Genomic DNA, 144,179 nt, shown 5'->3' on the forward strand with positions numbered 1-144,179 from the left:
CCATTCTCAACCCACCAAGTATGCAAATTGCACATTGCTGACTTGCAAAATGAAATAGCACATCAGGCCCCAATGACCCTATTAATCTTTTACTTGGTTCTCAGATTTCTTCAGCAGGGAAGGCAAGAGTCTGTAGCTGAGAGCTCATCAGAGGTTGGATATTTCTTTGCAGTGTTCTTACAGTAGCCTTAGCATATAGGATACGCTTTTCTTAGGGAGTTTTTGATGCCCTTTCCTGGTCCTTCAGAGGTCCGACGAGGGACATATGTCAAAAACTGACAGATGTACTTTTGCTTATTTAGAGCATATAGGTGCCTGGAGTTATACATTTTCTGTGGGTTCTATATGTACACTAGAGCCACGTGTGATATTTAACTACCAAACCACTTGTGCACTTCCTGCTTACCTTGGCCTTACTGGAAAGTTAAATGACACAAACAGGTATAATAAATCGCACCTCACGTTATAGGGGTAGAGTACATGCACAGTTAGGGAGAATGACAGTTAAACAATGCTGAGAGTTCTAATACCTACAAACCAATCTATAAAACACAAAAAACGAGTAAAACCACACTGAAAAGGCGACATTGTCACAACTCATTGATCCCAAATGCACGGGGAGATTGCACCATCCCTCATGAATCATTACTGCGAGTTCAGCTGTGCACTATCACAAAGCAATACTTAGTACATATACATATATGCACCATCACTCAGTAATCATTAGTGCTTGTACAGCTTTGGAGAGGGTGGGTATGAGGTCAAAACCACCCATCTCCTCGCCCAACTACTCCCGCAGCTAGAACTCCTGCAGTATCCAGGGTGACAGTAGGGGTCAGTGATGCCCAGGGCATTTGTCTGCTACTGTGCTTTCTGCCACAAGAGACTTGAGAGTGTGCTCATTGCATCAAGAGGCGCATAGATACAATGTCCGTAGAAGACCCAGTTCCCCCAAGCTCTCCTGACCGGCACTAGTGGCTACCAGGGTTCATCACCTTCCTGCTTACCAAGCCTCATGGGGCCTGGGCCCTCTTAATTTGATTGCGCCCCCCCCAAGTGGGTCAGGTTTTCTACAGTTTCCTTGCCCTCGCTCAGAGGCTATCCAAATATGCAAGTAAAATGTTGAATCGCACTTATTGTTCAACACAACCGCCCACTGCATCGTTTTAAATGTACGATTAACCTTTCCCGGGTTCCTTTAGCTGTCTTGAGTGTGCATGTCTAGCATGCGTACTGGTGCTTAAAAAGGAAAAGAGTGGTGTACACCAGGGTTGAGTGGCCCTCAGTAAATATCTAAGAAGAGAAGAGCAGGCATACCAGCACCTGTAGCTGTGTTCTGCTGCCTGCCTCATGCTTGATATACAAGCACTGAAGGGTCCACGGCGAGTGATAGTAATCAAAGAGATCTTTCCAAATGCAGAAGCTCTGCCAGGTTTGGAGAACGCATGAGAAAATGAGTTAGTAATTGGAAGGTGAAGCAGAGCTCTCAATGGAATGGAATGAGGGGTCTCCAAACATGGTCAGATTAACTCTATTCAGACAACCTGTAGCTCCTTTCAACTGCACACCTGATTAAGTAATGCTTGTTTATAAACATCGGAATCCACATGGTGAATGTGCAGGGTATAAACACCAAAACATTATTTTGCAAACTCCTTTATTGCCAGCATTGTCCCATTTATTGAGACTGTAATAGAAATTGGAATCACTGTGAAATGTTTCAGAACTTTGAATTTTCCCCGTTTCATGACAGAAATGGTGTACTGGGACCATTCATGTTTCTTTTAAACAAAATTCACCTTTAATTGCTTGGTTTATCTTTGTGAGTGCCACTCTGCCATTATATCTGTTTAAGACCTGCAACAGTGGCGTAACGAAACTTAAGTTGACCCCCCTGCAAAATACATGAAGGGGGCCCCCTCGCTGCGGATCCAGTACGGGGCTCTTAGGCAGGTGCCCGCCACCCATGCAGAGTGCTAAAAGGTTCTCCTTGGAGCTCGGGACACCCCCACACCATGTGGGCTGCGGGGGCTATTGTTACGCCAGTGACCTCTAAGTCATACCGTTCCCAGCATGCCAAGTAAGCATTCCATCCCTCTGAGTTCGGCAAGTGAGTTACTGTTCTACCTGTTCTACCTGTTATGCGCAGCACTTAGAGGCATCAAAATTGCAGCACTTAGCTCTGTACAAAACATGAAGTAGATTGTGGAAGAAAAGCATCCTCATTAAAACTTGAATGCATGTGAGAGCAACGCGCCCAATATCCACCTTTGTTTGGACGACATGTTGGTAAATGTTTGTACTAAGTAGATGCCCAGGGCTTGTGATGGTGGCGCATGGGAGAATATTTCCTTGTGTGGCAGGAGTACTTATGGTTGCTTGATAAAACAACAAACTAATAGTTGGGCACCAGGCATGCATTCATAAAAAAAAAAAAAAAAAACTTGTCTTTCAGGACAAAATGATTTTGTTTCAAGGAAGCAATCAGCTTTTGTTTTGAAGTGAAGATATATTTTTATTATTTTACAATCATAAGCTTGCATTATATAGCAAAATTCCTGTAGTTTCATGAATTGAAAAGCGCGCGCACACTCACACACACGCGCGTGCAAATTTTAGTTTTAACGTGTAACTGAAAATCTACCTAGAAAGGACAGGATTGCAAAATCGCATTAAGTTAAAATATAGAAAGGAAGAATGATGCCATGTGAAAGAAAGTCTATTTACTGAACTGCCTTTATTTGTGTGGCATTTTAAATCTTAGAGAATTTATGCTGAAAGTGTCTCAAACTATTTTGGGGTGGGTGAACCCTGAACATCACTTGGGTGTGTCAGCCTTCTTTTTCACATTATGAAAGTAGTTGAATATATCAGGAGCCCACCTTCAGAACCTGTGGTGATTTTGCCATGTATTTGAGTGTTATAAAAACCCTATTTTGGGTAATGTTTTTTAAAAACTTTGAGTGGGAGAACATACTCTTTCATTGATGTGGAAGTCAAGCATGCTTACTAGCTATACCACTCCAATTCAGGGCTGATATTTACCTCCCAACACTTTTAAAAATCACCAGCCACCACTGATTAGAGGTGGCCTCCCCAAATACGACACTGAACGGCATTGGATTCACTCACTGAGCTCACTCTTTGTGCGCAGTGTATGGCTGGTATAGAAATCTTTACCATGGGTGAATTTAGTTCCCAGTCTGGCCCTGCCTCCAGCTGCTGGAGGCTGCAGAGTGGTCAGGTCATAATGCAATGATATGCTTGTCAGGTCTTCTTGGGTTGCGGGTAGGCAAAAACTACCTTCAGAAAGTAAAGCATATGGATTAGGTTAAGAGGTGGAGGCTGAGTGCAAAGGGAAGTGTCTGTTTGAACATGCACCTGCTGGTCTCTGCAGGCAAAGTATCATTTATCACCACTAGAGAGGATCCCCATGTTCTTATAGTGGGTGGATTCATTCAACTTTCTTTGCACACTGCTACTGTGTACTAGTAGTGCCCATATATGTGGAGAATAGAGCTAGAAAATGTACATTTGTGTTACATTTATTAACATTTATATTAATGGGAGGGAATCCAAATACCCTCTACCTACCGCTGAGGTTATGAGCTCACTATTACCACCAATGTCATTGAATGTCACCGGCAGTATGGGCCTCTGCTTTCTTTGGTCTGCAAAGTAGTACAGGACCTTAAACCACCTGCTGCTGCCTGCGGTGTGTCAGGGGCTCAACTATCACTTTGTCCACCCATGTAGTAAGAGGGCAAGTGAAACAGGTTAATCGAAGCATGAGAAAAATCAGTGATAAAGAACTTGAGAATTTTTTGGGAGAGAATAAACACAAGGGAAAGAAGGAGTGAGGACTGTGAGTGACAGAACCACAGGGAGAAACAAATGGAGGGGTGATGGATATATGTGAGAAAACTGGGATGATTGCTAAAGCCCCCTAACTTTTAACATCCATTTTTCAGTTTTTGCTGGTGTTCCTCTGATTCTGATGGTGCCCTGGGCACTCCTAACAAGTCCCAGGGCCTGTACTCTGATTAAAATGATTATGCAAAATAGGCTAATTATAATTGGCTGTGTCAACCTACATGGAAGTCCCTAGTATATGGTGGGGCATGTAGGTTTAGGGACCCCAGCATAGGTAATACACCCACAGGTGCATTGCTGTGGTGCACAGGGTCATTTTAAAGGCAGGCCTGCCTTGTTTCCTGCTTTTAAATTAAAATTAACTTCAAATTCGACTTTGGAATTAAAAGTACCTCCAAAGTCCAAATCTACCTTATTTTTACATATAACTCACCCCTAAGGTGTGCCCCACGTGTCCCCAGGGTTGGGTGCATGTTACTTTAAGTAGGGCCTTTGTAAAAGATGTTTGATAAGCCCTAGTGACGGAAAATAGCTAAATTTGTTTGTTTGGTATCAAACGTATTGTTACAATAAGTCCCAAAACTTGTCATTGTTGAATTTAATATAACTAACACAGAGAAAGAGTTTTGGAACTCTGAACGAAAGTTGCCAGTTTCAGCTCTGCAGTGCCCTTCTCTGATTGGCCAGCCTCCGGCAGCCTGACCAAGCTGCCTTGATGAGGTGTAAAGTGGCATGAGCTGAACGCAAAGGAAGTGCCTAGGGAAGAAGAACTGCCTCAGCAGATGGTGAAACAGAACGGGGGAAGAGGAGCCAAACTGTACTTCAAAGAAGGGAAGGACATTTGGGCCAGTAAGTGAACCTCCCCTATTTCCTGCAAAACCAGCCAGCCAGGTGCCTCCTGATTAGAGTAAGAGAGGGCTGGAAATGGGTGTGTTAAGGGAAACTTAGCCACACCAGTGGGTGGGTCAGGTAGGTAGACCTAGGTAGACCTACCTCTAAGATTGATTTTTTGCCATCTTGGATCTTGGCAGAATGTTGCTCCCTAGGATTGATTTTTGCCACACTTCCCAGGAAGTGGTCACTCAAGAGGGTGCGGCCTGTGTGTGATTGGTCTAGAGGCTTCCCTGCTTTCCACCCCAGAAACAGGGATAATATTGGCAGAGGTGCACCCCCACCTCAGAGGCCTAATAGGAACAAGAGAAGAAAACGAATGACTGCCCTACTGAACCCCTGACCTGCACCTGGAAACTGCACTCTGAAAGAGTGCACCAGCTGCACACCTGGGCTTCACGGCAAAAATGATTTTGCCTGTCTTTTACAGCTTCAAGAAGGGACTCCCTGTTTGCTACAGGTAGAAAATAGCTGACCAGAGACCCCTGCATCAAGCCCTGAAGAAACTGACCAGCTGACCAGTGATTAGTGGTCATTTTTGGATCTGATCCAGGTGCATTCTGGTAGTTGACGTCCTAACCGTCAATAAGCAACTCAGAGCTTCTGGAAACTTTGGGTGAGTTGTGGACACCTAAAGGACCCTCAAAGACCTTCTGGAGGAAGACCCAGAAGCTTGGAAAACATTGGAGAACCTTTGGGGAAAAAGCTCCATAAGTGGACCGACCCGATGTCGTGACTCAAGCCGGCTTACGTAGACCGCGACCCAGCCTGATTTGCAGGTTCATCTTGCTGAAAAGCTCCAGAACTCCGGACTTCCAAGAATCCACCAGGGACTCTTGGAAAGACAATCTGATGACACGAATTTGAAATCAGCTCCGACGTCAGAGAGAAAAAGCTCCAAATAAGTGACAAAGTCCGAACGTAAAAAGTTGACAGCGGCTTCCCTCGAAGCGTATCCGAAAAGGTCTCCAGGGAGGTAGGATTCAATTTAAAGTTCGGCCCTGACGAAGATTTCCGTCACAAAAAATTGTTTAAGTCCAAAGGTAGAATTCTTCACCAAGGTCTCCTGCGACACGTATCCAAAGAGGGCTCCAGGGAGGTCAGATCCGACTTGTGACTTCGTTCATGTGACAAAACTCTTCAAGAAAAAGACCAAGCCGGATAGTAAAACTTTGATTGAGGCCTCACACACACTGTAGCCAAGCAGGACTCATCGCAGTTGGCCTCAAAGTTTGACTTTGTCCTGATCGAGTGCGACCAGATGTCCAGATTGGCACTTTTAGTTGCTATGCACTAAAATACATTTAACATTTAAAAATTCGTATCTCCGTTTCCCTTTATTGTATATTTGTCACTTTAGTGTAAAAATATAATCTATTTTTATAAGCTGGAGTTGGATTTTTATTGTGTTTTTTGTTTCACTTATTTACTGTTTTGTGATGGATAAATGCTTTACACACCTTTCTCCTAAATTAAGCCTAACGGCTCATTGCCAAGCTACCAAGATTTGAGCTGGGATTAATTTATTAAGACCTGACTGGACCTAGTGGAGGTTAGTGGCCTATTAAGTGTAGGTACTTACCTGCCCTTACCAATAATGCACTTTCCAACATTTTTGGTGTGTAGCACTTGTGTTTAATATCACAATACAGTTTTAAGTGGAGCAAGTTAAAAGTCCTCTAAATTGACCTAAAGCAAAATTATTTTTGATTTTTCAAATTTGGACACTTTTTTTTAATTGCTTCATTTTTGATGTTTCTAAATTGTTCTAATCAATTGGTTCCAAAGTTTTCAAGTGACACAAAAACATAGGGATAACATGGAGCTTGATCTGGCTAGCCTACCCACACTCACTGCAGGTGAGCTTAGGGTATTGTGTAGAAGGAGGGGATTGCCTGCTGCTAACAACCTTAGGAAGAATTTGATGTTTCAGTCGCTTGCTTTGCTAACTCCTCTGATGTCCACTTAAAATATGGTTGTAAAGATTTGCAGAGAGGGCTCAGCTGAACAGGTTCATTGCCTCAGAGTAATATGGAAAAAAGTTTCAGACTACCACACATGCACAGTTTGTGTTGTTACAACCTCTGATGCACGGGTGATCTGTAAAAAACAAGTCTGGAAAATATTTCACACAGCTCTCTACAACATTTACACAGTTCTCTACAGCACTGCAAAGCTAATGGCAAGACTTGTGTCATGCTTACAGTATGTCTGATAGGTCTTGGCCTGTAACTGCCAGCCATTTTGTGATTAAAGCTGCATAGGCTTTATTACAGGCAATGTACTGTCAGTCACAATGGTCCATGAGACAAGGCGTTCCAGGCAATGGGAAGGGAGTGGATCACCATGATTTGGAAAACAGCTGGAGTGGGACTTGGTGGCAGAGTGAGTATATAAAAAGGTTTCAAATGCTGCTGTGTGTTTTCTCAATCTTATCCTTTGCGTTCACTATTGCATATGATTGGTTCACAACTTCCTGAGTCATTACCTAGTGGACCCCAAGTGCCTCAGTGTTACATCATAACACAATACTGAATATTAAGTAATATTGGAAATGCACTCAATTTCAGAAAGTGTACAAGAAAAAACTTACAGTCCATATCAAGTTTCTCTTGTTTCACAACACCAAGGGTCCATTTCAGCAAGATTACAAAGCTGTTTCATATCCAAATATTTGCTAGTATTTGATGCTCATATAAGAGTCTAGTATATTGGTGGTATTTCTTGTCCCAATAAGGGCATCTACAGCATAATCTCACCTACTCGTAGCATAAAGCTAACCTTTACATTTTAATAGTAATTCTTGAAATACTAGGGTCATGCATGGCATGATAGTGCCTACCTCTCCTAAAATACTAGTTCTGATGTATCCTTTGCATTAATCTATCGGGATTTGTAGAGTGCGGCTGCTTCACCTGTGAGGGTCTTGAGGCATTGTAGGGTTGTGCTGCGGGATCACGCTGCCTGTTTCTGTTGGTTGAATATCCAGCTCCTTCCTGAACTGTTGGAGCGATGGTGAGACACTGAGGTACAGGGGGAGGGTGTTCCAGGTCTTAGTCGCCATGTGGGAGAAGAAGCAATTTTTGCAGTTTTCCTGGTGGATGAACTGGGTGAATGCTCGGGAGAGGGATCTGGAAAGGAGTTCCCTGGTAGATTGGTGGAAAATCACTCGATTGTTGAGGTACAATGGGCCTTCGTTGTGTAGTGCCTCGTAAGCATAGGTGAGCAACTTGAACTGGCATCTCTTCGTGACTGGTAGCCAATGGAGTTTCTTGAGGTGAGGGGTGATGTGTATCAGTCTGGGGAGGTCGAGAGAGAAGAGTCTGAATGCTGTGTTCTGGATGGTCAGGAGTTTCCTCACGATTTGGGTGGTGATTCCTACTTAGAGGGAATTGCCATGGTTGAGCATGATAGTGACGAGAGCTTGTGGGACAGTTCGCCTGGTGCTGGGTGGAAGCCATCTTAAGACCTTGCTGAGCATTCAGAGGGTGAGGAAGCAAGTGGAGGAGATGGCACTGATCTCCTCCTTCATGGATAGCTGGCGGTCAAGGCGGATGCCAATGTTATGGGTGTGTTTGGAAGGTTTGGGGTAAGGGCCCAGCTCTGGTGGCCATCATTCATTGTTCCATAGGGTGTCCTTTCCTTTCCCGAAGATGAGTACTTCAGTCTTGTCTGTGTTGAGTTGGAGACAATTGTTCTTCATCTAGACAGTCACATCCTTCATGTGTCTTTGAAACCTGTCTTTGATGGTCGTTGGGCCATTTGTCAGGGAGAGGATGAGTTGAGCGTCGTTGGCATAAGAGATGATGTTGAGTCTGTGGCTCCTGACGATGTTGACCAGAGGCGTCATGTATATGTTGCAAGAGTTTGTGATAAATAACATGCAAGGTAGCATCTATGATGAAAGTCATACACTGATGTTTGGACACATTTTTAGCCTATTTATATTAAAAGTTCACTGTAAAGGGCATTGTTAGGCTCACTCTGTAAAACGTCCTCTGGTGGAGAGTTGCCCATCCCACTACAGACCTGGACAACATTGGGTCTGCTTACTCCCCCCAACTCTATGCCATCTAGGGCACGAGTATGTACACCACACCACTATGAAAGATCAGCAGTGTGGGAAAGTGAATTATTAATTGGGGTGGATGATAGTCCAACACAAGTAATAAAGTCACTAACTTGTTAGGTCCAATCAAAGGTTTCAGTAATTTAAACCTGAACTCGATCCCTGTAGCTATTGCACAGTGCAGATGGACCTAACTTAGAGGAAATGGGCAAAGCATTTATAACTACCAAAACAATCACAAAGTCTAAAACACAACACAATATAAATCCAATTATAATATAAGTAAAGAAAAAAATAATAAGCAAAATGACATAAAAATTACAAAAATCCAATAAGGGAAACCAGAGATATTAACTTTTAAAGGTTAAAGTGAAAAAAGAGCAAAAAAAGACAATATTTGCAGTAGACTGTGACCTAAGTGCGATTTGAGGCCAAGCATGAAAACATGAAGGAGAGAGGATCAGATACAACAAGTTGATAAGCCACATGAGAGCATGGAAATAGGGACAAACAAAAATTGTTCTAAGTCCCACTCTGTAAAGGGACTTCGTTGTTTTTCTGAGGAGAATCTGGAACTCGATCTGATGCTGTAGAACTGCCCCCAGTTGAATAACTTTTGAGGTCGATCCCCATGAAGCTCTAGAGCAAAACTTCTTTCGGTGCCAAAATAGCCACACTAGTACACTTCAAAGGCTCACAGGACCTCAGCGGGTGCATTTATAGACTCCGAGGGTGTCAGGCAGAGGGCATCTGCAAACTCCAGTCTAGGTCCAGTTGCCACTGGTCAGCTGGGATCGCCACAGGAATGTCCTCTTTAACTTTTTTAAGTTCCTGGACCCACCCAGGGGATAAGCCTTATGATTCCTGGAGCTCTTTCTGTCCTTGAATTTCAAGTGGAAGCAGTTTGAACTACCTTAGGTCCTTCTCACAGATCACACATGTCAAGAGCAGCAGGTTTGGTCCTTCTGGAATCCTTTTGCAGGTCCAGCAGACTTCTGAGGAAGGCTTGATGAAGATCCAGCTTTGTAGGGTTCTCCAACTTGTGGCTAGAGAACACCCTAAGACACCCGTAGTTCCTCTCGGGCCATAGGATTAAAGGTTCCCAGATCTTGGCCGACCTATGTTTGCATCAGTTCCTGTTTGCTTCACTGCAAACTGCCCCAAAATGCATTCTATCAGGGAGAATTTCAAAACAGCATCTTAGACAACACTAAACGTGGGCTCTGAGGCTGGAGGTATATGTGGGTAGTGTACTATGGTAATCATACTGTCCACTCACATCTAACACTAAAATCCAGTTTGAATTAAGCACTGTACCCATAATAATCCCAAAGATAGAAGAATGTTAGGGCAAATCCTGGGTCCTTCAGCAACCAGACTGGAGGTACGCATGAACTGTCTTCCATACTGTTCTCTGCTTTACATGTGGGCCCCAAGTTTTACATGTGGCTCAACAGATCTACGAAGCAGGATATGACACAGTGGTGTAAACATGATTCCCACAGCCCCCACCCAGCATATTCTGTTGAGCTTATAAGAGTCAACTCTGTCCATTCATGTCAAGCTACTGTTTACTCCTATGAGGCATCTTTCACACCTATTCCCAAGTTTGAGCACAGGCTAGGAGTTGACAGAGGCTTGTGCTAAATAGCATTCTCACATCTCAGGCAAGTAAAGGGTAACTTTCTAAAAGTTACTGTTCCTTAATATTTAGTCAAATAAAATTACTTCACCGTTGAATTGGATTCTTAATAACTATTAAAAATAGTTGTTCAATTATTTTTCTAGTTTATCCCCTTTAGAGATCGCAGTATTAGTACTTTCATCTGTATTCTGTTTTTCTCCATTGGACAGATGGACCTGCTGCAGTGAAAATAGTTTTAGGGCCATGTAACTGTTAGGACACGGTAACATTCATTTTCTACATGTCCCACTTTTAAATACCATACCTTACCTTGGTGGCTACAAGGCGTGCATAAAGGTGACTTACTAGTATTTAAAAGAGAGGTTTTTACCGGTCAAAAAGGGTCATTTTAACAAGACACACAGCAGGTTTTGCACTACAATTGGTCAGGCTACTGAGGTAGGCCTAAAACCATGTTTCCCTTTGTCATGCAAGTGGACAGCACATTAAGTACTGAGATTCCACAGGTGACATTTAATTTTCCATGCCATGGGTGTACTTCTGAACCATATCCTGTGACCAAATAGAAAAGTTAAAAAAACACAATCAAGGAGTATCCAATTTCAACATGTTTTAGGGGTCAAACCACAAACACTTGGCACTGGACAGCAGTGCCCCAGTGTGCAGAGTCTAAAAACTAGACATACATTTCATCAAAACATGGGGGTAACCATGCAAAAGGGGGCATTTTCTCACAACCAGGTGTCCATTTTCTAGCATTTTGGATATAAACGTTATCTGTTTTCAGTATCATCCTTAAACTAGCCCCCCTCTATTGAATCTTTATTCAATCTATCAGAAGATGGTTCTATGCAGTGCAGTGGATTTGTTCATCAGTTTGGGAAGTACTGGTCATTGTGGTCAGGGTAATGGAGATATATGAGGAAAGCTAAAAAGTGAGAATTTACAAATAATAGCTTTGTGGCTATTTTGGAGCAGGTCTTAGGCTTTGCATTTACATATTTGCACAAAATGCAAGCTATATGTTACTGATGGGCTGAAATGTAATGATAAGTAACATCTTTCTTCAGAATAATAGTGGTAGTTGCTGAAAGGCATAGATTTATGTTGCTGTTTGAGGAATGGGGTTGATTTTTAAGACTGGAGGTTTTCTATAGACCTATTGGTGGTCTCTGATAGGATGCTAGCACATACATTAAAGCCTACAGCAGGTAGCTGGCACTGATGTGTATCACTTCCAAACTTTTTTTCATCAAACTCAGGGCTTGATATTAATTCATAACCAGTGTGCATGGATATATTTCAACAACATTGCTTACAACAATTCATTTGACTAATATTTTTACTCTGGGATTCCTTGAAGTACTTACTAACTGAAACCCCAGACCTATGAACAGGGGTGTCGTCAAACCCCTGCTTTAGCAGCTTTAGCAGCTTAGCAGCGGGTTGGGGCTCTTGATGCACCTCTTCTGTCTGCAGAAAAAGGCTCATAATTACAGTGAAAGGGTGGGATGGTGAAAGAGTGGAAGGATGGATGGATTGATGCATGGGAGAGTGAAAGGGTGGAGGGATGAATGCATGGATGAATGAGTGAAAGGATGGATGTAAGGATGGATGGATGGATAGATGAGTGGGTGTGTGGATAAGTGAAAGGGTGAATATATGGATGGATGAGGGAAAGGGTGGATAAATGAGTAAAAGGATGGATGAGTGAAAGGGTAAATAGACGGATAGATGGATGGATGGACTGAAAGGATGAATGGAAAAAAAGGATGGATAGATGAGCAAAAAGATTGATTGATGGATTAGTGACAGGATGGATGTAAGAATGGATAAGTGAAAGAATGCATGATGAGAAAAAGGGAGGGTAGAATGATGGCTGGATGAAAGGATGGACAGATGAATGAGTGAAAGGGTGAATGGCTGGACAGATGATTGAAAGGATAAATAGATGGATGGAAGGATGGATGAGTCAAATGATAGATCAATGAGTGAAAGGATGGATGTCCGAGTGAAAGGATGGATGGTTGGATGAGTAAAAGGGAGGGTGGATGGAGTGAAAGAATGGATGGATGGAGTGAAAGGCCTCATAGACGAGCTTAAGGATGGAAGGATGATTGAAAGGATGGATAGGATAATGGATGCATGAAAGGTGTGGATAAGTGAAAAGATGGATGACTGAGTGAATAGACGGAAGTCCTCATCTTCGGCTCCACCTCCCCCCACATTTGATGACTCCTGGTGGCCTGCCACTCTCGTAGCTGCTCCGACTCCCACCGACCACGCATGCAATCCAGGATTCATCTTGGACTCCTCATTATCCTTGACCCAGCAAGTTAACAGGATCTCCTCCACATGCTCCGAAAGATCTACAAATGGATCCACACCAAAACCGGAAGAACAGTCACCCAAGCCCTCGTATGCAGCAAACTAGACTGCAGCATTGCCCTCTATGCAGGAACCACAGCCAAACTCCAGGAGAGGCTGCAATGCATCCAGAACACCTCCGCATCCTGGACATCCCCCGCCACTGCCACATCACAGGCCATCTGAGAGACCTGCACTGGCTTCCAGTCAACAAGAGAATCACCTTCAAACTGCTCACCCACGCTCACAAAGCACTGCACAACACCAGTCCAGAATACCTCAATAGACGGCTCTCCTTCTACACGCGACCCGGCATCTTCGCTCTGCCGACCTCACACTCGCACCGTCCCATGCATCTGTAGAGCTACAACTGGCGGCAGATCATTCTCGCACCTCACCGCCAAGATGTGGAACACTCTTCCCACCCACCTATGTCAGACCAAAGACCTCCTTACCTTCAGGAAACATCTCAAGACCTGGCTGTTCGAGCAGTAGCAGCCACTCCCCACCCACTTCAGCACCTTGAGACCCTCACGGGTGAGTAGTGCGCTTTACAAATTCCTGATTGATTGATTGATTGAATGGATAGATAAATAGGTTTGATAGACAGGTTTGAATATGGATGGATGGGTTTGGATATGGATGGCGGACGGATGGGCAGAATGGTTACAGACTAAATGAGGGATGAAAAATTAAATGGATGAGAGAATGTGAGGGTTGAATGGTGAATATCAGCAGGTGGATGTAAGGATGAAAGGAAGAATGGATAGATGCTTGAATGGAAGAGACAAAGGTCTTCTGGAGAGGTTTGCGATGATTTGCTTTGCCTGCGTGGTACCAAAAGAGCTCTGGTTCAAAGTGGGGGGGTATTTTAATTTTCTGGCTACCCCCTTGCTCATGAAGTTACCTTTTTGTTTTGAATTTTTATCAGTGCTACTGACCCTTTGCACTTTAAAATGTTGTGTTACCGTAAATATTCTCGAATCATCCTTGGGGGGGAGATTCTATGACTGTAAAGTTGTCTTTAGGTTGATCCCATTTTAATTCATTTGACTGCTTCACTATGATTTGTAATGTTCTATATGCAGCTACTGAAAACATAAGTCCAGTGCAAGAGAACTTCCAAATCCAATCAACTGTAAAGTTGTCTTTATATACTGCTTAGTTTTACTCCACTATGTTAGTCCAATGTGCTATTTGTGCAACAATGGAAATTTTAGTTCTACAGAGTCCATGAGGGAATCTGATACCAACCATGTAGGTATGCCCTTAAAGTAGGTTTAGTTTCGCCTAACATGCTTTAAAATGTTATGTTTGTCTCCCACTTTCACCTCTCGGAGAACAGCATAAAACAACACAAAACAACACAAAACAAAAACAATTTGGGGTTCAAAATATCACCATTTGTACTGTGTTTGTTCATAAACTATCACATCTAACTTGTCCTGCCTCCATCCCGAAAACATTTACTTATAATTACTGGGGTCTGTACCAGGCGCGGTTCCTCTGCTAAGGCGGAGGAGGGTCGCTGTCCCGCCAGCAGCAGCAGCTGCAAACCTTTTACTACCAAATGATAATAAACTACATTTGTTATCATTTTGTAGTAAAAGGGGTGGGTAACGGGCCGTGATGAGCTCTGAGGGACTGCTCAGCACCGTTACACCAACAGAATAACGGCCACAACATTATGACCCACAAATCACCGCGGCAGACATTCAATGGCGGTAAACCATTGGCAGTACATACCGCCGCACTCAAAATACACATACTCAAACAAAACAACACCACATTGAACAATTCAAAGTACACACACCTGACACCCATACACACACCACACCCACACCACTATAAAACACACACCCACATTACCCACAACCCTTTACGACTACAATTAATTGCCAGCAGAGAGAGACAGCAAGAGCACTCACACAACCAGAGCCACATACCATTACCTATACACCACCCACGCACCTCACATCACACACCCCAAAACATCACCCCAAACACCCTCACCCACACCATTCACACTACACCCATGGTACCAGAACAACACCTCAGATTTTCTGAGGAGGAGCGAGCTGAGGGTCATGGTGGAGGAATCGTCCAGGTAGAGCCTCAGCTATTTGTATCACAGGTGCAGTAGATCTCCATTGCTAGGAAGATGGAGCAATGGCGGAGGATCGTGGACAGGGTCAATGCCATGGGACAGCACCCCAGAACAAGGGATGACATCAGGAAGAGGCGGAACGACCTACAGGGGAAGGTACGTTCCATTGCAGCTGGACATCAGCTTGCAGTACAGAGGACTGGCGGTTGACCCACACCTCCTCCCCCTCAACTAACAACATGGGAGGAGCAAGTCTTGACAACCCTGCATCCTGAGGGCCTGGCAGGAGTAGGAGGAGGACTGGACTCTGGTAAGTCAACTCTATACTACTATCACCCGCCTACCTGCATGCCATCACATAGCCCCACCCTCACACTCACTCCCATCACTCCACCACTTCCCAGACAACCCACCATCACAACCCACTCATCCCGGTGCCAAGCCCTGCATGCAACACCAATTCATTGACACCCCTTACAGACCTGCATGGACACCTATCACCACTGCATGCACAATAGAGATAATCACCTAGCCCACCAAATAACAACTCACACAAGGCAAAGCTGCCAGGGCAATAACAACCATAGAGGGCAACCCACCCATGCATATGTCACATGCAGAAACAATAACACTGCATTTACATCCCCACAGGTAACCCAGCCAAGGTCACCAGTGAAGAGGTGCCAGCAACATCCAGTCCCCTCTCCCAAAGAGGCCCACAGTGATGACAGTAGCTCTGGTCGCCTGGATCTGGAAGAGCAACCTGGCCCATCAGGGATCTCCGGACAATCGGTTACCCAGGCACACTCTCATACCACCATAGAGCCTCCCCCCTCAGGAAACACCACCACCGCACCTACCCAGTGGGCCCATACCTCTGTCCCCAAGACACATCAATCAGCAGTGTGTCCACCACTACAGGGACCCCAGAGAACACCCCACAAACACAGGATGATCAGGGACCTGGGGTCAGTGGGCACACGGTTCAGGGGACAGGCTTATAGGACAACAGGGACTCTGGGAGGACTGCTGTGCGACAGGGGGAGGACAGGCCCAGGAAAATGACTCTCCAGGAGGCACTCACCACAATCCTGGAAGCATACCAGCATTCCCAGGATACGCTGGACATGTTGCAGGAGAACATGTGACTGCAGAAGGGCCAGTACCTGGGGATCACGGAGGACTTGAAGGACTTCAACACCACCCTGGCCAGAGACTATTGCCAAGACCCCAACCAGGAAATAACACTCTCCTGATTGTCACCCTTGTGTCCCACTCTGTCACCCTGTCCACATTGAACTGCCATTGCTCCACTTCCTATGCCCCCTTGGACAATGCACCTGTGATACAAATAGACTGGACTCTAACTTGGACTTTCCTCCATCATCACCCCATCCCATTGCACTTACCCCTCTACTTCTGAGCACTTAAATAAAAACCCTTTGAAAAAATACAAGTATGGAGTATGTCAAATGATTCAAGAATGTATTAGTTTAACAAGGTTTAAACATTGCAATTCAACTGTACACTAATGTTTACATTGAAAAGACCTGTAGTTGTCTGCACTGAACACACCAGGAGCAATAGTGGGGAACCAACATCTGCAAAAAGAGATGCCAAAGGGTACAGTGAGTGGGCATAGAAGTAGGAATACACAGCCTGTCAGTGACAATGTCACACATCAAACTGTCAATTATATGTGTTTCAACACTGTCTTACCTGTGTCTAATTGGAAGTATTGCAAATAATTGCACTTCTGTTGTCCTATTCCTCCTCCTCCTCATCTTCACTGTCCACAGAATCCACTGCTGCCAGACGGCCATCTCCAGCCTCCTCCTCCTGCAGAAAAGGCGCCTGGCGATACAAGGCAAGGTTGTGCAACATACAGCATGGCACGATGATCTGGCAGACCTTCTTGGGTGAGCAGCACAGGGATCCACCCGTTAGATGGAGGCAACAAAACCTGGCCTTCAATAGGCTAAAGGTCCTCTCTTTAATTCTTCTTGTTCACCCATGTACCTCATTGTAACGTTCCTCTGCCCTTGTCCTGGGATTCCTCACAGGGGTCAGTAGTCATGAGAGGTTGGGGTAACCAGAGTTACCTGCAAATATCGAGGGACAACTGTTAGCCACACACTAACCCTTATAACCCACACCATACCCATACACCAACATATACTGGGTGGGAATCAGGGCTCACCTATTAGCCACACCCTGTGCCTCTGGAGTTGGGCCATCACATTTGGGATGCTGCTGTTCCTCAGGATAAAGGCATCATGCTCAGACCCAGGATACTTTGCATTGACGTGGGAGATGTACTGTCCCGCCAGGCACACCATGTGCACATTCATAGAGTGAAAGCTCTTTTGATTTCTGTAGGCCTGTACATTTCGCCTGGGGGGGGGCAAATGCAATATGTGTTCCATCAATAGCCCCAGTAATGTTGGGGATATGTCCCATTGCATAGAAATCAGCTTTCACTGTGGCCAAATCCTTAACCTGGGGAAAACGATGTAGCTGCACATGTGTTTAATCAGGGCAGACAACACTCTGGTCAGCACTATTGAGAACATTGGCTGAGACATTCCTGCTACCAAGTCCACTGTCACTTGGAAGGAGCCAGTTGCCAGGAAATGGAGTACTTATAGCACTTGCACAAGAGGGGGGATCCCGGTGGGGTTACGGATAGCAGAGATTAGGTCAGGCTTCAATTGGGCACACAGCTCCGTGATTGTGGCCCTGTCAAGTCTATAGGTGAGGATAATGTGCCTCTCCTCCATTGTTGCCAAGTCTACCAGGGGTCTGTATGGGGGGGATGTCTCCATCTCTTAGTCATCCGCAGCAGTGGCAATCTATGGGGAAAAAGAGTGATAAGCTGGTCATTATCTCTACATTCCAACCACTACAGTTCAATGCATGTTGTGATTGTAACAGTATTTTGTTGGAGATGACCAAATGGTGCATTTGTGAACTGTGACGCAGTTTGGATCCCTGGCCTGCACCCCTCCTGAAATGGCGTCCGCCTGTCTTGTGTGGAGGGACAGGTGGAAATGAGGTAATTCTGCTGACGTTGCGCGCCATTGCGGGAGGTGGTCAAGAACCGCCGTGCAACTCCTCATTGGTTAACATTGGGCCCTATGGGGTACAGTGGCAAATGGTGATGTACGCCAGCAGTGACGGTACGCACAACTGCGGACGTGACCATCTGTGCACTCACTTGCTACCTGACCTTCAACAGGAGAGGACCGACACTGCATGTGCTTCTGTGACCTGTATCTGGAAATAACCATTGCTCGTGTGACTGGAGAAAGGGCAGGGGCCTCCACCACGGCAGAGTTGGAGTGACTGGTGGATGGGGTCCTACCCCAGTACCTACTGCTGTATGGGCCTCCAGACCAACAGGTGAGTACACCGTGAGTACGATGCGTGAGACGTGACTGCATGGAGTGCTGTGTGTGAAGTCCTTGTGTGGGGGGGGGTTGGTGGATGGGCCCTTGGCAGCGTGCAGCATGTATGGTGGGCCACGTCTGTGCTAATGGGGATGGAAAGGGGCATGGTGGGCCATGGGTGTAACAGGCAGGACAGTCAGACTAATACCTTTCCCTGTGTCTATTTCCCTGCAGGTCAGCGCCCATCAAAAGAAGGGTATATGCCGTGCCATCGCCAAGGACGTGCGGACCCTGGGGGTCTATGGCAGGCAGAGCACCCACTATCGGAAACAATGGGAGGACCTGAGACGCTAGGTACGGAAGACGGTGGAGGCCCAGCTGGGGATGGCCTCCCAACGATGAAGGGGTTCCCGTCGAACCCAGACCCCCCTGATGTCCTGCATACTGGTGGTGGCCTATCCGGAGCTGGAAGGGTGCTTGGAGGCATCACAGCAGCCACAAGGGGGAGAGTACAGTGCCCATCATTACAACTTATGCCTGGTGGGTTGGTATCCGGGTAGGGGGGGATGGGCCCTGTGGGTGCCCGCAGGCCTGGCATTGCAGGGTAGGTCCCATGTTGGGAAGGGTTCTGATGTGAAAGTACTCCTACCAAACTAGTAGGCATCCACTACCTGGTAGGAGTCTGTGGTTCTCAGGTATGCTGCAATTTGCGTTAGGTGTCCCTATCCATGGGCTGGTGCCTAGCATTGTGACTGGTAGTGCATTGCCTAGTGCGTAGGGCTGTTCCCTGTGTGTGTGGTGTGTATACCAACGGTGGTATTGTTGGCACCATTGACCAAGTGTATCCTTTGTCCCTCACCCCCCTTTTTGTTTTTTCACCCTGTCCTTATGTGCAATAGCATCATCAGGCAGAGGAGCAGGGGCACCGGTGATGGAGGGAGCTGCATCCCTCAGGACCCAGGAGGCTGAATCCACCGATGGTGAGGGCACCAGTGGGACGGAGGGCAAGGGGAGCACCACGGCGGAGACAGGAGGGGACAGTTCAGACATGGATACCCCCTTTCGATGAAAGATCCCCGGTGGTAGCGGACATCTCTATGCCCAACCCAGCTACAAGCACAGCTGTCACCTCCCGTACCAGCCTCTCAAACATTGACCTCTTCCCTACCCCTCCCCCCCTGTCCCTCATGTCGGGCCAGGTTTTCACAGCAGTGCCCCCAACTACTCCAGGTGGGAAAGGATCCCGGCCACCAGCCAGCCAGACGGACAGGGTGCCAGCCCCAAGTGCAGCCCATCTGCAGGACAGAAGGGCAAGGAGGCAGCCCAAGCTGCAGGAAGGAAGGGCAAGGAGGCAGCCCAAGCTGCAGGAAGGAAGGGCAAGGAGGCAGCCCCAGCTGCAGGAAGGAAGGGCAAGGAGGCAGCCCCAGCTGCAGGAAGGAAGGGCAAGGAGGCAGCCCCAGCTGCAGGAAGGAAGGGCAAGGAGGCAACCCCAGCTGCAGGAAGGAGGGGCAAGGGGCCTGCAACAGCAGGCAGTAGAGACAAGGGGCCTAATGCTGGGACTCAGTTGGAGCCCCCACCACCAACCATGGTGGGGCAGCCATCCAAGGCTGCAGGGGAAGGACTGGAGCCTTCCCCCACCGCCACCAGCAGCCCCAGTGGGAGGGAGCCCTCTGAGGCTGCAGGGGATTGGCTGGAGCCTCCTCCCACCACTGCCAGCACACCACCAGCACCACTGCCAGCAGCAGCAGCCCCAGTGGGCAGCTTTCCAAGGCTGCAGGGGAAGGGCTGGAGCCTCCCCCCACCACTGCCAGCACCGCCACCAGCACCACTGCCAGCAGCCCCAGTGGGCAGCTGTCCAAGGCTGCAGGGAAAAGGCTGGAGCCTTTCCCCACCACTGCCAGCACCGCCACCCGCACCACCACCAGCACCGCCACCAGCAGCCCCAGTGGGCAGCCATCCGAGACTGCAGGGGAAGGGCTAGAGCCTCCTCCCACCACTGCCAACTCCACCATTAGCATCACCACTGCCACCAATGAGCAGCCGACACCGCCAGCGGACAGTGTGTAGTCCTGCGTCCATGGGCTGTTGTGCGGCCTGGCCCCTGCAAATCCTGTGGGTCTGACACCCAGGTGAGAGACTGTGACCTTGCGCTCCCCAAGATCTGCATCACTGGGCACAATGCCCCCTCCAGAACCAGTGGTGAAGCCATCCACTCACCCCATCCTCCCCAGGATGAAGATCACTGGGCACAATGCCCCCTCCAGAACCAGTGGAGAAGCCTTACAGTCAACCCATCCTCCCCAGGATGAAGATTACAGGGCATGTTGCCCCCTCCAGAGCATGTAGGCAAGTTACCCACTTGAGAGACTGTGGCCTTGCATTCCCCAGGATCAAGCACAGGGCATGTTGTCCCCTCCAGAGCATGTGGGCAAGTCACCCACTTGAGAGACTGTGGCCTTGCACTCCCCAGGACCAAGTAATGGGCATGTAGCCCCCTCCAGAGCCAGTGGGCAAGTCACCCACTTGAGAGACTGTGCCCTTGCGCTCCCCAGGACAGAGTAATGGGCATGTTGCCCCCTCCAGGACCAGTGGCGTTGCACCATCTTCCGGCTGAGGTGTCCCCCATTCCCCGTCCCCCTGAGATGCCTGGCTATTTTTGACCTGATGCCCCTGCAGTGTTCTCTCCACGTTGTTGCAGGAGTAAGGTGGGGCCTTGGACTATGTGATGTGGCCCTGTGGCCCACGGACATTGAGGACTGGGCAGTGTCCCTACATTTGTAAATATGTATATACTTTTTTATTTGGATTTACGTATTTATACAATTTTATCTTATTACACTCACTTTAATCAATTCCTTTTGTCCTTGCATTATTCCTGAGGGGGGCGGGGTGAATATGTAGTGTTACTGCATCTGCTTGTATGTATGTATGGTGTTGGGGGTGGGGGTGTTGCATGTGTGTGTCACTCACTTTTTCCTCCCATCCTCCCCCGTGTGCCAAGCAGCAGTATTCACTGTGATCGTCTTCGCCGGCTTTGGTGTTCGTAATGGTGCAGAAGATAGAGGAGCATGGGTAACACATGCAACTCGGGCTCCATGGCGGTGTGGTTCTTCCCTGAGCCTCCACAGGTCAGTCCTTTGACTTCTGAGATCTGTTTCCACTAGACTTTTGATGTCGTTGGTACCGCCCTGGAAAAGGTGGTGGATTGGTGTCTCAAAATACAGTGGGCGGAACATTGTCTTCTGCCTTGCTGTAGGCTGTTACTGCTGTGGTGCCTGTTGATTTTGCCCTGGCGGTCGGTGTGTTAAAGTGGCTGTCTGTATGAGGGGTTGTAATGAGGGCCATAAGTTCAAACATTTTTAATGAATGGCTACATTATGGCTTCAGAATAATATAGGATCTAAATACCTTTTCTGCAATTAGTTTATATTTAGAATTAAAAAATAAGAATGCCTATTAAATAGATGTGGATCAAATACATTTATTGCTTAAACACAAAGAGTCTCATTTACAAGAATCTGACGCATCGTCCCTGGTGTGTTAGATTTCTTGCGCTGCCCAACAACTCTGTAGCAAAGCCATGGATGTGCAGTATTTACTATACAAAGCTCCATGGCACACGTTTTCACAGATGCGTCAGAAATTCCAACGCATCTGTGGCACTAAACTGACACATTGCTGGACTAGTGTAAAAAAATGATGCTACTTCAGCAATGCGAGGAAGGCCCCCATAGAGAAAAGCCCAGCATCAATTCAACACCTGCTCTGAGCAGGCATTACAATTCTGACACAGTGAAGTCGCAGAACTACGTAGTGAAATGTAAATTTAACTTTGTCAGTTCTGCGTGGCTTTTCCAGAGGGAACTTCTACCTTGCATACATTATACCTGACACAGGTACAATGTGATGCAAGGCTTTACAAACTGACGCATTGAGCACAATGCGTCAGTTTGTAAATTTGGAGCAGTGTACAGCACTGACGCAACAGTGGCGCAAAGGCCTTGTAAATGAGGTGCATCCTTTTCATCCTTCGCTGGAATCAATGCTCATTGAGGTCAATGGATCTTTGGACCCTGCATAGGATGTGGTAGAGGCATACAACCACATTTCAGTACAAAGCAATTAAGTTACACATTATGACCAATGTAGCCATAAAAGGAAAACTCCAGTCAGGAGTAAAGTTAAGGGAGTTATTACAAAACAATGCTCAGAGTCATGTACATAATCCGCAAGACACAGTTATAAAGATACAAAATCACCAAAGGTTGACCAAGCCCCCAAACTATGTTCAAACAAACATTTGGAGAACTAAACATTTAACAAGGACAATGCAAGACATCAATAGAATAATTTGAGATACAGAAAATAAATGTTGCTCAGTTTTAATAAACATTAAAGCAGTTTCAAATTGTCAATTTCAATTTAGCTGCACACAGGAGAAACCTGCAATTAGCCACTCAGGGGAACACCTGTAGGTGGAATGCATGTGGGTAAAGGAAAAAAAGAACAAAATGAGTGAAAAGAATTTGGAAAAAGGTAATCTTAGGCAACAAGTTACTACCGAAGGTGGATAAAAAGTAGGTAAAAGCAGGAAGTGTTAGCAGGTCAGAAGCTTGTTAAAGAGTTTTCTATGAGGGCTACGAAGAAAGTCTCTAAGTCTCAGCAAGGCATTTGAAATGGGAAAAGGCAGAGAAGAAGGCACCTCTCCAAAGGGCTCAGTATTCAGGTTACAGGACAAAAAGGGATTCAGCTTCTCATCTACGGGGATCTTGAATTCTGACAGGATTCTGAGCAACGTCCCACTGGGTCTCAACATATCAAAGTTCATATGGCAATCTGTTTAGTCCGGACAGCAGTTAATTTGACTTTGAAGGGACATCATCCAATAGAAATTGATCACACAACTCCAATTTGAAACAACTCCATCTTTTCACACTTATTGGCGGTTTTGTATCATGAAAATGTGGGGGGAATTATAACCCACACGCATGAATAAAGGAGATTTCATCAGTTCTTAACAAGTCAGACAAATACTTGAGAATGGTATATGCTTGGATTAAATTATGCTGATCAGTCCACCCTTAAACCCCTCTCCATCTTTTCCCGGGTCTGTCATGAGAATAGGATCCATTCATGTAGCTCCACATGAGATTGAGACAAATGCTGAAATTTCTAGTCTACAGTCCAGGATATTCCTTATTCAAGAACATCGTTTCACTCTCTCATTGTTTAAAGCAATAGATGGCTATTACCAAACTATTATTCTCATGGGAACGAAATCTGAAAGGAAAGTTCACATTTTCTGCACAGTCACAAAATACAGGGCCTAACGAGCCTCACTTAGGCTAATGCAAGCGAGTCAATACAGCACATTAATACATAACATAAAACACAATTTAATACACAGACTTTAAATTCTCCATTAATGATTTTCTATTAGCATTCGTGTTACAATAACTTTAAACAAAATAACTCTATTAATACATTCCAGTCTTTATAACGTGGAACTGCATTTCTCTATTTTTGCACACGTATTTAAAATATTAATTATTAACAATGCAATATCGTTTCAATGCAGGCTACTAGTTAAGACTCTAAATTACAACATAATGTCAGTTTATTCCTTAAAACTTTTAATTAAACTTCAATAGGACCAGGGTGTAAATCCTTAATCTAAATGAAGGCACATTTGAAATTGTATCTCTGTGCATCATTCTACAATCAAACTATTAGTACCTTGGTTAACATAATGCATAAACTGTCACATTCTGATGATTTCAGTGACATGAGGGACAACACTAAAATTCCATCTACATCACTTTCAACTGACCATAGAAATATCAAACAGAAATTTCAGTTTTATAAGAGACATTTGAATCAAAGTTGCAGACTGGGTTTCGTTATATTGATCACTCACACAGAAATTAATTAAATGTAGGCTGTAAGCATTAAGACCCTTTGAAGTATGTAAGAAACGCAGTTTCTCTATTTTCCTGGGCATGCTTTAAACTTTCATGCATATGTTTCTCCAAGATAGAGAGAGGATGCAAACCTAACAGAATCAGCTTTCACTGCCCTCTAATCTTCTTAATGTCCTCATGCTTCTTTAAAAAGCACTGCCCATGAACATACACTGATCCACACCCTGTAAACACTCCGGAACTTCTCCGACACAGTCTTGCAATGGATCACGTCCTACATCACAAATGCCCCCAACTCATACAAATAAGCACCTCATTATTACAGGAACTACTCATCTCCTACAAAGAATTCTATACTCCCTACGATCATCTTCATATATGAAAAACGTTATTAATCTCTATTCACTTACAACATCAAGATCAATCATTACCTTAAAACACTCAACTCTACTTCATATTGTCCTCAACCAAAAAAAGTGAGTGATGGACATCATGCCTCAAACTCATTAATTGTATGTCAAGTTCCTACCAGACACTCAGCACAACAAAGACCATTTTCCCTTCTTCACCAACAGCTCCAAGCAACCATCGGTGCAGTTCAGTTTGAGCCAGTGCTATGAATATTTGTTCATCTCTCCAAGTCCGCAGTCAACCACGCACAAGAGGTACGAGTTGGTTGGCAGTATGTGGGGAAAGGCTAATGGGATAACAGGAAAATATCAATGTCTATTAGTGATGAGGATCCTTACCATTTTTCATAAAGATAAGCAGACATGTGGTGAAAAGTAAATATGAGCATTGTTGGGAAGGAAAAGTCCCCACCATGGTAAAGATGCCGACCTGGTCATAAGCTCCCAACTGTACTGTTGTCTGGATCGCTACTGCTCATTTTCATCATAGGCAAACACAGATCATGTGTGTATGTGATGACATATGCCTGTCTCATGGATTTCAGTCTTGTTTGACCTGGAGGTGTGCCCAAAGCACTACCCTCATAGTGGTGGAAGGCTACTGCATTCATCAGAAGTTAAACAGCACAAGAGCTGTGGTGGCAGCATACCGTGTAATTATCAATAGTAGTAAATAGGAAATTTTACCCTCTGTCACAGGCGTGAGGCCTACAGGCTCACTTACCTTTTTTAAAATGTCTACAGTTGTGTGCTTAACTCAAATTCGGCCATCAGGCAGATGTAGAGTATTGCTCAGCACAAAAGTAGTGACTGCACTGGTTGTATATGTGTCTGGGAATGCTATAGTACAGGAATGGAGCAGTACTGTATAGTGCATGTGAGATTGCTACATCTGCTGAGAATGTGTATGCCTGTGAGGAATTATATGAGATGAAAGATGTAGTGCTGTGTAGTGCGTGTGCAATGACAGCATATGCTGGGACAATGTGTACTTGCCTGAAGTACAATATAGAAGGATGAAGTGTTGTACACTGCACACATGGTTAGTGTGTGCTGGCATTGTGTGTATAAATAACACACCTTGGTTAAATAGAGAAAAGCTTCACTACTGAACAGTGTGCACAGACTAACGTGCTCATTACAAGTCTGGCAGTCCTGGGCCCGCCAGACTCATGGTGGTGGTCAGACCATAGCCAAAGCAGCAGTCGGGCCTCCACATTATGACCCTGGCAGAGCCAGTGAAGCAGCCCTGCCCTGGGGAACACAACTCTCCTCTCCGCTGGCTTTTGCATGGCGGTCCCACAGCCATGCAAAGGCTGGCGGAGACAGTGTGCCGGGGGACCCTCTGGGGCACCAGCACCCACCCATGCACTTGGCATGGGCAGTGCAGGGGCCCCCATGGACTTACAGTAGTTAAAAGCGCAATGGGTGCTGTCGCACTCAACGAACCACAACATTGCAGCAGGCTCGATTACGAGCCCATGTCAAGGTTGTGGTGACTTTCCTGCTTGGCCAGCAGGTGGAAGTGCTGTTTCTGCCTGCTGGCCCAGTGTGAAACTTATAATAGGGCCAGCGGGTATAAAACCAAAGTGGCGCCCACCAAACACTTAATGAGGGCCTAAGTTTGTGTCCTAAATGCATGTATACATGTAATGGTACAGTGCATAATGTTACTAGTGCTGGACAGTAATTGTGCTGTGAATGTACACTATGAGTGCCTGCAATGCTACATTATATGGAGGAGCCTGGGTTCCATTTTGGGAAGCCAAGGCCTTCCTGGTGAAGACATTAGGAGGAGAGGAATTCCCCCAGACAGATGTGTACATTGCTGCATTCATGTGAGCTGGGTCGGAAACACATTTGAGGGAAAAGGAAGAGACTGCTCTTGGAGTCAGTGATAGCTCACAAGGAAGGAGCCTGGTAGATAACATATGAATCTCAAGAAGAGAGATGGGGCTGACAAGGGAATCATATGGAGCAGAGCTGGGAAGCTGGGATTAATTTGTTGATGCATAAATCACTGTAGCTGGCAAATGGTGCCTGTTGTGACAGACATCTTTCATTAAGAAAGAAGAAAGAGAGAAGAGTCCACTTTAAAAGGAGCATAACTCCAACACAAAACTTCAAATACTAAGACTCTAAATCACATTTGGTGCCCGGAAAAAGACTATAAGTAGAGGAGTTTGAGTCCCCAAAATGTTTTAATTTAATAAGCAGCCAAACAGGCTGTGAGAAGGGAAAGTTGTGCAATACTTCCACCTGTGACCTGACCTGGGGGCCAAGACCTGCCAGTCTCCCTGCTCGGTGAGGGGGAATCACACAGGAAAACCAAGACCACTTGCCCTGGAACACCAGTGCCTGCCTGCTTGCCTTGACCAGTGTGCCCTGTAAGGAAGAGGATAGCACTGGATGGAGCGATGTCCAGTAGGGAGCCCTACCGTGAAGACTCCCTGTGTGAGGTATAAGGATTCACCAGTGCACCGATCAGGCTGTAGCCCTTGTGTAGGACTGTTTTCAGCAGCACCTGTATTCCAGGGAAAGAACACCGTAGACTGAGCCAAGTCCACACATCCTCATTGCAGTGACTGTTGAAGTAGTTGTGCGAGGACCCGTTAACACCTGAGCAGTGGCCCTGTATTTTAGGAGGGGCCGTATTGGTGTGGGCAATTGCACCAGAGGAGTCTGTGTTGCATCTGGAGGATACCGCAGCAACCCTGTATACCAGAAAGGGCTTCCAGGGCTAAATCATCAAAGACTTTGGGCTGTCGCCTATGACTGGAGTGAGGCTATGACCAGGGAGTCCAGCCGTACTGAAAAATCTACCCTAACTGACACCCAAAGACCAGGAGGACACTGAGGAGGATGACATGCCCTAGTGGGACTCTAGTCAAAAGCCAAAGGATTGAATTCCCTCCACTGTGGACAACACAACTTTTCATGTCTCTGTGAAGCTGGAAACTGCTCCGATTGCTGGGGACAGCCAGCTGCACCACTCCAGAAGAGTGCTCTGTCGCTGCCGCATGTACTGTGAGCAACCCAAATTCCCCAGCAGGATCCGATCTTGCTAATGTCAGCGCTGAGGGCTCCCACTGTAACGCTGAAGGCTTCCATGATGCAGGAGCAGGTAAAATTTGAACTATCCCTTTGGCCCAGGGTATTCACTGCTGCAGGTGCTGCAGCACCATAGACACTTTAGACTAAATTCCTGAAGAGTCAAAGGGACCTCTTGTGTATAGCCTAATACTGTGGATTCCCTGGATGTGGCCAATAGCGAATGGGCAATAACCTTGAACATGTTACATGAAGGAGGGTGGGGCAGGGATTTGCCTGACAACTACTAGAGCCCTGACCTCAGAGGGACTGCATTGTTCCATTTGAATTTCACATTTCTTTGCATGTGTAGAGTTAGAAATAAAATAAAACTTTTTAGAATAGAATCAAGTATTTGGCTGTACATTGATGTATTATTCATACAGTTTTCTATTTGAGTTATGAGTCGTGTTCACTCATCTGTATCCCTCCCCACAAGAGAGGCTTGACTGCTTAACCATAGCTACCAATGAAACTCAAGTGCACAAGGGGTATACTTGCTTGGTGCAATTGAATGGGATCCACAGTAGGTTGGTCCCAGGACATCAGGAGTAAATGGCCTCAACCACTATGGTTGGGCCCAGTAACACTTGCGTGGCCCATGACCCTCTGAAAGAGGTTATAACAAACATATACTCTTGAGGATAGCTCAGTACTTTCACAATAAAGTTAATCTCACAATATGACTTAATTCATAAGATAATTTCTCTGTATTTGATTAAGACTTCAAGTCACTTTAAAAAATGATTACAAACAACTTCCAAGGTTTTCCATGAATTCAAGCTGCAAAGTCCTGAAAGGATGAATTGATCTCAATTGCCTTGCAAGGACGCTTTGGTACACAAAGGACATATACTCAATATTTTCAAAATGACCCCAGCAATATGCATCCCTCATGAGAGTTCTGGTGCTTCAGGGTAAATTCATTTTCCTGGACGATACTCAAGTGACCTGCATAATTTGCCCTTCAAAAATGCTGAGCCTTTGTGCAAGACACCATGCACGAAGAGGTAAGTGAAGGCCACATATTATGACACAGGCAAACTAAGAAAGCATGGTACAATCTGTGCCTCTTGAATGAAATGAAGCCCTTTATTCCAGAAGCCAAGTTCAGAACAACTGTGCAAGCCACGTCCTCTATTATTTGGACCGAGGCAACAGTGTTTTAAATGGCCTCCCAAACTTCATTTGGCCTGCCTAAAATGCATCTAAAACACTGCAGAACATCACATCAAATATCTTAACAAGTTCACCCCAACACAATAAGTTCAGTACTAAAACGTGTGCCACTTCTAACCCCATTTCATCTTTGAGGCCATTCGGGCCAGCTAGAAGGCCAGCAGAAACAATACTGTAACACACTGGGCAAGAAAATATTCACCTTTGATGAGAGTTCCTCACCAGGCCATCACCAAACTGGAGACAAAAATGGTGCAGGAATGAAAAATAGAGGGTAGGCCTTCTTTTATGCACTGAATCCCAGGAACATTAACCCTATTGACATTAGCGTCAGGACTGCTTTGAATCTTCTGTAATTCAGGATGAAACTAAAGTCATTGCTTCAATGCGCATTATGGTTAGGTCATTGAAATCTACTGTTTGCCTGCTTTCTGTAAAGTGCTATATTGGTTCTTGTTTTAGGTTAGTCCCAATTTGTTGGGGTAACCCTGGATCTTGCACTCTGCTCCCCTACTGCTCCTGTGCCTGGTCTAGTGCCCTGAGACTCAGACACAGCCCTTGTGTGCACAAGTACAAGACCACCCCGGTTATTAACTCCTCTCAATCGCACACCCACCCCAGACACATTTTTCTGATGTTGTTAACATACTGCCTTTCCTTGCTTTGCTCGCATTTGTTTAATTTAACTCTGTTTTATTCTGTTTTATTAAAGGTTTGTCAAATATTGCCTGATTTGTATTGGCCCATTTTTGCATCGCCTCCCCTGTTGGTCTCAGTTTTCCCACCCCCTCCCTCCTGCCTCCCTGCCAGCCCCTCCCACCTCCCATGACTACATATGGAGCCCGCTGCGTGGGCCTAGTGAGCAAGCACAAGACCCCCTGGGTCTATTTCCCCTGCTGCTCCTGTGCCTGGTCTAGGGACCTGAGACTCAAACACAGCCCTAGTGTGCTTGAGTTCAAGACCAATGCCTGGTAATTAACTCCTTCTTTCAATTGCACACCTGCCCCATGTTTTCCTAATTTGGTTTACACACTACTTTTCCGTGCTTTGCCTGCATTTGTTTCCTTTATCTCTATCTTATTCTGTTTCAATAAAGGTTTGTCAAATATTTCCTTTGTATTGCGCTGTTTTTGTGCCATCTCCCCTGTTGGTCGCCGTTTTCCCACTCCATGCCCTCCTGCCCAGCCCCTCCCACTTTTACATATGTAGGCCACGGCAAAGCCTTAAAGCGGGTGTGCTGCCAGCATGCCAAAGGCAAGCCAGTCTGCACCCGCCTGCCCCTGGAACACACCCAGCACCAGGAACCCTGGCTCTCCCACCCTGCAGAGATATACCACTGCCGACCTATGTGCATTGGGCCCCAGATGCAGCAACAACCACTGTTGCCATGCATCTCCAGTGCATTCTAATCAACACTCAATCACTCGACAAGCATGCCATGGAGATATGGGACATGATTGCTTCCCTCTCACAGAGAAATGGCTGAACCCTGCCTCCACAGTGCACATCACCAACCCCACCCGAGGGCTCCAAGAACACACACCGAGACAGAATCAACAAGCACAGAGGCAGAATTGTCATCATCTACAAGGACATAATCTGCTGCTCAACCTCCCCAGAAGACACAACCTAGCTAATGGAACACCAAAATGTCCAATTGCTTCCACCTTGATGACCCAAGCGACACCAACAAAACTGACCTCCTGGAAACCATGAACAACATCAGCCTCCAGCAGCTAGTCACCGACCCCACCCACATCTCAGGGCGCACGCCGGACCCGATCTTTACCTCCAGCAATAGAGTCAAGTACACCTATGTCACACAACTTACCTGGACCAACCACTTCAGCATCCATTTCACCATCTCAGGACCCACCAACTCCAGAATGGTGCCCCCAACTCCAAACCCAGCAATTGGAAGGAGATAACTGAAGACCAGTGGAACAACGCTCTCAACTCCCATCACCCAGATGCAACACCCAACCCAGAGCAGGCAGAAAAAACCTCTCCCAACGGATAACAGAATGAGCTGACAAAATCATCCCGTTAAGCAAGCAAAATCCAAAAGACCCACCAAACGAGCCTTCTGGTACACCGAGGAGCTAAAATCGACCAACACAATTGCTGGAAACTCAAGAGGAAGTAGCACACCAGCAAGAAGACAGAGGACTGCACCACCTTCAAAATAGCTACATTGAAGCCAGCACAAACCACAGCAAAAAACTCTTCGCCGCCATGAAGGAATTCTTCATTCCCGAAGACTCAGAGAATTACATGACACCCACCCAAGAACTATGCAACACCCTGGCAGACTTTTTCCATGACAAGATCTCAGCCGTCAATAACTTTGAACCCAAACCCTCTGTCACTGACAGCATCGACCTGCTCACAACCACAAACACCAACTCACCCAATGGTAACCCCTCACCACCCAGGGCACAATCACCATCATGAACTCAGTACACTCAAGAGCACCCACGGACCCCTGTCCCCACCATGTTTTCAACCTCGGAAGCAAGGCAAATGGCGAAGAGCTCAAGAAAGTGTTGAACACCTCCATCACCTCAGCCACCTTTCATGAGCATTGGAAATATGCTGAAGTAAGGCCCCTCCTGAAGAAACCGTCCTCTGACCCAGCAGAACCAAAGAACTACCAGCGCATCTCACTGCTCCCTTTCCCCGCCAAAAGGTCCTCGAGAAAGCCAACATACCGATACCTGGTGCACAACAACCTCCTGGACCCCTCCCTGTCCGGCTTTCAAGCCAACCACAGCACACAGATGGCCCTGATTGCACAACTCATAACATCAGAGCCTTTCTGGAACACAGAGAGACCGCAGCCTTTATCCTCCTGGACCTATTGCTATCTTTCTCATTGTTTCCCACAACATCCTGGTCAACAGACTGCAACACATTGGAATCCATGGAGAAGCCCTCAAATGGATCGCCTTGTGCCTCACCGGAATAACTCAAAGAATCAGACTGCCCCCTTTCCCATCAGAGCCAAAGAAGATCATCTGGTCCAAGTTCCGTAGACCACCATGTGTCAATCCAGGATGAGGTGTTGTTCCAGAAAATGAGGACTTCCTTCTTGTCTATGTTGAGTTTGAGATAGTTGTCCATCATTCAATCAGTAATGTCAGAGGATGAACTCAACATAGAAAAGACGGAAGGCCTCATCTTCTGGAACAACATCTCGTCCTGGAACGACACATGGTGGCCTACGGAACTTGGACCACCCCCCATTCCGACAGACAATGCCTGCAACCTCAGCATCATACTATACAGCAAGCTGTTGATGAAGAAACAGGTCAATGCAGTATCATCTGCCTATTTCCACACCCTACACATGCTCTGTAAGATCCTCAGGTGTCTCCCAGTCAACACCAGAAGGACCATCACCCAGGCCCTTGTCACCAGCAGACTGGACTACAGGAGTACACTCTACATAGGGACCAACACTCGCCTTCTGAAGAAACTACAGATAATACAAAACTCAGCAGCAAGACTAATCCTTGACCTCTCCAAAAGGACCCATATCACACTCCACCTCAGACAACTACACTGGTTCTCTATCAAGAAGAGATGCCAATTCAAGATGCTGAACCATGCATACAAAGCCTTACGTAGTGAAGGATGTGAATACATTGACAAATGTCTTACTTTCCACCAACTGTCAAGACACCTATGAGCAGTTTCCCTCTTCCTCACAGAGAGCACCTGGATCCGCCAAACCCACAGCGTTGGGTGCTCCTTCTCGCACCTGGTAGCCAAGGCTTGGAACAACCTTCCCCTACACCTCAGTACCTCACCTTCCATCCAGCAATTCAGGAAAGAACTCAATACCTGGCTGGTCCAATGATCTAACCATCACACAGCAGCCAGCTTCTCCAGCACCTTGAGACCCTCAGGGGTGATCCACCACTATTTAAAAATGTTTGATTGATTGACTGAGTAGACCCTTAAGCCCAAAATAGGTACGTACACACTTTGTTTGACAAAAGGAGAATTGGCAGGGGTCCCCCACCCAGCCTACACTAAGTTAGGCTAGAGTAAAAGGAAGTGTTAAAAGTCTGACAAATCTAACTCTTACTCTGGATCTCTCATTCTCAGGCAGCATTTATAGAGCCCCACCCCAAAACTGAAATCAGTATGTACACTCAACTTTTGGTATTTTAAAACATCATTATTATACAACATTTGTATATAAATCATGTGCACTAGAATGATTGTGAATATTGTAAACAGCTCAGTAAATTATGCACATGAGGGCAAATTGAAATATGCCTGGACCGTATTTCATCACACAGCCACATCCTCCATGCTTTACAAAGTTGTAACCAGTTGTTTAACAGCATGGTGTAATTATGTCAATATGTCAAAACATACAATGCAGATGTTGGGAGGCCATGGCTCTGCACTCTTTCCAGTAACTGGTCCATGTGTTTAACCCTGTCGCCATGTCAGTACCTTATTTACTTTACTTAAACATGGGATTTAATGACACAAGAGGGCTTGTCGCATGCTCAGCTTTTGTATCATTATACACGATATTTGAATAATGCACCTTGTTTAAAAAGTGGGTATGGAAACCTCCTGCAACTTTACTTTCTTCTTCCTAGAGGGCAGTAGGTGACACAAGGTCATCTTGATCATAAATTTCTTTTTAGATGCCATGTTTACTAAATGGGTAGCTTGTTTTCTGGTTCAGTGGCTCAGGAAGGACCGGGCTTGGAGGTTCAGGCAGGACTGTTCTGATTGGAGCTGGGTCAAGGTTGATTTGCATATGGCTGGATCGAAACTTAGGTGGCATCGTGGGTGCAAAACGATGGATTGGTATGCAGCCCAAGTGATTGCCAGTGGCTGGGACTAATTCAAGCATTACATCCATCCCTAAGTGTGGCGGTTATGCCCAGACAAGGGTCCTGTACTCACTGTGCCACTTGAATCAAGCTATACCTGGCAAATGAGCCCATAATAAGGGTGAAACCAGTCAGGGGTTGCTTGTTTTCTGGTTCAGGGAGGACCTAGCCTGGCAATTCGGGCTCAGCTCTTGCAATTAGAGCTGGGTCAAGGCTGACTTGCATTTGTCTTGGTCCAAACAGAGGTGGCATGGTGCGTCAAAAACAATGGATTGGGATGCATTGGCTGAGAATAATTCAAGCATTCCATCCAAGACCTTGCTGTTGTTGACATTTACTAACTCTGCAGGCACCAGAGAGTGGAACATTTCCTTCTTGGTTTTATTTGCATAAGTTTATGACAAAACATGCAATCAAAAAACTCATGTTTTAGTTGCTGAAAACTAGGAGTCGGTGAAGAATTCTGCTCTGCCAGAGGTGTTTGCAGAGCTTTCCCCACTCTGCGCTTTACACGGACTGTGGAGTTCCGAAAAACTCCACAAAGTGACACAGAGCTGAATTTTTTCTCTCCTTCACGCTTGCCAACGTTAAGTTGGTGAGCACAAGTGAGAGAAATCACTAAGGTGGTGAATTTCTGAATGCCAGCGGTAGGCCGCGACCGCTTTCGACAAGTAAGTTCGAGTACAAAATCTACTTGAGCGGCAGAAAGAAGTTAGCGACCTCTGGCTGATGCTGTTCATGTTAATTTTACAGTGCCAGAAAAACTCCCGTGCTGAGAATCTGTGCGAACAGCGCAAGTTACCCAAACTCTGCGGCTCACGGAACTCCGCATAGCGCAGCAGAGTTTTGTCAGCATTTCGCAGAGTTCTGTGTAGCACAGCTCCGCGAACTCCACCCAGGCATACTAAAACAATGCTACTAATTAAAATGATTCTACACCGTTCACCTCCATTTCAGACACACTGCCTCTGATTGCATATGTTGTGATATGCTCCAAGTGTAATCAGTCCTCGCAGCATGTACACATAAAAGCCTTGCCACACACCCCACACGGGCTTTCGCCCTTGTTTTGTTCTCCATTGTTTCCCAGCTATATTCTGCTTTTTATGAACAACCACAAAAATCGTTGTTTTGAATTAGGAGTCGCATTGATCCCTTTATACACTTAAATCCAGCTAAAAATGCTTTGTAAATGCCAATCAGCCTGCTGCAAACGACTGCTGCAGATAGCCAAAACAGACTAGCATCATGTATCATTTTTTCAGCAATTGTCTGGCTGTTTCCTTTGTATGGTAATTTACAAACTTTTTTGGAGAAATATTTCAATTTCTTCCCTTCATGTTCCTAGCCTCATATTCTTTATATAGTCTTTTATATTTCAACTTTTGATAAATCCATTGACAAAATTATTGTCTTACTCCTGCTTGATATGTTCATCATGTTTATTAGGTATCTCTAATCCTGAACCACTGATCCATTTATTATTAAATGGAAAATACTTCCAATCCTCCCCTTTCACATAGTGATCATTCTTCTGTTTTTTATATCCTGGAAAGTGCTTGTTTCTATTGATCATTCTTGGATAACAATTTTTTTGTTCAGGGTTCCTTTTGGTTCGGTGTTATTTTCTTTCTTTTTCATGAAACCTGAAATAAAAACACAAGGGAAATTAGCTTTAGATGTGCAACACATAGGAAAGCTTTATGCATATAGGCCTAAATCTAGTACTGACACTTTGTGGGAACGAGTGAATGTAGACATGTGTTTTTGTTTCAGAGTAAATGGACATTTATGTTGAATGGACAGGATCCAGCGATTCCTGGTATACATTACATCTGTGGACCAAATGCTTATTACTGTCTTCCAAGGGGATGGTATGGCATATGTTATTTGGAGATAGATTTCCCAAAGATATTCCAACTTGATGACATGAAAAGATTACCGAAATTGACTGAATTACATCATACCAAACAAAAGAGAGAGTCTCCATCTAGTATAGTGGGAGATATATTTAGAGCAATGATTCCTTCAATAGGAGTTGTTCTGAATTCTATAAAGATTCAAAGGTTGTCTACTATTGTGGATAACATGTTGTCAATTTTTTTTAGGACCAATATCCTAATGCAGTGGTTCCCAACCTGTGGTCCGGGGACCCCTGGGGGTCCGCGAAGCCTCCTCAGGGGGTCCGCTACAGCTTAGAAAAATAAATAATATTAACAGATTAGGTCCCCAGCTTTCAGTAATAACTCAGTGGGGGGTCCCCGGATTCCAATAAAGATTCAGTGGGGGTCCCCGGGCTCCAGTAATGATAAAGTGGGGGTCCACAGAAGTCAAAAGGTTGGGAACCACTGTCCTAATGGATACAGAAATGGCTGTGATAAGATCTATGACTCTTCAGAACTGCCTTGCTCTAGACATTCTTTTAGCAAAAGATGGCAGAGTTTGCAAAATGCTCAATTCAAAGCATTGCTGCTCGTATATTCCTAATAATAGAAAATAAATTAGGAGCTAACTTGCTAATCTGACTAATGAAAGTGCTGATTTGAAAGAGTTGAAAGAACCAGGTCTTTGGGTGAAAGTTGGCAAAGGATTTTCTTCAGTGGGAAATTGGCTCAGCAACCTTGGGAAAGGGATAATATTGAAGATAATACAAGGGATATTCATTATTGTGATTTGCATTACTGGAGCATGAGGAGTATGTAAATTATGAAGTATGATTAAATTAAAGAAAATGGAAAATGATCCGAGGAGGGAAGAAATGAAAAGGGAAAATTTGTTTAGGGAAAGTTAAAAAAGGGACCAAAGATCAAAAGTCTAGAGATTACAAAGTTTTAGCCGAAGCAGAACATTTGTGTGGGGAGATTATAGTGTGATGACCCATTTAGTCATCAGAGGAGGGATTGTTAACGCTGAATTTTACTAATGAATATTCATGTATTCTGAGTGTTGAATTTGCATAGAAAATGAGTTAATGTAGAGAAATAATGCACACATTTGAAATTGCTCCTACTTGAGTGGCCACCAATGTTCACAAAGTGTACCTATTAATTGCTTATTAATGTAAAATGTTGAGTTCATGTTTTGATTAATGTAGTAGTATTTCATATTAAGGGTTATGTTCTATGTATTAGCTTTATTAATCGTAGGCCTTAACTTTAGCAAGATCTTGAGCCTAGTTGCATGGCCTCATGTCAAGCTGCATTTTTTGGCCGACTTATAAAATGGCTGCTTAGAAAATTAAATTGTAATTTTCCATTGTATTGACCAAATGCTCGAGGATGAAATTCTTTCTCATGAGAACTGCTTTCTAGAATAGGCTCTACTAACGAGGTATACAATGCATATTGTAGTGTGTGTAGGAATGACCTTCCCAGGAGAAGACAATGGATGCATTCACTGGAGTATAAGCCACTACAATATTGATACCTGACAAGCCCAACAACGAGAAAAGGAGAAGAGGAGCAAATCATCAGCATGCGAATCGTGTACCAGGTGAGTCTTAGATTTGGGGTTCTACTTTCATTGGACTAAATGCAAACATGAGATTCTTTGATCAATGATGACGGGGGAAGTAGTTTTAGGAAATCTAACTTAGCCAGACTGCACGGAGAGGAGGGAGGCAATTCCGCAATATTCTTCTTAACTGTCTTGCGTGTTTAGTTATTATTCTTTTTCGAACTTCATGAAGAGACTTTGCTTTTCCAGAACTTTAATGCTGAATCCTGATGCCTTGCTGATCGAAGGGGACACGTTGTAGGTCGATATATAACTCTCCTAAGCAATACAGCTTGACATGAGGCCGTGCAACTAGGCCCAAGACCTCTCTAAAGTAAGACCTACAATTAATACAGCAAATACATAATACATAGGCCCTCATTACAACATTGGTGGTAAAAGCCGCTTACCGCCATGCAAAAGACTGCCAACACACCGCCGCCGCCGCGGAAATCCGCCACAGCTATTATGACCCACAGCTCGGAATCTGCCAAAATTCAGACACCCACACAAGTCCGCCACACCAAAGGTCAGTGATAAACTGACGAAAACAAATCCTCCACCGTCACGCCAACAGAAATACGCCCACACTATCACGACACATGAATCCACGCAGTGGTCTTTCAACGGCGGTATTCCATTGGCGGTACACACCGCCGCGCTCAAAATACACACACTTTTACAAAACACATCCACATTGGACAATTCGAAACACACACACCTGATACACATACACACACCACTCCCACACACCCATTACAAAATAAAACACACACCCACATGACCCACAAACCCCTACGACCACAATTACCGAGAGAAGGCCAGAGAGAGACACCACAAACAACTACCAAGCATCCACAGGCACACAAGCCCCCTCCAGAACCAGTGGAGTATCACATCCACTACCTCTGTCCTTGGCAGGATGAAGCACTCTGGGCACAAAGTCACCTCCTGAACCAGTGGAGTATCACATCCACTACTTCTGTCCTTGGCAGGATGAAGCACTTTGGGCACAAAGCCCCCTCCAGAACCAGTGGAGAAAGGCATCCATTTGAGAGACTGTGGCTTTGCACTCCCCAAGATGGAACAGTGGGCAACCCACCCACTGTAGAGACTTGAAAGACTGTGGCTTTGCACTTCCCAGGATAAAGCAGTGGGCATCCCACCCACTGTAGAGACTTGAGAGACTGTGGCTTTGACCTCCCAGGATGGAACAGTGGGCAAACCACCCACTGTAGAGACTGTGGCTTTGCACTCCCCAGGATTGAACAGTGGGCAAACCACCCGCTGTAGAGACTTGAGAGACTGTGGCTTTGCACTCCCCAGGATAAAGCAGTGGGCAAACCACCCACTTGTGAGACTTGAGAGACTGTGGCTTTTCACTCCCCAGGATGGAACAGTGGGCATGTGGCCCCCTCGTGGATTTGGCGTCGTGCACTCAACCGGCTGAGGTGCCCCCCTTTTCCCTTCCCCCTGAGGTGCCTGTTTTATCGCTATCTGATGCCCCTGCAGTGTTCTCTCCGTCATGTTCGGGGATTGAGTGTGGGCCTCGCCCATACCGTGTGGGCCCAGTGTTCCACAGACTTCAATGGAGCACTACCTCGACTACTATTCTTGGTGTATATTTTGTTTATATTGTATATATATATTTTTGCGTACTGGATTTTAATATATTACAATGGTTACACTCATTTCCTTTTGTCTTTGCATTCTTCCGGGGGGGGTTAGGAGGTGTAACTGTAATGTATCAATATATATTAGTGTGTGTGTTGTCGTGGGGGTGGGGGTGTATCCCTGTTTTTTCCCTCCCCCATCCCCTGTGTCGTAGGTGCAGTACTCACCGTGGTCTTTGCCGCCGGCATTCGTGCTCCTGGTAGAGGAGCAAGAAGATAAGGGCTGGCAGGATCTGGAGCTCGGGTTCCATGGCGTCCTCATTCCTCGTGGGGTGTGTAGAGGTGAGCGTTTACCCTTCGAAGTCCTGTTTCCGGCGTGTTTTTGTCCGCAGGGAATCCGCCCCGGGAAAGGTGGCGGATTGGTAGGTAGTGATACTGTGGGCGGTACATTGTCCTCCGCCTGTCTGTTGGCGGTGACCGCCGCGCTGTTTGTTTGTACCGCCGTGGCGGTCAGAGTGTTAAAGTGGCTGTCTTTGTTGGCGGTTTCTGCCACGGTCGTGATTCCATTTTTTCCGCCGGCCTGTTTGAGGGTTTTACCGCCACTTTAACACCGACCGCCAGGGTTGTAATGACCAACATAATCTTTAATATGATATACTACAACATTAATCCAAACATTGGCTCAACATTTTACATTAATAAGCTATTAATAAGTACACTTCGTGCATATTGGCGATCAATGAAGAAGGCACAATTTCAAATGCGTGTATTATTTCATTACGTTAACTTATTTTCTATGTAAATTCAACACTCAAAATGCATGAATATTCATTAGTAAAAATTCAGTGTTAACAGAATTCAGTTTTAAGCATCATAACTAAAAGAATAGACCTACTTCAAGTAGAACTGAAGAATTTCTTTGCTGAAAAACCATAGATATATACACGGCTAATTGTGTGATCCTCATCGACTGTGAACCATGTTAGAAAAGATGAAACTGTCTTATTGCCAGTGCTTAATTTGTGCTTGTGTTTTCCGGTGCCGGGCACCGGCACCTTTTTTTGAGGGCCGGTGCTTATTCCTCTGCCTCAAGCATTTGCTGCGAGCAAAATACACATATGGGAAAGACTGAGGAAGGGAAAAACGAAAAAGCGTCACAAAGGGAGAAAGTTGAAAGCTACTAGAGTGAGCTGAAGGGGCAGGGAGTGACTTTAAAAGGATTGAAGAGGCCCGAGATGGCTTCAGTATCACGACCCTCAGTATTCCGTGTTCCCACATTTAATTGCAGCAGCAGCGTGTTTAAGAGGAGGTCTTTGGGCACCGGCACCTTTTTATTTACAAATTAAGCACTGCTTACTGCATTTACAATGCATACCATGCTATGACATGGCACTCTCCTTCGTTCTCCCGACTATGAAAATAAATTGAGATCTAAAAATTCAAATTAATTTCTTTCCTGTCCTGATGAAATAGCCAATCAATTTAACTGAATATTGGTAAATAAAAACCTCCTTAACCCGCAACTAACATTTCCTAGGGTCCGAGACTACGGAAGCAATCCTTTTGCCTACCATACTTGTTATGTTTCCATTAGTTGTTGCCATCACTGATTGGTTGATGAAGTAAATAATCGCAGTTTGGTTTCCATTGATGCTTTTATTGTGGAGTCACAGTGCTGAGCTAAGGCTCTGTGGTATGCTTCTGTGCACGCTTGGTAGATGGTTCATGAAAGAGAAAATGACCAAACAGATGGCAGCGTTATTATATAAAGTATAATTGTAGAGAGAGTCATATACTTGATATTTTGGTCTTGTGTCCTGATTGTCTATGGAAGCCCTATTACAGCTCTGTTCATAAATAACATGAAAAGAATTCGCTTTATTTCAGATCACAAGTAATGTTCATATTGTCTAATTAAGGTAATTTTATCTTAGATTGGAATTTTAAAATCTCTATTACATACGCATTTGATGTGTGCACTCACGCTGATTAAAATTCAGGAACTTGCCCTGCTGGAGCTCTCAGCCAATCCTCCATTTATTAAATGCCAACATTTTCTAATGCGCATGAGCCATCTGTTCCACTCATACTCTCAATGAGCCATGACGCTCCTCTCACGAGCTTGACTTATTTTCCCCATGCAGCTGATGAAGGAGGTCTTCGTTGTGAAAGCTTTCCTTGATGAAAGAACATTTTTGTCCGGCGTTATCCAGGACCTTTCGAATTTGCTAAAATTATGTATATATTATATACTTACTTATTGGGGCGTTCAGCCAGCTCCCCTTCATTAATTGTGTAATTTATATTTTTTTACACCTCACCACAAGATTCAACCTGGGCAGTGGGCCAGCCCACCACTGGCTAACTTCATTGTGAGTGATGGCCTTCAGCCTTTTCGCAAGTAGATCCCTTCAGTGTCAAGAACTGTAATGATAATGTGTGGTTTATAATGACAAATAATATTTTAACCAGCTCCATCGGCTATGAAATTTTACAACAATAATGGCAAAGCATGCATTGACCAAGTCAAAAGGCTGGCAGCCAACGCCAAACCTATTTGTTTGCCATTGCTTGTTTATTTTCCTGGCACTGCTCTGAGTGGAATTAAACCGGCCACGGTTGCCAGCTTGTTGTTAAGACTACACAGCTAATGGTTTTAACTCACTTTCACAGAATACAGTTTAACCAGCACTTGGGTTTATTTACAATTAGAAGGTAAGGAGCAGTCATTTTTCTTTAAGCATCACGTACTTTTTAAAACTTCTGTAGGAATAACTTCACCACAGTGTAACAGGATGGGTTTCATTATCTTAATCTCTTTGTCTTAAAGACAATGAAGGTGCTATAGATAGAGGGTATGCCAATGACAAGTAATGAATCAGTATAACTGATATATGTAAATGCTTGTAAAGTAGTGGCCAAGAAGGGAAAATTAAATCCGCCCACTGGTTTTGCAGTGAAAGATGCAGAGGGTCTGTTACACTCTGGGCCCAGTGCCACTCGGCCTGATGCACTATTGATAGCTATGCTCCGCCGACCGCAAATACAAATTAGCAAAAATGCAATTTATAGCACCAACTGTTCAATGAAAGTTGTCAAGTGCTTTCAATTATTGATTTAAGATTTCTTCCTCCAGGTCAGGGGTGAAAAGCTTTGCATGTGGCGGACCAGTTCTCAACCACGGGGACGGCGCATGTGTCTGTCTTTTGTGTAAAATATTATGTAAGTATGTGAATAATTTCAATTAGGTTTGCAATTGCAGTACCTAAAATGACCTTCCTGGCTTGCCATTTGTATGGGATGCTTTGTGAGGCATTAATATATTAATTGTTTGGGAATTTGGTAGACAATTTGCAGAGTAACTGATAACCTTTACAAATGACATGCCCCATCTCCTCCGTCACATCCTTCCTCTCCCATCCCTTTGTGATATAAACTGCAAGATTGTGCTAATCCAGTTCATTCTTATCAGAAAGATGCTCTGAAGTCCTAAAAACTTACACATTACCATTACCACTGAAATATCTCTTGCATTGGTCCAGTAAAACGTATCATCTCTTTCATAGTGTTTGTCTTTGTTTACTGTGCCATCATGGCATCTGAAATTCTGTTTACTTTAAAGACAGTGCAAGTATATCTGGAAGTGACCATATGCGGGAAGGCTAGGTGGCAAAGGTGAAACCCTGGAGGGCAGGGTTGACCTGCTGCAACCATTTGAGCCAAATACCCTGTAGTGTGGTCATTTTTATGTATCCTTTGCGCGTTTGCTTCAGGTGTTAGGCCTTTGTGCACTTTGCCCTGGGTGTATTTTATTCCTTTGCTCGCAGCATCGGGGCTCTGTGCACTTTGCTCTAAATGCATTTTATTCAGCTTCGTACTGTTATTTTTCAAATAGTCAGTTATACGGTCTCGTTTTATTTTTTATAACACACTGTTTAGCCTACTTCAGCACTGGAGTTTTCAATAACACATTCTTGCTCACTCTGTGTTTCAGTCAAGGATACAGTCTGGTACATTGCCGATAGACGTGGTAGGAGTTTAGTCTTTGGGTTGCAGATGTACATTCTTGCGTAGGGACGTTTTGTTACCACATCGACATGTTAGTTATAAAAACACTTCCTTGTCCTAATACACGCAAGAAGGATATTCCGACCAGGGAACAACAACTAGACGCTGACTGCCCTGTTGCAGATGCTGATCCATATCACAGGCCTTTGCTCAGGTATGAGGGTTGATGTCTTCCCAGGGAATCTGAAAGGCAAGCTTAGAGCTTAACATGCTGTGCTCAAAATAGAACTTACTTAAAGAGAACGTAATCTACTAACACTATGATAGCGTTATTCTTATGTTTCACTCTCCTCGTGACTATTTCAATCCTACTGTGTTGTATGGTTCTGGTTATTGCGGCTCACGCCTTATTATCTAAAATGCAGTCGTTTTATTAAAATAAATCTATAAAACTTAAACTGCCTTTGTCATTTGTATATGAGATCATACTGTAAATGAGAGAGCTGGTTGGGATCTGAGCGACCACGACTTCCCTGAGAAGTTCTAAAGATGTCATGCGCTCGGCTGCCCAATCATCCCTTCCCCTTGGGAGAGATGAGGCACTGCTAGTTAGCTAGAGCAAAACCGGATTGAAGGTGACAGAGGTCCTTCTTAGTGGGTCAGGCTCAGTCCCCCACACCAGGAACGACCCTGCTACTTAGGAATCCAGTAGTCTCATTTAGGATCATGAGAGCCAACGCGACAACCCTAGAAGCTGAACTTGCAAATGAAAGTACCCCAAGTTCACATATGTAAGTAAGTGTTCAAAGGTGCATGGATCCCTGTCTCCCCTGCTCCAGTGTAGGAGCTGAGGGATGAAAGGAAGGTTGTGTCTTTTCTGCCAGGATCACTTCAATCAATCCTTCAAACAGAATTTATAGAGCATGGCTAATGACCCGCAAGGGCATAAAGGTGCTGAGAACATAGCTCCAAACAGGTTCAGTTGAACACTTGAGATTAGGCTGAGGTTGAGTTGTATAACTGTCGTCATGCTACTGATTTAGTGTATCATGGTGTTTCTAAGATGTCACACTCTAATAAAATGTTCCTGTAAACTGACTTGGTTTATGTGTAAGAAACCTATATCTGTATATCTGTACGCCTGCAACTGCGAGGACCAACTCCTCTTAATTTTCTTGACAACAGATATTGTAACAGGACTTGTAATTGAAAAGAAAACAAACATAGGCCCTCATTGTAACATTGGCGATTTATACCGCCTACTGCTGTGGCGTCGGCCACCAAAAGACTGTCGCTGCGGCTACCAGCCATCAGCCGAATTAAGACCATAGCCGGATTTCCGCCAGAATGATGGCGGAAATCCGGCTGTGGTCATGCCGGCGGATGGCTGTAAGGTGGTGCTGCTGCCAGCAGCAGTGCCACGCCAGTAGACCGCCGCAGACCATATCATGACCCATGATACTGCCTGGCAGCAGCGCACCGTCCTGTCTCCTGCCGAAGGACCCCCTGACATCAGGTAAGTTTGGTGCTCCGACAGGGGAGGGGGGTGTAGTGTATGCCTGTGCGTGCATGTATGTGGGTGTGTGATGCGTGTTGTCTGTGTGTGTGTGTATGGATGTGTGAGTGCATGTATGTTGTGTTTTGTGCATGCATGTGTGCATGCACGTATGTCAGTGTATGTGGATGTGTGTGTGAATGGATGTATGCATGCGTGGATAAATGTGGGTATGAGTGTATGTGTGTGTTCGTTGGTGAGTGAATGTGCGTGTATGTCGTGGGGGGTCTGAAGAGGAAGTGGGGGAAACCTGGGGAGGGGGTTGAGGGTGGAGAAGACCCCTATCAGTGACAGGGAAGAAGTTCCCCGTCACTGATAGTGTCTACGGCCATGGTTTTCATGGCGGTAGGGAAGCCACGAAAACCATTGCGGTAGGCGGGGTCATAATCCCGAGGGCGGGCTAGTGACGGCCGCCTAGCTGGAGACTGAAGTCTCCAGCCCGGTAGTCGTTACCGCCGTGGCAGACAGCGTGGTACATTGACGGTTTGGCTTGAGCCAAACCGCCAATCTCTTAAAATGGGGAAAAGAACTATCAGTCCGTTGGCAGTACTTTTCTCCATTTTACCGCTGTCCACCGGGGTCATAATGACCCCCATAATATCCTTAAGAAAAATAGTAATTCAATACTACACCAGTGCAACTTTGTCATCTGGCAGCCGGAAGGTCATTTTATAGCAGCAGAGATAAGTTATCTACCACCTGCATGACAAGCTGTTCGTTCATTAAGAGTCTGGCAACTATGGCCCTCTTTCCAACCCATGCGGTTGGTGTAAAGGTGGCGGCAATGCCGCCAACAGGATGGCAGTAACTACCGCCAAATTATGACCATGGCGGTGTTATCTCCGATAGACAGCCAATGTACCACACCGCCCGCCAGGGCGGAAACAACATCCACCACGGCGGTAGCTGCCTACAGCCAGGCGGAAGTCAATGTTCCGCCCACCATATTATGACCTATGAAACCACCACATTTTCCAGGGCGGTACCAACGACATCAAAAGCCTGGCAGAAACAGACCTCAGAAGAGAAAGGACTCACCATTGAAGACACGGGGTACATACACGCCCCCATGGAGCCCGAGCTGCATGTCTTCCCCATGGTCGTCTTCGTGCTGCTCCACCGCGAACACCAACGATGGCAAAGACGACGACAGTGAATACAGCCGCCTAGCACAAAAGGGAGGGGGGAGCAAAACAAGAGTGACACACACACGCACAACACATACACCCCAACACCATACACACAATCAGCTGCAGTACTAAAACATATTTACCCAGTACCTCGGATGAATAATGCATGACAAAACGTTTTAGAAAAAGTGAACGTAATGAGAGCAACACATGAAGATAAATAAGTCAAGAGAATAGATATATACATATGTACATAAAAATGGACACAGCCCAGTCCACAATGTACGTTGTCCACATGGCCACAGGCCAAATTCCAAGGCCACATATGGCACTTGCCTCAACACGGAGACAACACTGCAGGGGCATCAGTTTGGAAATAGACAGGCACCTCAGGGGAGGAGAGACGGGGGGCATCTCAGTTGGAACAAGACCATTGGTCTGGAGGGGGCAACATGCCTTGTGCTTGGTCTTGGGGAGTGCAAGGCCACAGTCTCTCAAGTGGGTGACTTTCCCACATGCTCTGGAGGGGGCAACATGCCCTGTGCTTGGTCCTGGGGAGTGCAAGGCCACAGTCTCTCAAGTGAGTGACTTGCCCACTGGTTCTGGAGGGGGCATCGTGCCCTGTGCTCTTGATCCTGGGGAGGCTGAGGTAGGTGGATGTCTTACCCACTGGTTCTGGAGAGGGCATTGTGTCCTGTGCTCTTGAACCTGGAGAGGCTGGGGTAGGTGGGTGTCTTACCCACTGGTTCTGGAGGGGGCACAGTGCCCTGTGCTCTTGATACTGGGGAGGCTAGAGTATGTGGGTGTCTTACCCACTGGTTCTGAAGGGGGCATTGTACCCTGTGCTCGTGATCCTGGGGAGTGCAAGGTCACAGTCTCTCAGGTGGGTGTCAGACCCACTGGATTTGCAGGGGGCAGGCTGCACAGTAGCCCATAGAGGCAGGATTACACACCACCTGCCGGCAGTGACGGCTGCTCACTGGTAGTGGTGCTGGGGGGAGGGGGGCTCCTGCCCATCCCCTGCAACCTCGGACGGCTGCTTAATGGTGGTGGTGCTGCTGCTGCCTCGGGATGGGGGAAGGCTCCTGCCCATCCCCTGCAACCTCAGACGGCTGCTCAATGTGGTGGTGGTGCTGCTGGCAGGGGAGGCTCCTGCCCATCCTCTGCAACCTTGGACGGCTGCTCAATGGTGGTGGTGGTGCTGCTGCTGCTGTGGGGGGGAGGTTCCTGCCCTTCCCCTGCAACCTCAGACGCCTGCTCAATGTGGTGGTGGTGCTGCTGCTGGGGGAGGCTCCTGCTAATCCCCTGCAACCTCGGATGGCTGCCCAATGGTAGTGGTGGTGCTGCTGTGGGCGGGGGAGGCTCCTGCCCATCCCCTGCAACCTTGGACGGCTGCTAAATGGTGGTGGTGGTGCTGCTGGGGGAGGGAGGGCTCCTGCCCATCCCCTGCAGCCTCGGACAGCTGCACAACCATGGTTGGTGGTGGGGGCTCCATCAAAGTGCCTGCCCCAGGCCCCTTGCCCTTCCTGCCTGCAGGTGCTGGCTCCTTGCTCTTCCTGGCAGCTGGGGCAGGCTCCTTAGGCTTCCTGGCAGCAGCTGTGGCAGGCTCCTTCATCTTCCTGGCAGCAGTTGGGGCAGGCTCCTTTAACTGCTTACCAGCAGCTGGGGAAGGCTCCTTAGTCTTCGTGGCAGCAGCTGGGACAGGCTCCTTTGTCTTCCTGGCAGCAGCTTGGGCAGGATCCTTGTTCCTTACGGCAGCTGTGGCAGGCTCCTTTCCCTTGAGGTTGCCTGGTGCATGCTCCTTCACCCTCAGGACATGTGCCCTGGATCCTTTTCCACGACAAGTGGGTATGGTGACGACTCAGCTCATGGACTGGGTGGCTGAGGTGCTTGGCTGGATTTTTAAGACCCTGGCCAGAAATGCAGGATGAGGGGGGAGTGGGAGGGAAGATGCCAATGGTGGATAGGAAAAGTTTTTTAGGGACATTGGGGTGGGAAGAGGGAGAAGGTTTGGGAGTGGAGGAAGAGGGAGTGGTTGCAGGGTGTGCCTGTCTGCTGATTTTGGGTGCAGGTGCATGGGCTGCATGCTGTTGTGAGGTGGATGGCTGTTGGATGTCTCAGTGCTTGTGTTTGTGTACCGTGGGTATGGGGACAGATACAGTGGGAGAGGACACAGGGGACGTGTGCATGGCTGTTATGGAGCTGTCTGACAGTGAGTTGTGTGTTCTGCTGGGCGTGGTGGTGATGCTGGTAGTGGATGATGGTGTATTGCATGCAGGTGTGAGGGTAGACAGAACTGGGAGGGAGGTGGAGGAGGAGGAGGGGGAGACAGTGGAAATTGTGGATGTTGGTATGTCTGCATATGGATGGTGTTTGTGTGAGTGCCTGTGGGATAAAGTGTGGTGCTTGTGTTTCCCTGTGCCACTCGTGTGTTGTCTTGTGTGCATGTTCGTCTGCCTGTGTGCTTGGGATAGGTTGGGGTTGAGGAGAATGGGATTGGGATGAGGACGTTGGAGGGAGGAAGGGGGAAATAGGGACAATGGCTGCCATGAGAGAGGAGGCCAGAGCCTGGATCGATCTCTGTTGGGCCACCAGACCAGTGTGAATGCTCTCCAGGAATGCATTAGTCTGTTGCATCTGGGCTGCCAGCCCCTGGATGGCATTCACAATGGTTGACTGCCCTACAGAGATGGATATCAGGAGGCCAATAGCCTGCTCACTCAGGGCAGCAGGGCTCACTGGGGCAGGGCCTGAGGTGCCTGAGATGAAGGAGATACCCACCCTCCTGGGTGAGCGGGCACAGGCAACTCGCTGATGGGCTCCCAGGAGGGCGGTGCTGGTACGGGGGTGGCGGCTGTACCTGTAGCTGGGGTGGTCTCAGAGATGTCCGCCCCCACCAGGGAGCTTCCATCAGAGGAGGTATCCGTGTCAGAATTGTCCCCTCCAGTCTCCGCTGTGGTGCTCCCCTCACCCTATATCCCACTGGTGCCCTCAGCGTCGGTGGACTCTGCCTCCTGAGTACTGTGGGATGCAGCTCCCTCTGTCGCCGGTGCCTCTGCTCCTCCGCCAGCTGATGCTAATGCACATAAGGACAGGGTAACAAAACAAGAAGGGGGGGAAGAGACAAAGGATACACTTGGTCAGTGGCTGCACTAACACCACCGTTGGCGTACACAGCGTGGTCACACACAGGGAACAGGCATTGCACTACCAGTGATATTGCTAGCCACCAAGGCATGGGGAGGGTCACACACTGGCAAATCCAGCACACCTGGGACAGGCGGACGCCATTTCGGTGGGGGGGGGGGGTGGCAGGCCCTGGATAATTGCTGGGTCACTGTTTGAATTTGGTCATACTGGACAATTCTCACAGACACATTACAAGTTAACAGCATGCAATGTTCTGTTGTAGCCCCATTGTTCAGTTTGTGACCGGCTCCTCACTCTTTTGCCCCATACATTGCTACCACCACAATCACAGAACTGTGTGCCCAATTGGAGCCTGACCTGATATCTGCTATCCGTCACCCCACTGGGATCCCCCCTCTTGTGCAAGTTTTATCTGTCCTCCATTTCCTGGCAACTGGTTCTTTCCAAGTGACAGTGGGCTTGGCAGCAGGAATGTCACAGCCAATGTTCTCAGTAGTGCTGACAAGTGTGTTGTCTGCCCTGATTAAACACATGTGCAGCTACATTGTATTTCCCCAGGTGGAAGATTTGGCCACAGCGAAGGCCGACTTCTATGCATTGGGACATATGCCCAACATAATTGGGGCGATTGATGGAACACATATTGCATTTGTCCCCCCCATCAAAATAAACAGGTGTTCAGAAATCATAAGAGTTTCCACTCTATGAATGTACAGATGGTGTGCTTGGTGGACCAGTACATCTCCCACATCAATGCTATGTATCCTGGGTCGGTGCATGATGCCTTTGTCCTGAGGAATAGGCGCATCCCAAATGTGATGGCCCAACTACAGAGGCACAGGGTGTGGCTAATAGGTGAGCCCTGGTCCCCACCCACTATATGTTGGTGTATGGGTATGGTGTGGGCCATATGGGATAGTGTGTGGCTAAATGTTGTCCCTCAATATTGCAGGTGACTCTGGTTACCCCAACCTATCTTGGCTGTTGACCCCTGTGATGAATGCCAGGAAAAGGGCAGAAGAACATTACAATGAGGCACATGGGCAAACCAGAAGGACCATAGAAAGGACCTTTGGCATTCTGAAGGCCAGGTTCCGATGTCTCCATCTAACAGGTGGATCCCTGTGCTACTCACCCAAGAAGGTCTGCCAGATAATCGTGGTATGCTGCATGTTGCACAACCTTGCCCTGAGACGCCCTGTGCCTTATATGCAGGAGGAGGAGGCTGGAGATGCCCGTGTGGCAGTAGTGGATCCTGTGGACAGTGAGGATGAGGACAACAGAACAGCAGTCATCAGATAATAGTTTCAATGACACACAGGTAAGACAGTGTTACTTCATATTTCATTGTAATTATTTTGAATTTCTGTGGCACTGGCATGCTGTTATTTCCCACTTCTATGCCCACTTACTGCACCCTTTGACAATTCATTTTACAGATGTTGGTGCCTTACAATAGCTCCTGGTGTGATCATTGCAGCCAGCTACAGGTCATTAGCATATGCTCATTTACTGTACAGTTAAATTGCAAAGTTTGAACCTGTTTAAATAAATACAGACTTGAAAAAATTGACATACTCCACACTTCTATTTTTTCCGAGGGTGTTTATTGAAGTGCTAAAATATTGAGGGGCAAGGGCAATGGGATGGGGTGATGATGGAGAAAAGTCCAGGGTACTGTTCCAGTCTGTAGCACAGGTGCATTGTTCAAAGGGACACAGGAAGGGGAGCAATGGCAGTTCAAGGTGGACAGGGTGACAGGGTGGGACACAAGGGTGACAATCAGGAGAGTCTCATTTCCTGGTGGGGGTCTTGGCAAGTGTCTCTGGCTTCTGTCTAGATCACAGGGAATGTTTGCGGGGTGGTTCTCCTTCTGCAGGGGGAGGGGTGCTGGTGGCCTATTGGTCCTGTGGCGGGCCTCCTGTCCACTAGCGGCAGCGTACGTGGAAGGCAGTTCAGATGTCTGGCTATTGGCAGGGGCCCGCTGTTGTGTAACTGCCTCCCTCATAATATTGGCCATGTCTGCCTGCACCCCTGCTATGGAGACCAAGGTGGTGTTGATGGCCTGCAGGTCCTCCCTGATACCCCGGTACTGTCCCTCCTGCAGCCGCCTGTTCTCCTGCACATCGTCCAGCATATGGCCCATTGTGTCCTGGGAATGTTGATATGCTCCCAGGATCTTTGCAAGTGCCTCCTGAAGAGTCAGTTCCCTGGGCCTGTCCTCACCCTGGTGCACAGCAGTCCTCCCAGTTTCCCTGTTGGCCTTTGCCTCTGTCCCCTGAACCGTGTGCCCACTGACCCCAGGTCCTTGATTGTCTTGGGTATGAGGTGTGGCCTGGGGTCCCTGTAGAGGTGGACACACTGCTGATTGACATGTCCTGGAGATAGAGATGTGGGTACCCTGGGTGGGTGCTGTGGTGGTGTTTCCTGATGGGGGAGGATCTGTGGTGGTGTGTGACTGGACCTGGGTAACCGAATGTCCAAAGGTCCCTGATGGGCCAGGTTGGTCATCCAGATCCAGAATACCAGAGTTACTGTCATCACTGTGGGCCTCTTCATTTAGAAGACTGGATATTGCTGCCACCTCCTCTCCGCTGACATTGGCTGGGGTACCTGTGGGGATGTAAATGATGTGTTATGGTTTCTGTGTCTGACATATTGTGCATCCGTGGCTTTCCCTCTTTGGTTGTATTTGCCCTGGCAGCTTTCACTTGTGTAAGTGGGTATGTGGTGGGCTAGCTGATTCTCTCTGGTGTGCATGCTTTAATGATAGGTGTCCATGCAGGGCTATGAGTGGTGTCCATGCATTGGTATGGCATGCAGGGCTTGCCATTGGGATAAGTGAGATGTGATGGTGGGGGGGTGTGGGAGGTAGTGGAGTGATGGGAGTGAGGGTGAGGGTGGGGGTATGTGAAGGCATGCAGGTAGGGGGTGATAGTAGTAAAGAGTTGACTTACCAGAGTCCAGTTCTCCTCCTACTCTGGCCAGGTCCTCAGGATACATGATTGCCAAGCTTGTTCCTCCCATGTTGTTAGTTGTGGGGGAGGAGGTGAGGGTCCACCCCATTCCTCTGTACAGCGAGTTGGTGTCTTGCTGCAATGGAATGTACCTTCCCCGTAGGTCGTTCCTCCTCTTCCTGATGTCATCCCTAGTTCTTGGGTGCTGTCCCACGGGGTTGACCCTCTCCAGGATTCTCCACCATAGCTCCATCTTCCTAGCTATCAATATCTGCTGCACCTGTGCTCCAAATAGCTGAGGCTGTACCCTGATGATTTCCTCCACCATGACCCTTAGCTCCTCTTCTGTGAATCGGAGGTGTCTTTGTGGTGCCATGGTGTTGTGAGAGGTGTGTAGGGTAATGTGTTGGGGTGTGTCATGTGGTGTGCGTGGGTGGTGTATAGGTGTAGTTAGTGTGTGGCTCTGGTTGTGTCAGTGGTCTTGCTGTCTCTCTGGTCGCAATTGTTTGAGATGGTCAAGGGTTGTGGGTAATGTGGGTGTGTTTTATAGTGGTGCGAGTGGGTGGGTGGGTGGGTGTGGTATGTGTATTGGTGTCAGGTGTGTGTTGTTTGAATTGTCCAATGTGGTGTAGTTTTGTTTGTGTATGTGTATTTTGAGCTTCGCGGTATGTATCGCCAATGGTTTACCGCCATTGAATGTCCGCTGTGGTGATTCGTGGGTCATAATATGATGGGCGGTGTTCTGTTGGCGTAACGGTGTGGGTTTTGAGACCGCCAGTTTATCACTGACCTTTGGGCTGGCGGATTTGTGTATGTGACTGAATAGTTACAGATTGGTGTGTGTGTGTGTGTCATAATATGGCGAATGGATATCCGCCACTGCCGTGGTAAGTTGGCAGCAGTCAGCATGGCAGTAAGTGGGATTTACCGGCAATGTCATAATGAGGGCCTATGTTTGCAGTTCTAAGTCTCTCAAAGGGATTGTAGCAATCGGATTGAAAACTGTTTTGACATGCAGTGTTTGCAGAGATTTCTGTTGCTGCTGTTGCGTTAGTTAGCAAAGAACAGGAAGATGTCCAGAGAGGATGGCCGGAACTTGATAGGGAAAGTGTCCACAAAAGGGATATGGTGTCAGCCCCTGGATCCACAGTGTGTAGGAGCTGGATTTTGTTTTCACTTTTGGGATTGGTGTGGGGACAAGACACGAAAAAATTTGAAGCACCAGTTCAGCTAGGGAAAAAATGTGTTCTTGTGTTCCAACTTCATTTACTTGAAGAGTTAATGGCATCCAGCTGTTTTGTGTTTCTACCCTTTATGTTTGCCGTCAAGGAACTGTCACTTTTTTTCAATGTGTGCTGTACAAAGCTGTCTCAACGTTTATGCTGCTTCTTTTTTGCTTCTTTTGTTTTTACAAAAGCCCATCAAAAGTATTCTACTCAAGCTCCCCTTTGCTTGTTAGTTTATGCTTGCACAGTGATGTGCTTTTGAAATCTCTTGTAAATAAGAAAATCTCAAAAGAGGCTTAGAGCCTGCCTATTACTTGTTAGCTCCCACATCACTCCGCTTTCCAGTTTGCAGATTGGTTTGCAGTTCGTCCTGGGTTCTGGCTTCTTCCTAGGCTTCAAGCTGAGTCTTTGTCCATAGACTGGGATAAAGTACTCCTTCCAGTGGCTAGTTTCCTCACTCTTTTCTTAGCATTCCCCCTCTTCTTCATATTTTACTTTTTTTCGCAATCACCCTTCTTCACTTAACCCACTCAACCTTTTGGTGGGACTCCCATCCCATCTTCTTGTGCAGGCTTAAATTTTACTCCTCCACATTCCCTACAATCCGCTCATTGTGTTTTCAGTCAATCTGCCCAGTCCATGTCTTTGTCTGCCCAGTCCACCTCTCACCGTCAATCATCATGCTGTCTCCTCCAGAGTACCACCATCCTATGCCAAATTGCTGCCCCCTTCCCACTCCTGCACAGTTTACTGCCCTATATTGCTGATCGTAATGCACACAAGATATCAGGGCAATATTTGCCTGAATTCATTGCACTAGAAGCTGGAGTCTCTCTGACTACCTTGGTAAATGCTGACTGATACATGACAGTAACCCGAAAATTATATAACCCCTAGTACACCTGGATTCATTCATACACAGATATAGGGATTTACAGTAAAGTGGTTTCTTACAGGAAAGAGGGTGTTGTGTAATGGCCAGGGCTGCTGAATTTGGAGCTGAGGAGCCAGGTTCGAGTCTCAGCACTGGCTCAACATCCTATGAATCTGGGGAAATCTCTTAATCTCCCATTGCCTAAAATAAATGAACATGTCTGTTTGTAATATAACATTTACTCCAATATGAGTTCACGCTATATAAAAATAAGCAGTTGTATGCAAGCAATAGTTTCTCGATGCATAAAACATGAAGGGTCTTGAAATATGTTAATTTCAACAAACATTTATCAAAGAATATACAATTTAACATCAGTGACGTGGGGGAACTCCGCAGTAAAATAGTCATTTGAGATATCCTCAGCACAATACCAGTTTTGTTATTGATGTACAAAATGTCTACACAGTTATTATCATGGCATAGTCGGATTTCTGCTCCTGTTTCTTTTACATCTCATAAAAGAAAACAGTGCTGTGACATTATGGTGACAATTGATCATTGCTTTTTTGATGTGGCTGCAAATGTTACCTCTCCTTTCCAATCAAAAACACAGCAGGACTTTGGCACGACTTGGGTCAATTTCCTCTGCACCATTCTCTGCTGATCAATTTCAGAGCAACAGTTTGCAGTATTTGTGTATTGTTCATTCATTGTAAAATGTTTCATAGTAACAAGATTTCTTTCGATGTATGATGAACAATGTAAAGTGAAGTGTGTAAATGTCACAGTCAACCCAAAGTGAAATTTGTCAAAAGTTTCTTTAACATATATTTGCTAGGTTAATTGATGAATTATGTGATGTCAATGACATTTAAACAATCCACCACAACAACTTTTTCAAGTAAATTTTTTTGTTGGGACATAGAACTATGTGATTAATAAAAATAAATACTTTGCCTGATCCAAGGTTGATAGAACTTAGAGTTCTGATTGGCAGTTATGCACCCTGTCAAAGCAGGAACCACAATCCTGATCAGGGTAAGACACCAACACACCCTAAATTAACCGGTGCTCACTCCTTGGTAGCTTGGCACATAGCAGTGAGGCTTAACTTAAGAGTCAATGTGTTAAGTATTTGTGCAACACTTCAAAGAGTGAAACAGTGAAAACACCACCCAAAAAGATACCCTGGTTAGAAAAATAGAGCTTAAATTAATGAACAAAATCAAGCCAAAACAACAAAAATCACATAAGTCGAAGTCAAGATAGGAATTTTTAAAAGTATAAACTTCATTGTTGTGCTTAGAAGCATAAATCTATCTGGTCACGCTAGATCTGGTCAAATCTGAAACATCAGGCTTCCTGTGATGGAGCATGGGTCAGATCCAGAGACCAGCCTTGGCCCACTGAAACAGTGCCTTGGTTTGGAGTTGTGTTGACGTCAAGAACAGGATGCGAGGAACAAAGGAAACGATGTGTTGGCGTTGATCCTGAATACGTAGGTGATGCGGCATTGTGCAGTCAGCAATGCGGTGCTCCTGATCCTCACAGCAGCCAAGACACGCCAGCATCAACAGTGATGAGGTGTCCTCGATCCTCGCAGCAGTGGCGATGCATTGGTGTTGATGGAGATGTGCTGGTTCTGATTGGCGCAAAGGCATCAATGCGCTGGTTCTGGCAGTTGTACTTTACAACCACTTCTAATGGCTCAGGACTGGATTGCCACCTCTTGGCAGGGCAAGACTTGCAGCAAGATAAGTCCAGGTACTGTTGCAGGGTGGTGAGAAGTATTTGATGTCCGTGAGAGAACAGGGGGCAATCCAACATACCCTTAGAGTCACTCTGGGTTCAAGTGAGATGGGTCCAGTTCTTCCTCAGCAGGCAGCAGCCTAGCACAGCAGAAATTCTTCCACAGCAGCAGTCTGGAGTGGCAGTCCTTGTTGTAGCACAGCAGTTCTTCCTCCTGGCATAGTTCTTCACAGGTCCAGTAGTGTACTGAAGTGGTGGTGTCTGAGATCTAGTATTTATACTATGGTACCCTGGTTCTGGAAGGTGGAAGAAGCTTCTGGGCAGTGGCTTTGAAGTTCAGGGAATCGCCTTCCCCCCTGACCTGGCTCCAAGCTGGCTGGAGTGACATTACAGGGTCCTTAGGCCTATTGAAAGGAGACAGGGTACAGCATATTCAGGTGCAAGTGGGGCTTTGTTTAGCTCTGCCCACCATCAAGCCAGTTGATGGCCCAACAAATCAAACCTAAGGTCCTATTGTGTGTGGCTGTCTAGAGGTAATGCACACAGCCCAGCAGTCACCCACTCCAGACAAGTGATCTGACACAGGCTGCAAGTATACAGGACTAAGAATAGGAAAATGCCAAATTTCTAAAAATGGCATTTTCACAATTGTAAAATAAGAATGTGTCTTTACCATTAAAGAGTACTTATCATTACAATTCCATGGGTACCAAATATGACAGATCTACCTCCTCATAATCAGGTATTAAAGCTTATTATATGTAATAAGGAATCCCCAGTGTTATCCTATGACAGGGGTAGGCCTCACAATAGTGAAAGAACAAATTGGGGAGTTTTTCACTACCAGGACATGTAAAACATACAAGTACATGTCCTACCTTTTAATTACACTACACCCTGCCCTTCAGGCTACTAAGGACCTATCTTTGGTGTGACATATGTAAGAAAAGGGGGGAGTGAAGACTTGACTAGGGGTTTTAAATGCCAAGTCAACATGGCAGTTTAAACTGCACACAAAGTCTCTGCAGTGGCAGGCCTGAGATGTGTGTAAATGACTACTTAAGTGGGTGGCACAATCAGTGCTGCAGGCCCACTAGTAGCATTTAATTTACTGGCCCTGGGCACATGTAGTGCACTTTACTAGGGTCTTGTAAGTAAATCAAATATGCCAATCAAACTATGTTTTAGAGAGAGCACAAGCACTTTAGCAGTGGTAAAGTGCACAGAGTCCAAAAGCCAACAACAAAGAATTCAGCAAAATTGGAGGCAAGCAGGCACAAAGTTTGGGAGTGATCCTGCTGACAGTGCCATTTCCAACACCCAAAAGTATGAAATTATGAGTCAGAGGAACGTATACCTATAATTTTTTCACAGTTTGCATTATAAGGGGCCATTTCATGGGGGTGTCATACCAAAACGTTGAGAACTTTTAATACTGTTTACACAACAGAGGGAATGCAACCTAGGATTACATGGATTTGCATAGTACACTTTGCGACCTGAATTGAGCCAAGGAGCTCACAGTTTCTTACAGATTAGGGAACCAGCCACAGAAGAGCTACTTGAGTCGCCACCCTCACAAGTGAGTAGGTATTTGTATTGCCATAATAGCACAGAAGCTTGACTTTACTGTTTTCAGCCCCCCTCCCCCTCCTCCCCTCCCCCCCCCCTTCTCCCTTGTGTTCAAGCAACACCCAGCCACTTCCAGCAGCCCGAAAATAAATATTTAGATTGCCTTACCCAACTCCCCGATGCTTTTTTAAATTTTACATGTTGCACAACAGCGAGGAATGTAGCTTAAAGGAAAAAAGCATTATAATGTGGTCAAGGTCGTTTTTTATTTATTTTTTATTTTTTACGTTTTGTGTAACTTGAAAGAAAACATTGACAAAGCCAGTTGATTTTGCATAGGCGAAACCTATTGGCTTTGTCAATGCTTGTTTTTTTAATTTTTTACTGATGAATTCGTGCTTCTGTTCCACACTCAGATCTTCTCATTAACATGTTAAGATTGATAACTAGCCTTCCGAAAGTGTCCAAGGGATGTCAGCAGGAATGAATGCTGCCTTTATCACAAATTACTCCCAGCCACAAATAAAGAGCAGGGTTACCCAACTACACTTGGCTACAACAAGAGAGACTAGATAAGAACTCAGCTTTAAAAATGAAGACAATGCTGTGACAGAAACAAGTTGCCTTCTAAAGAAAAAGTTTTTAAATATTGACCAGTGTGTTAAATTAGAACGTCCATTTTTTGTGTGATCTGCTTTATTTTCGTAACGGGATCTAGCTATTCTTATACTATGCAGTATAGCTAAACTGTAAACTGAACAAAACAAATATTGTATTTTGACAATGGTAAAAAAGAGGCTTAGATGTGTTTTCCTTCCTGCAATGCAGCGTTGCTTGAAAAGTTGTGAGCTCCATTGTGTGCGGGTTTAAAAATGCATGTTGGGATGGATAAGTCGTCTGCATGGCGACGGACGGGTGTCACTTCCCTGAGAGCTTTAGCTGCATGGATATTTGTATCCTTGGTACTGATTTTTGGTTGTGGGTGAAGGCATATCATGCGTGTGTGCCATGACCTATGCCTCACTCCTGGTAATGCAGTCTTGTTGGGCCGGAAGATGTGCACTCAAGTGCTACCCTCATAATGTTAGAGGGCCACTGCCCTTACCATGAGTTTGGTAACAGGAGCGTAGTGCTGGCAACATACTTGTTTTGTGTTTGGTAGTGATAAGTGGTGTCAAAAGACCATTTTAACTGTGTCACAGGAGCGGTGGCTTCGGGCCCACTCATGTAAAGTTCTACTACTAACTCACTCTTGGCCTACATGGTAATTGTGTTGCACCTGGCAGTGTTTGATATTGTGTGTGTGTGTGTTCTGGGGCATACGTGTTCCTGTGAAATTTACACAACCTTGGGCTTGTAGGTTCCATTTTGAGGGTCCACAGGTAGGAAAGACTAATGGAAGTGATGATTGCAACCCTCGGCCAGAGATCAGGACTGCTGACATTCTTAAGGGCTGTGGTGGGAACACACACACTGAAGGAAGGGGAGCAAAACATCCGCTATGCAAATAGAGGTCTCTTTGATTCAAGGATGAATTACAGGTTAGTGGGGCTTGGGCTATTGTAAGGGAGGTGGTAGGCTTGAGAATGTTAGCGCTTTAGGAGAAGGTAGTCATGTACCATTTGCGCACTATTGCCAAATATTTTCACAAAGTGCTACTACTTCATGTTTTGCTGCTACTAATGTTCATGAATGTGGTGCACGTTTGGGTGATGGTGCTGTGGTCTCATGGATGTAAACCACTCACTTGCCACTCAGTGGAGCAGAAGTGTCATCACACAAGCTCTGTCTAATATTGTCCACAAAGAGCTGATGCCATAACTTCCCTTTAACCATTAAGCCCCTTGAGGCTAGAAGTCTGAACTAAAGAAATAAAGCAGGAGTTTAGCTATAGATATCATTTCTGATCCTGCCACTGTCTTAATGAACCCAGAGACCAGGTATAGCATACAAAGATAGTGCCAGACATTCCTCATAGGACACAATGCATTCCAAAACTCACGGGCCATATTAATGACCCCCTTTGCGTAGTTCTTTAACCACACAGCATTGAGCAAGAGTGACACTAATGAAAAATTAGATTTATTAAGCCATGCAAGGCCACTTGCATGTCCCTGCGTGGCTTCATAAATCTTGAGTAATGTAACACAGCACAAATCACTGCATTGCATTACTGTGTGCCAGTGAGGCATTTCCATGGGTGTTGCATAAGTCTTCCCATGCAACTCCCATGGTTTTTGAAGTATTCAAAGAATTACCATAACAGTTAAACCTAGGCATTCCCCAGAAAGATATGCCTCCCCAGGGGAGGAGCATAGAAGAGAAATATCTTTATTTTTCCTAGTGTTTTCCTCTTTATATGTGTGCTGCATTCTGCAGTGCATGTATAAAAATAGGAAAAAGCCTCTCAGGATTGTTTTTGTGCAGGAAGGTTCCCCTTCCTGCACAAAATCAAACCTGCATGCACCGCAGGTGGCACCATTGTACCAGGGTCCCTGCACTGGGGATAGGCAGCCAAAAGGGTGCAAGCACAACGGAAAGGAAGGAAGTGCCATATTGTTTGCAATAAGGTGCATTTCTGCCCTTTCCCTATCACACAGTACAGTGCAAGATGACTTGCTGTCCTGCACTGTGTGATTATCCACATAATTATGCCCCAAAGTGTGTATTTACCATTGATTTCCATCAAAATGACAATCCAAAATTCCACAACTCACTAGGTCAACTGGTTCAAAGTGTAGTCCAATGCAGCATTCACCATTCATTGTGCTTAGAGGCCTTGAAAAAGAACACTTAACATCCTGTACACTAGTGGAAACCAAAGTTACTGTCACAGTGTAAAACACAAAATTGGCCACATGATGTCTAGAAAAATGGCTCATATTATGTACAGTACCCAGCAGTGGAGGGAGAAGCCACATGCAATTTTGGCCTAAGTGTTGAGGATGGCTCAGCCCCCCACATTGTTTTGTAATAGCCTCCCCAAAGTTTGGGTATATTTGTGCCCATAAGTTCCACAGTATGTGAGGGGATTTGCTGCTTCAGGAATCAATAACCCCTTCGCTGCCAGGCCTTTTCCCCCTCCTGTGCCGAGCCTGTTTTTGGCTATTTGGGGCAGTTCGCGCTTAGGCCCTTATAACTTTTTGTTCACATAAGCTACCCACGCCAAATTTGCGTCCTTTTTTTCCAACATCCTAGGGATTATAGAGGTACCCAGACTTTGTGGGTTCCCGAGAAGGAGGCCAAGAAATTAGCCAAAATACAGTGAAAATTTCGTTTTTTTCAAAAACATTGGAAAAAGGGGCTGCAGAAGAAGGCTTGTGGTTTTTTCCCTGAAAATGGCATCAACAAAGGGTTTCCAGTGCTAAAATCACCAGCTTCCCAGCTTTCAGGAACAGGCAGACTTGAATCAGAAAACCCAATTTTTCAACACAATTTTGGCATTTTACTGGGACATACCCAATTTTTACGATTTTTTGTGCTTTCTGCTTCCTTCCAGTCAGTGACAGGAATGGGCGTAAAACCAATGCTGGATCCCAGAAACCGAAAAGTTTTCTTAAAAGTAGATACAATTCTGAATTCAGCAAGGGGTAATTTGTGTAGATCCTGCAAGGGTTTCCTACAGAAAATAACAACTGAAAAAAAAATATTGAAATTGAGGTGAAAAAAACTGCAATTTTTCTCTACGTTTTACTCTGGACCTTTTTCCGGAAATGTCAGATCTTTTAAAGCAATATACCGTTACATCTGCTGGACTCTTCTGGTTACGGGGATATATAGGACTTGTAGGTTCATCAAGAACTCTAGGTACCCAGAGCCAATAAATGAGCTGCACCCTGCAGTAGGTTTTCACTCTATACCGGGTATATAAAGCAATTCATTTGCTGAAATATAAAGAGTAAAAAATAGCAATCAAGAAAACCTTTGTATTTCCAAAATGGGCACAAGAAAAGGTGTTGAGGAGCAGTGGTTATTTGCACATCTCTGAATTCCGGGGTGCCCATACTAGCATGTGAATTACAGGGCATTTCTCAAATAGACTTATTTTTTACACACTCTCTTATATTTGGAAGGAAAAAATGTAGAGAAAGACAAGGGGCAATAACACTTGTTTTGCTATTCTATGTTCCTCAAGTCTCCCGATAAAAATGGTACCTCACTTGTGTGGGTAGGCCTAGCGCCCGCGACAGGAAATGCCACAAAACACAACGTGGACACATCCCATTTTTTGACAGAAAAAAGAGGTGTTTTTTGCAAAGTGCCTACCTGTACATTTTTGCCTCTAGCTCAGCCGGCACCTAGGGAAACCTTCCAAACCTGTGCATTTTTTAAAACTAGAGACCTAGGGGAATCCAAGATGGGGTGATTTGGGGGCTCTGACCAGGTTCTGTTACCCAGAATCCTTTGCAAACCTCAAAATGTGGCTAAAAAAACACATTTTCCTCACATTTCGGTGACAGAAAGTTCTGGAATCTGAGAGGAGCCACCAATTTCCTTCCACCCAGCGTTCCCCCAAATCTCCGGATAAAAATGATACCTCACTTATGTGGGTAGGCCTAGCGCCCACGACAGGAAATGCCCCAAATCACAACGTGGACACATCCCATTTTTTGACAGAAAACAGAGGTGTTTTTTGCAAAGTGCCTACCTGTAGATTTTGGCCTTTAGCTCAGCCGGCACCTAGGGAAACCTACCAAACCTGCGCATTTTTTAAAACTAGAGACCTAGGGGAATCCAAGACGGGGTGACTTGTGGGGCTCTGACCAGGTTCTGTTACCCAGAATCCTTTGCCAACCTCAAAATTTGGCTAAAAAAACACATTTTCCTCACATTTCAGTGACAGAAAGTTCTGGAATCTGAGAGGAGCCACAAATTTCCTTCCACCCAGCGTTCCCCCAAGTCTCCTGATAAAAATTATACCTCACTTGTGTGGGTAGGCCTAGCGCCCGCGACAGGAAATGCCCCAAAACACAACGTGGACACATCCCATTTTTTGACAGAAAACAGATGTGTTTTTTGCAAAGTGCCTACCTGTACATTTTGGTCTCTAGTTCAGCCGGCACCTAGGGAAACCTACCAAACCTGTGCATTTTTGAAAACTAGAGACCTATGGGAATCCAAGATGGGGTGACTTTTGGGGCTCTGACCAGGTTCTGTTACCCAGAATCCTTTGCAAACCTCAAAATTTGGCTAAAAAAACACATTTTCCTCACATTTCGGTGACAGAAAGTTCTGGAATCTGAGAGGAGGCACAAATTTCCTTCCACCCAGCGTTCCCCCAAGTCTCCCGATAAAAATGATACCTCACTTGTGTGGGTAGGCCTAGCACCTGCGACAGGAAATGCCCCAAAACACAACATGGACACATCCCATTTTTTGACACAAAACTGAGGTGTTTTTTGCAAAGTGCCTACCTGTAGATTTTGGCCTCTAGCTCAGCCAGCACCTAGGGAAACCTACCAAACCTGTGCATTTTTTAAAACTAGAGACCTAGGGGAATCCAAGATGGGGTGATTTGGGGGGCTCTGACCAGGTTCGGTTACCCAGAATCCTTTGCAAACCTCAAAATGTGGCTAAAAAAACACATTTTCCTCACATTTCGGTGACAGAAAGTTCTGGAATCTGAGAGAAGCCACCAATTTCCTTCCACCCAGCGTTCCCCCAAATCTCCGGATAAAAATGATACCTCACTTATGTGGGTAGGCCTAGCGCCCACGACAGGAAATGCCCCAAATCACAACGTGGACACATCCCATTTTTTGACAGAAAACATAGGTGTTTTTTGCAAAGTGCCTACCTGTAGATTTTGGCCTCTAGCTCAGCCGGCACCTAGGGAAACCTACCAAACCTGCGCATTTTTTAAAACTAGAGACCTAGGGGAATCCAAGACGGGGTGACTTGTGGGGCTCTGACCAGGTTCTGTTACCCAGAATCCTTTGCCAACCTCAAAATTTGGCTAAAAAAACACATTTTCCTCACATTTCAGTGACAGAAAGTTCTGGAATTTGAGAGGAGCCACAAATTTCCTTCCACCCAGCGTTCCCCCAAGTCTCCTGATAAAAATGATACCTCACTTGTGTGGGTAGGCCTAGCGCCCGCGACAGGAAATGCCCCAAAACACAACGTGGACACATCCCATTTTTTGACAGAAAACAGATGTGTTTTTTGCAAAGTGCCTACCTGTACATTTTGGTCTCTAGTTCAGCCGGCACCTAGGGAAACCTACCAAACCTGTGCATTTTTGAAAACTAGAGACCTATGGGAATCCAAGATGGGGTGACTTTTGGGGCTCTGACCAGGTTCTGTTACCCAGAATCCTTTGCAAACCTCAAAATTTGGCTAAAAAAACACATTTTCCTCACATTTCGGTGACAGAAAGTTCTGGAATCTGAGAGGAGGCACAAATTTCCTTCCACCCAGCGTTCCCCCAAGTCTCCCGATAAAAATGATACCTCACTTGTGTGGGTAGGCCTAGCACCTGCGACAGGAAATGCCCCAAAACACAACATGGACACATCCCATTTTTTGACACAAAACTGAGGTGTTTTTTGCAAAGTGCCTACCTGTAGATTTTGGCCTCTAGCTCAGCCAGCACCTAGGGAAACCTACCAAACCTGTGCATCTTTGAAAACTAGAGACCTAGGGGAATCCAAGATGGGGTGATTTGTGGGGCTCTGACCAGGTTCTGTTACCCAGAATCCTTTGCAAACCTCAAAATTTGGCTAAAAAAACACATTTCCCTCACATTTCGGTGACAGAAAGTTCTGGAATCTGAGAGGAGCCACAAATTTCCTTCCACCCAGCATTCCCCCTAGTCTCCCGATAAAAATGATACCTCACTTGTGTGGGTAGGCCTAGCGTCTGCGACAGGAAATGCCCCAAAACACAAAGTGGATCCCATTTTTTTACAGAAAACAGAGGTGTTTTTTGCAAAGTGCCTACCTGTAGATTTTGGCCTCTAGCTCAGCCGGCACCTAGGGAAACCTACCAAACCTGTGCATTTATGAAAACTAGAGACCTAGGGGAATCCAAGATGGGGTGACTTGTGGGGCTCTGACCAGGTTCTGTTACCCAGAATCCTTTGCAAACCTCAATTTGGCTTAAAAAACACATTTTACTCACATTTCGGTGACAGAAAGTTCTGGAATCTGAGAGGAGCCACAAATTTCCTTCCACCCAGCGTTCCCCCAAGTCTCCTGATAAAAATGATATCTGACTTGTGTGGGTAGGCCTAGCGCCCACGACAGGAAATGCCCCATAACACAACATGGACACATCCCATTTTTTGACAGAAAACAGAGGTGTTTTTCGCAAAGTGCCTACCTGTAGATTTTGGCCTCTAGCTCAGCCGGCTCCTAGGGAAACCTACCAAACCTGTGCATTTTTGAAAACTAGAGACCTAGGGGAATCCAAGATGGGATGACTTGTGGGGCTCTGACCAGGTTCTGTTACCCAGAATCCTTTGCAAACCTCAAAATTTGGCTAAAAAAAAAAACACATTTCCCTCACATTTCGGTGACAGAAACTTCTGGAATCTGAGAGGAGCCACAAATTTCCTTCCACCCAGCGTTCCCCCAAGTCTCCCGATAAAAATGACACCTCACTTGTGTGGGTGGGCCAGGTGCCTGCAACAGAATAAGGCCAAAAACTTGTAGAGGTAGAGGGGATAGCACAGCGAGTTGATAAGGACATATTCTTCTTTTATTCATCTTTAGGCTGAGTCTGCTTTGGGGACCCACACAAGTGAGGTGTCATTTTACTTGGGAGACTGAGGGGAATGCTGGGGAGTAGGAATTTTGTGCTGGAGCGGTGATCGTACAAATGAAAGTCAGGAAAATATGCTTTTTTAAGCAAATTGTGAGGTTTGCAGAGGAGTCTGGGTAAGAAAATGTTGGGGGATCCATGCAAGCCACACCTCCCTGGACTCCTTTGGGTGTCTAGTTTTAAAAAATGTCTAGGTTTGGTAGGTTTCCCTAGATGAAGGCCGCACCCAGGACCAAAAATATAGGTGCCCCCCAAACACAGGTAGTTTTGTAATATATCATTTTGATGTGTCCACATACGTCTGTGATGTGTCAAGCACTAAAATTGTGAAAAGAAACGCAATTAGGTTATGTGAAAAAGACCCCTCAACCACCAATTAAGTTGGTGGCATGCTTCATCATCGGGGTTCCACCCGAGGCACCTAGCGTGTCACAGGTGTACTGCGACGCCTGATTACAGCGGAGCAAGTTTTGTCATTTTTACCACACATACTGGTTGGATTTGGCACGAGGGTGAGTGATGGGTCAGTGGATCAAGTTTTATGAACAAGAGATTTCACAAAAATGAAATGCACTGTTAATAACTGAAAGGACAAAAAACTGAACCAGTGACTCGTGAGCTGTAAAGCCACAGCAAGGCACCAACCGCTTTACAATCCGTTCACACACCTTTCATACATGACACGCACAAGACCATTAACGCCGCCAGCCACGGGCCCAGCACATTACAACACTCGCATCGACAGACAGCGCCACTCAAGGGCCCATCACTTACATACGCCCACATGCCTGATACAACAATCACACCAGCTGATGGGAGTGTGTGGACTGGTGTTTGGCTGGCAGTGTGTTGCAGTAGCCAACAGCAAGTCAATATGTACACTATGTACACACACAATGGCATCACTTTTTTTTTTTTTTTAAACAAAGAAACCCCTAACTAATTAGAAATAATTACAAAACTACAAACACAAAAGCTCTAACTAAGTACATGACAGAAATGCTAACCATGAAACTGAACACATGAAAATACAAAACAGACATGAGTTTACATTCATGGTTGTTCCCAGTAATTCTTCTGGGTGTGGTAATTCTTAAAACAACCACCCACACACAGCCCAGGCTTTGAAGGACAATCTGGGCAGTACATTCGAGTCTCCCTCCGGATACCTCTTCGAAAACACACTCTACATTTCTTAGATGGAAAGTCTTTTTTGGGTGTGGGAGAAATGTGCTCAGCAAAGTGGCGATCTTTCAATCTAGCCACATCCTCCACCACTGCTTCTCTAGGAACCCTGGCCTGTTCCACCACAATAAGGCTCTCTATCACTGACTCCTGAAATTTCACAAATGTCATCTTTAACTCTGGAGACCTATCCTTAAACACAATAAAAGCATTAAAAGTTGCTAAGTGGAAGAGGTGAATTGCTAACTTCTTATACCAAACGTAAGACTTACGAATAGCAGTATAAGGTTCCAACCTTTGATCAACTCTATCTACACCTCCCATGTGCTTATTATAATCTAAAATGCACACAGGTTTGCACACTTCAGCAACCTGGCCCCAAACAGTCACGGAGGAAGTACTCTCATCATGGATGGTACTTAGCATGTAGACATCCCTCCTGTCTGAAAACTTCAAAGCTTGCAGCTCATCATTCCGCAAGGCACTGCACTGTCCCCTCTCAAGTTTTTTACAGACAAGCTCCCTTGGATAGCCTTTCCGGTTACAACGAATTGTGCCACAAGCAACAGTGTCCACCCTAAACAATTACTTGAACAACTGCACTCTAGTGTAAAAGTTATCTACATACAAATGGTGACCTTTGTTGAACAGTCGTCTACCAAGTTCCCACACAATTTTCTCAGTAACTCCAAAAGTGGGAGGACAACCAGGGGGATCAATACTGGAATCCCTACCAGTGTAGACACGGAAATTATACTACTTTCAGACAGCATATACAATTTAATTCCACTTCGTGCCCTCTTGCTAGGAATGTACTGTCTAAAAACCAAACAACCCTTGAAGAGGACCAAAGACTCGTCCACAGCTATTTCTTTGAAAACCGATCTACAAAATGATCAAGGACAGGCCTAATCTTAAAAAGACGGTCAGAATCAGGGTGATCTCGTGGCAAGGCTAATGCATTGTCAATAAAATGCAGCATCCTAAGAAGAAGCAAATACAGATTACGACTCATTGTTGCAGGAAATATAGCTGTTGCCATCAAGGGACTAGTAGACCAATAAGAAGCCAGTAACGGCTTCCTTATCAACCCCATCAAAAGAGTCAAACCTAAAAACCTTTTCATCTCCTCCAAATTTGTGGGAATCCACTGGGCAGCTCTAGAGTGCGGCCTAAGTCTAGCAGCGTTGTCCCTCAAATACTGTTCCGCAAACAAATTAGTCTGCTCAACAATCTCTTCCAAAAACACACTATCCACAAATAACTCAAAGTAATTGACAGGCAAAAAGTTCTCAGTATTGACTTTACACCCCGGGAGACCAGTAAAGGCAGGCAACTCTGGCGGCTCCATGTTTGGGGCAACCCAGAGTTCAGGTCTTCTAACGGGAAACCTTTCAGCCCCAGGTTTCTGCACTAATGGCACATCAGTGTCCTCCTCTGAAGCAGGCCCTTCATCTGCACTGAGTGTGGCTTCCTCATCAGAAGATTCCTCTCCGACAGAAACTTCACTGCCAGAATACCTCACTTCCTCCTCTGCCTCAAATGCAGAGTCCGTCTCATAATCATGATCAGACAGTGACTCAAAAAGCATACCAACCACCTGCTGAGCGGTCATCCTGCGGCTAGCCATGATCTTTCCTACGATAATTAACTGGACAAATGCACCACCAACAACCAGCACTGTGTAAAATAAGTAATAAAGTGTAGCTTTATTAGTAAGAGTTATAAACTCAAAAACTATACTGCTCACTTGCCTGAAAAAGATTGAATCACCAGCAACTACTCTGCACAGACACAGCAATCACCAATGATATCCCACTAAAAAGAAAGAAAGAAAAGCAAATTAGAAATAAGACAACACAAATATCATTGTGCACAAGTCTAAGGACAAATTCACACAAACCTGCATTTAGTACACCACCTACAAACATGTCATTCATGCATGGCAACAATACTCCTTTGCAGTAAATTGTTTTTACTCCCCTAAAACATGCAACTATGCAAACCGCAAGTCAACCACCGCCAAAACCGCAAGGAGCCACAGCAAAGAAAGCAAAAGCTTTGAACTAGAACAAAAAGGAGGAAAAAAATTATCACAAATGCAAATACTTCGTCAGTTGACAAACATCCCACCATCAAGCATTTAGAAATTGGTGCCTAAGTGGATTCTGCCATAGGGGCAGATGGGCCTATTAAAAAATAGGCCTATCTGCCCCAAGGAGGGCAGAAAATACCTTCAGTAGTGTGTCCCCAGGGGGAGTGACCCTTGCCCAAGGGCCCACCCCCAAACAAAAAACAAACCACACACACACACTATCCCTGGTGCCTATGTGGCTTCTGCCCCCCTTGGGGGCAGATGGGCCTAAAAAAAAATAGGCCCCTCCGCCCACAAGGGGGGCAGAAATGGCCAACAGTTCAATGCCCCCCACATAAATAAACATATAAAAAAAATCCCTGGCGTTCTAGTGGTTTCTGCCCCCCTTGGGGGCAGGGCAGATGAGCCTAAAATTAATAGGCCGATCTGTCCCCAAGGGGGGCAGAAATGGCCTTGGTACACGTGCCCCCAAAGGGGGGTGACCCTTGCCCAAGGGGATGCCCCCCTCCACTAACACACTCACACACACTATCCTTGGTGTCTAAGTGGCTTCTCCCCCCTTGGGGGCAGATCAGCCTAAAAACAATAGGCCGATCTGCCCGAAGGGGGGCAGAAATGGCCACAAGAAACATGCCCCCAAATGGGAGCGACCCTTGCCCAAGGGGCCGCTCCCCAACGCAAAACATTTCACAGTAAATAAATAAAAAAATCCCTGGTGTCTAGTGGATACTGCCCCCCTTGGGGGCAGATCGGCCTAAAAATAATAAGCCGATCTTGGGGGCAGAAATGGGCACAATAAACATGCCCCCAAAAGGGAGCGACCCTTGCCCAAGGGGCCGCTCCCAAACACATAAACATTTTAAAAATAATTAAAAAAAGAATCCCTGGCGTCTAGTGGATTATCGGCCTAAAAATAATAGGCCAATCTGCCCCCAAGGGGGGCAGAAATGGCCAACATAAACATGCCCCCAAAAGGGAGCGACCCTTGCCCAAGGGGCCGCTCCCAAACACATAAACATTTGAAACATAATAAAAAAATAAAATCCCTGGTGTCTAGTGGACATTCCTGCTGCCCGATCGCAATGCGATCGGGCAGCAGGAATGCTCAAAGAGACACCAGGGGAAAGGAAAAGCCTTTCCTTTCCCCAGGTTCCACTTTGTCCCAAACCCCCCACCCGCCGGAGGAGAAACTTACCTGTTTCTCTCCTTGCCGCACTGGAAGCAAATGGCTTCCAGTGCGACCGGCAGTGGGTAATGATGTCAGCGCGCAATCTCGCGCTGACGTCATTACGGGGGGGGTTTGGGGTTCTGTGGAAGGGGAAGGTATTCCCCTTTCATCCCCGCCTTGGGGGGGTGGGGGAGAACCCCACGGAGGGAGCGCCGGGCTCCGTGCCGAGGACGTAATGGTTACGTCCTTGGTACAGGGGTACTGTGCCGCGGGACGTAACCATTACGTCCGCGGCACAGAAGAGGATGAGGAACATTGAGTGGAGCATTTGGGAGTCACTGTTGCAGTGGGTAACTAACCTGTTCAGTGACACACAAGTAGGACTGTGTCTTATATTTCACTATACTTCACTTTAAAAATGGGACTACAACGATCTCTGGGTCTTGAAAATAGAAGATGTTTTCTCCTAATATATGGAAAAGGAAAGAGAAAAGGGTAATGCATAGGAAGTGTTTAATTTATATATATTATCTAGTGGTGGTTGCCACTAGGTAGCTGTAGGTAGTACCTAGATTCTATAGAAAACGTGTTTCTTGTTTTGCTAATAACTTTGATGCCATTTGATGAATCTTCACTAAATGTCCCCCCCCCAAAAAAAAACAATGGCCACTTCAGCTGCTGTCTGTGAAGTTTCAGGGTAATCCATCAAGCAGTGCCAACAAAAAGGGCGGGGTCCCAAAACATGTTTTCCACATTAATTTTTCAATAGAGATTTTGACCATGCGATATCATCCAAACCACTGGACGGTATTACACCAAATTTGCCAGAAAGGTTGCTATTGGTCCAAAAAGACCACTTTTTGTTATTTGGTGTAAATCCGTTAAAGAAAATCCAAACTTGTAAATATAGGGGCGCAAATACTTTGCAAACCCCCCCGATCTCATGCTGAGATCTGATTGGCTGTCAGAACTTCAACAACAAAGTGTTGGCAGCCATGTTGGGATTGGGCTTCAGCTGAGTCTCAGAAATCAGTGTACAAAAAACAGAAGGGGCCAGGGTAGAGTCACTCTGACCGTTTAGCTCTGGTGCTAAAAAACCCAGAGCTAAAAAGCATTTTTTTTTAAATTTCACCACGATTTGTGGCTGATCTGTTGATTTTTTTTTTTTAAACGTTGCAGCTTCCATGCTTGCTAATTTTGAAGCCCCCAGGTTGGCCAAATCCCAGGGGCATTCCCATTTTAATGCAGGGGATGGGCTTCTGCCCCCGCTGCCCCAGGGACCAGCACCTCCCTGGGGCAAAAAGAAATTGTGTGCGGGGGCCACCCAGCCCTGCACAGCCCCGGGTACCACCAGCTCCCCCGGGCTTTATAGTAATTTGATGTGAAGGGGCTGTGACGCCCCCTTCCCCGTAGCCCAGGAGACCACCACCTCCCCGGAGATATCAATTTGTACAGTGTGGGGGGGCAATAAAAAAGTGAAAGAGTCCGTTTTGGACCCCCAAGCCCTGGGGAACACCACCTCCCTGAGGCAAAGGTCACTGTCAGGGGCCCCACACAAAGAGACACAGATGGCCCTGGGTACTGCCATCCCCTGGGGCAGGCTCCTGCTATGTCCCGGGGTGCCTACCCCCAGGACATAGCTGTTTGCTTTTGCTTGGTGGGAGCTAAAGAAAGTCCACTTTCTGCAAGAGAGAGCTGTCAAACAGCGCCCTGACCATGCACTGCTAATTACCCCACAAATTACGGAACTCATGACATCTTTGATAACATAACATCACTAACAATATCAATGTAATATTTGCAGTAAAATGTTTGAGGAAAAAAGTATGCATGGCGGGGTGCCAGTTACAGTTACATTAGGGCACAAGTTATAGTTACTTGAGATAACTATAACTGTAACAGATTAATTTCTATGGTATGGTAGGTTTAAATGTGAGCCTAACTATAACATCCCTGTAACCTTATATATATGCAAGAATCCTCACTGTTATGTATGCAGAAAAGGAAACAGCCGGCACTCCAACCCGATGATTCCACAAACAATGCATTTCGACCACAAAGTTCTTCCTCATAGCCAAACACTGGGGGCCCAATTATGAGTTTGGCTGATGGAAATCTCCATCTGCCAAACTCCTGACAGGGTGGCTGCTGCCTACGCGGCAACCTCTCTGCCAGAGCTATTATGGGTTTCCTGCTAGGTCGGTGGGCGGAAACCTATGTTTACGCCCCCTGGCCTAGTGGGAGACAGGCTACAGCATTGCTGCAATTCTGTAGGGAGCAGGATGCAGCAGCACCCAGGCAGGGGGCCCTGCACTGCCCTTCCACCTGGCACCTGCCCCCTGGTAGACTCCTGCACCTGTCCTCTGCTAGCCTTTTCATGGTGAAACCGCTGATGGAGAATGAGGTCATAATCCCCAGCAGTGCTGCCCTGGCGGATTAGGACCTCTGCCACCGACAGACGGCTGGGATCCAAGAACCTGGTGGAGCTGGCGGTAGAGCTGGCGGTTGCCTGGCGGTCAGACCGCCACACTTGTAATAAGGCCCTGTGTTTGGCTATGAGGAAGACCTTTGTGGTCAAAACGTGTCAGCCAGAATAAACTTTGTGGAATCATCATTTTGGAGTGCTGGCTGTTTCCTTTTCTGCATACTTAACAGTGAGGATTTGTGCACATTATTAGCAGGTCCTGCAACTGCTTCCCTTCACTGCCCCGGTTGGTGGATGTGGTCGGATGAACTGCAGGACACTGAGGCTATATATATATATATATATATATATATATATACACACACACACACATATCGGTGTGTAACTGAGGATGTATTGGTGTTATTTCTCTAAAAACAAAAGAGACAACAAACTAAAGTTAAAACATGAAAGGGTGAGGTTTGGTCAAAGAGCGTCTCAGGATGTTAGTCAGAATGAGAACTAGGTTCAAACATGAAATGGTGAGAGTTGATCTATGCTGAACCTAAATACAAATCATATTTTGTCTCAAGTTTGGTTTGTCCACTTGTGTATCTTTTATCTAGCAAACTTCACAAGGCTCAGATTGAATTGCAGCCTTCTGGAAATGAAAAAAAATACTCAAAAAGAAGTTACTCCTGAACACCTCAGTTTATGTCCAGAACTGTGGACATTAAGCTGGAGCTCTGTGGCAGTCACTTCTTAAATATCACAGAAGATACAAAGGCAACTGCCGGAGGATTCTGAGAACTGTTGAGAAACACGAGCAGCACTACTATCACCACCTAAACGATTGGTAGTGTTCACAAGATTTCTCAAGAGCACTACCACTTAGCATTGTGAGCAGGGCACAAATTGAAGACAACCATGCCAACAGGTGAGACTTTAAGGCATGACAGCATACTATCCACTGACATACATATAGGCCCTCATTACAACCCTGGCGGTCGGTGATAAAGCGGCGGTAATACCGCCAACAGGCCGGCGGTAAAAAAAATGGAATTACTACCATGGCGGAAACCGCCAAAACAGACAGCCACTTTAACATTCCGACTGCCACGGTGGTAGCAACAAACATCGCAGCGGTAACTGCCAACAGACAGGGGGAAGACAATGTACAGCCCACACTATTACAAGGCACCAATCCGCCAGCTTTTCCGGGGCGGTACCAACGCCATCAAAAGCACGGCGGAAACAGTACTTAGAACAGAAATCACTCACCTCACAACACCCAACAAGGAACCAGGACGCCATGGAGCCCGAGTTACAGGTGTTACCAATGTTGGTTCACCTCCTCATCTACCAGGAACATCAAAGACGGCGGCGATGACCACGGTGAGTACTGCACATAGTACACAGGGAGGGGGGGAGGAAAAAGAGAGTGACACACGCAACACGAAACACCCCCACCCACAACAACATACACACAAACACATGCATCAAAATTACATTTACACCCCGTCACCCCCTGGAAGAACACAAGGACAAAAGGAAATGATTATAACAAGTGTAATCATCGAAAATTCAGATAGACCAAGATAACTTAAAATCATCAGTATATTCAAATATTTACAGCAAGTACCCAAGTCCGTATACTGTCCTATTAAATGTCCGTGGACCAGTGGTCCCAAAAAGCATGGGCGAGGCCCACACATGACACCTGCCTCAAAACGGAGAGAACACTGCAGGGGCATCAGGTCGAAAAAAACACAGGCAACTCAGGGAGAAGGGGGGGCACCTCAGCCGGATGATGGTACAACACCACTGCTCCTCGAGGGGGCTCCATGCCCACTGCTTGGTCCTGGGGAGTGCAAAGCCACAGTCTCTCAAATGGGTGGTTTGCCCACTGCTTGGTCCTGGGGATTACAAAGCCACAGTCTCTCTAGTGGGTGGTTTGCCCACTGCTTGGTCCTGGGGAATACAAAGCCACAGTTTCTCTAGTGGGTGGTTTGCCCACTGGTTCTGGAGGGGGCTTGGTGCCCAGAGTGTTTCATCCTGCCAAGGACTGGGGTAGTGGATGCTGTTCTCCACTGGTTCTGGGGGGGTCCTGGTGCCCAGAGTGCTTCATCCTGCCAAGAACTGGGGTATTGGATGCTGTTCTCCACTGGTTCTGGAGGGGGCCTGGTGCCCAAAGTGCTTCATCCTGCCAAGGACTGGGGTAGTAGATGCTGTTCTCCACTGGTTCTGGAGGGGGCCTGGTGCCCAGAGTGCGTCATCCTGCCAAGGACTGGGGTAGTTGATGTATCTCTCCACTAGTTCTGAAGGGGGCCTGGTGCCCAGAGTGCTTCATCCTGCCAAGGACTGGGGTAGTGGATGTATCTCTCCACTGGTTCTGGAGGGGGCTTGGTGCCCAGTGATGCTGCACCTGGGGTGTGGCACTTTCCATTCCCTCACCTGGGTGTCTGAGCCACGAGAATTTCAGTGAACAGGTAGCAAGATACTCCATGGAGGCAGAGGCACACTCCACCTAGCGGTGACTTAGCCTGCCAACTGCTGGTAGTGCCAGTGCTGGTTGTGGTGTCTCAAGTAGTGTGTGCAGGGTCGAGGATGTCTCCTGCAGCCTCGGACGGCTGCCCACTGGGGATGATGCTGATGTCCGCTGTAGTGGCACTGGCTGGGCATGTCGCGGGGCAGGTGGCGGTGGCTGCGGCGGTGTCTGTGGTGGAGATGTTGCCGGTGGTGCAGGTGAGGGAGACACCAGGCCGTCTCCTGCAGTCTCGGAAGGGTGCCCACTGGGGATGGTGCTGGTAACTGTAGTAGAGGCAGCAGACCTGCAGGTGGCGGTGCAGGTGGCAGGCGTTGTGGCGGTGGTCACCGCTGTACAGGTTGCTGGTCTGTCTTGCGGAAGGGGTGTCACCAGTCCCTCAACCGGAGGCTCCGTGCCCTGAGCTGACTTCCCTTTGCCCTTGTGTCGCTTCCCCACCTTGGAAGTTGCGGCTGGGACCTTGGCACTGTCCTCTTTGGTTCTGGAAGAGGCCTTGCTGGGTGGTTGGTGCTGTTTTTTTCTTCGGCATGCGGGCCCCTTCTTTACCTTGGCAGGTGGCGGAATCGGCTGGTCCTTGGCCTCACTAGGTGGCACACTGGCAGCCCTGATGGGTGCAGCCTTTGATGTTCCCGGACTTGCAGGGACTACACTGGACGATGATTTAGTGGCTTAGGTGCTGGGCTGGGATCTGGACATCCTGGCCCCAGGGGAAGGACGGGGGGTGTAGGGAAGAGGTCAATGGAAGCTAGGAAAAGTTTTTAGACACACTGGGACGGGAAGATGGAGGGGGTTTGGGAGTGGAGGAAGAGGTAGTGGTTGTAGGAGGTGTACGTCTGCTGAGTTTGGGTGAAGGTGCATGGGTTGGAGGCTGTTGTGAGGTGGATGGCTGTTGAGTGGGTGTGTGCCTGTGTTTGTGTACTTTGAGAGGGAGAGGACACAGGGACGTGTTCATGGTAGTGAGGGTGGTGACTGCATGTGAGCAGTGTGTGGTGAAGGGCGTGCTGGTGATGGAGGTAGTGGATGAGGATGTAGTGCATGCAGGTGTGAGTGGAGACGAGACAGGGAGGGAGGTGGAGGACGTGGAGGAGGGGGACACAGTGGAGGCAGTAGATGTTGGTGTGCCTGCATGGGTATGGTGCTTGTATGAGTGCCTGTGGGATGTGTGGTGCTTATGTTTGCCTGAGCCACTTTTGTGTGTTGGTGAGTGTGCATGCTGGTCTGATGGTGTGCTTGGGATAGGTTGAGGTAGAGGGGATTGGGTCGGGGTAGTGGAGGTTGGAGGGGGGAGGCTGGACACAGGGACAATGGCTGCCATCAGTGCTGAGGCCAGAGCCTGAAATGCTCTCTGTTGGGCCGCCACGCCAGAATGAATGCCCTGGGCGAAGGAGATGCCCACCCTCCTGGGTGAGCGGGCACAGGAAACACACTGAGGGGCTGCTGGGAGGGCGGTGCTGGCAGGGGGGGTGGCCGCTGTACCTGTTGTTGCAGTGGGCACAGAGTTGCCCACCACCGCAAGGGAGCTCCCATCAGAGGAGGAGTCGCTGTCGCTGGTGTCCCCTCCTGGCCTCATCGTGGAGCTCCCCTCAGCCTCCGTCCCACTGGTACCTTCAGACTCCATACATTCGCCCTCCTGGGCCATGTGGGTTGCATCTCCATCCGGTGCCACTGCTCATCCACCAGATGATGCTAATGCACACAAGGACAGGGTGACAAAACAAAAAGGGGGGGAAAGACAGAGGAGACACATGGTGAATGCCAACAACAACACCACCGTTGGAGGACACAACACACAGGGAGCAGCCCTGTGCACTAGGCCATGCACTAACAGTTCTTAGGAAAATCACCTGCCCATGGGGGACTATGCCTAACCCCATTTTCTGCACACCTGGAACCCACAGGAGCCTGACTAGGTGTAGATGGCCACTACCACCATTGGGGTTGGAGTGCCACAGAGCCTGCCTAAAAAGGGACCTACCCTAGCAAGTTCACCCTGGCCTAAGGGGAACCCACAGCCCACATCCCCCACCCACACACCTTGTAAAGCGCGCAGAGTCAGCTGAATGAGACTGTACTCACCCCCTTGTGGCTACTGTGATGCCCTCAAGCGCCCATCCAACTCCGGATATGCCACCGCCAGGATCTGGAACATCAGGGGGGTCATCGTGCGACGGGCACCCCTTCCACGTTGGGAGGCCATCCCCAGCTGGGCTTCCGCCGTCTTCTTGCTCCAGCAGTGCAGGTCCTCCCATTACTTACGGCAGTTGGAGCTCCATCTATGATAGACCCCTAGGGTCCGCACTTACTTGGCGATGGCACGCCAAATACCCTTCTTCTGGTGGGCGCTGACCTACAGGAAAGGTAAAGTAAGAATGGATTTTACTCCCCCGTCCGGTTCTTCATACTCATTGGCCACACCATCCCAAACATGCCCTGAAACACATACACTGACCATCCTCACATGCAGGCCACAGCCTCCCACGTATCTTCCATCCAGGCCACTCCATACAGTAATGCCCCATCCACCATGCACACAGTGTACTCACCTGTTTGTCTGGAGGACCGTAGAGTAACGTGTACTGGGGAGGACCCCATCCAACAGGTTGTCCAACTCCTCCAACTTGAAGGCAGGGGCCCTTTCCCCAGACACTGCAGCCATTGTCGCTTTCAGACTGAGATCACAGCAGCACTTGCAGTGTAAGTCCTTTCCTGTTGAAGGTCAGGTATCAAGTGAGTGAAGAGATACAAAATGGCGGTGACATCCGCTGTGGTGCGTACTGTCACTGCTGGTGTACATCGACATTGGCTCCTGGAACCCATAGGGCCCAATGTTAACCAATGCTGAATTGCGCGGCGGTCTTTGTCCGCCTACCGTGACACTGCACAACGCCAGCACAGTTGCCTAATTTCCCCTTGTCCCTCCTTACAGGTCAGGCAGCTGCCATTTCGGGGGGCACATGGCAGATCACCTAACTGCGTCACAGCACTTTTGGGCAGCAATACGGACAGACAGCTCCACACACCGATTAAATCACAATAGTGCAAAACACCCTTGAGCAACCTATGTGGTATATGACCCTCTGCTCACCTTTCTCCTCCATAGGGCACATCCGCTGGGGCAGATGATGAGATGGTGTCATCCTCGGGTGTACAGACCCCTGGTGGACCTGTCGGAAATGGAAGACAGACACATCATTATCACCTACAGACTTGATCGAGCCACAATCCATGAACTGTGTGCCCAATTCGAGCCAGACCTGATGTTATCTATCCGCTATCCCACAGGAATCCCCCCTCTAGTGCAGGTCCTGTCACTGCTCCATTTCCTGGCCAGTGGTTCTTTCCGAACAACAGTGGCCATGGATTCATGGTTGTCTCAGCCAATGTTCTCTAACGTGTTGTCTAGAGTGTTGCCTGCCCTGCTGAAACACATGCGCAGCTATATCGTTTTCCCCCAGGTGGAAGATTTGCCCACAGTGAAAGCTGACCTCTATGCCCTGGGCATATCCCCAATATCATTGGTGCCTTTGATGGTACACATGTGGCATTTGTCCCACCCCGCACGGATGAACAGGTGTACAGAAACCGCAAAAGCTACTATTCCATGAATGTGCAGATGGTGTGTGTGGCAGATCAGTACATCTCCCATGTGAATGCCAAGTATCCTGGCTCAGTGCATGACGCTTACATTACATTTTGAGGAATAGCAGCATGTGATGGGGCAACTCCAGAGCCACCGTGTGTGGCTAATAAGTGAGCCCAAGGTCCCCACACAGTTTGAATAGGTGTCTGGGTATGGGAGAGTCCCTAAGGGTTTGTGTATTTCTAACTGATGCCCCTCGATATTTGCAGGTGACTCTGATTACCCCAAGGCAGAGGAACGCTACAACGAGGCACATTGGCGTACAAGGAGGATTATAGAGCGTACTTTCGGTCTCCAGAAGGCCAGGTTCCGGTGCCTCCATCTGACAGGTGGCTCCCTATACTACTCAAGGAAGAGGGAGCGGCAGATCATCGTGGCATGCTGTATGTTGCGCAACCTGGCTTTGCGACGCCAGGTGCCTTTTCTGCAGGAGGATGGGCCTGATGTTGGTCTTGTGGCAGCTGTGGAGCCTGTGGACAGTGAAGAAGAGGAGGCAGAAGAAGAAGATTTTGACAACCAAAACAACATCATCATGCAGTACTTCCAGTGAGACACAGGTAAGAGACTGGCACTGCTCCTATCATATCAGACTACTATAGGACATTGCATGAATCTGCATTTTTACCTCTGTGTATGGACCCTGACAGTTCACTTTGCCTTTCCGTTTCACAGATCTGGGTACCACATTCTGCCTTCTGCTATGTTTACTGCTGCCCAACAAATGTCATACTTTGGTATGTGCAAATGAACATTGACATTTATATTTGTTAGAGAGGTTGTACTAACAAATTTGTGTAAGTACAGATTGACTCCAGATAATTTTGTGATTCATGGGTGTTTATTTAAGTGCTAATCAGTGGAGAGGGATGTGCAATGGGCTGGGGTGATAGTGGAGGAATGTCCATGCTAGAGTCCAGTCTCTTGGTATCACAGGTGCATTGTCCAAGGGAGCATAGGATGTGGAGCAATGGCAGTTCAAGGTGGTGACATAGTGGGACAGAAGGGTGACAATCAGGAGAGTCTTATTTCCTGGCGGGGGTCTCAGCAATGTTCTCTGTCTTGTGCCTGGATCGCAGGCACCATTTGCGGGGTGGTTCTCCTTCTGCAGGGGGTGGGGTGCTGGTGGCCTGTTGGTCCTGTGGCGGGACCTCCTGTCCACTAGTGCCGGCAGAGGTGGATGGCTGTTCATCTGTTGGGCTAGTGTCAGGGGCCTGTTGTTGTGCCACTGTCTCCCTCATGGTGTTGGCCATTTCTGCCAGCACCCCTGCAATGGTGACCAGGGTGGTGTTAATGGACTTCAAGTCCTCCCTGATCCCCAGGTACTGTTCCTCCTGCAGCCGATGGGTCTCCTGAAACGTGGCCAGTACCGTGCCCATGGTCTCCTGGGAATGGTGGTATGCTCCCATGATGTTGGAGAGTACCTCGTGGAGAGTGGGTTCCCTCGGCCTGTCCTCCCCCTGTCGCACAGCAGTCCTCCCAGTTTTCCTGTTGTCCTGTGCCTCTATCCCCTGAATCGTGTGCCCACTGCCACTGACCCCAGGTCCCTGATTGTCTTGGGTTAGTGGGTTTGCCTGGGGTCCCTGCAGTGGTGGACACACTGCTGATTGACGTGTCCTGGGGACATTGGCATGGCCTGCTGGGTGGGTGCTGTGGTGGTGTTTCCTGAGGGGGGAGGCTCTGTGGTGGTTTGGGACTGTGGCAGGGGAACTGACTGTCCAGAGGTCCCTGATGGACCGGCTGGTCATCTTGATCCAGGCGTGCAGAGCTGCTGTCGTCACTGTGGCCTTCTTCTGTGGGGGGACTGGATATGGATGGCACCTCCAGTCTGGTGACGTTGAGTAGGGGTCCTGTTGGGGTGTAGATGCATAGTTATTGTATCTGTGTGTGGCATCCTGTGCAATGTGTGAGTTTCCTTCTACTCATGTGCTTGCATTGTTGCTTTGGCCCTTGTGTGAGTGGTGATTTTGTGGCCTGGGTGAGTCTCTCTGGTCTGTAATGGGTATCCATACATTGGTGTTGCATGCAGGGCTTGGCATTGGGATGTGCGGTTTGTGATAGTGGGGTATCTGTGAGGGGTTGGGGTGATGGGTGTGGGTAGGGGTAGGAGTTTGTGCTGGCATGCAGGTAGGGTGGGGGTGATAGTAGTAAAGATTTGACTTACCAGAGTCCAGTCCTCCTGCTACTCCTGCGAGGCCCACAGGATGCATGATCGCCAAGACTTGCTCCTCCCATGTTGTTAGTTGTGGGGGGGGAGGTGGGAGTCCACCCCCAGCCCTCTGTACGGCCACCTGGTGTCTGGATACCACGGAACGCACCTTCCCCTGTAGGTCATTCCACCTCTTCCTGATGTCATCCCGGGTTCTGGGGTGCTGTCCCACGGCGTTGACCCTGTCGACAATTCTCCGCCATAGCTACATCTTCCTTGCAATGGATGTCTGCTGCACCTGTGATTCGAATAGCTGTGGCTCTACCCAGATGATTTCCCCCCACCATGACCCTGAGCTGCTCCTCAGAAAACCTGGTGTGTCTTTGAGGTGCCATAATGTGGTGTGGGTGATGTGTGAGGTGATGTTTGTTGTGCTGTGTGATGTGTTGTGTTGGGGTGTGTTCTTTGAGGTGCGTGGATGTTGTATGAGTGATGGTGTTGTGTGCCTGTGGATGCTGGTGTTGTGTTTGCTATTATCTCTCTCTATGCTTTTTTTTAAAAATGTCATTGTAAGGGGTTGTGGGTAATGTGGGTGTGTGTTTTATAGTGGTGTGAGTGTGTGGGTGTGGTGTGTGCATGTGGCAGATTACGAGATGTGGGTCGTAATACCTGTAGCGGATTTCCACCGCGGTCACGGTATGTTGGCGGCCGTCAGCACAGCAGTAAGTGGGATTTACCGCCAGGTTTGTAATGAGGGCCATAGTGTCCTAAATATCTTTTACAAAATTGTACCTAACTAGAGTTGATAACAGATCTACACGCAGTGGGAAGATATTTTTGTAAATGAGCTACAAGATCCAAAATATATGTCATACTCTATCTCTATGTACACAATTTTTAAAACTACCTTTTGTGAAATTATGAAAATTCAAATTCATTTATTTTCTTGTTGCATCACAAATAAAGGAAACAAAATAAAGGTGACATAGCTGAATGAGAAAGAGTTTCATATCTCTCTGAAGCCAAAATACTAAGAACCAAGGGCTTGCCAGACAAGACATTGAAAACGTCAAGATAAAAACAGTACGCAGAAGCATGCTGTAGGATGTCACATGGACTTGGGTGGACACCCCAGCCTTCAAGGCACATATCACATCTAGGTGTGCAGGGCTCTTGTTGCAGTCCCTCACTCAAGACTCAAACTTCACACTGACCCACCCACCCAGAACTCCTATACCTGCCAGCCTGTGGGCACACCATAGCAAACACCTTCTCAATCACAGACCTCAAGCATAGTGATATAAAGGAAGGATTCAAAAGTCTAGAGCTCCATCCTGCTTTCATTACATGTAGCTGGAGATTCCCCCAAGGCCTTTGACTTCAGTAGTGCTAACTTTGAGACTAACAGGAAACAAATAATACAATTAAGTCGACTACCCTCCTTGTTTATCACTCCTTAATTTAGTCCAACACACACGCATCGCTCACATGCATTTCTCACTGCAGATGTGGGAGTGCTGAGTAGTGTACACTGAAATGCGACACAGACGTTTAGTACAAATGCATGAGTTCTCCGAGTAGTGCTGGTGTTCTGAGGGCGAATAGTTGTTCAATACATGTGCGCTAGTGCTATGGTAGAGTGCATGTGGGTCAGAGCAATTCCACAAAGCACATCTAATGCCCAGAAAGCAGAACTGATGAAAGTCCCTCGCCTAAACAATAAATATAACTCCTCCCTGGCGCGACCTAAAAGCATAATAATTTCTAAAAGTCCTTTTCTCTAAACCCTTTTCTAACTTCTCCTTCAATGCTTTCTCCTGTCATCTGTCTCGTTTAAGAAGCTATTTTCTAATGGTGCAAGCAAGCATATCAAATTATTCTTGTGCACATATGCTGTGCCAAAAGTTAATGTAGGCTCAAAGAATCCTCTCACTAATTCTATATTATTCTGCTTAGCTACTCTTCTCAGGTACTTAATTATGGAGACAAACGAAAACACAACGTCGTGATTGGAGTACAAGTACTGGATGCACTCCTGGTTATAGAATCTTGTTAGTAACAGACTACAACTCATCCCCTAAGTGAGGGGCAAACTATGATAGGTAACTCCTTCTTCGACTGATGAAGGAATCTGCATGCATACTTAACAATTCCTCGCATCCATCGTCTCAACATACTCACTCAATAAGCGATAGAAGACATTAGAAGAAAGTTCCTCTTGTGCATTGTCTACGTGCAGATACTGCTCATCTAACCTAAACTTCTCTATCTCTGTTATTGCCGTAGTTGTCTCTAAAGCTGAAGTATGGTTGGCTTTACTCTTGTCAAGGACAGTCCTTCCCACAATCCATATCAAGCACAATGTTAGAAATGGGGTCTTTGGTTGGCAGTCAGGTTACCCCCTGCTCAAGCAAGGACCCTCACTCTAGTCAGGGTAAAAGAGAATCACCCTCAGCTAACCCCTGCTTACCCCCTTGGTAGAATGGCATGAGCAGTAGGCTTAACTTTAGAGTGCTAGGTGTAAAGTATTTGTAACAACAAACACAGTGAATTAATGAAAACACTACAAAATGACACAACACAGGTTTAGAAAAATATGAAATATTTATCTAAACAAAACAAGACCAAAACAACAAAAATCCACAATACACAAGTCAAGTGATCACTAAAAATGCAAAAAGAGGCATCAGGTAATTTTAAACACAACGCTAACACTGTTAGCGTGAAATTGTACCTTGGGTACATAAAAAATAACCCTGCACGGGTGCGTGTGCGTCAAAAAGGGCTTCTGATGCATCAATTTCATTCACGAGCGAGACCTTGCGTTGTTTCTCCTTTAGGCGGCGTTGTTTCTTCTCTCCGCAGGAGAGCGATGCATCGATCTGGTCAGCACTTTCGGGTCCGGGCAGGCCTTGCATTGTTTTTACACGCCCAGCAGTGTTTGCATCAGAAATCCAGCCGCACGATGATCCGAAAACCACGCAGCGCGGGTTGCCATCTCACCAGCCTCCATCAGCGATGCTGCGCATCATTTCTCCAGCCGCGGGCATCGATCTTCTGGTCGCCTTGCAGGCGAGTGTTAATTTTCAGCCGCGAAGCCAGCGGCGCGTCGATTTTTCAGCCACAGATCAGAGTTGCGTCAATCTATTCCCCGCACGGCAGTCGGTGCGTGGATTTCTCACCCTTGGGCTGCCAGCTTCTCCTTTCAGGGTACCAGAAACTAGATCGGCACGACTTGGCAGAGTAGGAGTCTCAGCAGAGGCTCCAGGTGCTGGCCGAGTGAAGTCTTTGCTGTCCCTGAGACTTCAATAATAGGAGGCAAGCTCTAAATCAAGCCGTTGGAGAGTTCTTCACAAGATGGAAGGCACACAAAGTCCAGTCTTTGTCCTGTAGCACAGGCAGAAGCAGCAACTGCAGAATAGCTCCACAAAGCACAGTCACAGACAGGGCAGCTTTTCTTCCTCAACTCTTCAGCTCCTCTCCAGGCAGAGGTTCCTCTTGGTTTCCAGAAGTCTTCTAAAGTCTGTGGTTTGTGGTGCCCTTCTTATACCCATTTTGGCCTTTGAAGTAGGCTTACTTCAAAGCAAAGTCTCTCTTGTTTGTGAAATCCTGCCATGCCCAGGCCAGACCCCAGACAAACACCAGGGGGTTGGAGACTGAATTGTGTGAGGGTTGGCACAGCCCTTTCAGGTGTGAGTGACCACTCCTGCCTTCCCTCCTAGCACAGATGGCTCATCAGGATATGCAGACTACACCCCAACTCCCTTTGTGTCACTGTCTAGTGAGAGGTGCAACCAGCCCAACTGTCAAACTGACCCAGACAGGGAATCCACAAACAGGCAGAGGCATGGAAATGGTATAAGCAATAAAATGCCCACTTTCTAAAAGTGGCATTTTCAAACACACAATCCCAAAATCGACTTTACTAAAATATGTATTTTTAAATTGTGAGCTCAGAGACCCCAAACTCCACATGTCTATCTGCTCCCAAAGGGAATCGAATCTACACTTTAATCATATTTAAAGGTAGCCCCCATGTTAACCTAGGAGAGGGACAGGCCTTGCAACAGTGAAAAACAAATTAAGCTATATTTCACTGTCAGGACATATAAAACACATTACTATATGTCCTACCTTAACCATACACTGCACCCTGCCCTTGAGGCTACCTACGGCCTACCTTAGGGGTGTCTTACATGTAAGAAAAGGGAAGGTTTAGGCCTGGCAAGTGGGTACACTTGCCATGTCGAATTTACAGTTAAAAACTGCACACAGACACTGGAGTGGTAGGTCTGAGAAATGATTACAGAGCTACTTATGTGGGTGGCACAACCAGTGCTGCAAGCCAACTAGTAGCATTTGATTTACAGGCCCTAGGCACCTCTAGTGCACTTTATTAGGGACTTACTATTAATCAAATGTGCCAATCATGGATAAACCAATTATATACACATTTTGGATAGGAGCACTTGCATGTTAACAGTGGAAAAGTGCCCAGGGTAACAAAAACAGCAAAAACAGAGTCCAGGACACATCAACAACCTGGGAAACAGAGGCAAAAAGTTGAAGGAGACTACACCAAGGATGAAAAGTCTAACACACAACATCACACATACGATTGCCAAACCAATACTCGTGTATTTACAGCACCTATTCTTCCTAGCCTGCTGGCTAATGTTACTTATGATTTGTAAAAAAACAGAAAGTAGAAGAGAAACATTTTTTTGTAACTATGCAGCAAAAATCAAAACAAAATATTCAATCTTCTTTCAGCAGTTATTTACAGCTTTCAGTCTCACTTCCAGGCTCCTTTGTCAAAATCTGTTTAGCAGCTTGTCAAATCAGGTTTTCTTGTCAAATCAGATTATCACAAAGTCTTTTCCAGTTACTTTCAACAGCCTCTTTTTTTCTTTATGCTTTCTCAGCTTGTAATTTTAACAGTCCAGTTCATTGATTTCCTTCAAGTGCCAAAATATTGAACTGGAATGTCTCGATCGAAACAAAAAGACAAAAATTCTGTTTGCCATTCACTCGTTGCTGCATATGCCCATTCAGGACCAGCGTACCTTCGACTTGCTATCCTCTTTCTTTTCAACTTTAGATCTCCGTTCAATTCTCCTTCACTCAGGTCTTCTCTCCTTGTTGTATCTACTTCCTCCTCAATTGTTATCACAATAACTGCTTCCTTCGTCCTTGGTTGTGACTCCGGCCACTTATTTCCTTTCAGTTGACCCTTTGTCAATGCTCCTTTCAGTGTTGAACTTGAAAGTTCTTCTTGCTCTGCAGGATTTTCTCTTGATGGACCTGCAACTAGTTCAGGAGCGGTCAGACCACATTGGCTTTGATCCACCTCAACTTCTTCCCCCTCGTGGTCTGGCGTTTGCTCTATTTGTCTCTCAAAATTGCCTACTTCTGGGAGAGTCATCCTCTGACTAGACTCCCCTGCTGCCTCAATTGAGATTGGCTCACTGTCACTCTGTTGGAGGTCTTCTCTTTCATCTCTCACAGGAGTGACTGAACCGTTCTCAACTTACTCAGATCCGGTCTCAGTTCCTCTTTCTTCTCTTTCCAGCTCTGAGGTTAGTCTGTTCATTATTGGTGCTCTCAACAACTCCTCTTCTTTGTCAAGAGTACATGCAACTTTTCTCGTGTGGCTTGTGTGGATCCAGTTTGGAACTCGAGCACACTTCACAGCAGTGGTAGTGATCACAACTACCTGGAAAGGGCCTTTCCACTGAGGTTCCAAACACGTTTTCCTGACGTGTTTTCAGATCACAACCCAGTAACCAGCTCTTGGGGTGCGTCCTTGATCTTGGGACGCTTGCAGTGTGGTGGCTTCCACCTGATGAGAGAAAGAGTGAACCACATCGGCCGGACCTTTGTAGTAGTCCAACACCATACCATCTGTTATGTTCACAAGAGCATTTGCAGGAACCACTGGCAACCTCATTGCTCTGCCCATGAGGATCTCATGCGATGACAATCCTGTCTTCCTGTCGGGTGTGCTTCTCATTGTCATCAGAACTAACGATAGAGCGTCTGACCATTTCAGATTTGTGGACGCACACATTTTTGCCATTCTTGATTTCAAGGTACCAGTTATCTGTTCCACAAGTCCTGATCCTTCAGGGCGGTACCTACAATGCAACTTCTGCTCGATATTTAAGGCTGCACATAGTAATTTAACTACTTCATTGTTGAAGTGACTTCCTCTAGTTGATTCTAAAGCGATCGGAAACCCAAAATGTGGTATCAGTTCCCTTAGCAGTAGTTTTACTACTGTGAGGCTGTCATTACTTCGTGTACGGTACACTTCAATCCAATGACTAAAGATGCAGACAATCACCAACACATATCTCAATCCCCCACACACAGGCATCTCAGTAAAATCCATTTGCATTCTGCTAAATGGACCTCCTGCTCTTCCAATGTGGCTCAAATTGACCACTGTCCCTTTTCCCATGTTCATTTGTTGACAAATGACGCAACAATGGCAAACTGCTTCGGCAACTTGTCTAAATTTCAGATTGAACCAATTTTGATTAAATAGGTGAATCATGGCATCTCTCACGTGTGCTTGATCATGATAATACCTAGCCATTTGAGTCAACAAACTGTTCAGCAAAACCAATTGACCCTCCTCTGAAACCCACAATTCATCCTGGGCCATATGTACGAAAGCTTTTTCCCATAGACACAGAATGTGTAAAATCCTTTGGTACACCTGCCCCCCTGTCACTGTACACATTTCATTTTGCTCCATGATCGTTTTTCCTCCCTGTCAACGTTATTCTGCAGTGTTCTCAATTCTTCCAATGTATCTATTGCATGCAATGCATAACTTGGACATGTTTCATCTTCTTCAGGTAACAATTTCCACTTATCCTTAAACAATATACAGTTCAATGAACAAAACCTTGCGACTTGATCTGCATATCCATTTCCCATTTACACAAAATCTTGCAATTTCAGATGTACACTGAATTTCACCACGGCAATCTTTTCAGACATTTGGATAGCTTACAACAAATCTTGAATTCCCTCACCATTTCTCACTGGTGAACCAGAAGAGGTCAGGAAACCTCTCTGTGACCACAACTGGCCAAAGTTATGGACTAGTCCAAATCCATACTGGCTATCCGTATAGATGGTAAGTTTCAGCTGTGCAGTAACATGGCACACTCTAGTGAGGGCTACCAGTTCGGCTACCTGTGCAGAATACACTCCTCGAAGCCAGAGCGCTTCCAGTACACAAGATATTGTGCACACAGCATATCTTGCTCTCAGTACTCCCGTATTGTCCCTTACACAGGAACCATCAACAAAGATAATTTGGTCATTTTCTTCCAGTCGGGTGTCTCTGATATCAGGTCTTGGTTTTGTGCACAGATCAGTTACTTCAAGACAATTATGCTCAATATCTTCCAATTTCAACATTTTCATTCGGAAGTAAGGTTGCTGGGTTAAGCACTGTACATCTTTTCAGTGACACATTAGGTGACCCCAAGATGCTCGCTTCATAACGAGTCAATCTGGCACCTGCCAAGTACTGCATTTTGGTCCTTGTAAGTAAATCTTCAATGGAGTGAGAGACCATAATATTCAGGGTATATCCCAACACATTGCCTTCACACTGTGCGAGCCTTTGTCCAACCGCTGCAACTGCATGCAAACAGCCTGGTAAAGCTGCTACAACTGGGTCCAAAGCAGCTGAAAAATATGCTCCTGGGCGGTTCACACCTCCATGGACCTGAGTCAAGACAGACAAAGAACATGCATCACGCTCATGACAAAACAACATGAAGGACTTAGGGCCAGATGTAGCAAAGGGTTTTACCCATTTTGTGTCTATGGGAAAATGTGTTCGCACATAGGGCCCTTTGTGTAGTCAGGCATACCTAAAGCCTGAGCTTTGCACAGACTCTCTCTCAATTCAGAAAATGCCTTCATACAATCCTGGTCTAACACTAGGGGATCAGTGACTTCTGTGTGATTCAACTTCTGCAATGGCTTGGAAATTACTGAAAAATTGGGAATCCATTGGCGACAATAGCCTACCATCCATAAAAATATCGTGACATTTCTCTGTGTTGCTGGAGGATTCATCTGCAGTATGGCCATGACCCTTTCTCTGGATATTTTCCTTATTCTTTTCTCAATCTGGTGACCCAAATTCTTCACTTCTTTCTGACAGTATTGTAATTTAAATGGGGACACTTTATGACTATTCTTTCCAAAAAGGTTCAGTAAAGCAATTGTCATACTTGCACTCTTCCTTCGTTTTGGATGCAATCAACAAATCGTCAATGCACTGTTCCAATGTCGATTGGAAAGGCAAGTCCAATGACTCCAGGTTCTTTTACAAGATCTAATTGAATATGGAAGGTGATTCTGACAACCCTTGAGGAATTCTACACCAACAGTAAACTCGATCTAAAAATCTGAAACAAAAGAGAAACTGACTGTCCTAATGAAATGGCACAGAAAAGGAGGCTTGTGACAAGTCTTTGACGGTGAACCATTCAGCGTTGCATGTAATCTGGAACAAAATCACAGCTGGATTTGGCACTACGGGACAACATTTGATCACAATGTCATTTATTTTTCTCAGATCCTGGACAACCCAAACCTTCCCACAGGGCTTTTTCAGTCCCATTATCGGTGAATTAAATGGGCTGCTCAACACTTCTTTCAAGACCCCTTGGTTTATAAATGCTGCAATTATGTCTTCACAAGGATGTCCTGTGGCATGTGATACTGGGGAATCTGAGGAAAAATTGTGCTTGGCTTTACAGAAACTACAACTGGCTCAACTCCCTTTATCAAGCCAATCTCTTTCCCTTTCAAATCCCACAATCTGTCTTTAACTGTTCCCTTAAATCAGGAGGAAGCTCCTTTACTGTGAATACTGGAAAGAAACTAAACAGGGGGTATTCCTCATTTATTGTCTCACATTCTGCCTGTGGAGCTGGGTCATCCTCATCACAGTTCGTCTGTATCTCGATTCCGTCATTTGAGCAAGTAATCGAGCACCTGGTTTTACACAGCGAGTCTCTTCCCAGAAGGGATACTGGACTTGAATCACAGACTACGAATTTATGTAATCCTTTGAAGTTGCCAATTTTAACCTGAACTGGTTCTGTGGTTGGATTGGTCAAATACTGATTCGCTACTCTTACAATCTGGACTGTGTTTCCTAGAAGTGGCAAGTTTGGAACTTCTGCAGTTCTCACTGTAGAGCATGTAGCTCCTGTGTCAACCAAGAAGGAAACTTTATGACCCATTACTTTCCCTTCACATATGGGCCTTTCTGATCTACTTCTAAGGGGGCTGCAAGCACACATTCCTCTTCATCCGAACTTCCGCTCACCCAATCATTGTTTATTCCATTCTCACTGTGTAACGGGAATTGGTGTACTGTGTTATTACTCTGGTTAAACCTCTGACCTGTGATCTGTTGAGGCAGCATCACCTGCTGCTGTTCCATTGGGTTTTGGGATATTTGAATTTGCTATCTAGGTATCATTTGAATATGCTGTTGCGTTGGCTGCAACTGTGTCATTTGTGCATGTGGCATTTGCACCTGCTGCCTGGGTTGAAAATGTTGCATTTGATTAACATTGTTATGAAAATTCAGATTATGACCTCTCATTCTCATTCCTCTCATGTTTTGGAACAAATTGATGTCACTTGTTTGCTGAACAACACATTCCTGTACCATTGCCAGACACTCCCGCATCCAATGTCTGACCGCGCCGCAAGCGTAACGTGGCAACAATCTCTTCATTCCCTGCACATCATTCTGAACCACTACAGGACCCAAATCGGGACTACAGTTTCCATTACCAATTCCTCTGTGACTTCTACCTCTCACCTGATTTTGAAATACCACATTTCCCTGCTGCTGCTGCTGTTGTGGAAAATGTCCCTGCATCCCTGCTTGTGCCTCTGTAATCTGCATCATCATCACCTTCTCTGCTTCAACAACTCAGTCTTGTTATTACGGTACTTTGCATACTGCAATACCTCACCAATTGGCTTTGCTTGCCAGCAAATCAAATGACTCTTAATCACCTGGCTAATTTCAAGTCTCAATCATTCCACAAATCGAAACACAAAATGAATCATGGCTTTCGATTCAATTGTCTCTGTACCACTATAATGATTAAACGCCTGCAACAATCTCTCATAATACACATGTATCGACTCTCGCTTCCTGAGCTGTTCTGCCTATTCTCTGCTAATCAATGTTTTTGAGCAAAATTCTATCACTTTGTAATAATATTTCATTACCTCAGGAGATGATGCACCCGTAGTCAGATCTGGTTCTTTTGTCGGCCAATCTATACACCTCTTGCACTCCATCCACAAATCAGCTGGGACTACAATCTCTAACAGAGTGTTCAAGTCCTCCCATAGGCATTTGGCAAGTTTCACGAACCTGTCTGTCTGCTGGTTCCATTCTACTGATTTCTCTCTCAACCTGGGATAGTCATTTGTAAATGATAGAATGTCACTTCTGCTCCAGGGGACTTGAACAAAATTCCCTCCAGGAATCTCTCTCATTGGTAAAATTTTCACCGGATCCTTACCGTGTTGCATATTTGCAGTAAGGTCCGCTGAATCCCATTTCCTTTTATCTCTCTTCTTTACCCATTGCCTTCCCACATGTCTAATGCTCCCCAGGTCTGGACATTTTGGAGTAACTCTTCATTCCTGTAGATCTCATGTGTTCAAAATCTTTTATGTCAAAATCTAACCTGTTACTCCTTTTCAAATGTTTTATTTTCTCTATTTCTATGCCGCACTTCTCTGCCAAGTCTGCTAACTTTTGATGTACATTGCTCACTTCCCTCGTAATTTTAATGGCACAGATATATCAATTCTGCTTCAATGTAGGATTCTAGTCTGTTCACACACATAGGGGGTCATTCTGACCTCAGCAGTAAAAGGCGCTTACCGCCGGTCAGAAGACCGCCATAACACCGGCGCGGGAAACCGCCACGGTCATTCTGACCCGCAACAGGCAAACCGCCAAAAACCCGACATCCACAAAAGTCCGCCACACCAACGGCCAGCGAAAAACTGGCGATGACCAAACCTCCACCGTCACGCCAACAGAAATACGCCCATTCCATTCCGACCCACGAATCCACGCGGCGGTCTTTCAACCGTGGTATTCCATTGGCGGTACACACCACCGCGGTCAAAATACACACACAGCTTCAAAACACTGCCACATTGGACATTTTGAAATACACACACCCGATACACATACAAACACCACTCCCACACACCCAACACAATATAAAACACACACCCACATCACCCACAAACCCCTACGACCACCATTTATTGACTAAGGCCAGAGAGAGACACCACAGCTAGTACAGAGCATTCACAGGCACATTACACCATCACTCACACAACATCCACGCACAAAACACCACACACCACCACACTCACCACACTCATCACCACAAACACCACCCCACACCTCATCCACACCACCCCAAGGCACCCCAAAGACACCCCAGGTTTTCAGACGCTGAACTCAGGGTCATGGTGGAGGAAATAGTTCGGGTAGAGCCCCAGCTCTTCGGAACACAGGTGCAGCACACCACCATTGCCAGGAAGATGGAGCTATGGCAAAGAATAGTGGACAAGGTCAACGCTGTGGGTCAGCATCCACGAAATCGGGACGACATCAGGAAGCGGTGGAACGACCTACGGGGGAAGGTGCGTTCCATGGTATCCAGACACAACATCGCGGTGCAGAAGACTGGCGGCAGACCCCCACCTCAACCCCCAGAATTTACAACATGGGAGGAACAGGTCTTGGCGATCCTGCATCCTGAGGGCCTCGCAGGAGTAGGCAGAGGAATGGACTCTGGTAAGTCTAATCTTAACTACTTCATCCCCCCCCACCCACTGGCATGCCAAATCATATCCCCACCCCCATCACACATCCTCCTTGCTAATGTCTCACCATCACAACCCACCCATCCCAACACCAAGCCCTGCATGCGACCACAAACCATGGACACCCATCACCTAAGCATGCCCACTGCACATACCCATCCCCCCCCAAACCACCGTCACAACAGCCCCCACAAGGGAATGCCAGCACTGGGGTACACGGGCACCCACCCATTGCACGCTAAGGCACACACAGAAGCAATAACCATACTCTTATACCCCTGCAGGACCCGAATGCCACGACACCGTCGAGGAGGGTCCAGAAATGTCCATTCCACCCCCAGAAGAGGCCCACAGTGATGACAGCAGCTCTGTCTCCCTGGACCCAGATGACCAGCCCGGCCCATCGGGGACCTCGGGACAGTCGGTTCCCCTCAGACAGCCACAGGCCACAGCAGACCTACCCCCCTCTGGGAACACCAGCACAGCACCCACCCAGCGGGCCCATGCCTCTGTCTCCAGGACACGTCAAGCAGCGGTGTGTCCACCACTACAGGGCACCCAGGTTAACCCACCACCCCAACAACAACAGGGACCTGGGGGCAGTGGTAGTGGGCACAGAGGCCCAGGGACAGAGGCCCAGGGAAACAGGGGAACTGGGAGGGCTACTGTGTGACAGGGGGGGGACAGGCCCAGGGAACCCACTCTCCACGAGGCCCTATCCTCCATCATGGGAGCATACCACCACTCCCAGGAGACGATGGAGACGGTCCTGGCCAGGTTCCAGGAGATCCAGGTACTGCAGGAGGAACAGTTTATGGGGTTCAGGGAAGAACTCAGAAACATCAGTTCCGCAATGGGCACCATCGTTGTGGCTCTCAATCAGATTGTCAGCACATTGCGGGACCATGTGGCACCACAAAGGGCCCCTGTCACTAGCATGGACCAAGAACAGGCTACCACCTCCGCCGGCGCTAGTGGACAGGAGGCCCCGACACAAGAACAACAGGCCACCAGAACCCCACCCCCTGCAGAAGGAGAACCACCCCGCAAGCGGGGCCTGAGATCTAGGAAGAAGACAGAGTAGGATGCCAAGACCCCCGCCAGGAAAGGATACCCCCTGATTGTCATCCCACTGTCCCACATTGTCACCCTGCCCAACCTTAAACTGCCCCTGCTCCACCTTCCACAGGCATATGGACAATGCACCTGTGAGACTGAAAATCTGGACTCTGCCATGGACATTCCTCCACCATCACCCATCACCGAATTGCAACCATTACCCAAAATTGAGCACTTTAATAAACACACTTCTTGCACAAAAATAATCTGGAGTCTGCCTGTATTTTTGAACAAATGTATTACACAGAACCGTGCCAAAATGTCCAGTTACATTGTGATGACAACATACCACTGTCACACAGCTGTAGTCCATGGGGAAACAAAGCAGAGGTCACGGAGTGGGGCCCACATCTCTGAAATCGGAAGGGAAAGTCACAACTCAGTTAACATACACTGGTGGGAAACTCAGGCAGTAGAGAGGCAGGAGACTTTAAGTAAATGTAAAATGCCGGTGTTGATTCTTACCTGTATGTCATTGAAAATACTGCTGTATTACTGTGTCCCTGTTGTCTGTGTCGTCCTCTTCATCTTCCTCCTCTTCACTCTCCACAGGCTCCACAGCTGCCACAACACCACCATCTGGACCATCCTCCTGCAGGAAAGGCACCTGGCGTTGCAAAGCCAGGTTGTGAAGCATACAGCAGGCCACGATGATATGGCACACCTTCTTTGGTGAGTACATTAGGGATCCACCTGTCATATGGAGGCACCTAAACCTGGCCTTCAGGAGGCCGAAGGTCCGCTCGTTCACCCTCCTAGTACGCCCATGGGCCTCATTGTACCGTTCCTCTGCCCTTGTCCTGGGATTCCTCACTGGGGTCAGTAGCCATGACAGGTTGGGGTAACCAGAGTCACCAATTAGCCACACACGGTGTCTCTGAAGTAGTTCCATCACGTAAGGGATGCTGCTATTTCGCATGATGTAGGCGTCATGCACTGACCCAGGGAACTTGGCATTTACATGGGAGATGTAGTGGTCAGCCAAACAGACCACCTGGACATTCATGGAATGATAACTTTTTCTGTTCCTGTACACCTGTTCACTCGTGCTGGGGGGGACCAAAGCAACATGTGTCCCATCAATTGCACCAATGATGTTGGGAATATGTCCAAGCGCATAGAAATCACCCTTCACTGTAGCCAAATCGCCCACCTCAGGGAAAACAATGTAGCTCCACATCTATTTCAGCAGGGCAGACAACACTCTGGACAACACCTTGGAAAACATAGGCTGAGACATCCCTGATGAAATGGCCACTGTTGTTTGAAATGACCCACTTGCCAAAAAATTGAGTACTGACAGAACCTGCACTAGAGGGGGGATCCCTGTGGGTTGGCGGATGGGTGACATCAGGTCTGGCTCCAGCTGGGCACACAGTTCCTGTATAGTGGCTCTGTCAAGCCTGTATGTCAGTATGACATGTCTTTCTTCCATTGTCGACAGGTCCACCAGCGGTCTGTACACGGGAAGATTCCTCCATCTCCTCGCAAGTCCCAGCGGACGGTGCCTAGGAAGGACAACATGGAGCACAGAGTCAATCAACCCACAGATACGTTCCCATAGCTTCCACAGTACACGATTCTCAATGCATTGAATGGCTTGCATGAGTGTTGATGCAAGGCCTAGGCATGTGTGACGCAGTAGAAATTAAGATATGGGGGCCCTTGAAATGGCGGCTGCCTGACCTGTGAAGTGCGACAGTGGGATGTGAGGTCAATGCGCTGGCGTGGCACACCGTGGCGGTAGGTGGTCGAAGACCGCGGCGCAAAGCCGCATTGGTTAACATTGAACCCTATGGGTTTCAGGAGCCAATGACGATGTGCGTCGGCGGTCGCGGTACGCCCCGCCGCGGTACGCACCGCCGCGGGCGTGACCGCCATTTTCTATCTGCTTAATCACTCGATACCTGATCATCCACAGGAGAGGACCTATACTGCAAGTGCTGCTGTGACCTCAGTCTGGAAGAGACAATGGCTGCTGCGACTGGGGAAAGGGCCCCTGCCTTCACTTCAGAAGAATTGGAAAAACTCGTGGATGGGGTCCTCCCCCAGTATGCGCTACTCTACGTAAGTACACTGGGACCATGCTTTGTGGCCAATGCCTGGGTTGAGTGGGGTGAATGAAAGATGGTGGGGAGGGGAGCGAATGAGGCATGCATCAAACAACAGATGAGAGCATGTGCCACATGGCAAGGGTGGGGATGGGGGGCCACTCACATCGAGCATGCAGAAGGTGATGATTTTTTATTTTCTCCCCCTGTACATGTCACATAGGTCAGCGCCCATCAGAAAATCGACATTTGGCGTGCCATCGCCAAGGACGTCCGGACCCTGGGGGTCCACAACAGACGGGGCACAAACTGCCAGAAGAGGTGGGAGGACATCCGCCGCGGGAGCAGGAAGACCGCGGAGGCTCTGCTGGGGATGGCCTCCCAACGTAGGAGGGGTGCCAGTCGTACCTTGACCCCCATGATGTCCCGGATCCTGGCGGTGGCCTACCCCGATTTGCATGGGCGCGTGAGGACATCACAGCAGACACAAGGGGGTGAGTACAAGCACATTCTACTGATTTTGAGCACATTGGAAGTGTCTGGGTGGGGGAGGAGGGCTATGGGTATCCCTAGGCCAGGGCGATTTCTGTAGGCTAGGCCCCTCCATTAGGCATGGCCCTGCGCCCCGCCCCCCACCTCTGTAGGTTGCCTAGTACAGCTATTCATGGCCCTGTGTCACCTATGTGTGGAGTTGTCGTCCATAGGCTTGTAGGCCATGTCCCACGGATTGAGTAGTGTACCCCAAGTGCGCGGCGTAGTGCAGGGGGCTTCTGTGTCTGTCCTCTCCGCCAACGGTGTCGCCAATGCATGCACTCGACATGTCTTTGTTTCTCCACCCCCCCCTTTTTTGGTGGTCTTCCTGTTCATGTGTGCATTAGCATCATCAGGCGGAGGAGAAGTGGCATCGGAGCACGAGGGAGCTGCATCTCACATGGCCATGGAGGGCCATGCAACTGACTCGGATTTCACCAGTGAGACGGAGGGCGAGGGGAGCTCCACAGCGGGGACACGTGGTGACACCAGCGACACAGACACGTCCTCGGAAGGGAGCTCCCTTGTGGTGGCGGCAACATCCGTGCCCACCGCAACAACAGGTACAGCCGCCACCCAGCGCACCAGCTCTGCCCTCCCAGCAGCCCCTCAGCGTTCGCCCCGTGCCCGCTCACCCAGGAAGGTCGGCATCTCCTTCGCCCCAGGCACCTCAGGCCCTGCCCCAGTTACCCCTGCTGCCCTCAGTGAGGAGGTCATTGACCTCCTGAGGACGCTCATTGTTGGGCAGTCTACCCTTTTGAATGCCATCCAGGGTGTAGAAAGGGAGGTGCACCGGAGTAATGCATACCTGGAGGGCAATCATTCGGGTCAAGCTGCCCATCAGCGATCGTTCAACGCTCTGGCCTCAGCACTGACGGCAGCCATTGTCCCTGTCTCCTGCCTCCCTCCTCCAACTTCCTCAACCCAGTCCCACTACCCTGTACCTCTGCCTATCCCAGACACACCTACAGACCAGCCTGCACACACCTCAACACCCAAGGGAAGCTCATCCAGACATAAGCACCACACATCACACAAGCATTCACCCAAGCAACATCCACATGCAGACATGCCAACAGCCACTGCCTCCTCTGTGTCCCCCTCCTCCTCGTCTCCCTCCTCCCTCCCTGTGACGTCTCCACTCACACTTGCATGCACAACATCTTCAGCCACTACGTCCATCACCAGCACACCCACCAGAACACTCTGCACACGTGCAGTCACCACCCCCACTACCATTTACACGTCCCCTGTGTCCTCTCCCAGTGTGTCTGTCACCCCCTCTTCCAAACCACACAAACGCAGGCAGCCACCCACCCAACAGCCATACACCTCACGACAGCCTCCAGCACAAGCACCTGCACCCAAAGACACCAGACTTCACTCTCCTACAACCACATCCTCTTCCTCCACTCCCATACCCACTACAACTACCCGTCCCTGTCTTTCTAAATTGATTTTCCTTTCCAACCTTGACCTCTTTCCAACAACTGACCCACCCCCTCCATCTCATAAGACTCCAATCAGCACCTCAGCCATCACAAAACCTGGACCTACAAAGACAATAGTCCAAGGATTTTGAAGTCCACCACCTTCAAGGCCAGCTACTTCGGCTAGGAGTAAAGAGACGGCCAGCCCACCCCCTGAAAAAAAAGCCAAGAAAGCCAGTGCCTGACGCGACAGGCCAAAGACAGCAGGCTCCAAAAGCACTACCCTGGCACCGTCAGGGAGTGGGGTGCCACCTGGAACACCACCAAAGGGAGGAAAGGGCCACAGACGAGCAGGGAAGGGTGGCAAGGGCAGCACGCCCGACAAGTCCGGCAGCAGGCGGGCTGCCCAGGAGGGCCCCACCAGCCCCATTCCAGGTGTGCAGGAGGACACCCACGGGCCCGGGACGGCAGCACAGGAGGGCCCCGCAAGCGAGAAGACAGATGTGCACGAAGGGCCCGGCAGCCACATATCAGGTGGCGAGTGAAATCCATGTAATGGCCGGATCTGGTGACCTGGACACACATGTCAAGCACCGCTGAACTGGGCCCTTCAAGTCAAGCACCGCTGAACAGGGCCCTTCAAGTCAAGCACCGCTGAACAGGGCCCTTCAAGTCAAGCACCGCTGAACAGGGCACCGCCGTCTCAAGAACCGCTGAACAGGGCCCTTCAAGTCATGCACCGCTGAACAGGGCCCTTCAAGTCAAGAACCGCTGAACAGGGCACGGCCGTCCCAAACACCGCTGAACAGGGCCCTTCAAGTCAAGAACCGCTGAACAGGGCACCGTCGTCTCAAGAACCGCTGAACAGGGACCTTCAAGTCAAGCACCGCTGAACAGGGCCCTTCAAGTCAAGAACCGCTGAACAGGGCACGGCTGTCTCAAGCACCGCTGAACAGGGCCCTTCAAGTCAAGCACCGCTGAACAGGGCCCTTCAAGTCAAGCACCGCTGAACAGGGCCCTTCAAGTCAAGCACCACTGAACAGGGCCCTTCAAGTCAAGAACTGCTGAACAGGTCACCGCCGTCTCAAGAACCGCTGAACAGGGCCCTTCAAGTCAAGCACCGCTGAACAGGGCCCTTCAAATCAATTACCGCTGAACAGGGCACCGCCATCTCAAGAACTGCTGAACAGGGCCCTTCATCTCAAGCACCGCTCCGCTGGGCCCTTCATCTCAAGCACCGCTCCGCTGGGCCCTTCAACTCAAGCACCGCTCCGCTGGGCACCGCCGTCTCTGCACCGCTCCGCTGGGCCCTTCATCTCAAGCACCGCTCCGCTGGGCACCGCCGTCTCTGCACCGCTCCGCTGGGCCCTTCATCTCAAGCACCGCTCCGCTGGGCACCGCCGTCTCTGCACCGCTCCGCTCGGCCCTTCAACTCAAGCACCGCTCCGCTGGGCACCGCCGTCTCTGCACCGCTCCGCTGGGCCCTTCATCTCAAGCACCGCTCCGCTGGGCACCGCCGTCTCTGCACCGCTCCGCTGGGCCCTTCATCTCAAGCACCGCTCCGCTGGGCACCGCCGTCTCGGCACCGCTCCGCTGGGCACCGCCGTCTCTGCACCGCTCCGCTGGGCCCTTCATCTCAAGCACCACTCCGCTGGGCACCGCCGTCTCAGCACCGCTCCGCTGGGCCCTTCAACTCAAGCACCGCTCCACTGGGCACCGCCGTCTCAAGCACCGCTGGCCCATTGGCAGAAGGGGCAGGCCCGCATCTGTGTCGGGCAGGGCTGCACAAAGCACTCTGGGCACCATGCCTCCTCCAGAACCAGTGGAGTCTGTAATCCACTTGTGAGACTGTGGCTTTGCACTCCCCAGGATGGCACAGTGGGCAATCCACCCACTGTAGAGACTCGTGAGACTGTGGCTTTGCACTCCCCAGAATGGCACAGTGGGCAATCCACCCACTGTAGAGACTTGTGAGACTGTGGCTTTGCACTCCCCAGGATGGCACAGTGGTCAATCCACCCACTGTAGTGACTTGTGAGACTGTGGCTTTGCACTCCCCAGGATGGCACAGTGGGCAATCCACCCACTGTAGAGACTTGTGTGACTGTGGCTTTGCACTCCCCAGGATTGAACAGTGGCCATGGAGGCCCCTCGTGGATCTGGCGTCGTGGACTCATCTGGCTGAGGTGCCCCCCCTTTCCTTCCCCCTGAAGTGCCTGTAGTTTTGCTATCTGATGCCCCTGCAGTGTTCTCTCCATTGGAGTCGGGTATCCTGTGTGGGCTTTGCCCATGTGTTTAGGCCCATTGGCCCACGAACAATGGCTGATACCCAATTTGGACAGGACAATTTACATATGTATATATAGTTATAGATGTTTGATATATTTTTTTACTTAGCCGTACAATATACTTCAAATTTCATGGTCATTTTATTTTGTCTTTGCTTTCTTCCGGGGGGTTTGGGGGTGTCACTCTGAGTTGTTGCTCTGCATTGATGTGTATGTATTTGTGGGTGAGGGTGAGGGTGGGTGTGTCGCGTATGTGTGTCCCCTTAATTTTTTGCCTCCACCCTCCCCTGTGTCGTAGGTGCAGTACTCACCATTGTCTTCTGCGCCGGCGTTCGTGCTCCTGGTAGAGGAGCAGGAAGACAATAGCTGGTAGGATGTGTAGTTCGGGTTCCATGCTGTCCAGATTCCTCGTGGAGTGTGTAGAGGTGAGCGTTTTCCGTTCGTAATGGCTGTTTCCACCGTGTTTTTATCGGCGGGGCTACCGCCCCGGAAAAGGTGGCGGATTGGTGGGTTGTGATAGGGTGTGCGGTACATTGTCTCCCGCCTGTCTGTTGGCGGTGACCGCCGCGCTGTTTGTTTGTCCCGCCGTGGCGGTCGGAGTGTTAAAGTGGCGGTCTCTGTTGGCGGTTTCCGCCAGGGTCAGAATTCCATTTTTTTTACTGCCTGCCTGTTGGCGGGTTGGCCGCCGCTTTAACACCGACCGCCAGGGTTGGAATGACCCCCATAGTTCCTTCAATAAGCTCACCTGCTTCCATCCCTAGTCTCATTTAGTTCAAATACTCCTCTCCCCTAGGAGCACTATATGGGGTATTCAGCTTGTCTAACCATTCAGTCAATTGTTGGGCAGTCAAACCTTGCAGTGAAAAGTTGTTAGGCTGAGAGTTGGACAACGGTTGCACAGCTACATTTGAAGACTGTAGTGTCAGTAGTTTCAGGCTCTGACCAATGTTCAGCCCTATTACAGTATCTGGAGGAACTCCGAATGGGCTAAGGTCTAGCAATGATCTTGTTCTGTCAAAGGTCTGTCCCATAGGAGAGCCTATTTGGATATTCTCATTGAGTCATCCCCTCATTGAATTCTGATTTAGGACTCCCTGTCCATTTGCACTGTTATTCTCTTGTGCAAACAAAGGTACAATTGGACCAATGGTGGCAGGTACAGATACAGCATCTGGGCTTGGTCGGACATTCAGGTTCTATGGCTGCATAATACCCATATTCTGGCTCATCAATACAGACATATCTGTCTGTGTCCGATTTATAGGAGTGTACTTTGGCATTGCTTGTGCCTGCACTTGAGGCAGTAAGAGTGGAGTTGGTTCTGTCTGAACAAATGTCGGTTTCGGGAAAACCTGTCTTGTTGGCACTATTAGGTTTCTGGCAGTTTCCACAATAGGTACATCAGGGTGAATTCTCGGGACATTCGACTATGGCATCTGGTTTTGTGCTACCGGTGTGGTAGGCAGATTAAGACTGCTCTGCATTGGGCTCTGTGTCATGCTAGGATTAACCTGCACTGGACCTGTGTCGGTGCTGAAGCGTTTACACTAGTGTTCGGACCACTCTCTTGTGCTACATATGGTGGGGAACAATTTCTCAATAACTGTAAAATAAACTCATCATCGTCTGACTCTTCCTCAACTGTAAAAGATCTCCTAGACTCCTTTGATCGCCGCTCCCTACTCTCGGAAGGGCTTCTATTTGTCTACCTAGTGCCTTTCCTTCCTTCTCTCTCGCTCTTCTGTGTAATTGCAGGAAACAACTTAATCCCCTGTAAAGTCTTGGTCCTCCAGAATGTCTGCTCACTGTCTCATCTAGTCTCCGCTAGTGTCTTTTCTGCCTTTCTCATCCTCCTCTCAAACTTCTGTTGCTATTGTTGTCTAGCTACTAATTCCCAGATTGCCAATGCCTCGAACTGTGCTGGTGTCGAAGAAGGTTTCAGATCGTAGGGCACCCTCCTGAAATTTTCTAAGCTCCTCAAATTAAATGATCCATGGGCAGGAAACACTAAGCTCCCATCTTTCTCTGTCACTTTGCACCATTGTTTCAGCCAAAGACATGGCGCAACACCCTTTTCCTCGAAGACAATGTAAGCTGGTGTACCTTCTGGTGGTGCAATATCCCCTATACTCGTTGAAATGAAAGTATCTCCCACTAAGGAACTCTTTAAGGCTTTGAAAAATTTCATTTATTGCTACCTTTATGTTATTCTAAACCAAATCAGGAAGTGATGCTTAATCCAAGAATCCTCTTCACCAACCTTCTCAACCAATTGCACTTCACGGTTGTCCGCCAATCCGTGCGAGACCCTTCTCGCCACCCAACCTATCCCAGCGTGGCTCCAATGACGTCACACTCACATGTACTGTGGCGGACAAAGTCTTGCGGCTTGTCCTCCTAAGCTTCAGATTCACACGAAGCTAATGCAAAATTATGGCGAGCACTAAACAAAGTTAAAACCCAATTTGTCCATTTATTACAGGTAGGATAACACAATCGTTTCAGAAACCTTACGGATTTTTCACTGATGGTGTTTCGCTCTAACAGCTACTCCTTCTTTCTCAGTTTCCCTGATTCTCAAGTAAAATTCGACCTGCAAATTTTACTCTCAAATGATCAGTGGGTCTGTCCTGGTGCACATAGGACTCACCAGATCTCAGTCGAAAAATTATTTCGCTCACTTTGACTCACACTTTGACTTGTAGACCATGCTCGATCGACCTATTAAACCTGACAAATTACAACAAAAACCAAGTGTCTCACACTTTTCAATATACTCTGGACTCTTAGACCATGCAGGGTCCGTATACCAACAACCATGTGGACAATGTTTTATCACAAAGCGCCACAAACACATGTGAAGTTCGACGACTTCCCTACTCTCACACTCCGGAGAACGCACACTCCTTCTACAACTTCATTTGGAGTAAGCAAACTCCCTTAACCCTCACAAACATTACAATTCACCTGTGATTTGCATAAGCTGAGCAAGTGCAAAACCTACTTCATCCACAGTGACACTAGAATGCCGGGAACATCCTCAAACAATCATTGTCAAGCTCCAAGGTTCTGGGAAAGTACTTAGGGGCACATTTTCTCTCCACTTTGTATCATCGATTCTGGAAAATCCAAACTTTCACCAATTTCAACAAATCTGCGGATAATTTGCGCTTTGTAGGATATTAACCCTTACCCCACCACCATCTCTGGGAACACCTGTTATTCCTCGCTTACTATCTCTGGGGCCAATTACTCTAATACCGCTCTGAGGATTTTATGATGGGCTCTTAAGGAGACTAACCATCAATCTCTGCTACCATCTCTGTTAGCACGTCAGACCTTAGTAAGGTAATTTATAAGGTGATGCTTTGTAGGTTGATGGACCTTTTGACTGCGCTTCTAGTAGTTCCCACCATGTGACCCCGTACCAATACAAATCAATAGCAGTAACAATTAATAGCATCAAAAATCAATAGGTAATTTCCACACACCATGACCTCTCGGCCATAAATAACCACACCGTTGTGAAAAAGATAGAATGTTTATTTCCCTGTATTAACAATGCTAATGTCACATAACTTAGTCACAAAATTAAATGATAAACATACAGAAACAACTCTGGCTGCTCAAAACGCCTAAAGAATCGCAATCTAATCAAAGCTTGGGCCACTCCACATTCTAAGGTTACCGTGCAAACTAATAGCAAGAATAACTGCGCAAACAAAATAACATACATTTAGATTCAGCAAAGAAAAGACATGAACTGTTATTACATGTAGTGAGCATCATCAGTGAACACTCTAACTAAACTTCACATTAGAATAGCATGTTTGAACTTCATGCAAAACAATTTAGTCAACACAAATTTGGAAAACATCTAACTATGGCCCTATCAAAATTAGCGGTTGGTACCTAGGGACAAAAGCAAATAGACATAACAATCAGTAACACCGTCTTATACCTTGCCTCAGTATGGTTCAGCAAGCTGTGACAGTCTTCATCAAAAGGACATCAGTTCGGTCAGCAAGGCGTCAGGATTCAGCATCAAAGTTCAGGAAAAGCAAAGTCTCTTCATGCAATTCGGAAAAGAATAATAACTAAACACTCAAGACACTTAAGAATATTATCGCGGAAGAGCCTCTCTTCTCTCCGTGCAGTCCGTCTAAGTTACATTTCCTAAAACTACTTCCCATGCCATCGTTGGTCAAAGAATCGCATGTTTGCATTTAATCCAATGAAAGTAGAACCACAAATCTAAGAATTTACTAGAACACGGTTCGCATGCGGATGATTGGCTTCTCTTCTTCTGTTTCCATTGTTGGGCTTGTCAGGTATTAATATTGTAGCGGCTTATACTCCAGTCAGTGCATCCATTGTCTTCTCCTGGGAAGGTCATTCTTACACACACTACGTTATACATTGCATCGCTAGCTAATACAGCATATTCTAGCAAACAGTTCTCATGAGAAAGCATTTCAGCTACAAGCATTTAGTCAGTACAGTGGAAAATTACAATTTAATTCTCTAAGCAGCCTTTTCATAAGTCGACTAAGAAATGCAGCTTGACATGAAGCCATGCAACTAGGCCCAAGACCTCGTTAAAGTTAAGGCCTATGATCAATAAAGCGAATACATAATACATAACCCTTAATATGACATACTACTACATTAATCAAAAAATGAGCTCAACATTTTACATGAATAAGCCATTAATAGGTACGCTTCGTGGACATTGTCGGCCACTCAAGTAGGCACAATTTCAAATGTGTTTATTATTTCTCTACATTAAGTCATTTTCTATGCAAATTCAACACTCAGAATACATGAATATTCATTAGTAAAATTAGCGTTAACAAGTGTCAACTTGAATTTGCACTTATATGCATTAGCTCGCAAAAGCTTGGGTTTGTCTGTGCAGAGGGCTTTTAGAATCAAGCTTTTAGATCGTTTGACTAGGAATTTTTTAATAGTTTGGCCAAAGGTTGCTTTTGCATGTAATTGAGAATATGGGGAAATGTTCAATAGGTAAAAAAGTAATTGTGAAGTGTCCTTGTTTTTCTTCCTTCCTTCTTTTATATTTAAGTCCAGCATTATTAGTTACCTGCGCATGCTCCAGAAGTTAGCATGGCTGGGGCATGGAGTTTGGGGGAGGGGGATAAAAAAGCTTGTTGCATGGGGTGCCACCAGCGTGAAAGCCAATCCTGCAGGGCGGACAAACTAACTAAAGCTCTGTGACGTGGTTTTGCTGCCCTTGACAAAAGCGGGGATCTTCAACAGCATGGCTGCAAATTCTGTGCAAGGTTTCGCCTGCACTGGGCAATATTATAGTTAGCTGACCCTTCATGAATGATAGGGTCAGTGTTTGTTTGTGTATTTTATATGGTGATATTAGTCGCCATATAGATTATCCACTTCAGAGCATAACAGCAGCACTTGTAAGCGCGCAGTGTCCAAACAAAGTGGGGTGCAGTCAAGGTGAGTATTGCAAAAAGAACAGTTGATGGACAGAATGCAGAACAAATCAAACATTCATCCCCATTCACAGATCTGGGTTTAATCCATCAGTTTTTTTTCTCACCATGCCATTCCAGTTTGGACCCAGTCATATGCAAATCAGTCTTGACCCTGTTCCCCATGGGAACTGTCCAGCCCGAACTGCCAGACCAGGTTCTCCCTGGACCAGAAACAAGCATCCTTGGACCGGTTTCGGGGTATAACCCCTCTTCAGCCAGGCTAGCTTAAATCTGGTGGCATAGTGAGCATGGGACCCACGTATGGACATACCCTTCCCACTTGGGGTGAAATTGCAAAAAGACCAGTTGATGGACGGAACGCAGAACAAATCAAACATTCACCCCAGTCATAGATCTTGGTTTAATCCATCAGTTTTTTGCTCACCACGCCATTCCAGTTTGGACCCAGCCATATGCAAATAATTCTTGACCCTGTTCCCCAGGGGGAACAGTCCAGCCCGAACTGCCATACCAGGCCTCAGGTGGTTCTGTTTCTGCAAGTGTGATGCTTTTAGCGGAGGCAGGTGGGGATTGATGGAATGAGTGTCTGCCTTGTGTGGAACACATATTGCTCATTTTAATAAGGTGGAAAACAGTGCATCCTTGTGTTAATTCAATGGGATCATGCAAAATAATTTTGCCAAGTACTACTCACCAAATGGGCCTCACTGTACTCTGCCCGCAGGCAGAACTCTACGAAATTGCACTGTTTTTTTTTCACATGCTATTTGAAATAAAATACAACAAAATCCCTTGCAGCTGATTACATTACTCGTTACAAATTGAAGTAAAAAACTTAAGCGTATTAGCATTTGTTCCTCCTACACATGTAGATGATTTATATACCGCAATATTTCAATCAGAGTATTTTTTAGAAAATGAGGAATGATTGGCACTGCCAAATTCCACAATGAATGGTGGACTTGCTACCTAACCTGCATAAAAGAGAGGAGCAAAAACTAATAATACTGTGGAGGGTTGGCACACCTAATTCGATAGCTCAATTGGCAAAGCCTACCCAAACTTGTATAACTTTTGGGAAATTGTAAAGAAGGAGAAAAAGTTTCAAGAAATGAGATTAGGGCAATGTTCTTCAAGTAGTCTGCAGCCGGGGTAACTAAATATGTAAAACAATAAATGAACCATTCCTTACAAAGGTTTATCAATTCAGAGTTTTTTGTTGCACAGACTACATAGGAAATATTGCCTATATTTTAAAATACTAACACCACTCACAGATTAACATACAAGTAACTAATTACTATTAGAAAGTTTAAAAGTAATAACTTATGTTTTTAACTGGAGCACCCTTCTCGTTTTTTCAATTTACAACAGTTTTCTAAAACCCTTCTGCTGTCACTTCTTCAAAAACCAGGCAACATCAGACCTCAGATGCATTCATTTTAAAAGCCTGAATACAATTGCAAAAAGTTGTTTTTCTCCAATTCAAAAAATACTGCAGGAAATTAAAAGAAAGTCCAGTAGTAAACCCATTTAAAATTCCTGGAAAATATTTTTTAAAAATAAGAAAACCGTCTCACAAGAAAAGGGGAACATGACCGTAGGGACTTTTAACATATATTTTTTAAAAATGTGTTCAATTTTATTTAGTTGCAATGCAAGAAGAAACAGAGATACGTGTGTGAATACAATGAGAAGAATCCCCCACTTCCCCTCGGTACATCTTCTTGTCGATGCAACTCAATACATATGGGTTCTAGCACTAGGGACATTCAATGTCTGTAAGCCGTTGCTTCCTTAAGACTTTCAATGTCCTTCGAGTGCCCCATGGGCCATTATCTCCCCATCCATTACTGGGTTCTTCCACCAAGTCCCAGAGTCCATCTGAGGTTTCAATGATTCACCTTATCCCACCTCCCATCTGCCCCATATTTTCTCACACTTCTTTTTCTTGCCTCTACCCTGGTAAACTTCCTTTTTCCACGATCCGGCATCTGTCCATACCTTCCCACCATTCATTGTATCTTGGTGGTGTCCCAGATCCCAATTGTCTGTCTATGACTCTTTTATCCACCATAAAGCCAAGATTGATCAATAGCTTTTGATACCTGGTAAGATCAGCGTGTCCCCAAATTCCCATGAGTGCGGTTTCTGGTTTCCATTCCAGGGGAGTCCCTGTGGCATCCTTCAAGGCATGTCCCACCTCCCTCCAAAACCCTTCAATCTTAGGGCAGCTCGATAGTGTATGATAGAACATGCCAATCTCCATGCAGGCAGTCCACAGTCACTGCCCTCCGGATTTTGTGCAGTAAGGATTGCGTGTAATACGTACAGTGAAGTATTTTAAACTGTGTTGGGTTGAGTGGTGCAGGAATAGATACCTCTGCTGGGAAGATAAGCACCTCCACCCAGTCTGCTTTCTCCAGTTCCCCACAGTCCCCCCTCCACCTCTCCTATAGTGTGTTTAATGAGAGTTGCTTGTTTCTCATTATAGTGCTATATGTGAGAGAAATTAGTTTCCCTGGTATCATGCCCTCTAAAAGTCTCAACTCCAAGGGGTCATCTTTCTGTGTCTCTGACTCTGCAGGGTTGCTGAGGCATTAAGCCGCTCTCAGCTGGGCATACTGCAGCCATTGTGTATCCAACATTTGGTATTCTTTTGTCAGGTGTGAGACTGGCACCACCCAGCCCGCGTCCCACACCTCAGCCAGAGAGGAGTTCCCTATGGCATCCCAGCCCTGAAACCCACGCAGAGCAGTCAACTTAGGCAGCCATGTGCCTCCAAGATAGGTGTTTTCAGGGTCAGACGGTTAGTCCACCCCATTTCTCTGGTGAGCGACCGCCATGTCTGAATAATCGTGGTTGCTGGGCGGAATGCGGGTCCCAGTTTACCACCATTTAGCAAGTGTAGGTGGCTATTGTTATTCATTGATTCCCTATCCAACTGGAATGCATGGTCCTCCCATGCAGAAAAGGCCCAGTGGTTGACTGTACTAACTTGTGCCGCTTCATAGTATTTCCGAATATTCAAGAGGGTGATGACTCCCTCATATATTGACCTCCGCAATGTATAAAGGGCCACTCTAGGCTTCCCACCTGACCAAATAAGTGTGCAGACTAGGGTGCCAACTCAAATCTGGAATAGGGTGAGGGAAATTCTGGAGTACATAAAAGAAGCGTGGGTGAGCTACCATCTTGAATAGCATGGCTCTACCCATCAAAGAGACCAGAAGAGACCACCAGTGTTTAACTTCCTTTTCAAAAATGTTTAGTAAGGGGTATAGGTTTGTATTGTAGTAGTGGTGGGCTAGTTAGGGATCCAAGGGCCAGATGTAGGAAACAGTTTGCGACTCGCAAACGGCAAAAATTGCCGTGTGCGAGTCGCAAACCGGAGTTTCCTATGCAGAAATGCATTTTGCGAGTCGGAACCGACTCGCAAAATGCATTTGCGACTCGCAAATAGGAAGGGGTGTTCCCTTCCTATTTGCGAGTCTGAGTGGTATGCAATACCATTTGCGACCGCGTACGCGGTCGCAAATCGTATCGCAGTTACCATCCACTTCAAGTGGATGGTAACCCACTCGCAAATTGGAAGGGGTCCCCATGGGACCCCTTCCACTTTGTGAATGGACCCAAAAATATTTTTTCAGGGCAGGGAGTGGTCCCAGGGACCACTCCCTGCCCTGAAAAAATACCGAAACTAAAGGTTTCATTTTTTTTTTTAAGTGCAGCTCGTTTTCCTTTAAGGAAAACGGGCTACACTTAAAAAAAAAAAAATGCTTTATTGAAAGCAGTCACGAACATGGAGGTCTGCTGACTACAGCAGGCCTCCATGTTTGCGAGTTGCAGTCGGTGTCTGAGACACCGTACTGCATACCAATTTGCGAGGTGCAAATTGCGAGTCGCATGGACTCGCACTTTGCACCTCGCAAATGTTTACGTTGCTACATCTGGCCCCAAATCTCTAAATATTTGAACCTGTCTAACTCAGTCCTCAGAGGTAACTTCAGTGTATGACCTGATGTCACTGTGCCGACTGGGAATAGCAAGGATTTGTTCTAGTTAATCCTGAACCCTGAGACTTCCCCAAACGCCCGGAAGATGTCTCACAGATGTCCAATCGAGGAAAGTACCTGTGTGAAATATAACAGGATGTCATCGGCATAGAGAGAGAAGCTTTCCTCTCTGCCACTGCCAAATCAACATGTCCGTCTTAATCCAGCTGGCCAGTCCCTCTATTGCCACCGCAAATAGCAATTGCGACAGGGGCAGCTCTGTCTAGTCCCCCTGTATAATCTAAATTCTTGTGTGAGGTATACGTTGGCTTTCACTTTTGAGGTGGGGTTGTCATATAGAAGCCTGATCCACCTCCTGAATTTTGGGCCAAAGCCCATTTTTTCAGGACCTCGAACATATAGAGTAATTCCACAAAATCGAGGGCTTTGCAAGCATCTAGGGAGACTTTTGCTCTCCCTTTGGTTGAATTTGTTATCAGGGACAGATTATTGGGAAGCCTCAAGGAAATTCAGTGCAGTGAAATGGCCAGGTATAAATCCACTCTGGTCTGGAAGTTGTCATTACTTTCCTCAGTCTGTTTGCCAACACTTTAGCCAGGATTATAAGATCAACATTTAACATGTGAGATCGGTGATAAGAGTTGCTACAGTCTCTTGGCTTGCCCAGTTTGGGGATCAGGACAATCGTGGATGATTCCATCTCCCTAGGAGGTTCCTCGGTTACAAAGTCCTGTAATAAACTTGCATGTAAATGTAGTATTGCCCATTTATGGAGCTTTTGGAGGAACTCCACTGGGAACCCGTCGGATCCTGGGGTTTTCCCTGCCTGCAGTTGAACCCATTACAAATGTTAATTCTTCCTCTGTGATATCATCCTCTGATTCTGCACTCTGAGTGGGGCATAACTGTGCCAAGATGCTGCCAGCATGGAAGCTGTCTATTTCCTCCTCCGGGACGTCTGTGCAGGATTCATAGAATCCAGCCAGTTGGTTAGCCAGTTCCTCCACTATACTTTTAGAATATCTCCCCCTTGGTTGTCCTCAATTCTCTAATAAATGAGTCCCTTCATTCTTTTTTTACCTATCCAGGCTACTAGGTTGCCTGTCTCATTAGCAGCCTCATAGAGACGTTTACGTTTCAAAAGGTATTGGTGTTTTACTTCTTCTTTATTCACTATGTTGTATTCTTCCCTTTTCTGCACCATCTCTCACTTTTTTTTCCTGATTTTGGGAAACTGCGTACCTGTACTCTAGTAATGCTAATTAGCTTTCCATGGTAAGTAGTCTTTACTGCCTCTCTTTTTCTTGTTCTCTACCTCCTCCTTTAAGCGTGGTTTTGTAGGCCTCCCATAAGTTCACCAGACTCTGCATTGTGTTGTCGGTGAAATATCATTGGGATGCTTTCCCTAAATCTCCCACAACTCTTGTATTCTGGAGTCACCAGGATTCCATCCTCCAGCCTCCCCCGGTAGTCAAATTCCCAGGGACATCGTTACCTGAAGTGGGGCATGGTCGCTAACTCCTTGTGCCAAGTAGGTTGCCCCTGTGATTCTAGGTAGCATGTCTGCAGTGGTAAAAAGATAGTCAATTCTAGAGTGGACATCATGGGCAGCCAAATAATATGAATACCCTTTTGCCTGCCCAAGCAGGGTTTTCCACACTTCACAGAGGCTCATGTGTGAATCCCTCCTATTTATCAATAGTGGGGTGCCCTTTCTGCATCATCATGTCCATTACCAAATTAAAATCTCCACCTAGTAGTGTATGGGCCTGTGGGGTTTCCGTAAGTACTGCACCTATCTTTTGGAGCTCTTCTCCCTGCAGTCCCGGGGTAGGTATACCATAAATAGTAGTAGGGAGGTGTTGTCATATTCCCCCAGAATCGCTATGTAACAGCCGCCTGGGTCCACCCAGGCGAGGATTGTGTGAAATGGGAAAGGTTTCCATGTAAGCACCATGACCTCTCAAAAGCCTGATGTGTATTAAGTGTAACCCACCTTTCCATGGCTCTATGTTGTATGCCCATAAGGTGGGTCTCTTGACAGTAGATTATATCATACTAACTGAAGCCTAGAGAGTGCCTTGTATATTAAGCCCCTTTTAATTTTATGGCCCAACCCATTCACATTCCATGTTAGAAGGGACAACTGCTTAGAAGGCATCGTAGTATCTCAAAAGTCAATTGTCTCTTTGCACGCATAGGACTCTTTGTCCTACCACCCCAATTTTCAGTTGTATCATTGTAGGTTTTCCCCCTAACTAATAGATTTGAAACACTCAACAAAAGCCCTGAACAACCTCTCCTCCCTAACTTACCATGTAGAGATTTTCAAACTAACCGCCTCCACAATTCACAGTGTTGTATCAACCCCAAACCCAGAAGAGAGAGCATCCCTACATGTGATAAACATCTCGGAGTCATGACTAGAGGCCATCGCTGTAGAAGGACCTCCCAGCTACTTGTAATCGAGTTCCTCTGCCACTTCTCTTTGAGGGGGGATCCTATCAGAGCACCCGCCAGGCCCAAGGCCCGTTCCGAGCGAGGCATGTCCAGTTCAAGCAATGTTGCTCCCCCACCTCTCAGCCCAGCAGGTCAGCTGTCATCAGAGTCACCTTTGGCGGCTGTTCCTCATCTTACCCCCCCCCTCGGACCCTGAGTGTTCTGTGCCACTACCTCATGTGTCGGGGCAGCTTCCTCCAGCGATTGCTTGTCAGGATCCCATTCTTCAATTTGAGGTCTTGGAGAGGTTTCACCTGTGCAGCCTTGATTTGTTCCTGTGTTGGGGCGGCACCCTTGGCTTCCTCATTTGCTGCACCTAACGTTTGCTGCTGTCTTCTCCTAGCTGATTTTCGTGATGAAGTCCATGCATTTCTAGCCAGTCCTATGCCTCCTGCAGCGATATTAGGAAGTGTTCAATCCTGAGTTTTTCTGGGTATTTCAGATTTAGTTGTCGCAGAGCCCTTGTAACTGGGAGAAAGGCTCCCCTTTGCCTCTGGACCAGGTTCATGTAGACCTGGTACATATTGATTTCCTGACCCTCAATCTTCAGAGGGCCCCTTTTCCGCGCCATCTGAAGAATCACATCCCAATCTCGGAACTTCATTAGTCTCATTATTATCGGCCTTGGGGGAGCCCCCGGCAGTGGAAAGGTTGCCAGGACCCTGTGGGCCTGCTCCACTGTGAAGAACTTGAAGGGTGTCCCCCCTAGAACAACATCATGAAGCCAGGTCCCTATGTATAAGTTCAATCATGGGCCCTCTGCCCTTTCCAGGACCCCCACCAGACGTATGTTATGTCTTCGGGACCTGCTTTCAGCATTTTCCAGTTTGACAGTCATTATTTTCAGTTCTTTATTCATGATGGCCATCTTTTGAGTAAGATCCTTCCCTTGCAGGACTGCGGTCTCCAGCATATCCCTTGTGTCTTTGACTCGATCCATCAGTTTTCTATGGTCCTCCGGCAGAAGGCTCACATCACCCACGAGAGCTGCAATCTCTATCTCTAAGGCTGTTTTAGTCTCTTTATTTGAATCTAGAATCGCTGTTGTGTGCTGTGCCAGGGTTGCAGCCTCATCACCAGCTTCTCGTGAGAGGCCCTGGCAGGCACTCTCTGCATGTAACTCCTTGCCACCCCGCTGCTTCCCCATGTACTTCTGCTAGCACTACGCCTGTGTGGGCTCAGACCGGCAAGGCAGTGAGAGCTGCTGTGGGGTGCCAGACCAGTTCATCCGTGGATGGGAATAAAGAGGCACCTGACAAGAAGTCTGCAAGGTCTTCCCTCTAGAAAATGTTATTTATGGAGTCTGTATCAGCCCCATGGTCCTCCGCTATCCCGGCAGGATGGGCCCCATCTCACTATCACCACCAGGGGGTCACCGGCCACACTCCGGGTTCCACAGTTTTTGTCTGCTCCCAGGTCCAGCCCCCACCCTGTCCGTCGAGCACCTACCACCGTCACAATTGATGGGCACTCTGATCAAAGGAACGCACTCTCTTCCATCAACATGCATGTGCATACAAATCAGGCAAGAGGAACAATTAATTGTCTGTCTCTACATACAGTGCCTTGATACCCTCATGGGTGACAAGCAGCCCTCTACAAATCTACCTTACATTACATTGTTATGTTTCTACCAACAACATGTACAAGTTACCCTTATAGAAAGAACCTCAGGCCTGTGCAAGGCGAGGTTTAGTACAGTTTTGTCTTGGGATCGATCCCCATTCTGCTGCAATAATGTATCCCACCACCAACCAGATATTCAGAGCAGCAGCAGAGACAGCAGGTCAGGCCTATGTGGGGATCCAGCTAGGAGGAGGAGGTCGATAATCTCAGACCAGGGTAATAGTGATGGGAGGCTGCAGGGTCAACATCACATGGTTGTGATACAACATGCAAAGAAGATGGACAAAAAGCACTTGGCCCACCGGCACGCAATGGGGGCTCACCAGGAGCAATTTAGCAGGAGATCTAGGGCAAGGCACATGCCTTGAAGCTGCATCAGGAGCGCCCTTGTCTCTAGGAGGAGCAACTTGCTTACAGTGAGAAACGTGGATCCAAGTAACAAGATCACTGCATTTAACAGCTGTGCTTTTGATGTACAGGATCTGATATATTCCACTACAGCGAAGCTGCAGTACAGTTTTCCTCTGGCTCACATGAATGTAAAATCAATAGCCAGGCTCGAGTGGCCTCAGTCGAACACTCAGGTTAAGTTTCTTGCACTTGAGAAGAGAAAATGCAAAAACATAATAAATGGTGTTTGCAATATTGTAAGACTGCATTATCATTTATCTTTACATCTGACTTGGCAATGGAAACTGGGATTTTAGGGGAGAATCAAGGGTTTGCCCATAATTATTTCATGGAGGTCTCAATTTTATTTCCTGAGAAGGAATCGCTCTGAGAGACAATAATACTAATGTTAGGACATCAGGCCATGTTTTCTGTGTTTCTGAGCATATCTTCACTATCTTGTTCTTAAATGTACAATTGCCTCTTTCTACTTTGCCGGCAGACTTTGGGTGATAGGCCAGTTAAAATCCTGATCGATTCCTAAGGCCTAGAAAACTGCCTGCAAAACTGCAGATACAGTTCTGTACCCCGAACAAAGGGATAACGTTTTTTAGTAACTGATTAGCTACTTTGATGGCATCTGCATGGGCACAGTGATACACTTCCACCAATCCTGGAAACATACACACAATGACTAAAACGTGTATGATTTGCACATTTGGTCTTTTGGATGAAGTCCATCTGCATGTGTACAAAGGGGCCCCAGGGAGGCTGGCGATCTATTGAGGGCCACTTAGGGCCTCATTCCGACCCGGGGACGGAGGAAGCACCGCCAACAGGCTGGCGGTGCTTCATGGGCAATTCTGATGCCGCGGTCAGAAAAGGGCAACCAGCGGTTTCCCGCCGGTTTACCCCTGCCCCAAAGAATCCTCCATGGCGGCGCTGCTCGCAGCATCGCCATGGGGATTCCGACCCCCTTCCCGCCATCCTGGTCCTGGCGGTAAAAACTGCCAGGAACAGGATGGCGGGAACGGGTGTCGTGGGGCCCCTGGGGGCCCCTGCACTGCCCATGCCACAGGCATGGGCAGTGCAGGGGCCCCCTAACAGGGCCCCATAATGATTTTCAGTGTCTGCCTAGCAGACACTGAAAATCGCGACGGGTGCTACTGCACCCGTCGCACCCCTTCAACTCCGCTGGCTCCATTCGGAGCCGGCTTCATTGTTGAAGGTGCTTTCCCGCTGGGCCGGCGGGCGGCCTTCTGGCGGTCGCCCGCCGGCCCAGCGGGAAAGTCAGAATGACCGCCGCGGTCATTTGACCGCGGTACGGTCTTCTGGCGGTTCCCGCCAGGCGGGCGGCTTCCGCCGCCCGCCGGGGTCGGAATGACCCCCTTAATGTCTCTTCTGACAACGTGTGACAAGCACAGGGTTGGGAATTACTCTGGGCTACGAAAGAAAAGAATTGTGCAGACCGATGGGTTGCTGCAGTACCTATCATGCCATCCCTACTGACATGGGTGGCTCCATGATACAACTTGACGAGGTTCAAGAGTAGAAATCTTTGAGAAACCACAGATTCATTGCTATTTCTGCATACCCTTTTAAGTACCCTTCTACATTGCTGCTCGATTCAGAAGTATTTTTCCTTTTCCAAAGCTTGCTCCTGTAATTGAGACAGGTCTTTTAATGTTGTTGCAGGAAACATATCTGGTATAATAACTTACAGAGCAATATCAGCTGTCTTAGAAAATGCAGCACTCTCAACAGCTGAATCATTTAGGGCATTGATCGTTGAAACATCATCATGAGGGTGCTGGTGTGTAGCCAACATCATCAGTGACACTTTCTCTAGTAATTGTAAATCATCTAAAAGATTTTGGACATATTGCCCATTTTTAATAGAAGTTCAGACTGAGGCCAGGAAACCTTTTCGCTTTCATAAGAGCCTAAAGTTGTGAGCAACTACAAACATGTACTTTGAGTGCGTGGATACACTGGTAGCCTTTTTTCTGCCAAGGATGCCTGCATGAGTCAGAGCAATCACCTCAGTGACCAGTTGATTTCATAGTTGGTACGGTACAACTCCCAATTCGATATACAATTTATATAGCTTAACCAGGAAATAGGACACCTTCATCCTTTCTAAGATGTGAACCATCAACAAAATATGTTAACTAACAGTCAATAATTGACATATCAATCACAATAATATGAGGTTAGCAGTGTGGGCACTTACAAGGAAACAATCATGAGGATCCCCATCTCAATAGGTGGGTATTAGAAAAAAGGAATGAAAAAGGAACAGCAGATCAGGGTGATATGGGAAGCAGACAGCAAAAATATTTTGTATCGAGACAGTCAGGCTCTGGAGAGATGCTGGGTTTTCATGAGGAGAAAGAGCACAACCACATAATAGGACACAGCAACAGTTAAAGTGGAACTCAATAAATATTTCAGGTGCTGTAACAAGATTTGTGGCAGCTGCCACAGATGGAAAACAGTGTGAGCTCAGTCACACCTGGGTCCAGAGTTGAAGAGTTATAAGCTATGGGCTTTTGACTCTATACCAACACTCCAGATGCAAATCTATGACTTCCTTGGAAATACCCAAAAAGTTTTTGGGCATAATCAAGAAGTCCTAGGCCAGGACCAGAGGTCAAAGCATATTTTCTTTTTTACCTTTTACAAATGCATTTTTTACTTTACTAGGTCACTGCAAGAGGTAGAGGGTTATTTCTTCAGACATGCTCTTGCAAGACTTCACCATTTCAACATAGAATTCACTGTCTACACTATCCAGCCATTCCCATATAAATACATATTTTGGACATATTTACAGGACGGGGGCAACTTATGGGTTCAAAGAACCAGGAGTGCTTGCTAGCAGAGATTTCCTAACCAAAATATCTTACTCAAGGAAACCAGAACCGTTATTTCTCTTTTTCAGTCGTATTTCACTTGTAGTGTATCTACATATCGGATTGAAGTAGAACTCTAGGAAAAGACCGACATGTCTAGGTCCTTCTTCAGGACCTATAAAAAAATGTTGAGTGGGACTCCTTGAGGGAGTCAGGTCCACAAAATCTGAGATCCTCTGGATGTAAACAAAAAGAGATACTGATTGACCTCTTGCATTGAGACGAAATGGAGAAGAAAGAGGAACAAATGTCAACCACAGGGTAGCCAAGGGGGTGTTTGCTGGGATGTAAGAAAGGATGGTGGTGGGGTTGGGGACCACATGTTAGTTTGGATTACCACATTATTATTAACTGTAGGGTCCTTGTCCCCTTTGCATATCAGGAGAATCAGGGTATTATATGAAGTGAAAATCTATACTAAAATCCCTTCCTTAATCAAATCGGCTAGTACAGGGCAGGTTACTTCTTCTGCTTCAGGTTTTAATGGGTATTGGTGATTGTAAGTAGTTTTTTATGAGGGTTGACCTTCACCTTCATGGATTCCTTCGAAGAGTTGAATCCCACATCTTTGGCCCCATTGGACCACATCATAGACAATGCCTGTGAAGCAATTCATATAAATCAGAGGACATGATACTCTTGCCTACATCATCCTAGGAAACCTAAACTCTCACATAAAGCATGGAATGACCTCCATCTCCACATCAGAGCCCCCTCCTCTCTTTTTGAATTCCACAAGAAGCTGAAGACTTGGCTTTTAATTTACTAACATACTATAGGAAGGGCTAGTCACACATACACCTACTCAGCACGAGGATACCCTCCTGGATTCTAGTATGCTTTACGAATACACGTAACATAAGAAAAAAACACCAGTATTTTTCTTCTAATTACTGAGGTATATTTAGGAACACCTCTATTAGGTGCAAAACACAGTACAATTATGTTTGCACAAATAATACTGCTTAACAAATTTGTTGGGGAGGGTGGTATAAAAAAGGGAATGCTTATTACTAATAGGTTCCACAGAAATGGTTATGGAATCAGTAATATGGCGAGGAACTTGCTGGATAGAAATATTGATTGCATCTATGAACTTGCCTGAGAGAGGTAAAGCGGGGAATTTGGAGGTTTTTAAAGCAGTGCAACTAGCACATATGTCAATAAGTCAAGCAACATGTTTACTAACAGTGACACAATTCACATAAAGGCTATTCTGATCAATTGGGATTAGGATATACATAACACAGTCAGAACTTTTTGGGATGTCTTAAAATTTATGGTAAGGATTTTGGGCAATTTGATGATAGACTTGTTAGGGTGACTCATTATTGGGACAGTCTTACATCCAGTGGTGCAGCTGACCACAAGTGAGACAAGAACCTTCTGCTCCCAGGACCTCTCCTCAGCACCTTGTGTTTCCTCTCCTCACTCTCCTGCCTCCCTGCCCTTCCTTCCCCCTTTAGGGGGCTCCACATCCCATCTGCTTGACTGTCCTCCGCATATTTTGCAGTTTTAAGAACATTCATTTTTATTCAGAATTTTCTCTCTTTTCCTCTTTCAAAAAGACAATGATTTGTGACTTATCAGTTCAGCCTACTTTTTAGTCTGCTATCCAATACAAATTATCATTAACTGACTCCTCACACTTGGTAGTAACCCCTGTACAAAAGCAGCACTTACAACTTCCTATGTCATCTCTATAGGACAGGCATGCCTTATTAACTTTCAAACCTATCCTTGTGTCTTTTCAAATAGTCAGCTTATTTTGATTACAATTAGATATCTGAGGCCAGTCACTTTTACTGAGCACATCTCGAGAATTCTGAAATCACATTCAACAATGAAGCCGCTGGTGCACTCAATTCTCTATCATTTCTGGGGACTGCTCTCAGCCATGTCCCTTTCTCTACCAATTTTCCTCTCACCTCACTCAGCACCAATAACACCAATCACAATAACTAATTCACATGCACCCAGTGTGGTTTGAATACCACTGTATGCCTCCATCACACTAGACAGTTCTTCTCAGAACTGCATAAGATTTTGTTGAATATTGGGGCATTGTTTATTGATAGTCATTAAATGTGAGGGTGTCAATGGGCCATATACCCCAATTCTACCCATGGGCCGTGGCGTAGAGTCTCAAAGTGTGAGGGTAGAAGAGGAAGGGCCCTCATCATACACGTTTCTCAGAAGAGGGAAGGAGGATAATGTATAGAAAGCTGTTCTGCAGTCTGTTCCAAGCTTTCGAAGATAATAGTGGAAATGTATTCTCATCGGTCTTTACGTCCTGGGACAGAATATGGGTGTACTCAAGATTGATTCAAAGTACTACCAGTCAAGCACATTGCTGCATTCCCTCCTGCATTATTGCATTGCAGAGACATTTTAAGGCATGTGCAGAGTGGGCTGTGGCCTAGGGCCCCAGCCTCTCTGGGGGCACACTGATAGAGCCAGCTCTGTTCTGCTGAGAGTCTTACCCTGATGACCTTCAATAATTCTTTTATACAGATGGTTTTAAATACTGTTTTCCTTTGATTTATTTTAATGCAGGTGATGTGTGAGAGCCTATTATAGACAGTTTGCAGAGAATTGTGTATGGATGTTACATGCAACATCCATAAGAAAATGTTTCTTTTAGATCAAAATAGGACCTCACATATGAGAAATGGGAGGATGGCACAGAGCTTCTTTGCAGTACTATTGTTGAACTGCTTCTCTATTACAATATTAAAAACATGTCATTATCCCTGAATATTAGATGTAAACAAATGTATAATTTGGACGAGTGTACCTCTACATTGTCAATCACAGGTCAAATAGGGGATGAAAGAGCTGAATTGGATCATAATTTCAAAGCTGTACTGAACAGCCCCCAAAATACGTTAGGCCCTAGGCCCACAAAATCCTTATGATGTCCCTGCCTCATTGTGCTCCAGTCATCTGCAATCCTGCAGGTGATTGTCAGTTCCAGGGTGCACAAAAAGCTGTAACCCCAGCCCTATTGGCCGGAATGGGGAACATGTCCAACAGATCCTCTTCCCTTGTGTCCTTGATCTCTTTTTCCTTCTCTTGCAGTTCAATGATTTGAGGTATTATATACAGAGGAGGCAGAGGAGTTTGCGCATAAGCACTAACTCTGTCCATAATGTAGCTAATTTGGTATTCCAATTTCACCAGAGTACCTCTTATACTTCTAACGTGAGAGTCATGCTTAGGTTTTGAATCCTCCTCATGCCATTATATAGAGAGGCCATTGTTCAGCACCTATCTTATTTTTTTTAGAATCCTTCATTTTTGCCATAAATGAGCTAATCATTCTACATAGAAGGTGGCATTCAGGAAAGTGCTTCATCCCATACTCCTTAGTAAGTCCCATCCACTCTTATATATATTTGCACATGCGTTCACCATATTGTTGGTACATCATTTGGGCAGGAGTCTCTTTTGGTGGGGGCTTGCTACATTCAGTTGTCTGATCCCCATCTCCATTCTTTACAATTCTTTCACACCCAAGCAACAGGGAAAGGGTCAACAGGCTTTGCACCTGCAGCTCATTCCAAGGAGGGAGTTTGGGAAGGAAATGGAAAATGGGATAAAATTTCCTTCAGCTATATTTCTTCGAACGGATCCTGTGAAAGAATGTTGGGGAAGGTATCATACTCTTGCAAACAGAGATTTCTTTGGGTTCGACCGACTTCTAGTCAACACCTTGTGGGGCTTGAGAAGGGGTCAGGCAGCTAGATCAGGGGGCCTCTTTCTCCCACATGTTCAACCTTCAAGGGCTGTGCTTTTGGGCCTGCACTCCACCATATCTTCCCCTTTACCACACTGTTTCTATAGCCTGTACGTTCTATATCACGGTTTCAAACTCATGCTCATTTTCAGTCCTCTGGACTACTCTCGGTCCTACATACCTAGCAAATGTATTATTATATTGTACATTGTCTCCTATGTGGCCACCATTTGTGTGGACCCTTTGTGACAAAACATTAGCCATAGAATACAATAAACTAAACAAGCAAGTAATTCACAAACATTAAGTACAGTGAAACTTTACCCAAAGTTTTGGTTCAATTCACAAGGTCCAGTGCTGGGCCAGACTCCACCCTACTTTCTCTGAAGACACTTCTCCCTTACCTCTGGTGCCTGTGGTCATCATGTGAGCTCAGTCCGGCACTGCCCTGCTTCATTTCGGTTGTGGCAAATCTTGACGCCACAAGCACCATCTGTTAAGAATAATGCAAAACATATTGGAAGGCCTAAAGAGTCTAAATTTCATGTAATGCAAAATATCAAGCAGCACAGCAAAATAATTTAAAGACAACTGCCATTTCATATGACTGGAGCTCTAGTTAGGAAAAGATCAGTTGAAACATAATGTCAAAATACATACATTTTAGGACACTTTGTATAGGTATTCTCAAAATACAAGCCTATGGAACCTGAACACATTATAAAACCTTGTTACTTTCATCAAACACGTATGTAGTGAACAGGTGGCAGGATCCTCTCCCAAAAGAAGTTCAATTCATCTTTGAGGAGGATATTTAATTCATTAATACAATAGTGAGCTTAATATATTCCCAAAACCACACCTCCAGTTTTCCAGGGCTAGAAACAAAGTTAACCTTTGCAGAAATGTGCACAATTACAACTTTCGATAAAATGGCTTTTGTGCCTACTGGACCCATTACATTTAGCAAGCATTCTTGAGGCTAATGAGTACTTCAGACCAATAAGAAACAACATCAATACACACTTCGTCATCCACAGATATGAAACAAAGATACTGTAATACATTGCAATATATGAATACATTTTCATATAGTGGACCAATAAGTGGGAGCTCCACAGATGACTACTGCACAGCCAGAGCTAGTGTCTGACTGGCAGCCAGCTGCCTAGAGGTAAGGGGAAATCACCTTGAGTCTGAACAGGAGGAAGAACGGTCTGTCTAGTCCTGAAATGTCTGGAGAGTCCTGCCCAAAGAGGGGCCAACATTTCAGGAGAAGCAGACTATTGGTGTGGACAGAAGCAGTTGAGTGGGGGATTCATCCACAACAGACTCATGAAAGAACACATTTAGGGGGTCATTCTAACCCTGGCGGTCGGTGATAAAGCGGCGGCCAACCCGCCAACAGGCCGGCGGTCGAAAAAATGGAATTCTGACCCTGGCGGGAACCGCCAACACAGCCCGCCACATTAACACTCCGACCGCCACGGCGGTACAGACAAACAGCGCGGCGGTCACCGCCAACAGGCAGGCGGCAGACAATGTACCGCCCACACTATCATAACTCACCAATCCGCCACCTTTTCCGGGGCGGGAGCCCCGCCGATAAAAACACGGCGGAAACAGACTACGAACGGGAAAACGCTCACCAAAACACACTCCACGAGTACGGAGGACAGCATGGAACCCGAATTAAACATCCTACCTGCTCTCGTCTACCTTCTCATCTACCACGAGTACGAACGCCGGCGCAGACGACAACAGTGAGTACTGTACCTACGACACACGGGAGGGGGGAGGAGGAAAGGTTACGCGCACACACATATGCGACCCCCACCCCCCCAAACAATGTACACACCAATGCAGAGCAACAATGCACAGTGACACCACCCAAACCCCCCTGAAAAATGCAAAGACATAATTAAATTGTGAAGAAAAATTTATATAAAAAATAGGCTCTGATAAATTTAGGTCAACTATGCAAAATATCCATACCAAAATAATACTATATACACTGCCATGGAGAACCGAGGCAATTAGTCCTCTACATCAAAATTAAATAGAACAGTCCGTGGGCCACAGTGTAGCGACACAAGGGCAAAGCCCACACAGGAGACCTGAGTCCTTTGGAGAGAACACTGCAGGGGCATCTGATGAAAAAACTACAGGCACCTCAGGGGGAAGGGAAGGGGGGGGGCACCACAGCCACATGAGTCCACAACGCCAGATCCACGAAGGGGCCACCATGCCCATTGATGTATCCTGGGGAGTGCAAAGCCACAGTCTCTCAAGTCTATACAGTGGGTGGTTTGCCCACTGTGCCATCCTGGGGAGTGCAAAGCCACAGTCTCTCAAGTCTCTACAGTGGGTGGGTTGCCCACTGTGCCATCCTGGGGAGTGCAAAGCCACAGTCTCTCAAGTCTCTACAGTGGGTGGGCTGCCCACTGTGCCATCCTGGGGAGTGCAAAGCCACAGTCTCTCAAGTCTCTACAGTGGGTGGGCTGCCCACTGTGCCATCCTGGGGAGTGCAAAGCCACAGTCCATCAGGTGGATGACAGTCTCCACTGGTCAAGGAGGAGGCATGGTGGGCACAGTGAACCATAAACAGTGCTTGACAGGAAGGGCCCAGCGGAGCGGTGCTTGAGACGGCGGTGCCCAGCGGAGCGGTGCTTGACAGGAAGGGCCCAGCGGAGCGGTGCTTGAGACGGCGGTGCCCAGCGGAGCGGTGCTTGAGACGGCGGTGCCCAGCGGAGCGGTGCTTGACAGGAAGGGCCCAGCGGAGCGGTGCTTGACAGGAAGGGCCCAGCGGAGCGGTGCTTGAGACGGCGGTGCCCAGTGGAAGGGTGCTTGACAGGAAGGGCCCAGCGGAGCGGTGCTTGAGACGGCGGTGCCCAGCGGAGCGGTGCTTGAGACGGCGGTGCCCAGCTGAGCGGTGCTTGAGACGGCGGTGCCCAGCGGAGCGGTGCTTGACAGGAAGGGCCCAGCGGAGCGGTGCTTGAGACGGCGGTGCCCAGCGGAGCGGTGCTTGAGACGGCGGTGCCCATCGGAGCGGTGCTTGACAGGAAGGGCCCAGCGGAGCGGTGCTTGAGACGGCGGTGCCCAGTGGAGGGGTGCTTGACAGGAAGGGCCCAGCGGAGCGGTGCTTGAGACGGCGGTGCCCAGCGGAGCGGTGCTTGAGACGGCGGTGCCCAGCGGAGCGGCGCTTGACAGGAAGGGCCCAGCGGAGCGGTGCTTGACAGGAAGGGCTCAGCGGAGCGGTGCTTGAGACGGCGGTGGCCAGCGGAGCGGTGCTTGAGACGCCGGTGCCCAGCGGAGCGGTGCTTGACAGGAAGGGCCCAGCGGAGCGGTGCTTGAGACGGCGGTGCCCAGCGGAGCGGTGCTTGACAGGAAGGGCCCAGCGGAGCGGTGCTTGAGACGGCGGGGCCCTGTTCAGCGGTGCTCTTCTGCACGGCGGGCCCTCTTCAGCGGTGCCTATCTTCACAGCGGGGCCCTGTTCAGCGGTGCTCTTCTGCACGGCGGGGCCCTGTTCAGCGGTGCCTATCTTCACGGCGGGGCCCTGTTCGGCGGTGCTCTTCTGCACAGCGGGCCCTCTTCAGCGGTGCCTATCTTCACGGCGGGGCCCTGTTCAGCTGTGCCTATCTTCATGGCGGGGCCCTGTTCAGCGGTGCCTATCTTCACGGGGGCCCTGTTCAGCGGTGCTCTTCTGCACGGCGGGGCCCTGTTCAGCGGTGCCTATCTTCACGGCGGGGCCCTGTTCAGCGGTGCTCTTCTGCACGGCGGGCCCTCTTCAGCGGTGCCTATCTTCACGGCGGGGCCCTGTTCAGCGGTGCTCTTCTGCACGGCGGGCCCTCTTCAGCGGTGCCTATCTTCACGGCGGGGCCCTGTTCAGCGGTGCTCTTCTGCACGGCGGGGCCCTGTTCAGCAGTGCCTATCTTCACGGCGGGGCCCTGTTCAGCGGTGCTCTTCTGCACAGCGGACCCTCTTCAGCGGTGCCTATCTTCACGGCGGGGCCTTGTTCAGCGGTGCCTATCTTCACGGCGGGGCCCTGTTCAGCGGTGCCTATCTTCACGGCGGGGCCCTGTTCAGCGGTGCTCTTCTGCACGGCGGGGCCCTGTTCAGCGGTGCTCTTCTGCACGGCGGGGCCCTGTTCAGCGGTGCCTATCTTCACGGCGGGGCCCTGTTCAGCGGTGCCTATCTTCACGGCGGGGCCCTGTTCAGCGGTGCTCTTCTGCACGGCGGGCCCTCTTCAGCGGTGCCTATCTTCACGGCGGGGCCCTCTTCAGCGGTGCTCTTCTGCACGGCGGGCCCTCTTCAGCGGTGCACATTCAGTAGGTCAAGGGAGCCAAACCTGGGCTGGACTCCCTGCTCAGTCGCCCTCCGACCGTGATGTTTCTGGACCCTTCGGTGACGGAGTCCTGGGCCCTTTGGTGTCCTCCTTTACAGCTGGGATGTGGCATGTGGGGCCCACCTGCTCCGCGCTCCTGCTGGCTGACTTCTCCGCCCTGCTGCCCTTTCGCTCCTTAGATGGGGCTCTCGGGCCCTTGCCTCCCCTAGATGTTGTGGCTGGTGAAGTGGGCAAACTTTGCTCCTTGGGGGCAGCCGTGTCAGTCCTCGCACGGCGGCCCTTTTGTTTCCTGGTCCTCTTGCCGGGGGGGGGCTGGCTGTCCCCTTGCTGCTGATTGAGGTGTCACTGCTGGCAAAGGGTGGACTCCAGAACCCATGCACAACAGTGACACTCAAAGCTGGGCTGGTGGTGGCTGAGGTGCTCTTGGGACTCTTTGCAGATGGAGGGGGTAGGTCATCGGAGGGAAAGAGGTTAAGATTAGCCAGGAAAACTTTTTTAGGGCCAAGGTAAAGGGTAGGAGAAGTGGTGATGGGAGTGGAGGAAGAGGATGTGGTTGTAGGAGAGTCAGGTGTGCTGTCATTGGGTGAAGGTGCTGGTGCTGTAGGCTGTCGTGAGGTGGATGTCTGTTGGGTGGGTGGCTGCCTGCGTTTGTGTGTCTTGGAAGAGGGGGTGACAGACACAGTGGGAGAGGACACAGGGGACGTGTAAATGGCAGTGGGGGTGGTGACTGCACTCGTGCGGACTGTACAGGAGGGTGTGGTGGTGATGGAAGCACTGGCTGATGTTGGTGTGCATGCAGGTGTGAGTGGAGACGTCACAGGGAGGGAGGAGGGAGACGAGGAGGAGGGGGATACAGGGGTGGTAGTGACTGTTGGAATGTCTGCATCTGGGTGTTGCTTGGGTGAGTGTTTGTGGGATCTGTGGTGCTTGTGTCTGGATGAGCTGCCCTTGGGTGTTGAGGTGTGTGCAGGCTGGTCAGATGGTGTGGATGGGATAGGCTGAGGAACAGGAGACAGAGACAGGGTGGAGGCAGTCAGAAGAGGGAGGCTGGAAACAGGGACAATGGCTGCCGTCAGTGCTGAGGCCAGAGCAGTGAACGATCGTTGATGGGCAGCCTGACCCGAATTAATGCCCTCCAGGTAGGCATTGCTCCGATGCACCTCCCTTTCTACCCCCTGGATGGCATTCAAAAGGGTAGTCTGCCCAACAATGAGCGTCCTCACAAGGTCAATGAGCTCCGCACTGAGGGCAGCAGGGGTGACAGGGGCAGGGGCTGAGGTGCCTGGGGCGAAGGAGACGCCCGCCTTCCTGGGCGAGCGGGCACGGAGTGTAGGCTGAGGGGCTGCAGGGAGGGCGGGGCTGGTGTGCTGGGTGGCGGCTGTACCTGTAGAGGCGGGGGGCACGGATGTTGCCACCACCGCTAGGGAGCACCCATCCGAGGACGTGTCTGTGTTGCTGGTCTCACCACCGGTCCCCGTTGTGGTGCTCCCCTCGCCCTCTGGATCACTGGTGCCCTCGGTGTCTGTTCCTGGGCCCACCGGGGCCTTGTGACTTGCAGCTCCCTCGTGCTCCGATGCCAAATCTCCTCCGCCTGATGATGCTAATGCACACATGCACAAGAAGATGAAGAAGAAGGGTGGGGGGAGAAAAAAGAAGACCAGGTTGAGTGCATGCAATGTCAACACCGTTGGCGGAGAGGACAGACACAGGAGCCTCATGCACTAAGCCGCGCATTCGGGGTACACTACTCAGTACTTCTGACTAGGACAACAGGTCAAGAGACGACAAACGCGCACATGTGTGAGGCTGGACCATCAATAGATGTACTTGTCACCCTACAGAGGTGGGGGCTGGGAGAACAGGGCCATGCCTAAGGGAGAGGACTACACTACAGAAAGTGCCCTGGCCTAATGTCACCCACAAGCCTCCTCCCCCACCCAGACGCCTCCACTGTGCAGAAAGATAGCAGAATGTGCTGATACTCACCCCCTTGTGTCTGCTGTGATGCTCTCAAGCGCCCATCCAAATCAGGGTAGGCCACCGCCAGGATCCGGGACATCAGGGGGGTCAGGGTACGACTGGCACCCCTCCTAGGTTGGGAGGCCATCCCCAGCAGTGACTCAGCGGTCTTCCTGGTCCCGCGGCGGATGTCCTCCCACCTCTTGCGGCAGTGGGTGCCCCGTCTGACGTGGACCCCCAGGGCCCGGACTTCCTTGGCGATGGCACGCCAAATCTCGACTTTCTGATGGGCGCTGACCTATGTGACCTATGTGACATGTACAGGGTGGGAAGGAAACATTCATCAATTTACTGCATGTTAGATGTGATTGGCCCCCCCTCCCCAACCTTGCCATATGGCACATCTATGATCTGTCGTGCGTTGCACTTCTAATTCGCCCCCCACCCCACCAACTTACATCCACCCCACTCCACACAGGCATCGCACATTCCATGTGCACCCAGTGTACTTACCTGTTGGTCTGGAGGACCGTAGAGTAACGCATACTGGGGGAGGACCCCATCCACGAGCTTCTCCAACTCTTCAGACGTGAAGGCAGGGGCCCTTTCCCCAGTCGCAGCAGCCATTGTCACTTCCAGACCGAGGTCACAGCAGCACTTGCAGTATAGGTCCTCTCCTGTGGATGATCAGGTCTCGAGTGATTAAGCAGATAGAAAATGGCGGTCACGCCCGCGGCGGTGCGTACCGCGGCGGTGTGTACCGTGACCGCCGGCGCACATCGTCATTGGCTCATGAAACCCATAGGCTTCAATGTTAACCAATGCGGCTTCGTATAGCGGTCTTCGACCGCCTACCGCCACGGTGTGCTCTGCCAGCGCATTGACCTCACATCCCATTGTCCCACTTCACAGGTCAGGCAGCCGCCATTTCAAGGGCCCACATGGCATAATTTCTACTGCGTCACACAGGCCTAGGCCTTGCATTGCCACACATACACGCCTTCACGCCTTTCAATACATAGATAACCGTGTGCTATGCAAGCTGTGGTGAACGTACCAGTGATTAGCTTGACTCTGAGCTCCATGTTGTCATTCCTAGGCACCGTCCGCTGGGACTTGCGAGGAGAAGGATGAATCCTCGCGTGTACCGACCGCTGGTGGACCTGTCGACAATGGAAGAACGCCACATCATACTACGATACCGACTTGACCGTGCCACTATCCATGAACTGTGTGCCCAGCTGGAGCCAACCCTGAAGTCCCCCATCCGCCAACCCACAGGAATTCCCCCTCTGGTGCAGGTGCTGTCAGTCCTCCATTTTCTTGCAAGTGGCTCATTCCAGACAACAGTGGCCATGTCATCTGGAATGTCTCAGCCCATGTTTTCAAAAGTTTTGTCTAGAGTGTTGTCTGCCCTGACGAAACACATGCGGAGTTACATTATATTCCCTGAGGAGGTTGATTTGGCCACTGTGAAGGGTGATTTTTATGCCCTTGGACATATTCCCAACATAATTGGTGCCATTGATGGGACCCATGTGGCCTTAGTCCCCCCAAAAGACGATGAGCAGGTGTACAGAAACAGGAAAAATTACCATTCTATGAACGTCCAGGTGGTCTGTTTGGCTGACCAGTACATCTCCCATGTGAATGCCAAGTTCCCTGGTTCAGTGCATGACGAGTATGTGATGCGTAATAGCAGCATCCCTCATATGATGGAACAGCTACAGGGACAACGTGTGTGGCTAATAGGTGACTCTGGTTACCCCAACCTGCCTTGGCTATTGACCCCAGTGAGGAATCCCCAGACCAGGGCAGAGGAACGGTACAATGAGGCCCATGGGCGAACTAGGAGGATCATAGAAAGGACCTTTGGCCTCCTGAAGGCCAGGTTTAGGTGCCTGCATATGACAGGGGGATCCCTGATGTACTCACCAAAGAAGGTGTGCCAGATCATCGTGGCCTGCTGTATGCTTCACAATCTGGCATTGCGACGTCAGGTGCCTTTCCTGCAGGAGGATGGTCCAGATGGTGGTGTTGAAGCAGCTGTGGAGCCTGCGGAGAGTGAAGAGGAGGAAGACTCAGAGGACGACACAGACAACAGGGACAGAGTTATCCAACAGTATTTTCAGTAGCACACAGGTAAGAATCACCCACGCCATTTTACTTTTCCTGAAAGCCTCCTGCATCTCAACTTTGTCTATGACCCCCCCGTTCTTTTAAACTGATGTTTGATTTTCCCTTCCCTTTTCAGTGCTGTATGACCCACTGCGTGACTTCTGCTTGGTTAGCCCATGGGCTAATGCTTATTGATCTCGGTATGTGTTCAGCACAAAGTTAACAGAACATAATTGATCTGTAATGTGTTATACATTTGTAAATAATACAGCCTGACTCCTGATTGATTTCAGTGCATTGAGTGATTTATTTTTTGTGCTAGATAATGGTACATGATATTAACACGGTGATGGGTGGGGGTGGAGTAATGTCCATGGCAGAGTCCAGTTCTCAGTCTCACAGGTGCATTGTCCATATGCCTGTGGAAGGATGGAGCAGGGGCAGTTCAAGGTTGGACAGGGTGGCAATGTGGGACAGTGGGATGACTTCAGGGGGTATCTCATGCTGGCGGGGGTCTTGACATCCTACTCTGTCTATTTTTTTGATCTCAGGCTCCTCTTGCGGGGTGGTTGTTCTTCAGCAGGAGGTGGGGTTCTGGTGGCCTGTCGTTGTGGTGGGGCCTCCTGTCCACTAGCGCCGGCGGAGGTGGTAGGCTGTTCCTGGTCCGGGCTAGTGACAGGGGCCCTGTGTGGTGCCACATGGTCCCGCAACGTGTCTTCTATCCGGTTGAGGGCCTGGACTATGCTCCCCATAGCGGTCGAGATGTTGGTGAGTTGATTGGTGAACCCCATGTAGCGTTCCTCCTGCTGTGCCTGGATCTCCTGGAACCTGGCCAGTACCGTCGCCATCGTCTCTTGGGAGTGGTGGTAGGCTGCCATGATGGTGGTGAGGGCCTCTTGGAGAGTCGGTTCCCTGGGCCTCTCCTCCCCCCCCTGTCGCACAGCAGCCCTCCGAGTTGCCCGGTTTCCCCCGGCCTCTGTCCCCTGGACGGTGTGCCCACTACCACTGCCCCCAGGTCCCTGTTGTTGTTGGGGTGGTGGGTTAGCCTGGGTGCCCTGTAGTGGCAGACACACCGCTGATTGACCTGTCCTAGAGACAGAGGCATGGGCCCGCTGGGTGGGAGCTGTGCTGTTGTTACCAGAGGGAGTTGGGTCTGCTGTGGCCTGTGTCTGTGTGTGGGGAACCGACTGTCCAGAGGTCCCCGATGGTCCGGGCTGGTCATCAGGTTCCAGGTCGACAGAGCTGCTGTCATCACTGGGGGCCTCTTCCGGGGGGGGGATGGACATTTCTGGACCCTCCTGGCCGGTGTGTTGGCGTTCGGGTCCTGCATGGGGTAAGAGAGTATGGTTATTGTTTCTGTGTGTGCTATTGCGTGCGATTTATGGGTGCCCTTGTCCCCCAGTGCTGTCATTCCCTTGGGGGAGGTGTTGTGGGGGTGTTTGGGGGGGGGTATGTGCAGTGGTCATGCTTAGGTGATGGGTGTCCATAGTTTGTGGTGGCATGCAGGGGTTGGTGTTGGGTGGGTTGTGCTGGAGAGACATTCTCAGGGAGGATGTGTGCTGGGGGGTTGGGGGTGAGGGTGGGGGTTAGCATGCTGGGGGGGGTGAAGTAGTTGAGATTGTACTTACCAGAGTCCATTCCTCCGTGTACTCCAGCGAGGCCATCAGGATGCAGGATGTTTAGTACCTCTTGCTCCCATGCTGTGAATTTGGGTGGAGTGGGTGGGGGTCCCCCGCCAGTCTTCTGCACTGCGATGTTGTGTCGCGAGACCATCGAGCGCACCTTTCCCCGTAAGTCGTTCCAGCGTTTGCGGATGTCGTCTCGATTTCTGGGATGCTGTCCCACCGCGTTGACCCTGTCCACGATCCGCTGCCATAGCTCCGCCTTCCTGGCTATAGTGGTGTGCTGCACCTGTGAGCCGAAGAGCTGGGGTTCAACTCTTATTATTTCCTCCACCATGACCCGGAGTTCTTGGTCCGAAAAGTGTGGGTGCCTTTGGGGTGCCATGGGGTGGTGTGGATGAGGTGTGGGGTGGTGTATATGGTGATGAGTGTGTTGGTGTGTGGTGCTTTGTGCTTCTATGTGGTGTGTGTGATGGTGTAGTGTGCCTCTGTGTGATGTAGCTCTCGATTCTGTGATGTGTCTCTCTCTCCTTCGTCTCTGATCTTCGGTCGTAGGGGTTTGTGGGTGATGTGGGTGTGTGTTTTATAGTTGATTGGATGTGTGGGAGTGTTGTTTGTATGTGTGTCAGGTGTGTGTATTTCAAATTGTCGAATGTGGCAGTGTTTTGTATATGTGTGTGTATTTTGACCGCAGCGGTGTGTACCGCCAATGGAATACCGCGGTTGAAAGACCGCCGCATGGATTCGTGGGTCAGAATGGCATGGGCGTGTTGGTGTTGGCGTGGCGGTGGAGGTTTGGTCATCTCCAGTTTTCCGCGGCCCGCTGATGAGGCGGCCTTCCATGGATGTCGGGTTTTTGGCAGTTTCACAGTTGGTGGTCAGAATGACCGTGGCGGTTTGCCGCGGCGGTAGAATGGCGGAGTTCTGACCGGCGGTATAGGCCTTTTACGGCCGAGGTCAGAATGACCCCCTTAGAGTATATACATGACTATGAACTATAAATAGAACTTATAAGACATACTTCAATTTATTGGCAGATGTCCGGCATCTGCCAAATTGTAAATAAATATCTAAGTCTGCCTTGTAGAGATTCAAACATTAAGCCTTCACATCACTTCAGATGCTAGCAGTGAGAGTTAACTCACAGAGCCCTCATGTCAGCTATATTTAGACCCTTCAGATGTATGTCAAGAACACATAAGCCACATCATGATTGCAGAGGATCACATTTGTGTGTGGAAGAACTATAAGGAGTGCCTGTAAGTTGGGTTATTTTGCAAAGGAAAGGAACTTCCATCCCCCCCAGTCATGTCTGATGATGTTAGCACGCGATTGCGTGCTGACCTCATCAGAGGACACCCCGGTCGTGATCGGAAGAGAAATTAAAGCATTTCTCTTCCAATCAGGGGGGAGGGGTTGGGAAGAGAGACATGAAAGGAAAAGCCTTTCCTTTCCTTTCATGTCAGTCTGAGCGTTTCTGCAGCCTGATTGTAAAGCGATCGGGCTGCGGAAATGCCCATTAGACACCAGGGATGTTTTTTTTTTAATTATCAATGATGTAGGGGAGTGACCCCTTGGACAAGGGTCCCTCCCCTGGGGGGCAATTAGTTATTAGGCCTTTTCTGCCCTGCTCCGGGGCAGATTAGCCTATTTTAATTAGGCTGATCTGCCTCCAGGGGGAGCAGAAGCCACTAGACACCAGGGATGTTTTTTTTTTAACTTATTTACAGTGGGGAGCAACCCCTTAGGCATGGGTTGCTCCCCTGGGGGAGCAAATAGTTTTAGGCCATTTCTGCCCCCCTTGTGGGCAGATCAGCCTATTTTTCTTAGGTCAATCTGCCCCCAAGGGGGACAGAAACCACTAGACACCGGGGATTTTTATTTTTTACTTCAATTTCAAGCAAGGGGGGCGGCCCCTTAGGCAAGGGTCGCTCCCCTTGGGGCAAATTTATCTTATGCCATTTCTGCCCACCTTGGGGCAGATCAGCCTATTTTAATTAGGCCAATCTGCCCCCAAGGGGGGCTGAAACCACTAGGCACCACGGATTTTAATGCTTTTTATTTTTTACAGAGGGGGAGCGACCCCTTAGGCAAGGGTCGCTCCCCTGTGGGGCACATTTATTTTAGGCCATTTCTGCCCCCAAGGAGGGCAGATAGGCCTATTTCTATTAGTCCGATTTTCCCCTGGGGGGCAGAAATAATTTAGGCACCAGAGATTGGTGTATGTGCTTCGTTTGGGGGGCTGCCCCTTAGGCAAGGGTTGCTCCCCATGGGGGCACATTACTGTTGGACATTTCTGCCCCCCTTTGGGGCAGATTGGCCTATTTTTGTGAGGCCCATCTGGCCTCAAGGCGGGTAGAAAGCCCAGCAGAGACCAGGGAAGAATTTATTTTAAACAAATGAGGGTGGGGGCATGGCCATACACCACCCCAAATAAATGGGGACAAAGTTGTTCAGCCCACCGGTGGGCAGATGGGGCAATTACCCTGATACACTCCCTGGGGGGCAGAAAGCCTACTAGATGCCAGGGAATTAAAAACAAAATAGTGGGGTGGTGGCTACCAACCGGTATGGGCATGGTTATGTCCCCGCCCCTACCACAAAGGGGGAAACAGTCTTTCAGCTCTCCTCCGCACACTAAAAGATCTTGGGCCAGATGTATCAAAGAGTTTTACCCATTTTGTGTCTATGGGAAAATGTGTTCATACATATGGCCCCTTGTACCAACGGCAAGCAAGAGGACATTTGATTATTTTGGGTTTTGGTTTTACATTTGGGCCATGAGAGCTTGTCTAGCTCTCAAAATCGTCCCCATTGGAATGGTGAGGGCTCCACTTTTTGGACTTTGGGACGCTGCCATGTAGAAAAATCTATGAGACCTAGACACATCTGAAAACTAAACATCTGTGTGAGTCCAGGGTGGTGTGCTCCACATGCACCTGCACCATTTTCTTACCCACAATGCCCTTCAAACCTCCAACTTTGCTTGAAATCACACATTTTCTCAACATTTTTGTGATGGAACCTTCCGGAATCTGCAGGAATCCACAAAGTTCCTACCACCCAGCATTGACACATCTATAATGATAAAAATTCTGCCCCACTTGTCAACCTAAAAATGTCTTTTTTCCAAATTGCCCTTTTGGACCTGCTTTGGTTCCCCCTCAATGTTTTTGGCTCTTCCCTGTTACAGTCACTTGGCCCACCTACACAAGTGAGGTATAATTTTTATCAGGAGACTGAAGGGAATGTTGGGTGGTAGGATATTTGTGCTGGTGCGGTGATCCCACACAGAAATGTGGGAAAAATTTGATTTTCTAGCTAAATTTGAGGTTTTCTGAGGATTCTAGGGAAGAAAACACTGGGGGATCCATGCAAGTCACACCTCCCTGGAATCCCTCAGGTGTCTAGTTTTCAGAAATGTCTTGGTTTGGTGGGTTTCCCTAGACCAAAAACCAGGTGCCCCTCCCAAAAACAGGTAGTTTTGTATTTGATAATTTTGATGTGTCCATGGAGTGTTTTGGGCATTTCCTATTGCGGCCAATAGGCCGACCCACACAAGTGAGGTACCGTTTTTATGACAAGACTTGGGGGAATGCTGGGTGGAAGAAAATGTTTGGCTCCTCTCAGATTCCAGAACTTTCTATCACAAAGTGGTTTTTTTGCCAAATGTTCAGGTTTGCAAAGGATTCTAGGTAACAGAACCTGGTGAGATCCCCACAAGTCACCCAATTCCGAATTCCTTTACGTGTCTAGTTTTAAAAAATGTATAGGTTTGCTAGGTTTCCTAGGTGCAGGCTGAGCTAGAGGCCAAAATCCATAGCTAGGCACTTTTAAAAAAACAGGTCAGTTTTCTTTGGGAAAATGTGATGTGTCCATGTTGTGTTTTGGGGCATTTCCTGTCACGGGCACTAGGCCTACCCGCACAAGTGAGGTACCATTTTTATTCAGAGACTTGGGGGGATGCTGGGTGGGAGGAAATATGTGGCTCCTCTCAGATGCCAGAACTTTCTATCACCGAAATATGAGGTAAAGTGTTTTTTTGCCAAATTCTGAGGTTTGCAAAGGATTATGCGTAACAGAATCTGGTGAGAGCCCCCACAAGTCACCCCATGCCGGATTCCCCTAGGGGCCTAGTTTTGAAAAATGCTCAGGTTTGGCAGGTTTCCCTAGGTGCTGGCTGAGCTAGAAGCCAAAATCCACAGCTAGGCACTTTCCAAAAAACGCATCAGATTTTGATGTAAAAATGTCATGTATCCATGTTGCGTTTCCTGTCATTAGGCCTACCCACACAAGTGAGGTACCATTTGTATCGGGAGACTTGGGGGAACACAGAATAGAAGAACAAGTGGTATTGCCCCTCATCTTTCTCTAAATGTTTTCCTTCAAACAGACAGTGTGTAAAAAAGATGTCTGTTTGAGATATGCCCTGTAAATCACATGCTAGTATGGGGACCCCAGAATTCAGAGTTGTGCAAATAACCACTGCTTCTCAACACCTTATCTTGTGCCCATTTCGGAAATACAAAGGTTTCCTTGATACCTATTTTTCACTCTTTATATTTCACCAAATGAATTACTGTATACCCAGTATACAATGAAACCTCATTGCAAGGTGCAGCTCCTTTATGGGCTCTGGGTACCTAGGGTTCTTGATGAACCTACAAGCTGTATATATCCCTGCAAACAGAGGAGTCCAGCAGACGTAACGCTATATTGCTTTAAAAAATCTGCCATATCTGGAACAAGTTATAGAAGAAAATGTGGACAGAAATGGCTCTTTGCACCTCAATTTCAATATTTTTTTATTTTAGCTGTTACTTTCTGTAGGAAAACCTTGAAGGATCTACACAAATGACTCCTTGCTGAATTCAGAATGTTGTCTACTTTTCAGAAATGTTTGCTGTCTTGGATCCAGCATTGGTTTCACATCCATTTCTGTCACTAACTGGAAGGAGGCTGAAAGCACAAAAAATAGTAAGAATGGGGTATGCCCCAGTAAAATGCCATAATTGTGTTAAAAAAAGGTGGTTTTCCGATTCAAGTCTGCCTGTTCCTGAAAGCTGGGGAAATTGTGATTTTAGCACTGCAAACCCTTTGTTGATGCCATTTCCAGGGGGTAAAAACAAGCTTTCTTCTGTAGCCCTTTTGTACCATTTTTTGGTCTCCTCCAGGGGAACCCCAAACCTCTGGGTACCTTTAGAAACCCTGGGATGATAGAAAAAAAGGACACAAATTTGGCATGGGTAGCTTATGTGGACAAAAAGTTATGAGGGCCTAAGTGCGAACTGCCCCAAATATCCAAGAAAAAGGCTCGGCACAGAAGAGGAAAAGGCATGGCAGTGAAGGGGTTAAAAAATATGAAATGATGATAATGACCGTGCGTAACTGCTAACCTAAAATACTACACATGATGCTGGGTTACAAATAGCTCCTATATTTCATCAGAGGGCATACTCAGAGTGTATGTATTCTCACAGGATAAAAATGCTCACAAAAACACAAGCGTAAAATACCAAAGGAAAGTTGCCGAACTGATTAAGAAATATAACTAATTAAGTGATAGATAACCTGTATTCTAGTGTAAAGAGGTGTATCTATAATAGTCAGTGGTCATTTCAACATGTTTACAGTTTGAGGTCTTTATCAGGACAAGTGTTTCAATATTCACTCAATGTTAATTACCATAAAGTAGTCCTTCAAAGTTTGGTTGCAAATACAGACACTTGATCCTGGGTAAAGGCAGACACTGTTACATTAATTAGCTGTTGTCAGTAAGGCTATATCATCAATTTGCATAGCATTTCTGCATTTATGCAGGGAGCACGTTGTAGAGGTTCAATATGAGTTTCAAGACGACTCTTTGTAAAAAGAACCTACATTTACATCATTGGATCAAGCAATCTAAGGGATTAAAATGAATATGAACATTTTGAAATATCTGATTTGGTTCCCAATCTGGCCCTAGATCCCTTTTAGGTATAAGGCAACAAGTTTACTAAGATTTGATGCAACACAACTTGCCCTCTCTCTGAGTTGGTGTACTAGTGGCTGCCAAGCGCCAGCACAGGCACCTTTGCACCATGGTGCATGGGTGCCTGAGTTGCAGGCAAGATAGTTTTTGCGCATGAAGGCACACCTTCCTGCACAAAAAAATAATCTGAGACTTTTTTCTCTTTCTGTGTGTGACGCAAAATGCAGCACAGGTTGAAAGATAAAAAAAGAGGAGACATATATTTCTCCTCGTTGCGCCTTCCCTGGGAATGTTTACAATTTTGACACATTCCCAAGACTTATATTGTTAGTAAAGGAAGCAGTGCCCTAAATAACATAGGCAGATGTGAGGGAACATCCAGGCTCCACCCATGGAATGCCTTCCCAGGGCAGAGTAACACAAGGCAGCGACTTGTGCTGGCTTGCGTTACTCAAGATTTACTATGCCACTCAGAGCCATGCAAGGTGATAGAAGGGCAACCCAAGCTCTTGATAAATCTGGCTCTAGATTTTTAGATTTGCCACACAGAGGTAATGCACTGAAACGAGGGGACAGAAGCAACTAGAGGCATCGCAGAGTGTGTTCAGGCATACTCACAGAAGGGCAGGGAGCTATGTATCCACTGGAGGCAAAATAATACACATGCCCAAAGCTTTACTTGAAACTATGCATTTAGTAACATGCCCACCAAACTTCATGCCAGGGGTTCATGGACATACTCTTGACATGGACACCCTAAATGATGTCTTGAGTCACCTCATTCTTTTTCTGATGTATAACTACATTAAAATCACACATGTTCACAACACATCACCCATTGGGAGTGCTCCTTTTGAATGTGTCAATAAGTTATTGTTAAATGGAGTAATTTAAATGTAAAGCATGTATGCTTTTGAATGGGAAGACCTTGCACGGTTCGTACTATGGTGTGTTATACATACAGGGCACGTCTTGGAAAAGGGCTTCAGTTCCAGTGAAGGAAATCAATTCAATATAATTATAATGTTTCATTTACATGAAGTAAACGCACAAAAGGAAGCATTCATGCTGAAAATAAGGTTTGCACATTCATATGATTCTTGAGCTTTCTAACACCTTTTCAGCTGCTGCTGCGCATTGTGCATTTTAATCAGATTTAATGCAGAGGAAACAAAATAATAGTTTGAACATTCATAATAGACCATTTTTTTTCAGAAAACACCTTTCTTTGCATGCATTCATTCATTCAAAATACTTTTCTATGGCTTCTATGCCATAAACGCACAATAAATAAAAGCACATTATCAATATGAAAGACATCAAATTAAGCTAGGGGATATTAAAAACATAAAGGTAGCATCTATAATACCAATATAAAATCGTACACAAATCATAACAGTCATATAAGTTAATGCCCCCAGGCCAACGTTTAAATATAGGGTCAGAGATAGCAGGTTTTATACAGCATGATACAACTTTAGTTCTCTCAGGAGATATTCAGTTTCTGTCTAACTCGCCAAAATGACAACAAAAATCGAGAGATTGTAAAGGCCATCATTTGATTAGTGTCAGATTTCATAACTCTTAGGGCCTCCTTGTGTTCTCTGACACCCAGACTGTGGCACAATGAACATTTTCCAGTTCTTCCTACTGTTTTGGTAGACTGGTCAGAAACAAATGAAATGCTCAAGTCTTTCTCTGAGGTTACCACAAGATGGGCACCAGCAATCCTCCACTCTTGAGCCACGCACCTATTTAACAGTATAGGAATGAATGGACTATGTCTCATAACTATCACTGCAAGAACAGCCACCTAGCCATTGAAGGCTCTATCTCATCTAGAAATTGCTCACCAAAAAATGAAACCTTCACAATAAGGAAGGCATCAGTAACAGAACCAAGATTTTATTGTGTGTGTGTGTGTGTGTGTGTAAGATCATCTTTGTATTGCTAATAATTAGACTTGAGGATCAACTTGAAAATTACACCAGCCTCCCCTTGATTACTCCAAAGACTCTCACACCCAATCTTTGCAAGAGTTGCTTTTACATATCTCAGCCAAGGTAATTTGCATGAGCCGGTAACATGCAATACGTCTTCAAAACCCTGGTAAACGGAGCACAGTTTGGGTGTGTCCAAAATTCTTTTCCAAAAAAGGATAGGGCTCAATCCTAATTTATGAGAGATGGATCTAAGCCCTAGGTCTGGTCTAAGGGAAAGTAGGGGGTTGCTAAGATGCATCCCTGTCAACTGGTGCATGAATTGATTTTCTGCTGTTAAAAATGTGTTCCCAACCTTGTGTCCTCATAATTCTGCGCATATAAAACTGAGCCTAGGGCCTGAAGACTGTGGATCTGAAACCTGGGAAGATAGGACAAAAACGGTACCCTTGGAACATTTTTACAATTCCCCCACCTACTTGTTCCAATTTAAGCCTACGCTGTGTTACAATGCCATGCAAGTCTATCTGTTCCCTAAATGTAATCCCCAGGTAATCAACGGTGCATACACACTTCAGAGAGGTCCCCATAAAAGTAAAGTTAGGTCAGGTAGTATGGCAAGGGCTCAGAACCATGTACCTAGTTTTCCCTACAATCCCCTCTGCCTACAAAAGCATTCAAAATGATCCAGTAATATTTGGAGGTGCATAGGTGATTTGGAGAAAAGGGTATAAACAGTAAACCTGAAAGCAGGAGCCCTTACGTTTGTCAGGCTGGGGGTGCCATTATCAAAAAGATCCAGAAAGGAGACTAGACCATAAATATGTAGCTGGAACAGAGTGGATGCAAGTACTCAACCCTGCCTAACACCTCTTTTTACCAGGATTGGATTAGTCAGTTCACCCCTATGGACACATCTAACCTGTGCAAAACTGTTTTTGTGGAGTATGATCATGACAGGTACTTGGGTACCCCATTCAGAAAGTACCTGCCAGAGATAGGATTTCTGTGCCAGATCAAAAGCAGAAAGTAAGTCCACAAAAATACATAAAGACGGCCGCCAGATAATGTAAGAGTTTTCCTCAACAAAAACTGGAACCTAATCACCTGGTCAATAGTGCTTGTGCATTTACGGAAACCCACTTGCAAAGGAGTCAAGGTTTCATTTATAGTTAACTACTCTCACAGACTGTCAAGGATTAACCTACAAAACAGTTTCTTAGAGATGCCTATGAGGCTTATGGATCTATAATTACTTGTGGGTCATGAGAACCGTTTTTAAAGATGGTAATAATTTCAGCCCCTGCCCAGGTTGGTGGAATGGGAGTCCCTCTCATTATAGAACTAAAGATCACTGCAAAGGAGGGACTCCAAATGTCTGCCTCGCCCAAAAACAGGTCCCCAGGGATCTCATCTAGCCCTTGAGCTTTTCCAGGCACAATTGTCTTGATGGCCAGGCTTACCTCGAGAGGAGATATGACCTGGGCCTCACTCACAACAACCAAGTCAGTAAGCCTGTGCAGCACTGATGTGGTACTAGAGGGCTGGATCATGCTGCCTTCCCTGAGATGTCAAATTGTTGATAACCCTACTGGATCACTGTGGAGATCCTCCAGTTCTCCCGTAATGGAATAGAGGCCAGAAAAGTGGGCAACCTAATTGCTTGGATGTTATTGTCAATAGGAAAAGAGTCATCTTTACTTCCGTTGGACACTGAGGCCCTTATTTATACTTTTTTAGCGCCGCATTTGCACCACTTTTGGAAGCAAAAGCGGCGCAAACTTGCAAAATACAATTGTATTTTGTAGATTTGTGCTGCTTTTGCGTCAAAAAAATGACGCAAATGCAGTGCTAAAGATGTATATATATGGGCCTAAGTTCCAGAAGAATAGATGGCCCTTCCTCGTAGCAGAAGCTAGCAAGCCCTCCCATTTTCCTCACTCCCAGTTTCCATTTTGCCTAAGTAATGTTTTTTCTATAAGCCCTCCTGGTGACTTGGATCTGCAATCTGTCTTATTTCTTTATTGCATTGGCCAGGGCTGTTCTAGCTTCTCTACATTATTTATCATACCAGATGGAAGGGCCATCCTATTTTACTGTCTGCTTGGTCTCAATAAAAAAGAGATTTCTTAACTTATGGAATAGCTGATAGTGTACCATACATACCCCTCCCAGAGACTCCAATAATTCCCATCTAAAATCAAGGGGCATCAAACCATCAATGCCACTGGCTACAGGGCTGTAGATCTCCCCCAACAGACTCCTTAGTCACTGTTAGCCTTCTATCAAATGGATCTCTGCAATTTTTGGATACGGATGGACTGATATCCATAGGACTAAAACAAGAGCATTATGGTCACTATTGTGTTGCAGTGCTATATTCATGTCGATGAAGTAGGGCCATAGCCTTACGTCCAGCAATAGGTAATTTATAAGACTTGTATTGTCTACACAATTAAATGTATGGATACCGTTTCCATCAGAGGTCGATCCGTCGTTACATGCTTGTAGACCATGACTAAGTGTGAGTGCATGACAATGATGACCACCTGTTAATGAGGGGATTTTACGCTATGCTCCTCACCTATTGAGGCTACAGAATCTGCATCCAAATTGGCAATTGAAATCCCCCCCCACGACGTTCCTCACTGAAGCAGGAGGTGCAGCTAAATGGACATTAGGTAGATCTATAACATTTGCCTCAGATGTGCAATACACATTACACATATTAAAATATTAATTCGGGTGAGTGGTCGATATAAAACACAGAATATCTGAGAAACCCAGCTTAATCTTCTTAAGTGCACAAGCTAAGGTGGTCATGATTCAGACTGTGCCTCTCCCGGATGGCCTACCCGTCCCAGTGGATATGGCTTCTTGGCTAAAGTTCACAAAGCCTGAACGAAAGAGGGGTTTTAATGACCAAGTCTCCTGACAAAGATCAAATTGATCTATGAATTGACACTACTCTCGACTATATAATTTTGAGGCTAGACCAGCTACATTTCATAACACCAGCTTAGTCATTAAAGCTGGTGTTGTGGAGGCAGGGGCTTCATCATCCATAGTGGCTTCAATTAACCCAGAGCTCTCCACTAATCCAGAGGTCTGGGAATGGGTATTGCCATCCCTAGATACACTTGGGATATGTTGGTTTCTATACAGGCACTATCTTCCACTGGTTCTATTTGGCTCCAAAGTTTATTATTGAGCTGATGGCCCACTCCTACAGTGAATAGGGTATGTCCATTAATACCAGTAGATCACAAATGAACAGTTCCAAGAATCCCCATTCCAACCATTCCTTCGATAAAAGAGGCCCCGCATCTAGTATGGTGGCGGTTGTTAATGAATTGCCGTTATGTACTAACACTGGTGGCGAGATAATCCACTGCCTTCCCCATGGCTCACCAAACTAGTGACTAAGATTCCTGTCCCTGCTAAGCTGTCAGTATGAAATACAGGCTGAGGGGCATTGTCAAGTCAATCTACGTCCGTTAAGGTATCATATAGATTGGAATTGTAAAAGTGTCTTTATTGTGCCTGAGGTTAGTATAAGCAGGAGCTGGGAGATTGCAAGCCATTGACAGCTGTCTGCTCAGAGCTGGCTGAGATTGAGCACAAGGCTTGTAAAAATAGCCAAATGGCAACAATTCAATGTTGCTTCTGGCTATAGGGTTAATCAGGTGCACAAAGAGCAGGCTCTGCACCAGTAGCAAAGACCTAAAATATACTATGACACAGTCACCACATCGACCCACCTCACCCAGCCCAAACAGTATTTTACTTGCTATAGATTGAGGAAAATCCCTATGGTGTACAAGCCAATCCAGTGTTTTATTAAACAACTCTTCGTACGACTCCCTCTGATCTGTGCCCACATGTTGGAATCTATTAAGGATCACCACATACAGACATGATGCCGCAGGAGAGTCACCATTGATGGATAATGACTATGAATTCCTTTACTTATCACTAATGGGCGCTCCAAAAAGAGTTAGGCGGTCATTACAACATTGGTGGTAAAAGGCACTTACCGCCGTGCAGAAGACCGCCAACACACCGCCGCGGCCGCAGAATTCCGCCACAGCTATTATGACCCACATCTCGGAATCCGCCAAAAGTCAGACACCCACACAAGTCCGCCACACCAAAGGTCAGTGATAAACTGGTGAAAACAAAACCTCCACCGTCACGCCAACAGAAATACACCCACACTATCACGGCACACGAATCCACGCAGCGGTCTTTCAACCGCGGTATTCCATTGGCGGTACACACCGCCGCGCTCAAAACACACACACTCTTATAAAACACAGCCACATTGGACAATTCGAAATACACACACCTGAGACACATACACACACCACTCCCACACACCCATTACAATATAAGACACACACCCACATCACCCACAACCCCCCACGACAAAAAATTCCGAAAGAAGGCCAGAGAGAGACACCACCAGCAAGAACAACAGCATCCACAGGCACACAACACCATCACCCACACAACTTCCACGCACCTCACACAACACACCACTACATATCACCACACTTATCACCACACACTCCACCCCACACATCACCTACACCACCCCAAGGCACGGCAAAGACACCCCAGGGTCTCTGAGGAGGAGCTCAGGGCCATGGTGGAGGAAATCGTCCGGGTAGAGCCACAGCTATTCGGAGCACAGGTGCAGCACACCTCCATAGCTGGGAAGATGGAGCTATGGCGCAGAATAGTGGACAGGGTCATAGCAGTGGGACAACACCCAAGAAATCGGGAGGACATCGGGAAGAGGTGGAATGACCTACGGGGGAAGGTGCGTTCCGTGGTCTCAAGACACCACCTGGCAGTTCAGCGGACTGGCGGACCCCCACCTCCTCCCCCACAACTAACAACATGGGAGGAGCAGGTCTTGGCGATTCTGCATCCTGAGGGCCTCGCAGGAGTAGGTGGAGGAATGGACTCTGGTAAGTCAAAGCTTTACTATTACATCCCCCACCCTACCTGCATGATATCACATACCCTCACCCCCAGCACCCCAACTCCTCACAAATATCCCAACATCACAAACCACACATCCCAACACCAAGCCCTGCATGCAACAACAAAGCATGGACACTCATCACCAAAGCATGGCCACTGCACATACCCATACAACCCCCTAAACCATCATCACACAAGCTTCCACACAGGAATGCTAGCACTGGGGTACACGGTCACCCACCCATTGCACACCATTACACACACAGATTTAACAAACATCCTTTTATACCCCTGCAGGACCCCTACCCAACGTCACCGGACAGGAGGGTCCACACATGTCCACACCAAAAACAGAACAGGCCCACAGTGATGACAGCACCTCTGTCCAACTGGATCTAGATGATCAGCCCGGACCATCGGGGACCTCTGGACAGTCGGTTCCCCTCACACAGCCACAGGCCACCACAGACCTTACCCCCTCTGGAAACACCAGCACAGTACCCACCCAGCGGGCCCATACTTCCGTCCCCAGGACACGTCAATCAGCTGTGTGTCCACCACTACAGGGAACCCAGGCTAACCCACCACCCCAACAACAACAGGGAGCAGTGGTAGTGGGCACACGGTCCAGGGGACGGAGGCACTGGAACACAGGGGAACTGGGAGGGCTGCCGTGCGACAGGGGGCAGACAGGCCAAGGGAACCCAGTCTCCACGAGGCCCTCTCCTCCATCATCGGAGCATACCATCACTCCCAGGAGACAATGGCAATGGTACTGGCCAAGTTTCAGGAGACCCAGTGCATGTAGGAGGAACAGTATATGGGCTTCAGGGAGGAACTCAGAACCATCAGCTCCACCCTGGGCACCATCGGAGGGGTGCTGAAGGAACTACTCAACACCAGGAGGGACACTGTGGCACTACAAGGGGCCCCTGACACTAGCATGGACGATGAACTGCCCACCACCTCCGCCGGTGCTAGTGGACAGGACGCCCCGCCACAGGACCACCACACCAGCACTCCACCCCCTGCAGAGGGAGAACCACCCCGCAAACGGTCCCTGAGATCCAGGAACAAGACAGAGAACAATGTCAAGACCCCCGCCAAGAAATGAGACCACCCTGATTGTCATCCTACTGTCCCACTT

This window comes from Pleurodeles waltl, chromosome 2_2, assembly GCF_031143425.1.
Source record: "Pleurodeles waltl isolate 20211129_DDA chromosome 2_2, aPleWal1.hap1.20221129, whole genome shotgun sequence".
Classification (NCBI taxonomy): domain Eukaryota; kingdom Metazoa; phylum Chordata; class Amphibia; order Caudata; family Salamandridae; genus Pleurodeles; species Pleurodeles waltl.